This window comes from Dendrobates tinctorius, unplaced genomic scaffold, assembly GCF_039654945.1.
Source record: "Dendrobates tinctorius isolate UK_male_01 unplaced genomic scaffold, ASM3965494v1 ptg000040l, whole genome shotgun sequence".
Taxonomy (NCBI): domain Eukaryota; kingdom Metazoa; phylum Chordata; class Amphibia; order Anura; family Dendrobatidae; genus Dendrobates; species Dendrobates tinctorius.
In genome coordinates this window covers 16839951-16984129 of record NW_027361708.1, presented here as the reverse complement: position 1 = coordinate 16984129, position 144179 = coordinate 16839951, and the positions used below count along the sequence as shown (strand labels likewise).

At 44.7% G+C, this 144179-nt stretch overlaps 2 protein-coding genes and 1 long non-coding RNA gene across 3 annotated transcripts in view; 2 read left to right on the top strand and 1 right to left on the bottom strand.

Annotated features, from left to right (window-relative positions):
* The first annotated feature begins 57217 nt into the window (after positions 1 to 57217).
* Positions 57218 to 110423, top strand: LOC141088741 (elastase-1-like). The gene is made up of 6 exons (XM_073574918.1): positions 57218 to 57314; positions 82860 to 82969; positions 87351 to 87445; positions 88822 to 89102; positions 100041 to 100204; positions 110244 to 110423. Exons 1-6 carry the CDS (start codon positions 57218 to 57220, stop codon positions 110421 to 110423), a joined length of 927 nt encoding a protein of 308 aa, XP_073431019.1.
* Positions 65489 to 71805, bottom strand: LOC141088740 (uncharacterized). Its single transcript, XR_012232037.1, has 4 exons — positions 71689 to 71805; positions 71310 to 71557; positions 70932 to 71074; positions 65489 to 66689 (listed from the first exon to the last, which is right to left on the bottom strand). It is a non-coding gene; the product is annotated as an uncharacterized lncRNA (long non-coding RNA).
* Positions 110424 to 138399: 27976 nt separating the features above from the next.
* Positions 138400 to 144179, top strand: part of MACROH2A2 (macroH2A.2 histone) — a 64185-nt gene continuing 58405 nt past the window's right edge. The window contains exon 1 of the mRNA XM_073574851.1: positions 138400 to 138853. The gene's annotated coding sequence lies outside the window, so the exon portion shown is untranslated. The remainder of the gene's footprint in view (positions 138854 to 144179) is intronic.

Sequence of the window (144179 nt, the reverse complement as noted above, 5' to 3'; positions counted from 1 at the left end):
AATGTCAGCATCCTGACAGCGCCGGCATGCAGCCTCCGCTGAGCAGGGACTCACCAGTGCTGTAGGGGTCCTGGGGACAGTAACAGCTGGAAAGTACAGACGCACAGGACCTGCACGCTGAAGTACTAGCAAGCAGACACGGGACCTACGGTCATGTGACCACAAGGGGGTGTGGCTTAGCGTCCTTCTTGCTAAGATGGAAGAACACTCAGGGTCAGGCAAACCAGAGATCATACACAATACGGGCGAACGAGGTACAGGAGGGACAAGCAGATGGGAGGTCAGACGAAGCCAAAGGTCATACACAAGAGGGCGGTGCGGTACCAAAGGGACGAGCAGAGAGCAGTCGAGTCACAAGCAGAGGGTCATACACGAGAGGTAGCGCAGTACAAGAGGGTCAGGCAGAACTCATAACAGGGACAGAATCGGATCACAACCAAACAAGCAAGCAAGTTATCAGGCACAAGGCACACGTATACAAGAGGTCACTTAACTCAGCCGAGGGCAGGAGTATAACTGACACCGGACCCAGGTCCAGTGAGCCTTAAATAGCCGCCCTCTGCCAGAGAGAGGCAGAAACAATTAACCCCCTGTCTGACCAGGACGGGCCAAAGCGAAACCCCGTCCTGGATCATGACACCTACTTACCTCTTGTTGAATTTGCGGTAAATAATTGTTGTCATGAGTGCATTGCCAAGTCCCCGTTCTTCGCGGCATACAGGTTTCATCCTCAGTTCAGCTCACTTAATAAGAATCTTTCTTCTGGAATATCTGAGAAAGAATGGTTTTCATCATAAATTAAGTTTGTGTGGCAAGGGGTTCTTGATAGTTTGAGGAAGATGGGATCCAAATATAAGAGTGTTGGTGATCAGAGATGTTTGGTGAGTCCGGACCTGTGTGTTGGTGACTTGTTGTGGTTGTCCTCAAGGAACATTAAGTTGAAGGTTCCCTCTTGTAAAATGGGTCCTAGGTTCATTGGATTATAAGATTGTGACTGGTCAATCCTGTAGCATTCCACCTTGCTTTGCCACACAACTTTAGGATTCATAATGTGTTTCATCGATCTCTACTCAAAAAATATGTTGTGTCCTCTGTACCATCACCACTAGCGCCATCTTCAGTCATGGTGGATGGAAATTTGGAATTTCAAATAGCCAAGATCGTTGATTCTCGCTTAGTTCGTCGGTCACTTCAGTATCTGATACACTGGAAGGGATACGATCCTGAAGAGAGGATGTGGGTACCAGCATCTGACATCCGTGTGGCCAGGTTGATCTAGTTTTTTCACGTGGCACACCCTGATAATCCCGGTTCTGAGATTCCAGAGGTTCCTCGTAATAGGAGGTTACTGTCACGGGTTTACTGCAACAGAGAGGAGCCAGAAGACCACAGCATTTAGTTTCTCCTACTCCTGCACTATTTAGAAGCACATCACCTTCATAATAAACAGTGCAGGTTTTGTTTACCAGTGCCTGGGTTAATCTGCTCAGTTGAGAGCTCTTGGAAGCTTTCCTGTATTAAGCCTCTCAGCTGTTCACTGTTAGCTACTCCCATCTCCTATATAATCCGGGCCTTGACTAGCACTCATTGCCAGAGATCGCTTATGCTGCATGGTTAGGAGATGGTGGTTTGTGGTTGTTGTTTAAGAAGGCATTTGGTGGATTTATCTGAGACTGTTGCTAGGTTTTGGGTGTGTGCTAATTCCACTCCTTCTCCTACCTTGGTTTTACCCCATCCTTAACTCCCCAGTGTTTACCTCTGTTGTTTGTTTGAGCATATATTGTGTGATTGGCATTTTACTTTATCCCTGTTTGTATTACCTTTGTTAGTCTGGTTGGTGTATTATGGTACACTACTACTTCCCTTTTTCCCTGGGTGGGGGAAGGGTACATGCTGAGGGCAGATTCAGGAGCTAAGGCAAGGTACGTGGTCCCAGCATCTTCACCATCAGAAATAATCCAGGGAGCAGGGCGAGGTACTCAAGCAAGACACATTGATCACAGGGTGATCTTGCGAGATTACGCTGTTCGAACAGTTTCAGATGCTGCTGAGCAATGATTGGGCAGCCTTGTAGATGAGGATTGCCTTCTAAAATGCCGTATTGGACTACAAATATACTTGGTGCCAAAATAGGAAAAAGTGCATATCTCCGCAACGGAAAACAAAGTTAAAAAAAAAGTAATGGCACATTCAGGAGAGCACATGGGTTTTGGCAAGAAAAAGAAATTGGTAGAGGCTTTATCATTATGTATGGTTTGGATACTACATATTATTTATGCACTTGACAGTAATGACATTTTTAATGACATGGCAGTTTCTTCCATTATTCAGTTATCCTTCATTTAATGTAAATCCCTCTTGTAGTTTTCATTTAATCACAAATCCAAAGGTCATATTAACTATTATCTACTATTCTGGCAACAAAACACCGAATGTAGAAAAAAAACCCAAGTAGGCATATACAGTACACAAACTATCAAATCAGCAGCACAACACACAGGTAACAGAGTGCCGGCCTGAGGGTCCTGGCCAGGGTCCTACCAAATGCACAAACTAGAAAAAAGTGTTGCAAAAAAGTGAGATTTAATATAAATCATAAAATGCAACATTTCAGCTCAACAATAGGACCTATCAGAAGTTAGGAAGAACTCAAGGTCCAGGCGATTTTTAGTTTTTGCTCTTTTGTTTTTTTCCGCTTTCATTTTTCTGCTGATGGAGGGCTTGTTGTTGTATGAAGGCTTGTTTTTTGCAGGATGAGTTGTTTTGAATTACATTATTCATGTTACCATACAATGTACTACAATACGGGAAAAATATCAAGTGGTATGAAAGGGTAAAAACAGTGCAACGTGTGGTAAAAATAATTCTTTAGGTGAGTACAATTACAGTGATATCGAACTTCAATAGATTTTTTTTTAAGTGGTGAAAAAAATCTGAGATTGTTAAAAAAAAACTGTTTTTCGGAGATCCATAGTGTTTCTAGTTTTCTATGGATGTAGCTGTGTGAGGGCTTGTTTTTTTATGTTACAAGCTGATTGTTTAATTTATACAATTTTGGAATACAAATGACATTTTGAACGTTTTTTATTGTATGTGACTGCAATTCTAGTGTTTCCGATTATTTTTTCCTTTATAGTATTTACTGTAATTCTATAATGTGAGAAATTGAACTTTAACCTTTGCAGCCATACCAAATATTTTTTTTTGCTATTTTATAGTTTCTATACTTTTTTATTATTATTATTATTATTATTATTATTATTATTATTATTATTATTTATAAAGCACCATTGGTTCCATGGTGCTGTACATGAGAAGGGGTTACATACAAATTACAGATATCACTTACAGTAAACAAACTAACAATCACAGACTGATATAGAGGGGAGAGGACCCTGCCCTTTTGGGCTTACATGCTACAGGATGGTGGGGAAGGAGACAGTAGTTTGGGGGGTTTCAGCAGCTCCAGTGATGGTGAGGCGGTAGCTCCAGTAGTGGTGAGGAGGCAACAGGGATCATTGCAGGCTGTAGGCTTTCCTGAAGAGGTGGGTTTTCAGGTTCCGTCTGAAGGATCCGAGTGTGGTTGATAGCCGGACGTGTTGGGGCAGGGAATTCCAGATGATGGGGGCTATTCGGGAGAAGTCTTGGAGGCGGTTGCGTGAGGAGCGAATAAGTGTGGAGGAGAGAAGGAGGTCTTGGGAGGACTGGAGATTACGTGAGGGAAGGTATCGGGAGATTAGTTCAGAGATGTATGGAGGAGACAGGATGTAGATGGCCTTGTAGGTCAGTATTAGTAATTTGAATTGGATACGCTGAGGGAATGGGAGCCAGTGAAGAGATTTGCAGAGGGGAGAAGCGGAGGAGTAGCGAGGAGAGAGATTAATTAGTTGGGTGGCAGAGTTGAGGATGTACTGGAGAGGTGCAAGGGTGTTAGCAGGGAGGCCACAGAAAAGGATGTTGCAATAGTCAAGGCGGGAGATGATGAGGGCATGCACAAGCATTTTAGTAGGTAAAGGGTTGAGGAAGGGACAGATTCTGGAAAAATTTTTGAGCTGGAGGCGACCGGAGGTGGAGAGCGCTTGGATGTGCGGCGTGAAGGACAGGGCAGAGTCAAGGGTTACTCCGAGGCAGCGGACCTCCGGTATGGGGGAAAGCGTGATGTCAATTGTTATAGAAAGGTCAGGTAAGGAAGATCTGTGAGATGGGGGAAAGATGATCAGTTCAGATTTGTCCACATTGAGTTTGAGGAAGCGAGAGGAGAAGAAGGTGGATATGGCTGATAGACACTCTGGGATTCTGGAGAGCAGAGAGGTTGTTAGGGCTGGCGGAACGCTCCAAATTATATAATAATAGTAGGTGCGTTCGCAGCCTGGGGTCCACTGTGCAGAGGTGGTACACTGCTGCTAAGTAATGGCGGAAGAATTAAGCGGTGTGAAACCAGTCACACGTGGGTTATGTCACCCAATGTGAACAGGGGCGAACTCTGTTAATGCACAGAGCCGCGCAACCGCTGAACGTAGATGCCGGAGCCTGTTAAGCTCACAGAACCCGGCCAAAAGAGCGCACAGTGTACGGCCACAGAACTCTACCCCAAGGACACGGGGTTAGAGTCCTTCTAGGCCCACTGAACGCGCGGCGTCGCTGCCGTGAACGCCACTATAGACGCTGGCTATGGAGCACGTGCACTGAGGCGTGCCGAGTCCCTGGTGAGGACTAATGCCTGACTCAACCTCTGTCCTACCTACACCTAAGCCTGGGCGCTAGCAGGCTAGGCTGCACAACACATGCGTACCAAGGGTAGGGGTTTCTTAATGAGTCATTCACCAGAGACATTAATGCGTGCATACATCACTCACTCCACATAGTCTGTAAATACAGTCTTATCCTAGCGCATGGCCGAGCGGCCATGCGAACCTTTTATAGCCGCGGGCGTCCGGGACCTTCCTGGCTTCTCGGATGGGCCAATCCGAACAGGAGCAGGAACTGAGCACGTGACCTTCGATCTCCAATGGGAGATCACTCCACGGGCATGCTCAGTGGCCCGATATGAGGACTTAGTCCCTGGAGAATCTTGCTGCTGAGCAGCATGCATAGTCATAGCTGTACCAGAGGTGGCAGCAGCTAGCAAACCCACGGAGTTGGCCTGGGCAGAGCGCCGGGACCGACGAATCTGCTGAGCAGGCTCCACTGCGGCCAAAGAAGAATAAGAGACCGCTGGATGCAAGGCTCTGGATTCCTGCTGTGCAGTGGCAGGAACCCGACGCCTAACAGAGGTCATGTCTGGGCTAGAGAGGCAGATCTGACTATACTTTTAGGCTATGTTCTTTCAGTTTTTTTAATGCAAATTTTCAGCTGTGTTTTACAGTATCAGCAAAGTCTATGAGATTTCAGGAATCTCATGCACACTTGTTTTTTTTGTCCTCAGTATTTTGTGCTTTGCTTGTATTTTTGTACAACAAAGCATGTCACTTCTTTCAGCATTTTTTCAGCGTTTTTCACACATTGAATGTATTATTGTTTGAAAAATGCTGTAAAAGAGCAGGTAACAGGTTTTCCTGCATTTTTAGTGAAAAAGCAGTTATAGCAGTATATGAAACCCATTTATTTCTCTAATTTTCCTAGGTTTACCAACTTGTCTTGGTCACCTGAGATGGCTTTTGGAATTTGGACAGTTTAATTAAATTAGTGATGCTTACAAAATTGGCCAACAAAGGTGTGAGATTGAACAATGCCTGTGGCCTGACGAAGGTGTGAACAATGATTGAACAATGCCTCAGCATTTCAATGGCAGACCAAAGTGTGAAAGTAAACAGTGTCTTACAATCCCAATGCATTGCCAGTGTCTTAGGTAAATTATTTCAGACCAATTCACCTTCCCCAGCTATTATATATTTTTTCATGAACACATCTTGCATTGGTGACCTGTGTTCATGCTTCGGTGGTGGAAGCAAACCTGAACTTTGGGATTTTGAAAAACGCAGCAAAAAAACGCACCAATGTTGAAAAATGCAGAAAAAAAGCCTAGTGTAAACATAGCCTTAATGTGGCAAAGATGGGGTGATTCAAATTTTAAAGGGAACCTGTCATGTGAAAAAATATGGGGGTTAATCTATAGGTTAATAGTGTTCTGAACCTGCCCTGTGTATAGACAGTGGCAGCTGTAACCGTGCCCTGGCACTGACTAACAACAGCTCAGCATTAGGGTTAGCTGTCAGTCAGTGAGGGGGACGCGGTTACAGCCATCGCTCTATATATGCAGATCGGTGAATGAACTCACGCCAGCACCACATCTGATACTGAAAACTGAACACTATCGGGAAACAAGTTCTACGTGCAGGCAGCGGGAACGTTCACTACTAACCTCCAGATTAATCCCATGTGTGCAGGTTAATAGAGTTTTTTCACGTGACAGGTTCCTGTTAAAAATTTTTTATAATTTTAAAAACTTTTTTTCATTTCTTTACTTTATTTTGTAAGTCCCCTTATTGGATTTGAATTTGTGATCATCTGATCTCTTTTATCATATACTAGCTGAAGAGCCCGGCGTGCCCGGGCAGAGTAACAATCTGTGGTAAGTTATAGCAAATGATAATTATCCTCCATCCCATAGTCCCGTGCCCATATACCCATCATACATATCCACGATCCCATTGGCCCGTGCCCATATACCCATCATACATATCCTCCATCCCATAGTCGAGTGCCCATATACCCATCACACATCCTCCATCCCATAGTCCCATGCCCATATACCCATCACACATCCTCCATCCCATAGTTCCATGCCCATATACCCATCACACATCCTCCATCCCATAGTTCCATGCCCATATACCCATCATAAATATTCGCCATCCCATAGTCGAGTGCCCATATACCCATCACACATCCTTCATCTCATAGTCCCATGCCCATATACCCATCATACATATCCTCCATCCCATAGTCCCGTGCCCATATACCCATCATACATATCCGCCATCCCATAGTCCTGTGCCCATATACCCATCATACATAGCCTCCATCCCATAGTCCAGTGCCCATATACCCATCACACATCCTCCATCCCATAGTCTTGTGCCAATATACCCGTCATACATATCCTCCATCCCATAGTCCAGTGCCCATATACCCATCACACATCCTCCATCCCATAGTCAACCATTATGACATCATAATGAGTGGTGGGACTTGCAACCTATGATGACATCAGCGTCGCCATGGCAACCATTATGACATCATAATGAGGGGCGGGGCTTGATACACACACACTTTTTCCCACTTTTTGTAGATAGGGGCAAAATTGTTTGGTGTATTGGAATGTGCAGGGTTAAAATTTCGCCTCACAACATAGCCTAGGACACTCTCGGGGTCCAGACGTGTGACTGTGCCAAATTTTGTGGCTGTAGCTGTGACGGTGCGGATGCCAATCCCCGACATACACACATACATACATACATACACACACTTGAGCTTTATATATTAGATTGCAATACCTTAGTATTGCAATACATAGTGTAAATCGCAGCATCCTATGTCGCTCAGTGTCTGGCTGTGCTTCAGAGGAACACCAGGATGGCGTCCATGAGACATTAGCAGGCCCTCAACTGCATAATAACATCTACTGCATGTGAAGGTAGCTCAGTTCCCTAACCCTCTGCTCACTTGTGGACCCCAGAGTGGACATACAGGTACATAACTTGGTCCTGAGGTGTACATGTAAGGCAGTCAGGGTGGTAGTCGTGGCAACTGGCTGTACTGTTCCCACACCCTGGCGCCTTACAGATGAAACAAGTCCTGTGAGCTCTGCATGCAGTACTGTACTCACTTCAGCTGCTGGAGTCTTCGCGATCCCTGTTTCTTCAGCCTCTGATGCATGAGTCCCATAAATCACACTGTACTCCATGTTTTTGTTCAACAGTGTAAATTTACTTAACATTAAAAAATCTTTACTTTGGCAGCACACATCACATACAGAGTTATCTTCCTTTCTTTCCCTGTCATCCGGACAGGCCCTGTTTCTAGCAGCTTCCTCTGCCAGGCAATCTTGGCCGTATCTTTTGGACTGTCCGTGTCCCCCCTGTTCTTTCCCGTCACCAGCTCCTTATCAGCCCCTTGTCTGGCTCCAGTGGGAAGAGGTGCCAGGAACGCTTCCACTGCAGCTCCCACCCCAGTCATAGACCCCGGATCCTGATTGGGGATGGTCCTATAGAGCTGGTGCCCATCTGCACTGTTCATTGCCTGGGGCCCCTTACTGCTACAACAGCTTTATCCCCATGGCTATAATCCTCTGCTCTATCACTGCTTACATGTCCTGCCCATGGGCAGGCTGCCCTGGTGTCTGACCCCAACCAGGAAGCAACCCAAAACCCAACTACAAGTCCTTTCTCTGTGTTGCCCCTCCCATCTAGTTAACCCCTGTGCTACCTATCTCCTATTCTATATCTCCAATGTGCCCCCCTCTATTCTACCCCACTTTTGTCCTATATTACCTAAGATCCTATTCTAGCCTTAATCATACAACAGTACATAACATCACAATATGTAAACATTACATAATACATTAATAACATTAGAAGACCACACTGATATTAATAAGCCTTGAGGAGCCGCAGAATACTGTGTGAACAGCGCCCAAGTGAGAGAAGGCATGTGAGGTTCCCTGCCACCTCCTTACACTTAGTATTGCAATACATAGTGTAAATCGCACTATGATGCTCAGTGTCTGGCTGTGTTTCAGAGGAACACCAAGATGGCGGCCATGAGGCACCAGCAGGCCCTCGCCAGCCATAATAACATCTACTGCATGTGAAGGTAGCTCTGTTCCTTAAACCTCTCCTCACTTGCGGGCCCCAGAGCGGACATACAGGTATGTAATTTGGTGTCTGAATGCAGTTTTTCGGGGAACACCCAAAGAAGTCATGAAGATGGAGCACAATCCTAATGTGAACACAGTCTTACACTGCAGCTATGTTTCTTTAGATTGGCTGCAATATATAAACATCAGCTTACCATGAAGTGCATTGGAAGATGAGATCTCCATTGCAGCAGAATGATTCTAAACTATATTCAACTATATCTTCAGTAAAAAAAAATAGGATTACAAGATAAATGCAACATAATAGCAAATATTAGTAATAGCTTACAGAGGGAAACAGGTACAGAGTATGTAACATTGTATTTTTGCAGATGTGTTTGTTCTTTAGAATTATGTAGGTTTGGAAACCATTTCTCATAACTATTTAATATATGTTTTGTTGAATTTATAATTTTCTGCTATTCTCCTTATCAGTCACGATATAAATAAAAAAAAAAATTATTATTATTGTATTTTTATATTGCCAAGTCAGGTTGTGATGAGTTCTTAAAAACTTATTAACTCTATTGTTGACCTGTAGTGCCCCCTAGTGGGTGATCATTATTAAAGCCTTAATTTTATATAAATGCAACTAATCAAACTGTGGACTATAAGACTGAAGAAAGATCTCAATCATACATCAGTTTTTCTTATTCGTGTGCTGTCCAGTATTTCTGCAGCTGTCTTAACTCAGCGATAGAGTTTAACGGAACTATTCATGCATACAATTTTAGAACAAATCCATCAGTCTGTTCCATTAACAATTTCCCGACATATGAATACTGACAGCGGCATGTACAGTTCTTGGTCCAGGGAGGCGCTGCTGCTCCATGCACCCATCGGCACTCCCACAACTGAGGCTTTAATTAGCACTATAGTATTGCTGCATGGGGAACAATCAACTGGATGACCACAGGTTAAAGCCCCCTAATGGGACTACAAAATATAGTAAATATTAAAGAAAGGGTTTAAAGATATTGTAATAATTTAAATCAAACCCACGTAAATATACAGGTGCATCTCACAAAATTAGAATATCATCAAAAAGTTAACTTATTTCAGTTCTTCAATACAAAATGTGAAGCATATATTATATAGTCATTACAAACAGAGTAATCTATTTTAAGTGTTTATTTCTGTTAATGTTGATGATTATGGCTTACAGCCAATGAAAACCCAAAAGTCATTATCTCAGTAAATCAGAATACTTTATAACACCAGATGGAAAAAATGATTTTAAAATCCAAAATGTTGGCATACTGAAATGTATATTCAGTAAATGCTCTCAATACTTGGTCGGGGCTCCTTTGGCATCAATTACTGCATCATTGATTTTGGAGATGGAAATTTAATTCTCCAGCAGGACTTGGCACCTGTCCACACTGCCAAAAGTACCAATACCTGGTTTAAAAACAACAGTATCACTGTGCTTGATTGGCCAGCAAACTCGCCTGACCTTAACCGCATAGAGAATCTAAGGGGTATTGTCAAGAGGAAGATGAGGGACACCAGACCCAACAATGCAGACAAGATGAAGGCTGCTATCAAAGCAACCTGGGCTTTCATAACACCTCAGCAATGTCACAGGCTGATCGCCTCCATGCCATGCGGCATTGATGCAGTAATTGATGCAGAAGGAGCCACGACCAAGTATTGAGTGCATTTACTTGAACATACATTTCAGTAGGCCAATCATTTTTAAGTCTGGTGTTATAAAGTATTCTAATTTACTGAGATAATGACTTTTGGGTTTTTCTTGGCTGTAAGTCATAATCATCAACATTAACAGAAATAAACACGTGAATTAGATCACTCTGTTTGTAATGACTCTATATATAATATGAGCTTCACTTTTTGTATTGAAGAACTGAAATAAATTAACTTTTTGATGATATCCTAATTTTGTGAGATGTACTTGTATATACATACAACAGTCCAATCTGTTGAAACATAAAATTAAACCATTTCGTAAATGACATAAGAAAAAAAAAATCGAACACCACAATGACAGTTTTTCAGTTGCTATAATTGTGCAACAATATGCAATAAGAAGTGATTAGAATGTTGTATGTATTCCAACATGGTATCCATAAAACCTAAAGGTCTCCGCATAAAAAATAACAAGCCCTCACAAAGCTCCTACGGAAAACGAAAAACGATATGGCTCTCAGGAAATAGCGACAAAATTCTTTTCTTTTACAAATTTTTTTAGTTTTGTCACCACTTAAATAATAAAAGAATTATATAAATTTGATATCACTATCACAAAAACAGAAAGAAAAGCAATAGCTGAACTGCAATTTTGCTTTTCACAATTTCAACTCACTTAAAATTTTCTTACCATTTTCCAGTACATTAAATGGTAAAATGAATGATTCCATTCACAGCTGCAAGTCGTCCCATGAAAAAAAACTTATATGTTGATTTTAAAGGAAAAATTAAAGCGTTGTTGGAAGTCTCTTGGAACAAGGCAAATAGCATTACTGCTCTAATTATTGGCCAAATTATGTGCTAAGTATCTCCATTTTTTCTTATTATCTAGAGCAATAATGCAATTCAAATTTCATATATTACATATTTACATGCTTTAGCACTACAGAGTGCAACTGCATTTGTTTTTTATATATAGAGATGGATACTCCTAGTTCACACCTGTACACACTAGTTTTCTGATTTGGAAGTGCCAGTCAGGTTTTGTTTTGTTTTTTTTGTTTTTTTTTTTGTATATTACCTCCTTGACCAAGCACTCTGCCCTCCAGCCTGTGGCGATTTTAATTGCAGCAGGATCCTACCTACCCATAAATTCAGGCTTCAGTCTAAAAAAAGTATTCACACTAGACACATAGGTTCCCAGCAAATCGAAGATCGCCTTGTCATTGGCTGCTAGGTATGCATGAATTGGCAAAATTATTTGCTAAGTATCTCCATTTTGTCTTATTATTTAGAGCAGTAATGCTATTCATATTTCATATATTACATATTTACATGCTTTAGCATTACAGAGTGCGACTTTGTTTGCACACAGTCAAGGCACCCAGTGCCAGAGGCAGCAAAACAACCCCAAAACATCTTTGAACTTCCACCATGTTTGACTTCAGGTACTGTGTTCTTTTTTAAGCCTCATTCCATTTTTTGTAAACAGTAGAATGAAGTTGTGGAGACACGAGGGTCAGTGGGTGCTCTTATCTGCTGGCCTGACTGTCTTTAGAAAGACTGCACGGGCCAGGGCACATCCCAATGAATGCACATACTCCTTCCCCGTGGGCAGAATACTACTCAGACAACATAGGGTGAGGGTAACAAAACAAACTGTTGCAATACTTTATTGGATCACCAATAGTCAACAACATACAGTACAGTCCCAGAAAGTACACAAGATGGTGACAATGACAGCATCTCACCCTGCAACTTTGGTGGATCCAGGGCCAACCACCCCAACCAGTAGCACCCCACTTTTGGGGGGCACCCACAAAGAGGAGGTAGCGGCAAGCTTAGGAAGCTGACCGAGTACAGTGATGTATGTGGCCAGATGACAGGATTGTTCCAACCTGGGTTCTCCAAACCTATTTGTGGGTTCAGTAATGGGCAATGGAGAAGATATGTATTCCACCAGCTGGAGCCGTAGTTCCTTGGGCTGATGTCCTGTAGAGTCTATCTTGAGGGAGAAACAGGCCTTTTTTATACTCAGAGTTCTCATTCAGAACATTGTCCCACAGAATTGGGGGGAGATGATCCCTCATTATTCGATTGTTCAATGAACCTGCATATTTTTCCTCTAAGGTTCTTCTATACAATGACTCTTGTTGTATGCTAATCTGTGGAATGCCTGCTGATTACGTTTTGTATCAGCTCCCTGCAGTGTACTAGTCACTGCAGGAGGCTGATACAAAACATAATCAGCAGGCATTCCACAGATTAACATACAACAAGGCTCATATGAAACAGTGGCTCATGTCCAATGACCTACTAAGCAAAGGAACAATATGTCTGTGAAATTAAGAATAATTCACCCCCACACCAAGCTCTATCATGGTCTCATCTGTCCACAAGATGCTTTCCCAGAAGGATTTTGGCGTACTCAAATACATTTTGGCAAAGAGCAGTATTCCTTTTTTATATCTCTGTGTAAGCTATGGGGTCCTCCCTATTTCATTCAAATGTCAACAAATAGTTGGTACTGATACTGATGCACCCTGTGTTCTGTCCCCACTTAAGGCGATTGAAGGTACGTAGTATGGCGATGGTGTGAGAAATTCTACCTTCGTATACTGGAAGCAGGGCAGACAGGACCAGGTGTCACTCCTGGATGGATGGATTCAAACGTGGACACAGAGAGATGACTCAGCATTGGATTATTTGAACCATAACCCAAAGACATGAGGAGGTATGATGCAGATGGTACAAGTAGCTGTTCCTGTGGTTGTCTTATGGGTGTTCACCCCTGGAGCCACTACTGAGTGTGGTCAAAAGACTTTGTTTTCTGCAGCCCAAAAACAAATGTGCACTTCTCACATGATGGCTGGAAGTAAAATGGATGCCAGGAAGTAAGCTCATACACAAGGCTGCAGGACACTCCTACATGCTAGATAAATCTGAAAGGAGGAGCGAAGAAGTGGACACAAAGTGTCACGATGTGACTGACCTGGTGTGACACGACCCAACAGTTGGTCGGTCACAAAACAGCATAGCAATACAACGCTGATGGAATAGGGGAGTGAGAGGCCCTGACAATAGGAAATCAGGGACGGTCACCTCCTGAGCTCCAACCTAAGCCTGTCCCTGATCTCACCTAACACCCTATGCAGGTCCTTCCCCCTGCCGATGTCAGGATACCTCATCCCTATTTGTCACCTAGATCAGCCCTGGCTAGTTAACAGGCTGGCAAGGAGCACTAGCCTCACCTCTACAGATAACACACATAGGGGGGACGAGACAGACACCAAAGGGACAAGGTAACAAAAATATAACTTAGCTTTTCTCTGCTGCAAAGCACCGCACAGCAGGATAGAGACACCAGATACAATGTTTGAAGCTGAAGCACCACTGCACCCAGGAAGCTCCTGTCTCCATCTCGGTCGCTTTAGAATGAACTAACACCGACAGTCAGCTGATGCATCAGGTGACCTTTTAAAGGATGTGGGAGTGGTCAACACCCACATCAGCAAACCCAGCAGCAATGCAATTACACCAGCAGGCCAGCGGGGGGGGAAACTGACATTAACCCCCGATGGCCTGAAAGGAAAAAAGTTTTAATCTGAAACCCCAGATCTGCCACAGATCCATTAATGGATCGTCATACAAAGCTTCTGGTCAGTAGGTGGCAGCAGCCGACAAGCATGAAAACAAGTCAATAATACATTAGTAAAATCAAAGATATGAAAAGGACATGAAGGGAACAGCACACCCTGAGCCTGCTGGACAGCTTGAATTTCTTTTAAACTTGATTTGGACTGCTTATCCACCATCTGGACTATCCTGCATTGCAACATTTCATCATTTTTTCTCTTCTGTCACGTCCAGGGAAATTAGCTACGGTGACATAAGTTGTAAACTTCTTGATTATGTTTCACACCATAAACAAAGCAACATCAAGATCTCTGGAGATGGACTTGTAACCTTGAGATTGTTGACATTGTTCAATTTTGGTTGTCAAGTACTCAGACAGTTCTCTTCTCCTCTTTCTGTTCTCCACACTTAGTGTGGCACACAGACACACAATTTAAAGATTGAGTCCATCTTCTCTCCATTTTATCTGGTTTCAGGTGTGATATTGATATTGTCTACACCTGTTACTTGCCACAGGGGAGTTTGAACGAGCATTACATGCTTGAAACAAAGTTGTTTACCCAAAATTTTGGAAAGGTGTCAACAATTTTGTTTGGCCCATTTTGAGGGTTTTGTGTGTAATTGTTTCCAATTTGCCATTTTCCTCTGTTTGTTGTGTTGTTCCAATACACACAAAGGAAATAAGCATATTCATAACAAAGCATGTGTAATTGCAATAATTTTCTGGAAGAAATATTTCATTTTCTGGAACAATTTTAAGTGTGCCAACTCTTTCAGCCATGACTGTATGTATAAACAATGCACATACACACATGTATACACCAAGTACATACAGAGCGCATACATTTATATTTATACAGAGCACATACATATATGTATGCACAGAGCACCCTCATACAGACACATGTATACCTACCAGGAATCCATACATTCTGATAACTTCAATAATATATACCACCAGACGTACATACATTCTGATATATTTACCAACATATACCACCAAGAGCCCACACATTCTGATGTCTTAACTAAGTTGAACCACCAGTAGCCTATATATTCGGATGTTGACTCTAATGTATACCACCAGAAGCCCATACATCTTAATGTTTTCACTAATATCTATGTCACGGTCACGCGTGTGTCTGGACGCAGCGACTACCGCAAGGCGAACCCATGACACGCATGACCCTGGATACACCGCCTCCAGTAGGGCGAATTTAAATAATAAAACATGCAGCTGGATACGCCGCCTCCAACTGGCGAATTTAGGTATTACACGTATATATACAAAAGTCTGGAAACCCCGCCTCCAGTAAGGCGAATTTAAATAATAAAGGGGAACCTGGGTAACGATAACAATGGTGGGCCCTGCGATAGGGAATAGGGACTTGGAGACCTCCTGTACTCCCCTGAGCCAGTGTTCCTGCACTCCTAACATTCCCTATGCCGGTTCCGCACCAGGCGATGCACAGGAACCTAAAAACCCTAGCTCGCCCTGCACCTAAACCCTCCCAAGGGAATTGGTCGGTGCGGAAACTAATCCCACCACTGCACTAAACACACATGAGGAAAGATGACAAAACAGGGGAAACACCACTTAGCTTTGCTCTGTTGCGTACGCTCCTAGCAACAGAGCCCACCACCTGAGTGCATCTTCTCCTCCACCCGGATCCATCACCATAATCGGATCCATCACCATAGTGCAGCCTTGGAGCAGAGTCCACCACCAGTTGCAGCTGCCCAGTAAACAGAGTCGCAAAGATGAGTCCAGCTTCTGCCAAAAAGTCCAGCATGCTTGAGTCCAGTTTTCAGCAACCAAGTCCAGCATGCTGAGTGCAACTCTCACCATAGTTGCCACTCCACCAAGCCATGCAAGCACTTCCTGCCGACACCATAAACTGCGACTCCACCACGCTATGCCAGCCCTTCTTCCAGACAACATTGTTGAACTCCACCAATCCATGCCAGCACTCCTTGCAGACTCCATAGCTGACTCAACCCCTCTGGCTGGGCTGCCCAGGACTCTTGTTCAGCTCCTTCTTTTGGACAGCAGATAGCATAGAGAGCGGGAGGATGTATGTCTCTTAGCTATAGCACTATGGCACTTTAAACAAGTTAGTCCCCTGAAGAGTTACTTGGATGAAACGGGTTGGGATGCTCCTTATAGGGAAAGTGCAGGGCATGTGCAATATAGGGCTAGCTGTGGACTGTCCTTGTAAGGGCAGGAGCCTGGGGATCAGTTAATGGTTAGCATGTAAGGGAATTGACAGGGTATTGTCTTCCCATCGCTACCTTCCTGTAGTTATACAGAGTATCCCTGGTGACTCCTGACCATCTGCATAAACCGGTGAGATTGTACCTTTTTTTGAAATCTCGTTTATGGAAGGCTATGAACCTGTTGGTCTGGCCTATGAAATATATATGTGCATACATGTGCAATTGGCTATAGCATTGTGCTAATTTTTTATTTATGCTGTATCCATTATATAGATTGTTTTCTGATTTATCAGTTACATTCTATATCCCTATGTGATGCGTTTGGGTGCTTGCAATTATCCTTTGAGGATCACCCATTTATTTTGCATCTCATTTTAAATTCACTTGTGGGTGACATTATTATTTTTTGGTACTTTTAATTTGTTGTATTAAAAGTTATATTTGTTGTATTAAAAGTTATATTTTATCTCATTTGCTACTATATACTATATATAGACTCAATAGCTGGCTCAACCCCTCTGGCTGGGCTGCCCAGGACTCTTGTTCAGCTCCTTCTTTCACCCAGGTTTACTTGCGAATGACTAACTCAGAATATCACCAACAGTCATCAAACACACCTGACACTCCTCTACAGAGCCCCACACTTGATTTGCAATTACGTGCACTTTAACTAAAGTGTAATACCACTCACCACCACCGGGGCAACTTAGAATGAATGACACCACGTGTAATAATTCTAATGGCCACTGGGGGCAATCACACCACTTTGGCACCTAGCCAAAGGAAAAAAGTTCACTTTGTACATTTAACCTGAAAGATCCACTCTGGATCATGACAGTACCCCCTCCTTAATGAGGGGCCTCCAGACCCTCAAGACCACTCCTCATTAGGGAAAACACCTACAGTGGGGACGCCCAGATCCTGAGTTCACCCCACCACTACCTGACACTTCAGGTTAATGACAAACGCACCCCTGGTATTGGCAATATATGTTCTGGAGGAACACTCGTCTCCACAGCGCCGACCTGGGTAATGAGTTTATGAATGTGTATGTTTGTTATGAGCTGATCAGACTCCACAACACACTTCCACAAGATGTTTTTTGGTGGCCACCCATACATGCTCGTTCACACACAGGTCCGGACCTGAACGTTTATTGCCACACATTCGTTTGTCATATTTAGTGAACTCATTCTGGACTCGACAACAGAGGCGTCTGTTATGACTGAGTCACCGAGGAGGAAAAAACAAAACACAAGCTCGGCCCAGAAAATCAGAGAGGTTGGAAACTAGCGGATTGCAGACCCCTAATCCTATCACACAACTAGCAGTAGCCGTGGAGTGTTCCTTAGGTGATCCTAGACACCTCATCACAGCCGGAGATAAACCTAAAGAGAGAAAAGGGAAAACTGACTGCCCCAGAGCAGACCTCAAAGCAATAGGCAGCCCCCAACAAATAATCACGGTGAAGCAAGATGAAAACACTAACACAGATAGAAAGATAGGTTGAGCAAACGATGGGGCCCTAGCTAACTAAAAAGGACAGGACAGAAAAGCTGCTGTCTGCAATCCAAGAAAACCCTGCTAAAAATATTACCAACACAACTGATAAGCAAAAAGGACCCTGAAGTCACTAGACTTCAAACCCTATATCAGCACTCAGAATATTCCGAAAGCAGAGCAAAAGAGAACACTGATCAAGGAAAAAGAATCCAGCACACCCCCGGCCGGGGATGGCTGAACTCAAAAAACAAGGTAAACAAAACCAAAACTAATAAGTTCAATAGCAGAGCAAAAACTTATCTTTGGGAAGCAGGAATCAGACTGGTCTCCAAGAATCCAGCAGAGAAATCACCAGCCACTCAGAAGGGCGTCGGCTGCCTTATATCCAGTCTGAAGTTCCCATTACCCAGTCACAATCCACCTGATCAGGTGTTTGGTTTCTTTCATCCAAATCAGCCTCACTACCTTCCTTCACCAGAAGAGGGAGATCCTCGGACACAAAAGGTGAATGAACAGATGAGCTCACAACAGGCGTCCCCCTGTGTCACCACACTCAAACCCCCGCTATTCACCAAGGGACACCACCCTCCAACCCTTTCACCATGAGGTCTGCGCCTCCCAGGGTTGGCTAATGGCGAGGGTTGAGATATGTCCCTACTCCCCTGCAGCACACCTGCTGCTAACACCTGGAGGAGAAGGGGACAGGAATATGGAGGAAATATACACTCGCTGGTCGCCTCCACACGACCAGGAGGGGCGGCTTCTTCGGTGGTATTGAAGATTTAGCGTCAGCCCCGCAGACTATCACCAGTCTGCTCACTACAGGGATGTACCCCTTCACCTCGGGGAACCCCAGACAGCACCATGGGGATCACCAACTCCACCCACCTGTCTGAACAAGTCCCGCTCCACAGGAGCGACTCTAGGGGGCACTTTGCCAGAGCCGCAGAAATATGGAGGAAAAAATACACTCTCTGGTTGCCTCCACACGACCAGGAGGGGGCAGCTTCTTTGGTGGTATAGAAGATTTGGCGTGAGCCCCGCAGACAATCACACCAGTCGGCTCACCACAGGGATGTATCCCTTCACCTCGGGGAATACCAGGCAGCTCCGTGGGGCACCAACTCCTCCCACCTGCCTGGGTACCTCCGCATGCATGAGCAAGTCCCGCTCCCCAGCAGCGACTCTAGGGGCTTTTTGCCAGACCGCAGCTGCCATTTTGATTTCCTGGTCTCCACATGGCCAAAGCTCACCAGAAAAAAAAATGTAGGGTTTGGTGATAATGTCACGGTCACGCGTGTGTCTGGACGCAGCGACTACCGCAAGGCGAACCCATGACACGCGTGACCCTGGATACACCGCCTCCAGTAGGGCGAATTTAAATAATATAACGTGCAGCTGGATACGCCGCCTCCAACTGGCGAATTTAGGTATTACACGTATATATACAAAAGTCTGGAAACTCCGCTTCCAGTAAGGCGAATTTAAATAATAAAGGTGAACCTGGGTAACGATAACAATGGTGGGCCCTGCGATAGGGAATAGGGACGTGGAGACCTGCTGTACTCCCCTGAGCCAGTGTCCCTGCACTCCTAACGTTCCCTATGCCGGTTCCGCACCGGGCGATGCACAGGAACCTAAAAACCCTAGCTCGCCCTGCACCTAAACCCTCCCAAGGGAATTGGTCGGTGCGGAAACTAATCCCACCACTGCACTAAACACACATGAGGAAAGATGACAAAACAGGGGAAACACCACTTAGCTTTGCTCTGTTGCGTACGCTCCTAGCAACAGAGCCCACCACCTGAGTGCATCTTCTCCTCCACCCGGATCCATCACCATAATCGGATCCATCACCATAGTGCAGCCTTGGAGCAGAGTCCACCACCAGTTGCAGCTGCCCAGTAAACAGAGTCCCAAAGATGAGTCCAGCTTCTGCCAAAAAGTCCAGTATGCTTGAGTCCAACTTTTCTGCCAAGAAGTCCAGCATGCTTGAGTCCAGCTTTCAGCAACCAAGTCCAGCATGCTGAGTGCAACTCTCACCATAGTCGCCAATCCACCAAGCCATGCAAGCACTTCCTACCGACACCATAAACTGCGACTCCACCACGCTATGCCAGCCCTTCTTCCAGACACCATTGTTGAACTCCTCCAATCCATTGCCAGCACTCCTTGCAGACTCCATAGCTGACTCAACCCCTCTGGCTGGGCTGCCCAGGACTCTTGCTCAGCTCCTTCTTTCACCCAGGCTTACTTGCGAATGACTAACTCACAATATCACCAACAGTCATCAAACACACCTGACACTCCTCTACAGAGCCCCACACCTGATTTGTACTTACGTGCACATTAACTAAAGTGTAATACCACTCCCCACCACCGGGGCAACTTAGAATGAACGACACCACGTGTAATAATTCTAATGGCCACCGGGGGCAATCACACCACTTTGGCACCTAGCCAAAGGAAAAAAGTTCACTTTGAACATTTAACCTGTCAGATCCACTCTGGATCATGACAATCTCACTATAAGAAGCCCATACATTCTAGGCTTAACCACACACACAGAAGGACACCCACAGACACAAATAGATACAATACATAGACACAAACACCCATGAAAACATACATGCACACAAGCGCGCACACACAGACAATAATGGATTTACCACATCTCTTCGGTTCTTTCTACTTAAACAGAGTGCAGGACCTGTGATGACATCATAGTCACATGATTGTGATGTCACCAAAGGTCCTAAAGTTCCATATAATACAAGGCATTTGATGACATCATGGTCACATGACCGGTTACATGATCGTGATGTCACCAAAGGTCCTGAAGCAGTCACCACATTGGATCCTACACTGATAAAATTATTATCAGTGTAGTTGCGACTGTAAATGCTGGGGGCCCCCAAGGGAGTGGGTGTCCTGACCAAATTTCCCAGTGTTTTCCCCCACAATGCTGGATCTGGGTACACACCATCTATATTAAAGGTAAACCTTTTCATGGTTTGATGGCTTTTGCACTTTTTCACAAAAAAATGTTTACTAAGTTCCTTACATTTTTTTTTTACTTATATTGGAGTTCTTGCATCCATTACTGAAGTTCATGTATCCATTAATATCACTGAGCTGATGTGCAGTGTATGAACATGTTTGTATATTGGCCGCACAGCATATTGTACATTTGTGAATAAATTTAATATTAAAGGTGTGCAGACTCTTTTTTTGCATAGACTCTATAATTCTATTAAAAGGAACCTGTCATTAGATTCATGCTACCTGAACCACAAACCTCTGCATTTTACAGAAAACATAGTTTAACCCTTTCATGATCTTGGATTTATCCATTCATCTTGGTTGAGAAAGGGTTCTGACATAGAACATGTGGATAAGCTGCAGGGAGTTTAGCATACAAGATACCTGATATCCAGGTCTCACAGCAGGGATTGTGTTGCATCTGGTCACCTGCATACATTTGGCATAGCTGGCAGGATGCAACACTTAGCGCAGAAAGGGCTGATCAGTCAGTGAACATACCCCTGAGGGTTATGCTTAGCAACCTCCTGAAGTTTACGGTGAGCAATCTATTATTGTGGGCATGGGTGGAGTGACTGAGGAGCATGCTACACATGTACCCCATGCCCCCTTCAATACAGGTGGAGTTGGTCCTATTGACCCTCGACAGAGAGGTCTGACTGACGATCATATACCGACAGCCGAAGGACTATGACACGGAGGCTAAAGTAATTAGAATTTTAGAGGACATGCACAGTGACTGAACAGTTAGGCAATTTACATATGCACTTATTCCGTCGGGTCCAAGAAGGGGGTCGAGACTGGCCCAGTACATAAATGCTTTGAAGAAAATGACCACCCACAGCACCAAAGAGACCCAAGACAGAAACAGAGGGCTGAGCCTACAAAATGAAGTGCTGAGGGATCAAGTGGTTGCTGGACTGAGGGACCCATATCTAAGACAGGCCCTAAAAGAACGCTTACTCTTAATCCCCAACATCAGCTTCCGGAACTCAGGGCAGAGGCCAAAGTCTTGAAACGAGAAGCCTCTGTCCTGACGGGTATGGTATGGATTCATGAGATGGCCACCTCTGGGATGACAAATTAGAAGTCTGACTGGGCTTGGGAACTACACCAAGCGATACAGGACATGAGATGCAAATTGCGTAGTATCGAGGAGACCCCCACTAACGTCATTATGCCTGGCCCTGTGGTCTGATATGCAGAAAGGTGGGAGTAGGAAAGCAACTTCCCCCGTGCCCTGCAGCCTCGCATCCAAAGCTCACCAGAGGAACATGTAGTAGATGTTATGAATGTGCCACATTCTGCTGGGACCTGTAATATACCTGAGATTAGAAAATCGTGGCAATTAGCTGAATAGCTGAACACAGATCTTCTTAAAATCCTCACGGTCATTCATGAGTTAACAGGCTTCTTGTGGCATGGAAAGAGTTAGGCTGAGTGCAGACGGAGTTTTGAGCCCTGCGGATTTTTCCGTGCAGAATGGAAGAAAACCGCAGGTCAAATGACCTGCATTTTTCCTGCGGATTTCTTCCTTTTTTCACGCGGTTTTCATGCGGTTTTTGTGCGGTTTTCCACTGCGGTCTTCCCCCTGCGGATTTGGTAACAGGGGAGATAGAAAACCGCACAAAAGAAGTAACATGCTGCGGATTTTGTACCGCAGGAAAACCGCGCTGAAAAATCCGCAGCGTCTGCACAGCGTTTTTTTTTTTTCATTCATTTTAAAGGTACTGTACATCACAATGCGGATATGCAACGTTTCTGTGCGGTAAAATCCGCTGCGGAAACGCTGCAAATCTGCATCGTGTGCACATGGCCTTAGAGTTCCTCATGATCTATTGGCTGTGCTCCTTATTGGAACCACACCCTTCCATTATATAAACCTGCTGGCTTCTCTCCATGGGAGCAATAGAATCTTCTTTCTGTTCTTGGGTGCTTGAGATTGTTGCATGCAGTTTGTTGTAAATACCTCTTCCTTCTACTTGTTGGAGTTCCTTTGTGCTCTTTTTTGCCCTGTTACTGTGCACCCATCTTCCCTTTGTATTTTATCCTGTGTTCCTGTCATTTCATTGTGCCTTGGTTTGACTCTGTCTGTACAGATGGTGTTAACCTTTATACGCCTGCCCCTTCCCTAACGAGGGGAGGGTGGAAGCTGCATAGGTTTTTGTAGCAGCACAGAGAGATACGAAAACCAGGCATCTCCACCTTCAGGAGTAAACCTGAGGTTAGGGATAGACTAGGGCTTCCCTACATTAGGGACAGTATTGGGTCCCTCCTCCCCATATTTCCTATGGTCTCAGCATTACATTAGAATATGGACTTGCGGTGGAAGGGCCCACATCTCGCGGGACTGTCCAAACCAGGAAAGAAGGTGGAGGGGGTATCTATTAAACTAACATGCCCCACAATCAAGGAGCACACTGTGGGATCAACACCCTAAAGAAAGTGGCCACAGTGAAAAAATGGCCTAATCCTACAGTTGTGGCCAAAAGTATTGACACCCCTGCAATTTTGTCAGATAATACTCAGTTTCTTCCTGAAAATTATTGCAAACACAAATTCTTTGTTATTATTATCGTCATTTAATTTGTCTTAAATGAAAAAACACAAAAAGAATTGTCCTAAAGCCAAATTGGATATAATTCCACACCAAACATAAAAAAGAGGGTGGACAAAAAGTATTGGCACTGTTTGAAAAATCATGTGTTGCTTCTCTAATTTGTGTAATTAACAGCACCTGTAACTTACCTGTAGCACCTAACAGGTGTTGGCACTAACTAAATCACACTGGCAGCCAGTTGACATGGATTAAAGTTGACTCAACCTCTGTCCTGTGTCCTTGTGTGTACCACATTGAGCATGGAGAAAAGAAAGAAGACCAAAGAACTGTCTGAGGACTTGAGAAACCAAATTGTGAGGAAGCATGAGCAATCTCAAGGCTACAAGTCCATCTCCAAAGACCTGAATGTTCCTGTGTCTACCGTGCGCAGTGTCATCAAGAAGTTTAAAGCCCATGGCACTGTGGCTAACCTCCCTAGATGTGGACGGAAAAGAAAAATTGACAAGAGATTTCAACGCAAGATTGTGCGGATGTTGGATAAAGAACCTCAACTAACATCCAAACAAGTTCAAGCTGCCCTGCAGTCCGAGGGTGCAACAGTGTCAACCCGTGCTATCTGTCGGCATCTGAATGAAAAGGGACTGTATGGTAGGAGACCCAGGAAAACCCCACTTCTTACCCCGAGACATAAAAAAGCCAGGCTGGAGTTTGCCAAAACTTACCTGAAAAAGCCTAAAACGTTTTGTAAGAATGTTCTCTGGTCAGATGAGACAAAAGTAGAGCTTTTTGGGCAAAGGCATCAACATAGAGTTTACAGGAGAAAAAAAGAGGCATTCAAAGAAAAAAACACGGTCCCTACAGTCAAACATGGCAGAGGTTCCCTGATGTTTTGGGGCTGCTTTGCTGCCTCTGGCACTGGACTGCTTGACCATGTGCATGGCATTATGAAGTCTGAAGACTACCAACAAATTTTGCAGCATAATGTAGGGCCCAGTGTGAGAAAGCTGGGTCTCCCTCAGAGGTCATGGGTCTTCCAGCAGGACAATGACCCAAAACACACTTCAAAAAGCACTAGAAAATGGTTTGAGAGAAAGCACTGGAGACTCCTAAGGTGGCCAGCAATGAGTCCAGACCTGAATCCCATAGAACACCTGTGGAGAGATCTAAAAATGGCAGTTTGGAGAAGGCACCCTTCTAATATCAGGGACCTGGAGCAGTTTGCCAAAGAAGAATGGTCTAAAATTCCAGCAGAGCATTGTAAGAAACTCATTGATGGTTACCAGAAGCGGTTGGTCGCAGTTATTTTGGCTAAAGGTTGTGCAACCAAGTATTAGGCTGAGGGTGCCAATACTTTTGTCTGGCCCATTTTTGGAGTTTTGTGTGAAATGATCAATGTTTTGCTTTTGCTTCATTCTCTTTTGTGTTTTTTCATTTAAGACAAATTAAATGAAGATAATAATACCAAAGAATTTGTGATTGCAATCATTTTCAGGAAGAAACTGAGTTTTATCTGACAAAATTGCAGGGGTGTCAATGCTTTTGGCCACAACTGTACCTCTCCGAGAAAGCAGAGCGTGTTCCTGGGAATGGCCAGGTCTTACTGGAGATTTATCAAACGTTGTCAAAATTGTGGCACCGCTCAACAAGTTGCTAAGAAGAACCACAGGGAGAGCCAAGCAAGAATATCTTTCCAGACTTTGAAAATGGTATTGACTTGTGCCCCCATTTTAGCCTACGTTGATTTCTCCCAGTCCTTCATGCTGTGTACTGGCCCATGTGTAAGAACAAAGTGAAACGGTAATCGCATACGCCAGGCAGATGCCTAGTAAATCCGAAAAGTTTGCAGAATACTAATAAGGGTCAGAAATTCAAGTTTGGATGTATTACAAGTATAAGCTCTCCTATCTGTCAAAATCAGAGAACACGCAAGTAGGTGATCTGTCCTGGATCACCCAAGCAGGTCTGAAGAGAGATACAAAAAACTCGAAGGTGAAGATATTCCCAGATTTCATGCACCTTGCCGTAGACATAGTAGTCGCCCAAGAGACCATGGAAAAACTCAGACCCTTCCAGTTCCTGGGCCGTCCCAGAAATGAGTGGGTGCACCTGCAGCATCTGACCCCAAATTAGCGGAGCTGAGAAAACGGGTCACCCTAAGACAGAAACTCAACCAGGAGGCAAGGGCCGCTGTACATGCAAGCACCCTGCAGATCCTGGGCCAGTGTGAGAGCCTCTTCATGATAGATTACAGTATCGCAGGATCCAATTATCTTGAGAATTTGGTGTCACCTGGCAAGTGGTGGTCCCGGAAAGGTTGGTGGTTAGCTCATGAGAAGCGTACCCACTTCGGTACTGAGAAGACCTTCTGATGGTTGCAGAAGCTGGTGTACTGGCCTCAACTACGACAGGTGATTGAAGAGGCCTGCTAAAGATTTCACCAGTGTGAGCTGACCAAACCTCCAAAGCAAAGGGTTCCCTATCCAAGCTATCAGGACCTCCACACCCTTGGAGGTGTTTACTACAACCTCACGGTCAAGACGACCCAGAAAGGATCCAAATATTGCTTAGTGATAACTGACCACTTCACTAAGTTCACGGAGGTGACCAAAACTCTGGACCAGACAGCAGAGGCAGAGGCCAGAGCCATCTGTCGGGACTTCATTCGTCTATATGGGGCCCTGTAAGGCAGCTACCAGACACAAAGTTAATGGGAGGTATGTATAACAGAGATGGTTGTCATCTGTGATGTAATCCTGGAGTACTGCTCTAGTGCATATATCACTAAGAGGATTGTTTGGTGCATCTGGGCCAGGTTTAACGTGCAGCTTGAGAGATGGGAGGGTCTGGCTACTTACATACCTCACCTCTGGGTGTGAATAACATGTTAATATGGAGTCTGTTGTTTGGCACATTTTTGTGTGTAGAGGGACAAGGCCTCCCATTTGGTATGTCAAGACCGAATCAGTGTACTGGACGCTATCCAGCCTGTGTGACCAGAACTGGCTTTCAAGAGACGTTATCAAATGAACTATTTATTTTGTTTTGCCTGAACTGAAGGCTGTTTATTTTTGCATTGCTTGTGACAAGGTTTATGAAGCAGCAATAAACCAGTATGGACTTTTAAATGGAAACACTTCTTGTTTTGCCTCCCGACACACCCAAGTGAGTAACATCCCTACAGGCTCAAAGAGGATTCATTTAGACAAAAGAGCCTGTTTCCTGGGAAGGAAACGGCAATGGAGCCTGCGAACACTTCAACAGGATCTTGTTGCAAATGTTGCGAACATTGGAAGAAGATGAAGTGGCTGAATTTCATCTACGAGTTGATGTGGGTGTACAATAATCGAGTCCAACCAACTTCGGGATACACACCATATTTGCTGCTGTTAGGTTGGAGCGGTTGAGAGATTACAGTTAGAGTTGGATACACAAGACACTTGTCCAGTGAGTAGTCCGAACACCTGGGTCTGAAAACACAGACACCGACTCCAGACGATGAGGCAGCTAGTAGAGCAGAAGTTTCAGGAAGTGGAGTATTCGGACAGATCACCAATGCTGGGAGGGCAGCTCCAGCCGTGGCACCACGTACTGGTGAGATCCAAAGGGCCCAAGAACAAACTGGACTAACGCTGGGAGGCAGTGCCCTACCAAGTAGTGAGGAAGATCCGCACTGATAACCCAATCTATGAGGTACTGCCTGATTGACACAAAGAGGCTCTAACATGAGTGTTGCATCGAAATATGCTCCATACCTGCTCTTCTGAAGTGGAGGGGGTCACAGAAAGGAATCTATTGCAGGAACTATCTTCAAGGAAGCTCCAACCCTTCAGAGATTCTAGTCGCCTGAGGACTGGCAAGCTAAAAGGGAGAAGAAATGTAAGAGGATGTGACAGTAAGCATAAAAATCCCCAGACCTGTGCAGCATTGATTCGGGAAGACTGCCATTTACTTTCCAAACGAGACTACGTGGAACCAACCGTAAGAGGAAAAGTTTCAGGAGGGATGAGTTTGGATGGAGCACCAAGTGAGGTGACCTTCATGATGCAGTTGCCCAGTATAAAAAGCCAGCGCGCCAAAGCGGTGAGGTTGTTGGCACCAAGAGAAGAAGTAGTCTGGATGTGTTCAGAAGATGATGTTGAGGCCGAGGTGACTGGCCACAGCAAGAAGAGTGAGCAAGTGAGTTGTGACACGCTTGGAAGCTGAACCCAAGCGGTGTCAGGCAAGACCCGGTACTTAGACTACATTGGTCACTGTCAACTCTGCAGGGCCTTCTATTTAAACCTTAATGCTTCCTCTGTTCCCTGTTGGTGATAGCTTACTACTACCCAGTCTGGTGGTGAAGGAGTAGATCTTGTTTGTGGCATTTAGTTGGTGTTAACTCTATAGGTTTTCTGCATGGTTTTGGTTGTGTGTGCATTTCCTTATCCCCTTCCATTTGGTTGGTCACTCCTAATGTTCCCTTGTTCCCTTGTTCTCCACATTGTTGTTTCACGAACGTTTTTGAGTTATTGCAGTTTCCTTCCATTTCCCTGTCTGTCTTCTTTGTGCAATCTGTTTAATGTCTGTCCCATACCTCCTTGGGTGGGGGAGGGAATAGTTAAGTGTGCATTCAGGAGTAAGGTCGGAGACTCCGGTCTCTCTACCTTCAAGAGTACCCCCAGGACAGGGATAGGTAGGTGTGACACTAGTCACTACTCACGGACAGACCATGAGGCAGAAAAGTCAGATGGTCTGGAGTCAATACGATGCCCTTGAGATAATGTCCTGGGTGACCACAGTAGAAGCAGAGTCCCAGATCATGCTGACATCTCCTCTCCATGGTCCAAGAGCTGGCTGTTCCAACCCCTGTTGGTTCCTTCTCGGGTAAGGAAACAGAAGGGAAGAAAGACCGAAACCCCTTGTCACTCATCACATCTCCCCCTGAATTCTACGATCCAGCCGAATGGTTGCGGGGTGAGACAGTCAAACAACTCTGGAATGAGTGGAAGAGGGTACCTGTTCTTGATGGTAATCTCATTGAAGCCCCTATAGTTAATGCATGGCCGTAGAGTTCCGTCCTTCTTTTTGACGAAGAAAAACCCGGCTCCCGCGAGCGAAAAGGATTTCTGTATAAAGCCTTTGGTGAGGTTCTCCCGGACATATTCAGACATGGCTGTGGTCTCAGTGGGAGACAGGGGGTAGATTCTGCCCCTTGGGGGGATTGAACCGGGAACAAGTTCAATTGGGCAGTCAAAAGGCCGGTGTGCAGGAAGTGGGTCGCCCTCCCAGGGCTGTGGGGTACTAGGTACCAGGCCGGTGTCAGCGGGATGTGTCACAGCAGCGGGGACCCGATCCGTGGCCCTGGGCACCCAATGTACAAAGGGGAGATTGAATGGTGGAATGTAGTTAATGGAATAGTTTGTGACGCCACCTGTGGTGTTCGGCAAGTGAGATGTTAGGCCGACGCTGCATGTAGATCCTCTGGGGCTGGTGGTGTGTTGCAGCCAAGATGGTGAAGCTCCCCACAGGTGGAGCTGTAGTCCCAGGGCAGTGTAGATGTCAGGGTAGAGGAGAGGCACAGGCGGTGTAGGAGCTGGTACCCAGATGTAGCGGTGCTGGGTGCGTTGGCACAAGAATGAATGGAGGACACCAGGGCTGGTAGTTCCAAAGCTTTACTCACAGTCTGTAGTACACACAGGTGCCTGCCTCCGTGCTGTGTCCTCCGGGTCAGGGACTCAGTCAACCTCCAGGCCAGATAGAATGCTCCCTTCCAACACTCCGCCAACATCTGCCTTTCTGAACGTCTCCTCTTATAGCGCCTTTAAGTGTGAAGTACTCCTAGTACTGAGTTACACTGGAGTGCCTCCTGACAGATGTTCTCAAGAACTCTACTTGTACGGCAGACAGCTGTAGCCTGCTTCGGGGACGCCTTACTCCTGAGTCCCGGCTCACTATCAATGTTGCTGTTGTGCCCCCAAGTCTTAGATGGGAGTAGTGCATTTACAGCCCACTACTCCACCGGTGTCTGCTGTAGAACCATTAGTGTCCATACAACCTCGGGGACCGGACCCCGGCCTTGCGCTTAGAACTTCTAGGCAGGGTTCTTCCTCTAACCCACGTCCTCTGTTCCCTTTTACTCCTATGTTCCGTACTAGTCTTTCCTTCTTATGTAAGATCAGGTTTCGGTTCAATGTCTTTCTCCTTCTTTCCTTTCCCGTGCCAGCAGACCCAGGTCACTGAGATCTGCTGCAGCACCTCCTTCCTCCATCCCTCTTCCAGGGATCTTCTTTCCTCACTCCTCTCTGAGTGTCTCTCTCCGACTGACTTCGAACTAACTGAAATTCTAAACCTTCCCACTCTTTTATGTATTCTAACTCCACCCGCCTCCCAGCACGTTTAGTGTTCCAAGCAGGGAGCCACCAAAGGTGCTCTGCTACACTCCAAGCAGGGAGCCGCAATGTGGCTTTGCTAAACTACTGTGTTGTGTGGGATGCAGGTGTTGGAGCGTGGTCAGGAGCCTCCAACTTACCTGGATGGTGGGGTACCACACCTCAGGCGGAGGTGCAGTACCTCTGTGGCGACTGAGCCTCAGGGGCACCACATACCCCCCCCGTTAAACACAGCACGTCCGCGATCTGCAAGGCAAACAAAGTTGACAATACAGGAGCATACAAAATTTTGCAATGCTGAATAAACATTTCTTATACTAAACTTCCCAATGTGGGAGGCATGGTTTCTTGAACGTTACAAACAGTTTTAACTAGCTATCTAAATTCAAAATTATGCCACCTAATTTAAAGTGCTACAGTTGTGGCCAAAAGTATTGACACCCCTGCAATTTTGTCAAATAATACTGAGTTTCTTCCTGAAAATTATTGAAAACACAAATTCTTTGCTATTATTATCGTCATTTAATTTGTCTTAAATGAAAAAAACACAAAAAGAATTGTCCTAAAGCCAAATTGGATATAATTCCACACCAAACATAAAAAAGAGGGTGGACAAAAGTATTGGCACTGTTTGAAAAATCATGTGATGCTTCTCTAATTTGTGTAATTAACAGCACCTGTAACTTACCTGTAGCACCTAACAGGTGTTGGCAATAACTAAATCACACTTGTAGCCAGTTGGCATGGATTAAAGTTGACTCAACCTCTGTCCTGTGTCCTTGTGTGTACCACATTGAGCATGGAGAAAAGAAAGAAGACCAAAGAACTGTCTGAGGACTTGAGAAACCAAATTGTGAGGAAGCATGAGCAATCTCAAGGCTACAAGTCCATCTCCAAAGACCTGAATGTTCCTGTGTCTACCGTGCGCAGTGTCATCAAGAAGTTTAAAGCCCATGGCACTGTGGCTAACCTCCCTAGATGTGGACGGAAAAGAAAAATTGACAAGAGATTTCAAGCAAGATTGTGCGGATGTTGGATAAAGAACCTCAACTAACATCCAAACAAGTTCAAGCTGCCCTGCAGTCCGAGGGTACAACAGTGTCAACTCGTACTATCCGTCAGCGTCTGAATGAAAAGGAACTGCATGGTAGGAGACCCAGGAAGACCCCACTTCTTACCCCGAGACATAAAAAAGCCAGGCTGGAGTTTGCCAAAACTTACCTGAAAAAGCCTAAAACGTTTTGGAAGAATGTTCTCTGGTCAGATGAGACAAAAGTAGAGCTTTTTGGGCAAAGGCATCAACATAGAGTTTACAGGAGAAAAAAAGAGGCATTCAAAGAAAAAAAACACGGTCCCTACAGTCAAACATGGCAGAGGTTCCCTGATGTTTTGGGGATGCTTTGCTGCCTCTGGCACTGGACTGCTTGACCATGTGCATGGCATTATGAAGTCTTAAGACTACCAACAAATTTTGCAGCATAATGTAGGGCCCAGTGTGGGATGCAGGTGTTGGGGCATGGTCAGGAGCCTCCAACTTACCTGGATGGTGGGGTACCACACCTCAGGAGGAGGTGCAGTACCTCTGTGGCGACTGAGCCTCAGGGGTGCCACAGAAGGAGTTGGAGTTGCGGCGGCAGACTAGAGGACCGACAAGCGGCTATCAAAGGAGGCCATGTAAGACAAAATATGGGCTTGAGTATCTTGTTGCTGGCCCAGCTCCTGTTGAAGACTGACCAGTAGATTGGCAGTTCCAGGATCGGCCACCTGCAGGGCCGACAAACGGGTGTCCATAGACTTCATGACAGACTTAATGCGTCCCTGATTCTCCCGCAGGAAGAGTAACTCTTTCTGGGTAGCAGCAGTAGTACCTGCGGAGTCCATGGTCTGATCGTACTGTTAGCGTGGCTGGTCTGGAGCCGGAATCTCCAGGAGTGGACCCTCTGGGCCGTGGCATCGAGGGGCCCCGGGTGAGCTGCCAGGTGGAACCCACCCCTATACAGGGACCGTTAGGAGCAGGCCCGGGGGTTCGAGTACCACGGTAGCCGTTACCAAGAGGGGCGACTCAGGATGGACTGGAGTAGGAGTGTGGGACTGAAGTGCAGATGACAGGACAGAGCTGAAACACAGGAGACAGGAGTGGAGTAAGACTGTAGACTGGAACTTGGAGGGATGGCTGGAGCAGGAACACAGGAGGCAGGATTGAAGTAGGACGGAAGGACTGGAGCAGGATGGAACAGGAACAACGGAAGCAGGACTGGAGTAGGACGGAAGGACTGGAGCAGGATGGAACAGGAACACCGGAGGCAGGACTGGCGTGGGACGAAGTACAGCAGGTCTTACAAGTATATCGTGGCACAACTGTGTTGGTGCACAAAAGAAGGTTCCCACACCAGAACAAATACTAGAAAAAAATTTTGGCACTCAACTTTTTGTCATAAGTGAAGAGTTTTATTTGCAGTCACATATAAATGTTTCGGCTGTAACAGTAAGCCTTCATCAGTACACTGCAAGGTCAATACAAATATATACAGACAAATCAGATGCTACAAATAGGATCAGTAACCAAATGAAAAACAAAACAAAAAACTTCAATCAGTGCACAGTGCATTAGTGCTTGGGAGGATGGGTTAAACAATAAAAGGTGAGGTTTGGACAAAGGAAGAGAAAGAACAAAGCGGACCTACCAAGACTGCTCTTGTTCACTAAACTGCTGAACGTCTGAAAATAAATGTCAGCACAAATGTATCAAATATTTATGTCATCATATCTGAGATTATGGATGAGGCTCATACAGAATTAAACCAACATACACTCACTAAGATAGGGAGCCACTGTAATAATGGGAGTGATGAGTAAGTACTGTGCCATCCACACTGGATTACGAGGCCTAGAGACCTGAGTGTAAGAAATGTGTGCGTAAATCCTTAACCCCTTCACCCCCAAGGGTGGTTTGCACGTTCATGACCGGGCCAATATTTACAATTCTGACCACTGTACCTTTATGAGGTCATAACTCTGGAACGCTTCCATGGATCCCGGTGATTCTGACACTGTTTTCTCGTGACATAGTGTACTTCATGATAGTGATAAAATTTCATTCAAATAACTTGCGTTTATTTGTGAAAAAAATGGAAATTTGGCGAAAATTTTGCAATTTTCCAACTTTGAATTTTTATGCCCTTAAATCACAGAGATACGGCACACAGAAAACTTGATAACTAACATTTCCCACATGTTTACTTTACATCAGCACAATTTTGGAACCAAAATTTTTTTTGTTAGGAAGTTATAAGGGTTAAAAATTGACCAGCGATTTCTCATTTTTGCAACACCATTTTATTTTTACAAACCACATCACATTTGAAGCCACTTTGAGGGGTCTATATGATAGAAAATACCCAAAAGTGACACCATTCTAAAAACTGCACCCCTTAAGGTGCTCAAAACCACATTCAAGAAGTTTATTAACCCTTTAGGTGCGTCACAGGAATTTTTTTGAATATTTAAAAAAATGAACATCTAACTTTTTTTTACAAAAAAAATACTTCAGGTTCAATTTTTTTATTTTACCAAGGGTAACAGGAGAAATTGGACTGCAAAAGTTATTGTGCAATTTGTCCTGAGTACGCTGACACCTGATATGTGGGGGGGAACGACTGTTTCGGCGCATGGCAGAGCTCAGAAGGGAAGGAGCGCCGTTTGACTTAGCTGGAATTCAGATCGGACACCATGTCACGTTTGGACAGCCCCTGATGTACCTAAACAGTGGAAACCCCCCACAAGTGACCCCATTTTGGAAACTAGACCACCACAATTTTTATTTTCCCAAGGGTAACAGGACCCTAAAAGTTATTGTGCAATTTGTCCTGAGTACACTGATACCCCACATGTGGGGGTAAACCACTATTTGGGCGCATGGCAGAGCTCGGAAGGGAAGCAGCGCCATTTGACATTTTTGGCTGGAAATGAGATCGGACACCATGTCGCAAATGGAAAACCCCTGATGTACCAAAACAGTGGAAACCCCCCACAAATGACACCATTTTGGAAACTAGACCCCCTAAGGAACTTATCTAGATATGTGGTGAGAACTTTGAACCCACAAGGGCTTCATAGAAGTTTATAACGTACAGCTGTACAATTAAAAAGTCATATTTTTTCCACAAAAATGATCTTTTCACCCCCAATTTTTATTTTCCCAAGGGTAACAGGACCCTAAAAGTTATTGTGCAATTGGTCCTGAGTACCCTGATACCCCACATGAGGGGGTAAACCACTATTTGGGTGCATGGCAGAGCTTGGAAGGAAAGCAGCGCCATTTGATGTTTTTGGCTGGAATTGAGATCGGACACCATGTCGCGATTGGAAAACCCCTGATGTACCAAAACAGTGGAAACCCCCCACAAATGACACCATTTTGGAAACTAGACCCCCCAAGGAACTTATCTAGGTGTGTGGTGAGCACTTTGAACCCCCCAGTGCTTCACAGAAGTTTATAACGCCCGGGCGTGAAAATAAAAAATTCGTATTTTTTCAACAAACATGATCTTTTAGTCACCAATTTTTTTTTATTTTCCCAAGGGTACCAGAAGAAATTGGACCCCAAAAGTTGTTGTCTAATTTGTTCTGAGTACGCTGATACCCCATATGTGGGAGAAAACTACTGTATGGGCACATGTCGGGGCTCGGAAGGGAAGTACTGACGTTTTGGAATGCAGACTTCAATGGAATGGTCTGCAGGTGTCATGTTGCGTTTGGAGAGCCCCTGATGTACCTAAACAGTGGAAACCCCCCACAAATGACCCCATTTTGGAAACTAGACCCCATAAGGAACTTATCTAGATGTAAGGTGAGCACTTTGAACCCCCAAGGGCTTCACAGAAGTTTATAATGCCCGGGCATGAAAGTAAAAAAATTTGTATTTTTCCACAAACATGATCAATTAGTCCCCAATTTTTTTATTTTCCCAAAGGTAACAGGAGAAATTGAACGCTAAAAGTTGTTGTCCAATTTGTCCTGAGTATGCTGACACCCCATATGTGGGAGAAAACTACTGTATGGGCACACGTCGGGGCTCGGAAGGGAAGTAGTGACGTTTTGGAATGCAGACTTTGATGGAATGGTCTGCGGGTGTCATGTTGCCTTTGGAGAGCCCCTAATGTACCTAAACAGTGGAAACCCCCACAAATAACCCCATTTTGGTAACTAGACCCCCTAAGGAACTTATCTAGATGTGTGGTGAGCACTTTGAACCCCCAAAGGCTTCACAGAAGTTTATAATGCCCGGGCATGAAAATAAAAAAATCGTATTTTTTCCACAAACATGATCAATTAGTCCCCAATTTTTTTATTTTCCCAAGGGTAACAGGAGAAATTGAGCCCCAAAAGTTGTTGTCCAATTTGTCCTGAGTATGCTGACGCCCCATATGTGGGAGAAAACTACTGTATGGACACACGTCGGGGCTCGGAAGGGAAGTAGTGACGTTTTGGAATGCAGACTTTGATGGAATGGTCTGCGGGTGTCATGTTGCCTTTGGAGAGCCCCTAATGTACCTAAACAGTGGAAACCCCCACAAATGACCCCATTTTGGAAACTAGACCCCCTAAGGAACTTATCTAGATGTGTGGTGAGCACTTTGAACCCCCAAGTGCTTCACAGAAGTTTATAACGCTCGGGCGTGAAAATAAAAAAATCATTTTTTCCACAAAAATGATATTTTTGCCCCCAATTTTTTATTTTCCTAAGGGCAACAGGAGAAATTGGACTCCAAAAGTTGTTTTGCTATTTGTTCTGAGTAGGTTGATACCCTACATGTGGGGGTAAAATACTGTTTGGGCGCATGGCAGAGCTTGGAAGGGAAGGAGCACCATTTGACTTTTTCAACTCAGAATTGGCTGGAATTGAGATCAGACGCCATGTTGCATTTGGAGAGCACCTGATGTGCCCAAACAGTGGAAACCCCCAATTCTAACTCCAACCCGAACTCCAACACACCCCTAATCCTAATCTCAGCCCTAACACTAACCCTAGCCCTAACCCTAGCCCTAACCCTAGCCCTAGCCCTAACCCTAGCCCTAATGGGAAAATGGAAATAAATACATTTTCTTTAAATTTTATTATTTTTCCCTATCTAAGGGGGTGATAACGGGGGGTTTGATTTACTATTTATGGCGGTTTTTATTTTTGGCAGCTGTCATACGCTAAAAGACGCTTTTTATTTTAAAAATAGTTTTTGGATCACCACATATTGAGAGCTATAATTTTTCCATATTTTGACCCACCGAGTCATGTGAGGTCTTATTTTTTGCGGGACGAGTTGACGTTTTTATTGGTACCATTTTCGGGCACGTGACATTTTTTGATCGCTTTTTATTCCGATTTTTGGGACGCAGAATGAAGAAAAAACAGCGTTTCATGAATTTCTTTTGGGGGGTGCGTTTACACCGTTCCGCATGCGGTAAAATTGATAAAGCGGTTTTATTCTTCGGGTCAGTACGGTTACAGCGATATCTTATTTAGGTCGTTTTTTTATGTTTTGTCGGTTTTATGCAATTCAAACTATTTTATATAAAAAATAATTATTTTTGCATCGCTTTATTCTGCGAGCTATAACTTTTTTATTTTTTCGCTGATGGTGCTGTATGGTCGCTCGTTTTTTGCGGGACAAGATGACATATTCAGTGGTACCATGGATATTTATATGCGTCTTTTTGATCGCGCGTTATTGCACTTTTTGTTTGGCGTTATGATAATAAATCATTATTTTTTGCTTCGTTTTTTATTTTCATTTTTTAAGGGGTTCGCTAAAGGGGTTAACTAATGGGACAGTTTTATAGGGTGGGTCGTTACGGACGCGACGATACCTAATATGTGTACTTTTATTTTTTTTATTTTTATTATTTCCAAAAAATTGATTTATTGGGGGAATATTTTTTTCTTTTCTAATTTATTTGGCGATTTTTTTTTTTTTTTTTTTTTTTTTTTAACTTTATTACATAGTCCCAGGTGGGACATCACTGTCCTGTGATAGATCGCTGATCTGTCACATCACAGATCACTGTGACAGATCAGCGATCTGTAACAGGCACTGCTGCAGACTTCCTCATGCCGATGCTTCCCTTTAACCCCCGGTACACCGCGATCATGTTTGATCGCGTTGTGCAAGGGGTTAACGTGTCGGGGGCGGTCCATGACCGCCCCTGACACATTGTGCCGGTTGTCAGCTGTGATAGTCAGCTGACACCCGGCCGCGATCAGTGGCGCTCACCACGTGGGCGCCGCTGATCGCGCTAGACGTACTATCCCGTCCATGGGCATAGGGACCCGGGTCCCATGGACGGGATAGTACGTCTGATGTCATAAAGGGGTTAATGTGTCCCACTTGAATAAACAAATATAATAACTATACAATAATAAAAATTATGAATATATGAATCAGACCTAAGAGAGAGGGGACGCTAGATCACTGTCCACAGCAATTGGAAAATAGTGGAATAAATCTTCTATGAGGTCTGGTAAGAAAGCAGAGAGTTAAATCTACCAGCAGATGTCTCCTGTCAGCTGATTAGTGAAAGAGAAAAAAAAAAAAGGGTTCTTACCAACGTTTAGTATGGGGATGGAATGGACTCAGCAGTAGCTTAGCGGCCTCAGGAACAAGTATGAATATATGGATGGCCTTGTTCATGTACATGTAATTAAATGAATAGCCGTTTCTGTGGGTAAATAAAGGCGAGGGTTAAGACGGCAGTCTGTAGCAAATAAATATGTGTACTATGGAATCAATATCTTACCATTGGTGGGTGGTGGAGCCGTGTGACCTGGAGCGTACGCGGAATCCACCACTAGTGTGACAGGCCAAGGTGGTGTGTAATGCCGCGGTATAAGAAGGCAGGGGGCAGGACCATCCTCTGAGGTGATTGGACAGCATCACAGGAAGTGATGCGGTAGAGCGTGTCATCGCTCAGAAGCCCTGTGAAGCAGGGCGGTGAATGAGGGGCGTTCCTGTGTGTGATATGTAATGGGGATGGCGCGGACATGCGCATTCTGTATGCCTGCACTCAGTGTCTCATTAAAGGATGGCATAGCGATCTGTGAGCTGACTTGTGTCAGTGCATGTGTGTCTGCACCACAAATAAAATAAGGATGGCGTGGACCTGCGTCTGCGATGTGCCTGCTATCTGTCTGCTACCTTGTGTTAGAGGACACATGTCTGCACTATCCATCTATATCTCTATGTCTGTAGTGCTTATGCATGTTGAAGAAAGAAAAATAAGAGCAGAAAGGGAAGGGAAAAAAAGGGGGAAGAGTGGTATTTAGAGGACAAAGAAAAAAAAGGAGAAAAAATTGAATAAAGGGATACGGGAGAGGAGAGTCCGAGGGGTAAACAAGACCGAGAAGGTGACAATTGCGTGACGTTTCAATAAAGACGACTCTGTGGAGATAAGACAATATGTTAGAATTATCATACATTATGCAAATGAGTTCAGTGACAAAAATCAGATCCACACAATTAATCTAACCACATTGTAACCATATGGGTTGGAGTTAAATTAATCGGATATATTATTATTAATACCCCAAAATATGGATGAATAGAATCCAATGGCCAGGACACATTTCACTCACTGTGGCCCATACCTATTAAATGAAAGATAATAAGTTATATTCTCTATTCAGACCTTTTGGAGTTAGGGTCTGTAATTCATGTATCCAAAAGGCTTCTCTTTGTTTGAGAAGTTGGATACGATTACCGCCTCTCCGGGGAGAGGGGACGTGCTCGATGACTTGAAATTTCAATTGTGGAATGGTGTGTCTGGCTGTGATGAAGTGATAGGGTAAAGGTAGTAGTGTATTTCCACATCTTATTGTAGACTTGTGTTTGCTGATGTGGTCCTTTATCGGTTGTGTGGTCTCACCGATGTAAAGAAGACCGCATGGGCATTTAATCAAGTATATCACATATGCTGTGTTGCAAGTGGTAAATTCTTTAATCTTATAACATTTGCCAGAATGTGGGTGATGAAAATGGTTACCCTTTAGTACATTACCACATTGGTTACAATGCAAGCATGGGTGGTTGCCTGTCTTAGGAGTGGAGAGAAATCTTTGTGTCGATGATCTTAAACCCGAGCCAATGTCAGCTTTGATTAAAGAGTCCCGAATGTTTTTAGGGCGTTTGTAACATGGTAAAAAATTCTGATGAAATTCAATGACCTTAGGATGCGCCTCCCTTAGAAGACCCCAGTGTTTCCTTATGGAACGATGCAAAATGTGTACATATGGGTGAAACGTGTGAACAAAAGGTACTCGACCTGTTGTTGTCGTGTGAGTCGAGGTAGGAGGATGAAGTGCAGGATCCAATAAGTCAGGAGGATAGCCTCTCCCTTTGAATTTTTTATACATCTCTTTAAGTCTAGTCTCACTAACGGCAGGATCAGAGACAATACGTTCAACTCTCCTGAATTGTGATGAGGGTATGGACTTCTTAGTGGAGAGGGGATGTAGGCTTTTGTAGTGTAATAAACTGTTGCGATCTGTGGGTTTAACAAAAAGGTCAGTGCTTAAGTGTCCCTCATGACTCTTGATAATCTTAGTGTCTAGGAAACTCACTTCATGTACATCATTCGTGATGGTAAAAGACAAGCCAGACCAGGCCGTATGTAAGGTGTTATAGAACTCCTCCACTGTGTGTGGTGGACCTGTCCAGATGCAAAAAATATCATGTATGAATCTTTTCCATATTAAGCAGTGGGTCTTAAAAAGAGGGTTGGAATACACTATTTCATCCTCAAAGGTCACCATGAATGTATTTGCATAAGGTGGTGCGACGTTAGACTCCATCGCGCTCCCTTTCCTCTGCAAATAAAATGTATCCTCAAATGTATCCTCAAAGAGGAAGTAGTTTTTGGTGAGTACCAGTGAAAGTAACTCAAAGCAAAAATTGACCGTGTCCCTATTCATTTCAGATCTTAATAATAGTCGTTTGACACAGCTAATGCCCAAGTCATGTGGAATTGAAATATAAAGGTCCTTAACATCAAAGGACACTAAAAGGGAGTCTCTAGGAATGTGGCCTAAAGAACGTATAACCTGAAGGAAATCCCCTGTATCAAGTAGAAAGGATGGCGCTTGGCGTGTGAGGGGAGTAAGTATTTTCTCCAAAAGTATAGACAGTGGTGACAGAATGGATTCTGTCTACGCCACTATGGGTCGGCCCAGTGGACACTCCAATCTCTTATGTACCTTTGGAAGAATGTAAAACACTGGAGTAATGGGATCTGTTTTTGTCAGGAAGTCACGTGTTTTTGTGTCAATCACTCCTATGAGGGTATAATCAGTAATAATAGTGTTAATAGAATCTCTGACACTTTTTATGGGATCATGTGGTACCTCTTTCAAGTAGTCCTGTCTGTCCATCACAACAATCGCCCCGCCTTTATCGGCGGGTTTAATAATGATGTTGGGGTCTCTCCGAAGGGCTTCTAATGCTTGGAAATCTACTACATAGTGGTTAGGGGAAACATGTAGTCTCCCATTCTCGATGTCCTGACGTAGTTTGAAGAATGCTTTATCAATGAATTCAATAAAGGATTCCACCGCATGTGAGCCAAGTGGAGGTCGGTATGTGCTCCTATTGCGGAGCCCCAGACGGTCAATAGAGATAGGACAAGGAGTAGTAGATAGAGGAGGAAATACCTCTTTGTCCTTTTGGCAAAATATACTAAGAGTCTTATACGGCGATAAAACCGTTGTAGGTCCATGTCCATTTGAAAAGTACTCATTCTGAATGAAGGGCAATAAGACAAACCCTTTTGCAGAAGATTATTTTCTGCAATACTGAGAGACCTAGAAGAGATATTAATTACTAGGGAATCTGTACCTGAGATCTCGTTATCCTGTAGGAATCTGAGCCTCTTCCTCCGTTGGCTCCGGTGGACCCTTTTCTGCGCGGGCGTCTTCTGCGTTGATCTAAAAAATGTGATGATCCTGAATGATAATCTCTTCTGACTGTCTCCGAACTTGACGTTGAAGGATCGTTAGAGGATTGATGATCAAACCTGGAGGAGTTAGGTCAAGAGGTGATATTATAACGCCAATGGTACACCCTATTATTAATATAATCTTCTGTGTCTCTCTGGAATTTAATCCTCTTCCTCTGCTCTGTATCCCGTTTATGTTGATCTATGACCCCCTTAAGTTTATCTTTTAAAGAATTAAGTTCCTCAGTTGTACTAGAAGAAGCTAATTGTGACTCAATGTTCTTAATCGCATCCCGACTGGTGTTGATAGCCGCCTGTAAATGTTCAACAGTAAGAGTCATTAAGTCAAATGAGCATTTATTCAATATTTGCTCAAACTTCTGGCAGAAGTCCGGGGAGGCACTGAATAAGGTGGGTCGTAGTGGGACCCTGAGTCCTCTAGGGATGCGCTGGACTCAGAGGTATTCTGATAATGTCGCACAGTGAAGTTCAAGGTTTGTCTGGTGTCTTAGTTCACGCTCCAGGTCTCTCCCTCTCGTCTCCTTAGGTGGGGCTTTGAGGAATTCACTAGAAAAAGTGAGCTTAGAAAGAATCGCATTAGTTTCTTCTTGATTACATGAGAAAGTCAAGGAGGACATAGTAGCCAGCGTGCACACGTAAGGGAGCGTGATTTAAGACACCAGACAAACATTGAACTTCACTGTGCGACATTATCAGAATACCGAGGTCCCACTACGACCCACCTTATTCAGTGACTCCCCGGACTTCTGCCAGAAGTTTGAGCAAATATTGAATAAATGCTCATATGGCTTAATGACTTCCTTTCTACTTGATACAGGGGATTTCCTTCAGGTTATCCATTCTTTAGGCCACATTCCTAGAGACTCCCTTTTAGTGTCCTTTGATGTTAAGGACCTTTATACTTCAATTCCACATGACTTGGGCATTAGCTGTGTCAAACAACTATTATTAAGATCTGAAATGAATAGTGACATGGTCAATTTTTGCTTTGAGTTACTTTCACTGGCACTCACCAAAAACTACTACCTCTTTGAGGATACATTTTATTTGCAGAGGAAGGGGACCGCGATGGGGTCTAACGTCGCACCACCTTATGCAAATACATTCATGGCGACCTTTGAGGACGAAATAGTGTATTCCAACCCTCTTTTTAAGACCCACTGCTTAATATGGAAAAGATTCATAGATGATATTTTTTGCATCTGGACAGGTCCACCACACACATTGGAGGAGTTTTATAACACCTTACATACGGCCTGGTCTGGCTTGTCTTTTACAATCACGAGTGATGTACATGAAGTGAGTTTCCTAGACACGAAGATTATCAAGAGTCATGAGGGACACTTAATCACTGACCTGTTGGTTAAACCCACAGATCGCAACAGTTTATTACGCTACAAAAGCCTACATCCCCTCTCCACTGGGAAGTCCATACCCTCATCACAATTCAGGAGAGTTGAACGTATTGTCTCTGATCCTGCCGTTAGTGGGACTAGACTTAAAGAGATGTATAAAAAATTCAAAGGAAGAGGCTATCCTCCTGACTTATTGGATCATGCACTTCATCCTCCTACCTCGACTCGCACTACAACAACAGGTCGAGTACCTTTTGTTCACACGTTTCACCCATATGTACACATTTTGCATCGTTCCATAAGGAAACACTTGGGTCTTCTAAGGGAGGCACATGCTGAGGTCATTGAATTTCGTCAGAATTTTTTACCATGTTACAAACACCCTAAAAACATTCAGGACTCTTTAATCAAAGCTGACATTGACTCGGGTTTAAGATCAACGACACAAAGATTTCTCTACACTCCTAAGACAGGCACCTGTTGTGAGTTCATTTTCCGGTCCACCAGTTGTGAGTTCTCCTTCCAGGCTCCCTCTTGTGGTAACTGGAGGTAGTGAGGCTGATTTAATCAGTAGAGATCTGCCACCTGATAATGAGGATGACGATTGGACCTCAGGAATCTCAGACTGGATTTAAGACAGCCGACGCCCTAGCCTGGTGCTGGTGATTCCTTCTGGCTTTTCAGGTCCTGGTTTTCAGCTCTGTTCCAGTCATTTCAAGCTAAGTTTATCTGATATTGTTCACACTTGATTTTGTTGGTCTATTCAGTTTTTTGTGTGGTCAGCCAGCCCCAGCTGGGGCTGTGCTGAATTTCCACTCTTATTTATCTGTATATGCCAATTTGTTATTTTGTCCCTTATTAGATTGGCCTCTTTTTGCTCTGTCTCAGAATATTTCAGAGTGCTGATATAGTGGGAGTAGTTTAGCGACTTCAGGGTTAATTTTACTATCAGAAGTGTTGGACATTATTTTTGTAGGGTTTTTGGCAGATTGCAGACAGTGTCTTTCCTTTCCTATCCTTTCTAGTTAGTTTGGGCCCCATCATTTGCTCAGCCTCTTTTTCTACCTGTGTTTGTGCTTTCATCTTGTTTCACCGCCAATACTTGTGTGGGGGCTGTCTTTCCTTTGGGGTCTGCTCTGGGGCAGTTAGTTTTCCCCTTTTATTGCTTTAGGCTTATTTAGTCCTCCGGCTGTGACGAAGCATCTAGGACCATCGTAGGTACGCTCCACGGCTGCTGCTAGCTGTTGTGGTTAGGATCAGGGATCTGCAATCTGCATAGCTACCAACCTCTCTGGTTTTCTGTGACTTAGCTTGTTTAGTCTGTTCCTCCTCGGTGACCCATTCATAACAGAATCACCAGCCATACCGCAGATTCTAGGGTACTCAAAAGCAGGAAAGAGTTGTTAAAAAAAAGAAAAAAAAGTGTCAGAATTTTTTTTTTTTTTTTAATTTATTTTTTCCTCTTTTTTTTTTCTGGGGATGTAGGAGGATTTTTTTTTTTTTCCTAATGGAGATTAAGCAATTGTCTGATTGTGTGGAACAACTTGCTGCTGAAGTGCAGGGAATTCCCACCTACCTCATTCAGTCACATGCTGCTGAACCTAAGATCCCTACTCCTGATGTGTTTTCTGGGGATCGGTCTAAATTTCTGAATTTTAAGAATAATTGTAAATTATTTCTTGCCTTAAAGCCTAACTCATCGGGGAGCTCTATGCAGCAGGTTAAAATTGTCATCTCCTTGCTGCGCGGCGATCCCCAGGATTGAGCTTTTTCTCTGACACCTGAAAATCCTGTTCTGACTAATGTGGATGCATTTTTTCAGGCCTTGGGGTTGTTGTATGATGAACCTAATGCTGTTGATCAAGTTGAGAGAACCCTGTTGGCATTAAACCAGGGTCAGGATTCTGCAGAGTTATACTGTCAAAAATTCCAAAAGTGGGCGGTCCTTACTAAATGAAATGATAGTGCATCGGCAGCTCTCTTTCGGAAGGGTTTATCAGAGACCGTAAAAGATGTTATGGTGGGATTTCCTGTTCCCTCTGGTCTGGATGATTCTATGTCATTAGCCATTCAAGTTGATCGGCGTTTACGTGAACGTAAGACTACACGGGAGGCACTGCCACCTTTTGAACAAACGTCTGAACCTATGCAATGTGATGGGGTTTTGTCTAGGGCGCAACATCAGGAGTTTAGAAGGCGTAATAAGCTGTGTTTTTTCTGTGGAGACGCCTCATACTATTTCTGTCTGCCCTAAACGAGAGAAATGTTTTGCACACACATTTGCTGTGGGCAGTGTACAGCCTAAGTTCCTTTTGGCAATTACTCTGATCTGCTCCTTATCCACGTTTTCTATTAAGGCTTTTGTGGATTCAGGAGCAGCGTTGAATCTGATGGATTTGGACTTTGATAAACCTTGTGGTTTTTCCATGACGCCTCTGCAGACTCCTATTCCTTTGAGGGGTATTGATGCTACTCCTTTGGCGGAGAATAAACCTCAATTTTGGACCCAGGTGATAATGCGAGTTGCCCCAGACCACCAAGAAAATTGTAAATTTTTGGTGCTGCATATATTGCATGATACTATTGTTCTGGGTTTTCCCTGGTTGCAAACTCATAATCCAGTTTGGGATTGAAAGTCTGGGTCTGTGGTGAGTTGGGGTTGTCAGTGTGTTCTTAGGAACGCTCCTGTTTTCTCCACCTCTCCTCAGTCTCATGGTATTCCTGATTATGTAGCCGATTTTTCTGATGTATTTAGTGAGAGTAAGTCTGAGTCTTTGCCTCCTCATAGGAGTTATGACTGTGCAATTGAGTTGAAGCCTGGGTGTAAATTTCCCAAGGGTCGGCATTTCAACTTAACAGTACCCGAGCATGATGCTATGCGATCCTATATTAAGGAGTCGTTGGAGAAGGGTCATATTAGACCATCCTCGTCACCTTTAGGTGCTGGGGTTTTTTTTGTGGCCAAGAACGATGGTTCATTAAGACGGTGTATTGATTATCGTTCCCTTAACAAGATGACTGTTAAATATCAGTACCCGTTACCTCTGATGTCTGATTTATTCTCCAGAGTTAAGAGTGCCTGCTGGTTTACTAAGCTTGACCTCAGGGGGGCGTATAATCTTATTCGCATCAAGCACAGGGATGAATGGAAGACGGCATTTAATACTCCGGAGGGACATTTTGAGTACCTGGTGATGCCTTTTGGGCTCACTAATGCCCCTTCTGTCTTCCAATCCTTTATGAATGATATCTTCCGTGACTTTGTGGATAAGTTTTTGATCATCTATCTGGATGATATTTTGATCTTTTCTAGTGATTGGGATTCTCATGTGGAACACGTCCGGACTGTGTTCCGGATTTTGAGGGAGAATTCCCTGTTTGTTAAGGGATCGAAATGCCTCTTTGGTGTACAGAGGATTTCATTTTTGGGATTTATCTTGTCTCCATCGACTATTGAAATGGACCCGGTCAAGGTACAGGCCATTTATGATTGGGTTCAGCCTACTTCTTTGAAGGCCCTCCAGAAGTTTTTGGGTTTTGCCAATTTCTATCGTAAATTTATTGGTAATTTTTCTGGTATTGTTAAACCACTGACTGATCTGACCAAGAAGGGCGCTGATGTGCTGAATTGGTCTCCTGAGGCTGTCTCAGCATTTCAGGAGCTTAAGCGGAGATTTACTTCAGCTGCAGTTTTACGGCAACCTGATGTCTCACTTCCATTTCAGGTGGAGGTAGATGCTTCTGAGATTGGTGCAGGAGCTGTTTTGTCCCAAAAAGACCCTGTGACTTCTAAGATGAATCCCTGTGCCTTCTTTACTCGAAAGTTCTCCCCATCTGAACGCAACTATGACGTGGGGAATCGGGAATTGTTGGCCATGAAATGGGCATTTGAGGAGTGGAGACATTGGTTGGAGGGAGCTAGACATCAAGTTGCGGTCCTCACCGATCACAAAAATTTGATTTATCTGGAGTCGGCCAAACGCTTGAATCCTACACAGGCTAGATGGGCCTTGTTTTTCATGCGTTTTAATTTTGTGGTCTCTTTTCTTCCGGGCACTAAGAATGTTAAGGCAGACGCCCTTTCTAGGAGTTTCTTTGCCTATTCTCTTAATGTGACCGAGTCTACCACCATCCTAGGTGAGGGGGTAGTTCTTTCTGCCACTTCGCCCGATTTGAGACACGCCCTGGAGGAATTTCAGGAAGATAAACCTGAGCGTTGCCCTATGGGAAAATTGTATGTTCCTCATCAGTGGAGAAAGCGAATGATGACTGAAATTCATTGCTCCGCATTGGCTGGTCATCCAGGTATTTTTGGTACCAGAGATTTGGTGAGTCGGTCTTTTTGGTGGCCTGCCTTATCTCGTGATGTCAGGAATTTTGTACAGTCCTGTGGGACTTGTTCTCGGTCTAAACCCTGTTCTCGTTCTAGTGGGTTGCTGATGCCCCTGCCGGTGCCCAAGAGGCCATGGACCCATATCTCAATGGATTTTATTTCTAACCTTCCTGTCTCTCAGAGAATGACTGTTATCTGGTGATTTGTGATAGATTTTCGAAGATGGTCCATCTTGTACCACTCCCAAAATTGCCATCTTCCGCTAAGTTGGTGCCCTTGTTTTTACAACAGGTGGTTCGGTTACATGGGATTCCTGAGGAGTCCAGTTTGTTTCCAGATTCTGGAAAGCCTTTTGTTCCAATCTGGGAATTCAGTTATCCTTCTCCTCCGTGTTTCATCCTCAGACCAATGGACAGACTGAGAGAACAAACCAGACCTTGGAGTCTTATTTAAGACGTTTTATATCTGCTGATCAGGATGATTGGGTCTCATTTTTGCCCTTGGCTGAATTCGCACTGAACAATAGAGCTAGTTCTGCCACTTTGATGTCACCCTTTTTCTGTAATTTTGGATTTCATCCTCGATTCTCTTCAGGGCAAGTGGAATCTTCATCCTGCCCAGGTGTGGACACTGTGGTTGAGAGAATGCAGCAGATATGGGACCAAGTGGTGGATAAGTTGTCACTCTCTCAGGAAAAGGCCCAGCGATTTTCCAACTGGCATAGGACCATTGGTCCCCGGTTTAAAGTGGGTGATATGGTTTGGTTGTCGTCTAAGAATATTCCTATGAAGGTTGCATCTCCAAAATTTAAGCCAAGATTTATTGGACCGTATAAGATTTTGGAGATTCTTAATCCTGTTTCTCTTGGATTGGCTCTTCCAGTTACGTTCAAGATCCATAATGTATTTCACAAATCTCTGTTGAAGAGGTTTGTTGAGCCAGTGGTTCCTATGGCAGCACCTCCTGACCCTGTGTTGTTTGAAGGCAATGTGGAATATGAGGTAGAGAAAATATTGGATTCTCGTTTGGTTAGACGGAGACTCCAGTATTTGGTCAAATGGAAGGGTTATGGCCAGGAGGATAATTCTTGGGTCTCTGCCTCTGATATTCATGCCAATAGATTAGTTCGTGCTTATCACCGGGCCCATCCTGATCGGCCTGGTGGCGTGGATGAGGGTTCGGTGACCCCTCCTCAAGGGGGGTATTGTTGTGAGTTCATTTTCCGGTCCACCAGTTGTGAGTTCTCCTTCCAGGCTCCCTCTGGTGGTAACTGGAGGTAGTGAGGCTGATTTAATCAGTAGAGATCTGCCACCTGATAATGAGGATGACGATTGGACCTCAGGAATCTCAGACTGGATTTAAGACAGCTGACGTCCTAGTCTGGTGCTGGTGATTCCTTCTGGCTTTTCAGGTCCTGGTTTTCAGCTCTGTTCCAGTCATTTCAAGCTAAGTTTTTCTGCTATTGTTCACACTTGATTTTGTTGGTCTATTCAGTTTTTTGTGTGGTCAGCCAGCCCCGGCTGGGGCTGTGCTGAATTTCCACTCTTATTTATCTGTATTTGCCAATTTGTTTTTTTGTCCCTTATTAGATTGGCCTCTTTTTGCTCTGTCTCAGAATATTTCAGAGTGCTGATATAGTGGGAGACGTCTAGTGACTTCAGGGTTAATTTTACTATCAGAAGTGTTGGACATTATTTTTTTGTAGGGTTTTTGGCAGATTGCAGACAGTGTCTTTCCTTTCCTATCCTTTCTAGTCAGTTTGGGCCCCATCATTTGCTCAGCCTATTTTTCGGCCTGTGTTTTTGCTTTCATCTTGTTTCACCGTCAATACTTGTGTGGGGGCTGTCTTTCCTTTGGGGTCTGCTCTGGGGCAGTTAGTTTTCCCCTTTTCTTATTTAGTCCTCCGGCTGTGACGAAGCATCTAGGACCATCGTAGGTACACTCCACAGCTGCTGCTAGTTGTTGTGGTTAGGATCAGGGATCTGCAATCTGCATAGCTACCAACCTCTCTGGTTTTCTGTGACTTAGCTTGTTTAGTCTTTTCCTCCTCGGTGACCCATTCATAACAGGCACCCACCCATGCTTGCATTGTAACCATTGTGGTAATGTACTAAAGGGTGACCATTTTCATCACCCACATTCTGGCAAACATTATAAGATTAAAGATTGTACCACCTGCAACACAGCATATGTGATATACTTGATTAAATGCCCATGCGGTCTTCTTTACAACGGTGAGACCACACAACCGATAAAGGACCGCATCAGCAAACACAAGTCTACAATAAGATGTGGACATACATTACTACCTTTACCCTATCACTTCATCACAGCCAGACACACCATTCTACAATTGAAATTTCAAGTCATCGAGCACGTCCCCTCTCCCCGGAGAGGCGGTAATCATATCCAACTTCTCAAACAAAGAGAAGCCTTTTGGATACGTTAATTACAGACCCTAACTCCAAAAGGTCTGGATAGAGAATATGACTTATTATCTTTCATTTAATAGGTATGGGCCACAGTGTGTGAAATGTGTCCTGGCCATTGGATTCTATTCATCCATATTTTGGGGTATTAATAATAATATATCCGATTAATTTAACTCCAACCCATATGGTTACAATGTGGTTAGATTAATTGTGTGGATCTGATTTTTGTCACTGAACTCATTTGCATAATGTATGATAATTCTAACATATTGTCTTATCTCCACAGAGTCGTCTTTATTGAAACGTCACGCAATTGTCAACTTCTCGGTCTTGTTTACCCCTCGGACTCTCCCCTCCCGTATCCCTTTATTCAATTTTTCTCCTTTTTTTTCTTTGTCCTCTAAATACCACCATTCCCCCTTCTTTTTCCCCTTCCCTTTCTGCTCTTATTTTTCTTTCTTATACATGCATAGGCACTACAGACATAGAGATATAGATGGATAGTGCAGACATGTGTGCTCTAACATAAGGTAGCACACAGATAGCAGGCACATCGCAGACGCAGGTCCACGCCATCCTTATTTTATTTGTGGTGCAGACACACATGCACTGACACAAGTCAGCTCACAGATCGCTATGCCATCCTTTAATGAGACACTGAGTGCAGGCATACAGAATGCGCATGTCCGCGCCATCCCCATTACATATCACACACAGGAACGCCCCTCATTCACCGCCCTGCTTCACAGGGCTTCTGAGCGATGACACGCTCTACCGCATCACTTCCTGTGATGCTGTCCAATCACCTCAGAGGATGGTCCTGCCCCCTGCCTTCTTATACCGCGGCATTACACACCAGCTTGACCTGTCACACTAGCGGTGGATTCCGCGTACTCTCAAGGTCACACGGCTCCACCACCCACCAATGGTAAGATATTGATTCCATAGTACACATATTTATTTGCTACAGACTGCCGTCTTAACCCTCACCTTTATTTACCCACAGAAACGGCTATTCATTTAATTACATGTACATGAACAAGGCCATCCATATATTCATACTTGTTCCTGAGGCCGCTAAGCTACAGCTGAGTCCATTCCATCCCCATACTAAACGTGGGTAAGAACCCTTTTTATTTTTTTTTCTCTTTCACTAATCAGCTGACAGGAGACATCTGCTGGTAGATTTAACTCTCTGCTTTCTTACCAGACCTCATAGAAGATTGATTCCACTATTTTCCAATTGCTGTGGACAGTGATCTAGCGCAGGCCCGGATTGGCCACTTACCCAACCGGGCATTTTCCCGCTGGGCCGCCATTTTCATGCCGTTATGGGCCGCTGGCTGGGCGCCCGCTCCTCTGGCCGCTTGCCAGATAATGCGGCGGCGGCCACCGGCCTCTTCTTTCCTGCCGCCGGCCCTTTAAATTTGCTGGCAAGGTGGCAGGCAGCGGCACCCTAGGGGGTTAAGAACGTGCCGCGCGGCGCGACGTGACGCTGCACGTCGTCGGACGTTCTTTGAGGGCGGAGAGCCGGAAGGCGCGCGCCTCTTCCCTCTGCTATGCTCTTCTTCCGTCACTGGCTGGCTGCCTGTGCCAGGCACAGTGACTGACTGGGCCTATCAACGGCGTCGCCGCGGCAGCGTTCACCGACTCTCCCAGGCCAGGAAGCAGGAATTTATCCAGCCTAAGTATCCAGGGACCAGAGGAGGCTGGGCAGTGGGAGCTGCTGTGCGCGACTCGACTCCTACCCCCGCGTGCCGGGCTCAGGGTAGGCTGAAGTTCATTCAAAGCGGTGTGGGCCTTGGCCGGGGGTGAGTTAAAAGAGGCTGGGGGTGTGCACTGATGTGATGATGGATAATATATATATATATATATATATATATATATATATATATATATATACAGGGCAGGACTGGGGGGGCCGCCATCTGCCAGGGTGGATGTATATACAGGGACTGGTCACTGGGGGGCTGCCATCTGCCTGTACTGATGTGGATGTATATTACAGGGCAGGACTGGGGGGCTACCATCTGGCTGCACTGATGTGGGTGTATATACAGGGACTGGGGGGCCGCCATCTGCCTGCGCTGATGTGGATTTATATACAGGGCAGGACTGTTGGGGGCTGTCATTTGCCTGCGCTGATGTGGATGTATATACAGGGACTGGGGGGCCGCCATCTGCCTGCGCTGATGTGGATGTATATTACAGGGCAGGACTGGGGGGCCGCCATCTGCCTGCGCTGATGTGGATGTATATTACAGGGCAGGACTGGGGGGCTGCCATCTGCCTGCGATGATGTGGATGTATATTACAGGGCAGGACTGGGGGGCCGCCATCTGCCTGCACTGATATGGATGTATATACAGGGACTGGGGGGCCGCCGTCTGCCTACGCTGATGTGGATGTATATTACAGGGCAGGACTGGGGGACCACCATCTGCCTACACTGATGTGGATGTATATACAGGGACTGGGGGGACGACGTCTGCCTGCGCTCATGTGGATGTATATTACAGGGCAGGACTGGGGGGCAGCCATCTGCCTGCACTGATATGGATGTATATACAGGGACTGGGGGGCCGCCATCTGCCTACGCTGATGTGGATGTATATTACAGGGCAGGACTGGGAGGCCGCCATCTGCCTGCACTGATGTGGATGTATATACACGGCAGGACTGGGGGGCCGCCATCTGCCTGCGCTGATGTGGATGTATATACAGGGACTGGGGGACCACTGTCTGCCTGCACTGATGTGGATGTATATACAGGGACTGGGCGGGCCGCCATCTGCCTGCGCTGATGTGGATGTATATACAGGGAAGGACGGGGGGGCTGCCATCTGCCTGCGCTGATGTGGATGTATATACAGGGCAGGACTGGGGGGCCGCCATCTGCCTGCGCTGATGTGGATGTATATACACGGCAGGACTGGGGGGCCGCCATCTGCCTGCGCTGATGTGGATGTATATACAGGGACTGGGGGACCGCCGTCTGCCTGCACTGATGTGGATGTATATTACAGGGCAGGACTGGGGGGCGGCCATCTGCCTGCACTGATGTGGATGTATATGCAGGGACTGGGGGGCCGCCGTCTGCCTGCGCTGATGTGGATGTATATTACAGGGCAGGACTGGGGGCCGCCATCTGCCTGCGCTGATGTGGATGTATATACAGGGACTGGGGGGGCCGCCATCTGCCTGCGCTGATGTGGATGTATATACAGGGAAGGACGGGGGGCCGCCATCTGCCTGCGCTGATGTGGATGTATATACAGGGCAGGACTGGGGGGGCCGCCAGCTGCCTGCGCTGATGTGGATGTATATACAGGGCAGGACTTCCTTTCTTTCTCTCTGTTCTTTCTCTGTTCTCTTTCTTTCCCCTCTTTCTTTCTATTCTTTCTCTCTTCTGTGTTCTTTCTTTATTTCTTTCTCTCTCTGTTCTATCTTTCCCCTCTTTCTTTCTCTCTCTCTGTTCTTTCTTTCCCCTCTTTCTTTTTTTTTCTCTCTCTGTTCTTTTTTCTGTCCCCTCTTTCTTTCTCTCTTTCTTTTTTTCTCTTTCTCTGTCCCATCTTTCTTTCTCTGTCTCTGTTCTTTTTTTCTGTCCCCTCTTTCTTTCTCTGTTTCTTTCCCCTTTCTTTCTTTCTTTCTTTCCCCTTTCTTTCTTCTTTCTTTCTCTCTGTTTTCTTTTTTCTCTCTCTGTTCTTTTTTCTGTCCCCTCTTTCTGCTCTCTTTCTCTCTATGTTGTTTCTTTCTTTCCCCTCTTTCTTTCTCTCTGTTCTTTCTTTCCCCTCTTTCTCTTTCTTTCTCTCTCTGTTCTTTCTTTCCCCTCTTTCTTTCTTTCTTTCTTTCCCCTCTTTCTTTTTTTCTCTCTCTCTCTGTTTCTTTTTTCTGTCCCATCTTTCTTTCTCTCTGTTCTTTTTTTCTGTCCCCTCTTTCTTTCTCTCTCTGTTTCTTTCTTCTTTCTTTCTCTGTTCTTTCCCCTCTTTCTTTCTTTCTCTCTCTTTCTCTCTGTTTTCTTTTTTCTCTCTCTGTTCTTTTTTCTGTCCCCTCTTTCTTTCTCTCTGTTCTTTCTTTCCCCTTTTCTTTCTTTCTTTCTTTCTCTCTCTGTTGTTTCTTTCTTTCCCCTCTTTCTTTCTCTCTGTTCTTTCTTTCCCCATTTCTGTTTCTTTCTCTCTCTGTTCTTTCTTTCCCCTCTTTCTCTCTCTCTCTGTTCTTTCTTTCTTTCTCCTCTTTCTTTTTTTATCTCTCTCTGTTCCTTTTTTCTGTCCCATCTTTCTTTCTCTCGCTCTCTCTGTTCTTTTTTTCTGTCCACTCTTTCTTTCTCTCTGTTTCTTTCTTCTTTCTTTCTGTCTTTCTTTCTTCTTCTTCCTTTCTCTCTGTTGTTTCTTTCTTTCTTCTTTCTTTCTTTCTCTCTCTGTTCTTTCTCTCGCTGTAGTTTCTTTCTTTCTTCTCTCTCTCTCTGTTATATTTCCCCTCTTTCTTTTTTTCTCTCTCTCTCTTCCTTTTTTCTGTCCCATCTTTCCTTCGTTCTCTCTGTTTCTTTCTTCTTTCTTTCTTTCTTTCTTTCTCTGTTGTTTCTTTCTTTCCCCTCTTTCTTTCTCTCTGTTCTTTCTTTCCCCCATTTCTGTTTCTTTCTCTCTCTGTTCTTTCTTTCCCCTCTTTCTCTCTCTCTGTTCTTTCTTTCCCCTTTCTTTCTCTCTCTGTTGTTTCTTTCTTTCTCTCTCTCTTCTTTCTTTCTCTCTCTGTTTTCTTTTTTCTCTCTCTCTGTTCATTCTTTCTTTTCCTCAGTACCAGTCAGTGTGCCCACAGTACCGGTAGAATAAGAGGGGTAGGAAACTAGGTGGCACTGGTCACATTGATCCTTTCAGACTTTTTACTGGTGTATAATCATATGCCCTGAGCACCCCCATAAAGTGGGCCAGCCCCAGACAACAGGGGACAAACAAATCACTATTACTATCAGTACAAGTGGACAATTATATACGTAAAGTTAATGATGTCCCTGTGCCAAGTAGTGCGGAGGATCAGAATACACTGAGGAGACCAGAGCAGCGGGGTATGGTGAGAAGAATTATATGGGGCCCATTATGCTGTATGAAGTAATATATGGTGCCCATTATACTGTATGAAGTAATATATGGTGCCCATTATACTGTATGCAGCAATATATGGGGCACATAATACTGTATGGAGCATTATGTGGGGATAGGGGATGACTTTCTGTTTGATGTGGTCTGACCGCTGGGACCGCCATGATCCTGGGAAATGTAGCTTTGAAGAGCACCATGTAAATGGAGCTGTGGTCAATCATACGCACTGTGGTGCCATTCACCTGTGGCTCTTCAAATAACTCCTTTAAGAGAGTGATGAGGGGACAGCAAAGTATAGCAAAAATTCACTGATTGGGGCTGATGAGTGTTATAGTTTGTGGGCTGGTGGGATTTGTGTGGCAGGGCTGCTTTTTTGTCCCAGTCCGGCCCTGATCTAGCGTCCCCTCTATCTTAGGTCTGATTCATATATTCATAATTTTTATTATTATATATTTTTTATTATATTTGTTTATTCAATTGGGACACATTAAGGATTTGTGAGATTTTAAGAGGTACTCCTGGAGTGGACCCGCTGGACCGTGGCAACGAACCCCCCCACGGGCGAGCTGACCAGGTGGACCACCCCCTATACAGGGAGTGTTAGGGGCAGACCTGCAGGAGACTATCACCATGGCAGCTGGTACCCAGGGACGGACACAGGAGTCGCAGCGGGAGACCGGAGGAGCTGGCGGAGGACCACCCAAGGACAGGAACACCGATGGCTGACGGGGCTGGAAACACAGACAAGACAGCAGGGTCCAGGCACGGACTGGAGGACACAGCTGGGACACCAGAACAAGACAGGATGGAGCCACGGACTGCCAGGCACTAGGAGAGAGAACGGAGAGAGCGGATAAGATACAGACAGGGGAGCGGAGATGCAGGCAGGGACACGCACAGCGGGACGTGGGGCCGGAATCACTTGCTAGGCACAAATGATAATGAGGCACCGCCAGGAGGGAGAGGCGGCCTGATATAGGGAATGTGCCAAGGACTTCCGGGTCATGACCCCCCCAGGGCAGAGTGAGGAGAGCGCACGCCCTCAGGAGGGGAAGAGTGCGTGTGTGCTCCTAAACATAGTGTGAGCGCGCGCCCAACGAGGAGCAGGAAGCAAGGCAGGAGCACGCGCCCGTCGGAGAGCAGGCGACAGAGCAGGAGCGCGCGACAGGTAAGTGTGCTGGGGAGCGGGGAGCAGCGGTGAGACCCGGGGCGAGTGCGGCAGCGGCGTGGGAGCCGGCGGGGACCGCGGCGTGACAGATTTACCCACACATTTCTAACACTCAGGTCTCTAGGCCTCGTAATCCAGTGTGGATGAAACATTACTTACTCATCACTCCCATTATTACAGTGGCTCCCTATCTCAGTGAGTATATGTTGGTTTACTTCTGTATGAGCCTCATCCATAATCTCAGATATGATGACATAAAAATTTGATACATTTGTGTAGACATTTATTTTCAGACGTTCAGCAGTTTAGTGAACAAGAGCAGTCTTGGTAGGTCCGCTTTTTTCGTTCTCTTCCTTTATCCAAACCTCACCTTTTATTGTTTAACCCATCCTCCCAAGCACTAAGGCACTGTGCACTGATTAAAGTTTTTTCTTTTGTTTTGTTTTTCATTTGGTTACTGATCCTATTTGAAGCATCTGATTTGTCTGTATATATTTTTATTGACCTTGCAGTGTACTGATGAAGGCTTAGGCCTCTTTCACACTTCCGTTTTTTACAATCAGTCACAATCCGCCAGGTTTTGAAAAAAACGGATCCTCAAATTTTTTTTGAGGATCCGTTTTTTTCCCCATTGACTTGCAGTAATGGCGGATTGTGACGGATTGCTGTCCGTTGCATCCGTTTTTTTTGAGGATCCGCCAAAAATTGCTGTCCGTCACCATCCTCAAAGATGGCGGATCCTCCAGACACTCATCAAAAAAAAACAAAACTCTCTCTCTCTCTCTCTCTCTCTCTCTCTCTCTCTCTCTCTCTCTCTCTCTCTCTCTCCTTCCCGGCCAGCATTTCCCTCTCCTTCCCGGCCAGCATTTCCTTTAAATTTCCGCATTTTCAGGATCCGTCTAAAAACGGATCCTGTGCCATCCGTTCACATCAGTTAACAATGGATCCGCTTGTATGACTTTTTGGCGGATTTGAACTGATGCAAAAAACTGAAGTGTGAAAGAGGCCTTACTGTTACAGCCGAAACGTTTATATGTGACTGCAAATAAAACTCTTCACTTATGACAAAAAGTTGAGTGCCAAAAAAATTTTTCCACGGATAGCAGGACTGCGAGGCTGCTGCAGGGAGCACACAAGAACGGGACTGTGAGACTGCAGAGAGCACACGAAGAAGCGGGGCCCAGTGTGCTAGGAAACACAACGATCAGGCGCCTCCCTCAGGGGGAAGCGGCCTGATATGCCCCTGTCTGGTCTGCCATTGGTCAGGGGGTGCTTCCGGGTCAGGACATAGCCGGAGCACAAGAAGCAGAAGGGAGGCACGGCCGCGGCCTATGGCGCATGCGCATTGCATGCAGAGACGCCGTCGGCCGCGCGCCTGTCAGAGGTGACCGCTGTGGCTGTCGGGCGGCGAGGGGCTGCAGTGTGGGAGCGATGGCCAGGTGAGTATGCAGAGACGGCGTGGGAGCGGAGGCTGGGTGAGTATGTCGGCATGGCGTGACACGGGGTTGGCCATGCACCTCATGACTAAGTATCTCCCACTTATTAAAAAGTTGGAGAAATTGGACCGAATTAGGCAATAAAACACCTGAATTCACAACATTTTTGTGCACAATTTTTGTGATATGTCAAACAGTTTTACTGCAAAATTCTGGCAAAAACTGATGAATCATGGCCAAGATATTAAATTATAAACAGAACATAAATCCACTTGTTAAATAATTTAATAAACCAGTTATTTTTATGAACTGACATTTCATATGGTCTAAACTGAGTCTGTTTTCTGCTTGACACTACAAAACTGCTGATATTAGTTCCAGTTAAAGTAGAATGCAGAACCATCCAGGCCAATGTGTTTTGATCACGGTGCTTTGTGTACGTGCATCAGGACCCTGGTAACAGCAAAAGTTAGTGTTGTGTCCCCCTGTGTAAAGCTCATAATGACACTGCCCCTGCTGTATAAATACCAAGAGTACCATCCGCACAGCAGTTCAGGAACCTGGAAATGATTTTAAAGGATCTCCTTATTCTGCTTTTTGTGCTGTCATTAGCACAGGCAACCTCACCTCAACATATTATCCATCCCAAGTTTCTTCACCTGGGTGAGTGTTTTTTTTCACATCTGATGACTTGATGAAAAACAATGTATTAGTTGGCAGCTTTCAAAATTCAAAATATATGAAACATGTTTCCATATTTTAAAATATAGCAAACGATGATAATAGAAGGTTTGTGTTTGAGGATCTCCAAGGGTTCACAGATGAGGAAATCTGCCCTCTCCAACCAGGGCTGTAATTATAGTTAGTGCAGCCCAAGGCACCGAGATCTCTCTTTAACTAGGAATCCCCTGTGCATTTTGGGAGAATTGGCAAGTATAGTATTAATTTAAGGTGTTTTTCCATTACTGGGGCGACCTCTTCTCAATCAATATCTTTTCCTCATAAAATACACCTATACTCACCTCTGTTGGCAGTGCCATTCCTGTGACATTGGCACTTGGACTTCTAGTGGTCGCGTGATGTTATGTCACGTGAGTCCTGCAACCAATCAGTGGTCTCTTCTCTCTCACTTATTAAGGACATAACTGACATCCGGAGCTTTCACTTCTTCCAGGTGTCTGTTTAGTCCAAGGGAAGTGAGAAGGAAGAAGAAACTGATTGGCTGCAAGGTTCATGTGACATAACAATGTCAAGGGACCGCTGAGAGACCAAGTGACAATGTCACAGGAATGGCACTGCCACCAAAGGTGAGTATAGGTATTATTATTTTATGGGGAAAACATATTGATTGAAAAGGGGTTGTTCCAGTAGTGGAAAATCCCTTTAGTAGGTTTGTCTCGGATTTCATTTCTTCAGACAGAAATTAATGATATGAATATATTATAAAATACCTGTGAATTATCTTCCTTACCTAACACCACCATTACAGCGGTCCTAGCTGGTCACTGCTAACTTTATTGCAGTGATCATGTGCAATAGAGATGAACAAAAAGATCTGTATGACCCTGGACCATGGTCCAGTGACCATGTTGGTGGTCTTTTTTCACCAGACTAGAGGCCTGTGAGTCACCTCCAACCCGTTAGCATCCCCAGAGCCATTCCTGTTTAGTAGGCCTGGCACAACGTCATGTTTCATTGTGCCTGAACAATGTAGTCGCAAAGCTTATTAATCAGGAAAAGTGTCTAAGATTTTTTCAGGTAGAAAGGGGATTGCATAGCTCTGGCCCAATGGCTATGGACTAGAGATGTGGCAGCTGGGCCAGGATTTTATGAATAATCATTCTCCACTCTAACATGCCATACATCCACTTGTCCACTAAAGCCAATCACTGACCTCAGGAGTGATGCTTGCATGTATCACTGGCTGCAGTGGTCATGTGGATGTATGGTATCTTTGCTAGAATAGCAGTGCTAGTAACATAGTAATGTAGGGAAGGTGACCTGACGGACGGACGGACGGACGTGTCAGAATAGAGAAAGATAGGTTTGCACAGTTTAGACAGGTGTCAGTTACTACAGTGGGGAAACAGCTAGGAAAGTGTAGTGGACGTGCAGTACCTTGAGTTGACCATTAGATGGCAGGGAGGAGTGTGAGCAAAGGAATTGACATCAGCTTAGGGCTTTAGAAACCGTTGGTCATGGGGGGCGGAGTTACAGTGACAGGGGACCGGAAGTGCTATAAATACTGAGGGAGGGTTCCAGAAAGTTCCAGTTCCCAGGGGGAGCTCCAGTGACAGGAGGACTGCGACAGTTCGTGCGCTGTGAGGAAATCCATACCAGGGGGACTGAGGAGAGAGAACGTCAGGGGGGTGGTCCTGACAGGAAGAACTGCAGAAGAGATGAGACACCGGGTGTGGGACACCGTGTTGGACACGACGACTGATCAGTGGAAGTGCTGTTGGTTTATGGGCCTAAGGCGGCCACAGTGACGGACCTGTCAGGAGCGTCGACAAGTGCCGAGGGGACGGTGTATGCATACACGTCCCCAGTATAGAGTACGGTGTGTAAGAAGCGGCCCTGGAAACGGAGGGCCGTGAGGTAAAGAAAGTGCGGTGTGCTCTGAGGCCGTCAGACAGACGGCGAGTGAAATAAACTTGGACCTGTTGCACCCAGAATCTGCCTCCATCTTGTCTCTGTTTTATCTCTGCGCAGTAAGAAGAGGGAGCACCCCCCCAGCTCGGCCCACCGACCCTACAGTAACATAGTAACATAGTTATTAAGGTTGAAGGAAGACTTTAAGTCCATCTAGTTATACCCATATCCTATCCTAACTTGCCCTAACATGTTGATCCAGAGGAAGGCAAAAAAAAACCCATGTGGCAAACAGTAAGCTTCACATTGGGGAAAAAAATTCCTTCCCGAATCCACATATGGCAATCAGACTAGCTCCCTGGATCAACGCAATATTAAGGAAACTAGTGTATATACCCTGTAATATTATACTTTTCAAGAAAGGCATCTAGTCCCTTCTTAAATTTTGGTAGGGAATCACTCATTAGAACATCATATGGCAGAGAGTTCCAAAGTCTCACTGCTCTTACAGTAAAGAATCCGCGTCTGTGATTATGCTTAAACCTTCTTTCCTCCAGATGTAGAGGATGCCCCCTTGTCCTCGTCACAGGTCTAAGAGTAGAAAGATCATTACAAAGGTCTTTGTACTGTCCCCGCATATATTTATACATTGTAATAAGATCACCCCTAAGTCTTTGATTTTCCAAACTAAATAACCCCAAGTGTAATAACCTGTCTTGGTATTGCAAACCCCCCAGTTCCCTAATAACCTTGGTCGCTCTTCTCTGCACCCGCTCCAGTTCAGCTATGTCTTTCTTATACACCGGAGACCAGAACTGTACACAGTATTCTAAGTGTGGTCGCACTAGTGACTTATATAGAGGTAAAATTATGTTCTCCTCATGAGCATCTATGCCTCTTTTATTGCATCCCATTTTTTTATTTGCCTTTGCAGCAGCTGCCTGACACTGGCCACTAAATGTGAGTTTGTCGTCCACTCATACACCCAGGTCTTTTTCAGTGATAGTTTTGCCCAGTGTCTTACAATTAAGCACATAATTATACATCTTGTTTGTTCTACCCAAGTGCATGACCTTACATTTTTCCCCATTAAAGCTCATTTGCCATTTATCAGCCCAAGCTTCTAGTTTACATAAATCCTCCTGTAATATAAAATTGTCCTCCTCTGTATTGATTACCCTGCAGAGTTTAGTGTCATCTGCAAATATTGAAATTCTACTCTCTATGCCCCCTACAAAGTCATTAGTAAATATGTTAAAAAGAAGCGGGCCAAATACTGACCCCTGTGGTACCCCACTGCTAACTGTGACCCAGTCCGAGTGTGCTCTATTAATAACCACCCTTTGTTTCCTATCCCTGAGCCAGCTCTTAACCCACCTACACATATTTTCCCCTATCCCCATTGTTCACATTTTATGTATCAACCTTTTGTGTGGCACCGTATCAAAAGCTTTTGAAAAGTCCATGTACACCACGTCCACTGCATTCTCTTGGTCCAGTCCGGAAGTTACCACTTCATAAAAGCTTATCAGATTAGTCTGACAGGAACGGTCCCTTGTAAACCCAGGTTGATATTGAGTCATGAGGTTACTCTTCTTCAGATACTCCAGTATAGTATCTCTTAGAAAACCCTCCAGGATTTTACTCACAGTTGAGGTTAAACTTACTGGCCTATAATTTCCAAGTTCAGTTTTTGTCCCGTTTTTGAATATTGGCACCACATTTGCCATACGCCAGTCCTGTGGTACAGACCCTGTTATTATGGAATCTTTAAAGATTAAAAATAATGGTCTATCTATGACTGTACTTAATTCCTGCAGTACTCGGGGGTGTATCCCATCCGGGCCCGGGGATTTGTCAATTTTAGTGATTTTAAGACGCCGCCGTACTTCCTGCTGGGTTAAGCAGGTGACATTTAATGGACAATTTTATCCCTGATCATGTTATCCGTCATGGGATTTTCTTGTGTAAATGCTATTGAAAAAGAGTCATTTAGCATGTTGGCTTTTTCCTCATCCTCATCCACCATTTCACCCAGACTATTTTTAAGGGGGCCAACACTATCATTTTTTAGTTTTTTACTATTTATGTAGTTAAAGAATATTTTGGGATTATTTTTACTTTCTCTGGCAATGAGTCTCTCTGTCTCAATCTTTGCTATCTTGATTTGCTTTTTACAGAATGTATATAATTTTCTGTATTTATTTAATGCCTCATCACTACCTACTTGCTTTAATTCTCTAAATGCTTTATTTTTATCTCTTATTGCACCCATTACAGCTCTATTTAACCATAGTGGTTTCCTCCTATTTCTAACATGTTTATTCCCATACGGTATATATTGTGCACAGGTTCTATTCAGGATGCTAATAAACGTCTCCCATTTTCTTTGTGCATTTTTATGTCTCAGGATATCGTCCCAGTTAATTGCACCAAGATCATCTCTCATCCGTTGGAAATTTGCTTTCCTGAAGTTCAGTGTCCTTGTAACCCCTCTACTACACATCTTATTAAAGGATACATGAAAACTTATTATTTTGTGATCACTATTACCCAAGTGACCCTCAACCCTTATATTTGATATGCGGACTGGCCTGTTGGTTAATATTTGGTCTAGCAGTGCCCCCCCTTGTTGGGTTCTGAACCAGTTGTGAAAGGTAATTGTCTTTCGTAGCTGTCAAAAACCTATTACCTTTGCTGGAACTGCAGGTTTCGGTTCCCCAATGTATGTCAGGGTAGTTGAAGTCCCCCAAAATAATGACTTCTCCTTGAGTTGCTGCTTCATCTATTTGCTTGATTAGGATATTCTCTGCTGCTTCCATTATTTTTGGAGGCTTATTTCAAACCCCTATCAGTAATTTATTATTTTTTCCCCCTCCCCTTATCTCCACCCACAGGGACTCTACATTTTCATTAGATTCATATATATTATCACGCAGGATGGGTTTTAAGGATGATTTTACATATAAACACACGCCTCCCCCTCGCTTATTTGTACGGTCATTTCTGAACAGACTATAGCCCTATAAATTAACCGCCCAGTCATGGCTCTCATCCATCCATGTCTCAGATATCCCCACCATGTCATAATTAAGTTCCAACAAAATTAACTCTAATTCCTCCATTTTGTTGGCGAGGCTTGTGGCATTAGTATACATGCACTTTATGTAACTCTCTGTACCTCTATTCTTTCTTAAATTATTAAGGCTATGTGCACACGTAACGGAACTCTCGCGGAAATTACCGCGAGAATTCCGGAATTCCATTCCGTGGGAAAATCGCATTTTAAATTCCCGCGATTTTCCCGCGGAAAAACTAGCATTTTGCAAGCGTATTTAGCTTGCAAAATGCTAGCGTTCTCCAAGCGATCTGTAGCATCGCTTGGAGAACTGATTGACAGGTTGGTCACACTCGTCAAACATTGTTTGACAAGTGTGACCAACTTTTTACTACTGAGACCGCCTATGCAACATCAGTAGTAAAAGATAGAATGTAAAAAAAAAAATAAAAAATACTGTTATTCTTACCTTCCGACGTCCCGCGCATCCGTTCCCAGTAATCCTTTGCGAAAATGCCCGCGATGGCGTCCGTTCTCGCGGGATCGCGACGTCTCGCGGTAATTCGCGATGACGTCGCGCGAATGACCACGAGACTTCGCGATCCCGCGAGAACGGACGCCATCGCGGGCATTTTCGCAAAGGATTACTGGGAACGAGAGCGTGGAGAGAGGCGGGAAGGCTGCGGGGAACGTCGGAAGGTGAGAATAACAATATTTTTTATTTTAATTCTATTTTTTACAGGGATATGGTACCCAAAGCCCGGAGGACAGTCTCCTCTCCTCCGGACCGTGGGTACCATCCGCAAATGTTCTGCTTACTTTCCGCATGGTGTGCACAGCCACATGCGGGAAATAAGCGGAACAATGCATTCCTATGGGTGCGGGATCGCCGCGATTCCGCAAAATAATGAGCATGCTGCGTTTTTTACCGCGAAGCGATTCTGCCGCGGTAAAAACCGCAGCATTAGCACAGCATTGCGGAATCCCATAGGAATGCATGGGATGCTTATTTTTCGCGTTTTCGTGGCAAAATCGCGCGGTTAAAACCGCCGCGGAAACGTGAAAAAAAGCCACGTGTGAACTCAGCCTAACTGTTCTAACCCCACCCCCATGCCACCCCAATTTCATTATTTGTGCCCAGGTCTCTATTTGCACTGTCTTCTCCTCCTATAAAAAGGAATACCCTCCCCCCATCCCAAGTTTAAACACTCCTCCAACCTTCTTGCCATTTTCTCCCCCAGCACAGCTGCACCCTCCCTATTGAGGTGCAGCCTGTCCCTAGCATAGAACCTGTAGCCAACTGAGAAGTTGGCCTAGTTCTCCAGGAACCCAAACCCCTCCTTCCTACACCAATTCCTGAGCCACTTATTAACCTCACTAATCTCCCATTGCCTCTCTGGCGTGGCACGTGGTACAGGAAGTATTTCCAAAAATACCACCTTGGAGGTCCTTGCTTTAAGCTTGCAGCCTAATTCCCTTAAATCATCTTTAAGGACCTTCCACCTACCTCTAGCTTTGTCATTTGTGTCAATGTGCACCATAACCACTGGATCCTTACCAGCCCCTCCCAGTAATCTGTCAACCCGATCAGCGATGTGTCGGACTCTAGCGCCAGGTAGGCAGCACACCGTTCGACGATCACTGTCTTTGTGACAGATTGCCCTATCTGTTCCCCTAATAATTGAGTCTCCCACTACCAGCACCTGTCTGGCCTGCCCTGCTCTCCTATTTCCCCCTTACTGGAGCAGACACTCCTCCGGCTTTCAGAGGACATGCCTTGCTGCAGCAGTGCTACTCCTGCACTAACACTCCCCCTCATCTGCCAACTTAGCAAACTTATTGGGGTGTGCCAGATCAGGACTAGCCTCCCTGGTGCTCTTCCCTCTACCCCGCCCTCTAACTGTCACCCAGCTGGCTGCTTCACTGTCCTGCAGCTCCAACCTAGGATCCCCCCTCATCTATCCCATTGAGCGTCCGCTCAGTGAGCAGAAGACTCCTTTCCATATTGTCTATGGATCTCAGTGTTGCCAGCTGCACATTTAGATCCAGTATCTGGGCTTCCAAGTGCACAACGTGCTCACATCTCACACAGCAGTATGCACCCTCGACCAGCTGTTCAAGGATTTCATACATGTGGCAAGTCGTACACTGGAAGGCATTGGCAATAGTGGAGCACATCCTAATGGAGATTGCACAAGACAGAAAAGATAAGAAAAAATAAATAAAAAGTTTTAATAAAATATAACAGTAATTCAGTAATACCTACCTTGGAAACTCCCTGAATCCAAAGTCACTGAATCACAAGTCACACACTTACCACAGTTTGCACTTACACTCAGGTCACACTCAGCTCGTTCACACTCGCTCAGGCAGAAGATTTAAAAGATATTTTTTTTCCCTTTTACCAGCAAACCACCCTGCTGCTCAATGCACTTCCAAAAGGAGAACAGCGGGAAGGAGGCAGAAAAGTATTGAGTTTGTATTGCTTTTTTGTTTAAAACTTTTCCTGCTAATTTTGTGTTTTTTTATTAACAATGGGCTACCTTTTTAATAAATGCCACCTACAGTACACACACAGAAACAAATGTACTGTATATATAGGGGTAGGCACATCATTGGTGCAACCTGTTCAATCTCACAGGGGCCCAGGGAGTAAAGGGGTCCATTTCCATTTCCAAATGCACAGGGTTGTATGCATCCTCTAATATGTGTGTGTATGTACATATATATTTGTATAGGAAAATAAGTATTTAATGCAATACCGACTTTGCAAGTTTTCCCACCTCCAAAAAATGGAGAGGCGTTTTGATGTGTGCGGCGACCGCGCGGAAACGCAAAATTTTGCATTTCCGTGCGGTCGCAGCACACATCAAATCGCCGCATGCGGACGCATCCGCATACAATGCATGTCCCTGTGTACCCAATGTTAAAGATAGGTACGCGTGGGCGGAGCTTCACAGAGGAAGAAAGGAGGAAGTGGCTGCCATCCGCAGCCCTCCTCATCGCTAGTGTGAAACTAGCCTTAAGCTTTCATCCTAATTCTCTGAAATAATTTGTAAGGCCCCTCATTCAACCTCTAACTTTTTTCATCGGTTCTGATTGTGCACTGTAACCGCTGTGTCCTCACCCAGCCCTCCCAGTAATCTAACACAAATCCCATGAAAAATAACATGGAACAAAGAAGAGATCCCAATAATACAAAAATCATTTTATTCAAAATTGTTTAAAAATGACAAAAGCATAATGCCATATAGGGGACGCCATAAACACTCAAAAAATCATCATGAGGAGAACATACATGACCCAGACTAGAACATGTGTAAACCAATCGCATAACAATACATGTCAATTATCCAGATTTCATTCTATAAAAGACCATAAATAATGTCCAAAATAGATAATATTCAAAAAATTATCCCTCCCCAAAAAGTGAGAAAAGTCTCTCTGTGAACTCAAGGCATGAATACTATAAGACCGTGTATAAATGACACAGTCACCATGTGAGGCAATACCTAATCAAGAAAGCGCCACAGTGCACAGAGAAAATGATGTCTAATTACCTCTATAGGAGAGTGTAATCCAGCGTCCCCTCACCCCGACGCGCGTTTCGCCGCCTGCTTCTTCCGGGGGCGTGTCCAGGGTGAGGGGCGGCAGAGTTTAAATAAGAGTAGAAATTAGGACATGACCAATAAAAATGGTCGGCGCATAATGTTATAAAACACGCCTCCATCGCCAATCAGATGAAGCGGCGCATGACGCCGCTAAACACGCCCCTATGACGTACTTCCCCCAGCGCTCAATGAACCGCAAGCTCAAAGCTATGCGTGTCAATATCAGAGCGTCGTAAGGAAGTGCCGGAGGCCGTGACAGGCCAAATTACATACCGGGAGTGACAAAAAGAATCTAATGTTAGTTACAAACCATATAATTTAAAGTGACTAGTGCACGAGAACCTTAATAGAAGTGTATATAATATACATTATTATTTATAATCCTAGTGAATCGTGACTTTTGCATACAACATTATCACTTATAAAAAAGTCATGATATTCACATGACAACAATAAAGTGCATTAGTGCTGTATATACCACCTAATTGGGACACAAACCTTAATGTCCCCATAACAAGTGACACATTATATATAGAGACAAATATGATGAAAATGACATAGTGCACTCTCATTAACCATACAAAACACATATCACAAAAACACATATCGTGGACAATATCATAAAGAATACATATATATTCAAATTATGCTGTCGTGAAAAATATAATACAACATTATATAGAGCTTGAATCTTGATTGTAGAATCATCCACAACAGAATCTCTAATCCCGGATGTATAATAACGGACACAGTAATGGAATGAAGACTACTCTTATACTGCAATCAAGAAAATACTGTTAAAATAATAATAAAACAAATAATGACCCCAAACCCATAAAAAAGATACCAGATTACAAAAAAGCAGCAAATCCCATATTTTCATTTAAACCCAAAGGTGTAAGAGTACTTAACCGGTAGATCCATCTACTTTCAAGTTGAGAAAGAATCCTGAAGACATCACCACCTCTAACACCTAAATCCACCTGATCAATGGCTTTAATACACAAACCCTGAGGATTACACCCATGATACTTCTTAAAGTGCCTTGGAATGGTTTTTAAAGAAGCAAGATCCTCAATTTTCTGGGCCTTTTCTATGTCCAAAACATGCTCCCTTACGCGAAACTTCAACTCCCTAGTGGTTAACCCAACATAAACCTTTTTACAGGGGCACTCAGCATGGTATACCACCCCTTTAGAAGAACATGTAAGATGTTTCCATATTACATACTGTCGTGACTAGTGTTGAGCATTCCGATACCGCAAGTATCGGGTATCGGCCGATACTTGCTGTATCGGAATTCCGATACCGACTTCCGATATTTTTTCAATATCGGAATTCGGCATCGGAATCGGAAGTTCAAAGTTGATTGACAGACTGACGTCATCATGATGCGCGGTGTGTGCGCATCATGATGCGCCGTCATTTCGGGCCTTCCGGGGGTCTCTGCCGGCCTGCCGGGGGGCTGTGCCGGCCTGCCGGGTGGCTGTGCCGGCCTGCCGGGGGGCTGTGTGGACTGCCCGGGGTCTGTACCGGCCTGCCGGGGGGCTGTGCCGGCCTGCCGGTGGTCTGTGCACCCTGTGGGGGTCTGTACCGGCCTGCCGGGGGGCTGTGCCGGCCTGCCGGTGGTCTGTGCACCCTGTGGGGGTCTGTACCGGCCTGCCGGGGGGCTGTGCCGGCCTGCCGGGGGGCTGTGCACCCTGTGGGGGTCTGTGCCGGCCTGCCGGGGGGCTGTGCCGGCCTGCCGGGGGGCTGTGCTGATGTCCGGGGGTCTGTGCAAGCATCGTCCGATGGGACTACAAGTCCCATCGGGCGATGCCTGCTACCATGACAGTGATTGACACATTAGCCAATGATGGGACAGTAGTAGTCCCATCATCCGGCTAATGTGTTAAATGTTAAAAAAAAATACTACATACATACTACATGCATGCTACATACATACTACATGCTACATACATACTACATATATACTACATACATACTACATACATGCTACATACATACTACATGCATGCTACATACATACTACATGCATGCTACATACATGCTACATACATACTACATGCTACATACATACCACATACATACTACATACATACTACATATATACTACATGCATGCTACATACATACTACATGCTACATACATACCACATACATACTACATACATGCTACATACTACATACATACTACATACATACTACATGCATGCTACATACATACTACATACATACTACATGCATGCTACATACATACTACATGCATGCTACATACATACTACATGCTACATACATACCACATACATACTACATACATACTACATACATACTACATGCTACATACATACTACATATATACTACATGCATGCTACATACATACTACATATATACTACATGCATGCTACATACATACTGCATGCTACATGCATGCTACATACATACTACATACATACTACATGCTACATACATACCACATATATACTACATACATACAATACATTCATACAATACATCCATAGACATACAGTACATATAACATAGAGTAACATACTTACCAATACTTGTCACATTGTTCCCCGAAGCCATTGTCTTTTCCGGAATAAATATTAACATAACAAACCACAAAAATACTCACCCACGATCCGAAGCAGTCCACGAGTGTGTCCCACGACGATCTTGGGTAGAGAACGGCAGCATCAGCTGATGCTGCCGTTCTCTACGGGCTGCAGGAATCCAATGATGGAAGGTAAGTATCCTTAGGGACTTTTTTTTTTTTTTAAGTGGCGGAGGAATACAGTGCGGAAGGATACTTACCTTCCATCATTGGATTCCTGCAGCCCGTAGAGAACGGCAGCATCAGCTGATGCTGCCGTTCTCTACCCAAGATCGTCGTGGGACACACTCGTGGACTGCTTCGGATCGTGGGTGAGTATTTTTGTGGTTTGTTATGTTAATATTTATTCCGGAAAAGACAATGGCTTCGGGGAACAATGTGACAAGTATTGGTAAGTATGTTACTCTATGTTATATGTACTGTATGTCTATGTATGTATTGTATGAATGTATTGTATGTAGTATGTATGTAGTATATATGTGGTATGTATGTAGCATGTAGTATGTATGTAGTATGTATGTAGCATGCAGTATGTATGTAGCATGCATGTAGTATGTATGTAGTATGTATGTAGCATGTAGTATGTATGTAGTATGTATGTAGTATGTATGTAGCATGCATGTAGTATATATGTAGTATGTATGTAGCATGTAGTATGTATGTAGCATGCATGTAGTATGTATGTAGCATGCATGTAGTATGTATGTGGTATGTATGTAGCATGTAGTATGTATGTAGCATGCATGTAGTATATATGTGTTATGTATGTAGCATGTAGCATGCATGTAGCATGCATGTAGTATGTATGTAGTATGTATGTAGTATATATGTGGTATGTATGTAGCATGTAGTGTGTATGTAGCATGCAGTATGTATGTAGCATGCATGTAGTATATATGTAGTATGTATGTAGCATGTAGTATGTATGTAGCATGCATGTAGTATATATGTAGTATGTATCATGTAGTATGTATGTAGCATGCATGTAGTATATATGTAGTATGTAGCATGTAGTATGTATGTAGCATGCATGTAGTATGTATGTAGCATGCATGTAGTATGTATGTGGTATGTATGTAGCATGTAGTATGTATGTAGCATGCATGTAGTATATATGTGTTATGTATGTAGCATGTAGCATGCATGTAGCATGCATGTAGTATGTATGTAGTATGTATGTAGTATATATGTGGTATGTATGTAGCATGTAGTATGTATGTAGCATGCAGTATGTATGTAGCATGCATGTAGTATATATGTAGTATGTATGTAGTATATATGTTGCATGTAGTATTTATGTAGTATGAATGTAGCATGTATGTAGTATGTAGTATGAATGTAGCATGTATGTAGTATGTATGTAGCATGTATGTAGCATGTAATTTTTTTTATTTATTTTTTTACATTTAACACATTAGCCGGATGATGGGACTACTACTGTCCCATCATTGGGTAATGTGTCAATCACTGTCATGGTAGCAGGCATCGCCCGATGGGACTTGTAGTCCCATCGGACGATGCCTGCACAGACCCCCGAAGCCTGCACAGACCACCGGCAGGCCGGCACAGCCCCCCGGCAGGCCGGCACAGCCCCCCGGAGCCTGCACAGCCCCCCGGCAGGCCGGCACAGCCCCCCGGAGCCTGCACAGCCCCCCGGCAGGCCGGCACAGACCACCGGAGCCTGCACAGACCCCCTGGCAGGCCGGCACAGCCCCCCGAAAGGCCCGTACAGACCCCAGAGAGGCTGTACAAGGGCAGGAAAGGGTTTTTCTTATTCCGATACCGGAAGTCCCATAGACTTGAATGGGACTTCCGGTATCGGAATCGGCGATACCGATACTTTTTTTAAAGATCGGCCGATACCATCCGATACGATACTTTGAAGTATCGGACGGTATCGCTCAACTCTAGTCGTGACCCATCAAAATTACCAAATGTTTTGGATTTAACCAAATTCAAGCAAGCCTTACAAAGACCACAAGGGAAAAAACCTGGTGTCAATGATGCCCTACCAGAGTTGGTCCCTTTTTCGCAATGGCTATGAACCAGGAAATCCTTGAAATTAGCCGATCTTCGTGCCACAAACTGTGGAACTATAGGTAAAACTTTTTTAAGGACCGGATCCGTCAATAAAATCCTCCAATGTTGGTTAATAATACCTCGTAAATTTTGCCACTGCCCATTAAATGTGGAAATGAATCTAATCACATTACTATCCACCTCTTTCCTTTTCACATTATTATACAGTAGCTCATTACGAGAAGTACGAACCGCTGTGTTATAACCTCTCCGGATCATCCTACGACTATAACCTCTATCTTCGAATCTCCTGGTTAGCTCTAAACTTTGTTTTTCAAACGATACTGAATCAGAACAAATTTTCTTAACTCTTAAAAACTGACCTATGGGAATTCCACGGACAGTACTGATAGGGTGAGATGAATCCGCTTGTAAATAAGAATTCACTGCTGTGGGTTTCCTGAAAACGTCCGTATGTATAATTCCATCTGAAGCATCTATCCAAATATCCAAAAACTCCAGACATCTGCCAGATTTAAAAGTGAGTTTAACATTAATGTCATTGCTGTTGAGTTCTTTCATAAATAATCCTAATTCCGCTTCATTGCCTTCCCAAATGAAGAGCACATCATCGATGTATCTCATCCAATTATTTACTTTATCAATATCGCCAATTTTATCTCCCAAAAAAATCTCACGTTCCCACGCCCCTAAAAAAAGGTTAGCGCAGGAGGGGGCACAAGAGGCCCCCATTGCTGTACCTTGGCATTGAAGAAAGATCTTGTTATCAAAAGTAAATACATTGTGATTCAGGATGAATTCTAGTAGAATCAAGAGGAGGTCCACCACTGAACTTTCGACATTACTTGCTCATAAAAACCAAGCTGTAGCTGCTATGCCATCACTATGTTTAATTGAAGTGTATAACGCCTCCACATCAGCAGTCACCAAAATCTGATTATCCTCCAATTGCATCTGGTCAATACGTTGCAATGCCTGATTGGTGTCCCTAATAAAAGAAGGCAATGTGGAAACAATAGGCTTAAGGAAATGGTCTATGACATCAGAAATAATCTCACATAAACCCCCATTCCCAGCAACAATAGGTCGCCCTGGTGGATCTAGGGCATTTTTGTGTACCTTGGGAATGAGGTAAAACGTGGCAAGTCTGGGTTGAAGGTTCCGGATTCTATCCAAAAATGTCTTAGTAATGAGACCCTTGGAAAATGCTTTTTCCAAAATCACGACCAATTTCTGTTGGAAAAAAGAAGTTGGGTTATACGTTAGTCTCTTGTAACATTCCTCGTCCTCAAGCAATTTATAGGCCTGTCTTTCGTACATCTTTTTGGGCCATATAACTAAATTGCCCCCTTTGTCTGCTTGCTTGAATAAAACATCCTCCCATCCCCGAAGTTCTTGAAGGGCATCTCTCTCAGCTCCAGACAAATTATCCTTATTTTTTTGATTGGAAGCCAATGTTTCAATATCCTTGGTGACCAACCTGGTAAAAACCAGGCCTTTATCAAGGGTTAATTTGTAAATGTCCAGAAATTGGGCCACTCAGGCAAGGTCCTGGGAATCCCTTTGCTTATCTCTATTGCGGATACATCGGGCTGCACCAGAGCTGTATACACAATTAGGAGCTTTTATGGGGTATTACAGCCTTTACAACTAGCTACTGGTGATTTTTTAGAATAAGCTGCCGTACCTGAGAAATAGCACAATTTCTGGACATTTACGAATTAACCCTTGATAAAGGCCAGATGGGCCGAAACGTTGGGCTTTAATACTCTGCTGTACAAGTTTATATATTGGCTGTGAATTCCCAGTGCATAAAGAGATGAAATAAAAAGATGAAATAAATGAATATATTTCTGGAAGCAACTTCGTTTTTGATATTGTTCTGAGTGCTAGAGGTGTTTTGACATTAGATTTATTTAATTCTCATACTTAATGGTTATAATATCCCCATTACATATATTATGTATACCATATATATGGTTGCGCCTCATATGTGGTCTAAAGCCACCCCTTGCAGGCCAAAGACTGGAAATAATTGGGGACATTTTAGGAGGGGACACTTAGTGCTCCAATTTGTGCTCCACGGACAGAATGACCCCGCTAAATAGATGTCATGCTCGAGAGATAAGAGGATGTAGGGTGCATCCGGAAAACCATCCGGAGCACAGTGCGATATCTTTGCATCACTTCCGGCAGACCTGCACTTCACTGTGCGGCCAACCACTGGAAGTGATAACAGACGCCAGCCAATATGAGGGTGAGTAGGAGAGCATATAAGAAGGGCATGCTAGTGATGACTTCTCTGTACCAGGCTTTAATCTGACAGGTTTGACATAACTAGTTGGACCTGACATGTGGGTTACCTCCTAATGCAGGAACTTTTACCTCCCCACATACTATTTACTACCCTGATAAATTCCCCAAAAGATGGGGGGAAATGCATACAGAGATTTTACACAATCTGGTAGGTTCATCTTTGTAGCCTTACTTGGGAACTGTCCTTGTAAGGTTAGGAGCAATACAGGGCCACGACAGGGGATATCAGAAATTCCCCCCTTCCTTTCATATAGTCATCTTATGTGCTTCTGCGTACCTGCAACCTGCAGAGAACTACTTCGAAAGTGGTGAGATCAAACCATTTTTTATTGAGCACTGGTAACTTTTGCACTAGCACTTTAACACTTTGTGTTGTTTGTATGATCTATCCAGTTTTCGTTAATATATTAAAAGTTTTGTGTTAGTTTATAGAATCTCTCCTTGGTACTTGGTCATAAATTTTTCTGAGAGTATTGACTAGTGATACTCAGAGTCGGACTGGAGTACCTTGGGCCCACCAAAGAAAAATCATTCTTGGGGCCCACCATCATACCTCCCAACTTTTGAAGAAGGGAAAGAGGGACAAAGGTTGCAGCGTGCTGTGGCAAATTTTAGGCCATACCCATTTCACAACTAGTCACACCCATGTCCATGCCCCAACCACACCCATTTAGAACAGCTGATCACTCTGACTGGTACTGAGGGCACAGTGGCTGGCATTATGGGCACAGTGGCTGGCATTGTGGGCACAGTCGCTGGTACTGTGGGCACACTGACTGGTACTTTGGAAAAGAAAGAACAGAGAGAGAGAAAAAAGAAAACAGAGAGAAAGAAAGGAGAGAGAGAGAAAGAAAGAACAGAGCAAAAGAAAGAACAAAGAGAGAGAGAGACAGGAAGAACAGAGAAAGAGAAAGGAAGGGGAAATAAAGAAAGAAAGAAAGAAAGAAAGAAAAAGAAAAAACAGAGAGTGAAAGAAAGAGGGGAAAGAACAGAGAGCGAGAAAGATAAAGAAAGAACAGAGAGAAAGAGGGGAAAGAAAGAGAACAGAGAGAAAAAAAGAAAGAAAGAAAGAAAGAGGGGAAAGAAAGAACAGAGAGAGAGAAAAAGAACAGAGAGAGGGAAAGAAAGAACAGCGAGAGAAAGAAAAAGAACAAAGAGAAAGAATGAACAGAGAGAAAGAAAAAAAGAAAGATTAGAGAGAGAAAGAACAGAGAGCGAAAGAAAGATTAGAGAGGGAAAGAAAGAACAGAGAGAGAAAGAAACAGAGAAAGAAAGATTCTATAAAGATACTATAGCAGCCTGGCTCCCATTGTAGTGTCCACCTGAGCCTCCCGGTGCAGGACATATCATGATCCGCTCACATGGCTGGCATCCCCGAATCCAAAGTGATCCCGCTGTCCACACTGTTGGAGGAGGACACGGTGATGGATCTGAAGCATTCCCTGAATTGCCTCCATAGTTCCGTCACAATCTCCTCCCGAAATTACCTCATTTCCGGTCAGCTTCCAGCACGTCACTTCCGGTGGAATGTCACGTGCGAGTTTTAAAGTGCTACTCGGGGCTCCGCCGAGTACACCTATGTCCGCAGGAAAAGTAAGCTCCTGGCCGGGATAGTTGAGCAGACTCTCCAAATCGGGACAGTCCCGCTGGATCCGGGATGGCTGGGAGGTATGAATGCTCCCCACCATACACCCTGTACACGCACAGCTCTGCACACCTCATACACACATGGGTCCGCTTTGTATGCCTCGTACACATGGCTCCGCTCTGTACACCTCCCACACACGGCTCCATTCAGTACACACATGGCTCCACTCCGTAAACCTCGTATACACATGGCTCTGCTCCACTCCGTACACACACAGCTCAGCTCCGCACACTTCGTACACACAGGGCTCTGTTTTGCACACCCCATACACACGCAGCTCCACTCCGTACACCTCGTACACACATGGCTCCGCTCTGTACACCTCGTACACACATGGCTCCGCTCACCTTGTATACACACAGCTCCGCTTCGCACACCTCGTACACACACGGCTCTGCTCCATACACCATATACACACACGACTCCACTCCGTACACCAAGTACATGCACAGCTCCGCTCCGCACACCCTATACACACGCGCCTCTGCTCCGTACAACCCATACACTCACGGCTCCGCTCCGTACACCTCGCACAAACACAGCTCTGCTACATCCACCCTGTAAACCCCTCCTGACCCCACACATAAACTCTCCTTCATCCAGTACCATGACAACCAGCACAGTAGAGTCCTGCATACACTGAGGCCCCTGATCATGTGACCCCTGACTCCTCCCCTCCTGTGACCTCATCATAGGTCCTGTGCGCACAGAACAACCCAGCGATTGCTGGGATTTATAGGATGTGGAAATGGCTGGCACAGTGCTCTCAGCTGGATGAGGGGAGTTTGCGTCTAGTCTCGGAGTTGTGCCCAGTCGCTGATGCACCTGACATCTGCACACAGCACAGCCAGTCAGTTGTAGGCACTATTGACATGCAGGGCAGGGCAGAGACTAATGAAGGAGGCAAGAGCTGAGGCTGGGGGATGGGCCCACCGGAGGATCCTCCGGTGTCCCGGTCCCTCAGTCTGACCCTGGTTATACTGACCACACTATTGCTGACTCTGATAAACAGAGGAAACCCTCGACAAGTTACCCCATTTTGGAAACTATACCTCATGAGGAATCCATCTAGGGGTATAGTGAAGATTTTTAACCCTCAGGCGATTCACAGAATTGTATAACATTGGACCGAGTAAAAAAAAAATGACCATTTTTCCACTAAAATGTTGCTATGGCCCAAAGCTTTTAATTTTCAAAAGGGCTAAAAGGAGAAAATGATTGGTTCAATTTGCTACTCAATTTCTGCTGTGTATGCCAATACCCCATATATGTTCGAAAACAAATTTTGAGGCACAGTGCAAAGCTCAGGAGGGAAGGTCAACCACATTACTGGTGAATATTTTGCGGTTATGGTTTATGGGTGCCATGTCACATCAGCAGAGCCAATGAGGTGCCATAACAGCAGAACTCTTCCATAAGTGATGCCATTTTACAAACTACACCTCTGAATGAATACATCTAAGGGTGCAATGATCATATTGACACCACAGGTTTGTCACAGAACCAGTGTAAACCATTGGGTGATGAAAAAAAAACAATTACATTTTTACCACAAAAATTTTGTTTTAGCCTCAAATTTTATATTTTCACATGGGGTAATGGGTAAAAATGACAGCAAAATTTGTAACACAATTCCTGCAGAACATGGCAATACCCAAAATGTGACTGTAAATTGCTGCTTAGCCACATGGCGAGACTTGGGAGGGAAGGAACGTTATTTGACTTTTGGAGGACAGATTTTCCAAGAATAGTTTGAGGATTCCATATATAGAGCCCCTAAGCGCCAGAAGAGCAGAATCCTTCTTCAAGTGATTTTGGAAATTACACCCCTCTGGTAATTTATCTACATGTTTAGTAACGACATTGACTTCATGGGTGTTTTCTAGAAACAAGCATCAATGGATGTTGCTGAGTGAAAATTCCAAATCTGCCATTGTAGTACCAAGTACATTGTAATGTCCAGTAAACTGTAGTGTACAATACATTGTAGTGCCCAGTACATTGTGCCCAACTCTTGCTTCAGGAGACATGCACCCTGTAAATTAAGCAGACTCTCATCACTACAGAAATGCCAAACATGGGGATGCTAAATGTGGTTTAGGCACATTTTGTGGCTTAGAAGGAGGGGGTATTTGAATTTGGGAGCGCAAAATTCTAAGGATTTCTTTTGGGGTGAGACATTTCACTTTTCCAGAGCCTTTATGAAACCAGTAACGTGATAGCCCCCTATATTTCCGTTAACAGACGACAAACCTGTGGGGACTTGTTTTTTTTGTGGACTGAGTTGAATCTTTTTATTTTGAACATTTTACATAAAATTTTGAATCACAAAAACGCTGAACACTTGCGTCAAGGTTTTCAATTACATATCCGAGTGAGATGATTCAGATGAAACCAATAGAAACCCTGTGATCCATAGGCCAGACAGCATCCACAGTGTCTCCATCTGCCTCATTATTCGGATTCTTTAGTCAGGGGTTCTGTCTGTATCATTTATTTCAGAGATTTACATGGAAACCCCAGTGCAAGCACTCAGTGTAGAGCGCTGGATAAATGTGAGCTGAGCCTTACTGCGATCTTTGGGAGGCAAAATAAAAAAATCAACAGCAGGTGAAGAATTGGTTTTGTCTATTTTATATGCCGTTCCCTGTGCAGTATAAGTGCAATTACCAGATTTATACTTTTTTTATGTTTTGGTTTTTTTTTGCATTGCCATATTTTAAGTGCTATAATTTTTCTATATTTCTACCGACAGAGTCATGTAAGGGCTAGTTTCTCACAGGATCAGTTGAAAAATCTTTGGCCACCATTTTGGAAGACCTAAAACCTTTTTGATCACTTTTAATTCCATTTTTGAAAGGCAGAATGAACAAAAAACATCAATTCAGGAATTGTTTTGTGTTTTTTATGCTGTTCATCATGTGGTGAAAATGATAAGACATTTTTATCCTTCAGGTCAGTACAATTACAGCGATACCACATTTATATATTTTCTGTTTTGCTGCTTTTACACAATAAAAAACATTTTATAAAAAAAGAAAGAATTATTTTTGCATCACTATATTCTGAGAGCTATTTCTCCACTTTTGGAGCTGTTTGGCAGTTTGTCTTTTGCAGTACAAGATAACATTTTCAGCGATACCATTTTTATTTACATTTGACTTTTTGATCACATTTTATTCCACTTTTTTTCTGACTGAATGAATAGAAGAAATCCAGCTTCCCGTTCCTGGAGAAATTTTCTGATGGTATGATAAAAAGCTTCATTTTTTGCCACGTTTATTTATTTATTTTTTATGGTGCTCACTGAAGTGGTTAACTAATATCAAAAATTTATAGATCATGTCGTTCCAGATGCGGTGGTACTAAATTTTTGTACTGTGTTTATTTTTGTTTTTATATTAATATATGTATTTATTGGTGTAATATCTTTTTTCATTTTTTTATTCTTTATTTTGATTGATTTTCAATATTTTTACAAATTTTTAAAACTTTTTTACCTTTTTTTTCATTGCCCCAATATGGGACATCAACATTCCCTGCCCTGAACAGTGAATGATTTTGCGTTGCAAGGTCTTAGATTAGTGAATCATACACAGGCAAGAGGCATGTCAGCTCCTAGTCTGAGCAGGAGTTTACAGGTTACCATTAGTGATGAGCAAGTATACTCGTTGCTCAGGTTTTCCCGAGCATGCTCGGGTGTCCTTAGAGTATTTTGGCGTGCTCGGAGATTTAGTTTTCGTCGTCTCAGCTGCATGATTTTCAACTGCTAGACAGCTTGAATACATGTGTGGAATTCCAGTTTGTTAGGGAATTCCCAAATGTATTCAGCCTGTCTACAAGTCGCAAATCATGCAGCTGAGACAACTAAAACAAAATCTCCAAGCACGTCAAAATACTCGGAGGACACCCGAGCATGCTCGGGAAAATGTCCATCATTCGGAGAATATCAGCATCACATGATCGCCTTGTGCTGATCGGAGTAGAGAGGGAGCCTCCTATGCACACCTATCGATATCGCTGACGCTATTGACAGAGGCATCAGAGGGGTTAAAATACCCGCGATCAGCTCTACCACCAATCACGGAAATTAGTGCAGGCTGTCAGCTATGATGTATATCTGACTCCCACTGATGATTGCGCCTGCTCTGCTAGGTGTATGTGTACGGCGCATTTAGTGAAGGGGTTAATTGTCTTCCTGAGAATAATAGTGTTGCAAAGCTCTACAATCCCTGTTGAATAGTCCAATACCATTATTCCTGTCGCATAGAATTACCTGCATTTAATCAGTCATCAGGGCAGAGCTGCTTCCAAGAAAAAAATCACACAAGACTGTTAGCAAGACTATTGTGGTATGATAAATGTTGCTTCAAATCTCGCACATGTGTGTCTGCTAACTGGTCTACAGGCATGCAATGTAAGGGCCCCATCACACATAGCGACTCACCAGTGATCCCGACAACGATATCATTTTGTCAGGATCACTGGTGTGTCTGTACATGATCGCTGGTGAGCTGTCAAACAGGCAGCTTCACCAGCGATCAGGACCAGCGACACGCGGGTAACAAGTGACGCATGTCGCTTAGGCCGGTTTCACATTAGCACTTTTTCAGCGCGCGCACGGCCGGGGGTAGCTCCGCCCCCGAGCCGGCTCTCTGCCCGGCGTGCCCGCCCCTTGCTTGTAGCGCCGCCTACTAGCGGACAGCGGCGCCTGCGATCGGCGCACCCTATCTTTAGCATAGGGTGCGCAGATCGTGCGCAGGCCGTGCGCTATTTGCGCTTTGACCTGCGCTGCGCACCTTTGACGGTGCGCCGTGCGCGCCAAAATCCGAAAAGTTTGATTTTGGCGCGCACGGCGCACCGCCAAAAGTGCGCAGCGCAGGTCAAAGCTCAACTAGCGCACGGCCTGCGCACGATCTGCGCACCCTATGCTAAAGATAGGGTGCGCCGATCGCAGGCGCCGCAGTCCGCTAGTAGGCGGCGCTACAAGCAAGGGGCGGGCACGCCGGGCAGAGAGCCGGCTCGGGGGCGGAGCTACCCCCGGCCGTGCGCGCGCTGAAAAAGCGCTAATGTGAAACCGGCCTTAGTTACCCGCAGTGTATCTTAGTTACCAGCACGCTGATGCAGGGAGCTGGTGACCAAGATACACATCGGGTTTCTAGGCACCGCGCGCCCCTTAGAAACCTGATGTGTAGCTTGGTTACCAGCTCCTGGTAGCTGGTCTCCCGCTTGTCACACGCAGCAGTGCGTGCTGGCCAGCGGGAGACCAGCGACCCCAGAAAAGTCCAGACATTTCCACAGCGATCAGCGATAACCGGCAGGGGGGCCGGTCGCTGATCGCTGTCACACACAGCGATCTCGCTGGTGAGATCGCTGTTGCGTCACAAAATTTGTGACTCAGCAGCAATCTCGCTAGCGAGATCGCTCTGTGTGACGGGGGCTTTAGACATCACTACGACGTCAAAGATTTTTCACATACACAAAAAAATGGTCCAAGTGTCATTACTGGTTTGGATCCGAGTTTCATCAGTGTTTGGTTAGAGTCAGATTTTACCATCCATGTTTCATCCGTTATTTTCATATATGAGTAAAGAAAAACCCTAAGGGTATGTGCACACGTTGCGGATTCGTCTTCAGATTTTTCCACGCGGAATCTGCAGGTCAAAATGCCTGCATTTTACCTGCGGATTTAGTGTGGATTTTGCCTGCGTTTTTACACCTGCGGATTCCTATAATGGAATAGGTGTAAAAACGCTGCGGAATCCGCACAAAGAATTGACATGCTGCGGAAAATAAACCGCTGAGTTTCCATTCGGAATTTTCCGTAGCATGTGCACAGCGGTTTTTGTTTTCCATAGGATAACATGGTACTGTACAGCCCCTGGAAAACTGCTGCGGATCCGCAGGGCCAAATCCACTGCAGATCCGCAGACGAATCCGCAACGTGTGCACTAGGGTGACCGCAAAAAATTGATGTCGGAATTTTGTCCGTCTGGACCCACAAAACGATTCCCCTTTCCAGATATTGAGATAGCCAAAATTTGAGCTCGATCAAACGACGTTAACCCGTGCCGATCGTCGCTCAAAGTTTGAAAAAATCCAAATTGAGGTATTTTAAGATTTAGGTATTTTGCATAGTCTGTTAGACTATAAAGAATGTGACAACAACATTGCAGAAATAGCCCTGACCAAATTTTCGAACCATTTGTGGTATTTGAATGCAGAGTTGGTGGGATTATCGTTTTTTGATCCCACCATTACAGACAATAAAAAGTTGTTAATGGCTAATAAATTGCTCAGTAGCACAGATGAACCATCAGAGCACGCTAGGGTTGTAAATCCAAAAGTTAGGAAAGAAAAATTAAAAGAGGTAGGAAGTAACCGACTTTAACGACCTTCTGACAAAAGATGAAGAACAAAAGCAATATGTCCTGCAAGTTGTAAGCAAATGCCGAGCATTATATTCTGACGTTTCAAAAACTACTTTAACAAAAGCTCTAGAATAGATTAGATAACTATGTAAAATTATCAACTCATGTAGGTTAGCGTGCTCTGATGGTTCATCTGTGCTACTGAGCAATTTATTAGCCATTAACAACTTTTCATTGTCTGTAATGGTGGGATCAAAAAACGATAATCCCACCAACTCTGCATTCAAATACCACAAATGGTTCGAAAGTTTGGTCAGGGCTATTTCTGCAATGTTGTTGTCACATTCTTTACAGTCTAACAGACTATGCAAAATACCTAAATCTTAAAATACCTCAATTTGGATTTTTTCAAACTTTGAGCGACGAGCGGCACGGGTTAACGTCGTTTGATCGAGCTCAAATTTTGGCTCTCTCAATATCTGGAAAGGGGAATCGTTTTGTGGGGTCCAGACGAACAAGATTCTGACATTTTTTCCCCCCCATATGAGATCGGGTCACCCTAGTGTGCACATACCCTTACAAAGCTTCTCCTATACTTGAAAATCATGTACCGAACACAAATGTGAATTTCTTCAGTCTGAAAGAGGCCTAAAACTCCATCCAGCTGCATTGGCACACTGCAGTTGCACGGGTAATTGGGAAAGGTACTGATAGGTAATGCAGATTTGGTCAGTTTATTTCTAGTAAAATCTCCACTTTACTGCTCATACCTGGGGAGCAATAAGGAGCCACAAAGGCAAGATTTCAGTCTGCTCAGCCTACCCTGAAAGCAAATAATTACAGCTCTCCTAGTAGCTACCTACCCAGTATAGATGAGCACACAGAATATAGCTAGCGGCTATCTTTGTGTAAGATGTGATAGTTCCTAAGTCTACATATATCTCATGTAATTTTCTGCATAACCTCACTGTATTGTCCTTGCCTGTTAATATGTGGCATCTGCCCCCTATACTAACATCAGGGTTTATATAAGTTATTCTTGCAGCATTTTCTATCTTCATGAATACTTATGAATAAAATTATGGGGAGCATTGCCAAAACTCACCTTCCTCTTTCTGAGACAAATGTTTTTAGAAGAAGTGAAAGTGAAATTTGTAAAGAGATAGCGAAGACACGCTACATATGGAGTACAAATAGGGTAGAATTATGAGCAAATCTGGCCCAGGAACTAGATGTAGTGTTTGCTGAAATAAATGATCAGCATCTGTCTCCACAATGGGGCCTCCTCTGCCCGGGCCAAAGTATTTTGGTACCCTAGGCAGATGAAGCCAATGGCGCATCTCCCACCCCAAAGCAAAAGAATGGCTCAGAGACTAAAGCCCCCCTCTCACATAGCGAGATCGCTGTTGCGGCACCGATTTTGTGACGCAACAGTGATCTCGCCTGCGATCTCACTATGTGTGACACATAGCGGCGATCGGGCCCCTGCTGCGATGTCGCTGATTGTGCTCGAATGTCCTGGGCCATTTTTTGATAGCTGGTGTCCTGCTGTCCAGCATGCATTGCTGTGTTTGACAGGGACAACGACAAACAACCTCAATACTACAGGTCTGAGAGACAGGGTCCCAACGACCGTCGTATCGTTCTGAATCGTTGCTGCGTCGCTGTTGAGATCTGACTGTTTGACATCTCACTAGCGACCTCATAGCGACGCACCAGCGATCCCTATCAGGTTGCATCGTTGTCAGGATCGTTGGTGCGTCGCCAAGTGTGATGGTATCCTAAGGTAACAGGACCTCTAAAGCACATTCCCCCCTTGCCCTCGGATGGGTCAGGTAGCAAACTCCCATGACCACTTCCACTAGAATTGTTACCTTGTTATTTTACATGGGAACACAAAGAAGAGGGAAAGTCAAGTTTCACAAATTTCACAAGTACTTTCTTCATTTTCTTAGATTGGCCAGCAGACTGTGGGATTGCATTTTTCCAACAAAACACAGCAGGAAGGATTGTGTCTGGGAATGAAGTACGCCCGTTCTCCTGGCCATGGCAGGTTTCTTTGCAGGTATATTTCTAATTTCCTATAAATTTGTAGACATCTATATCGTAAAAGCTTACTTTAAAAGAAAACCAGATTATTAGACATCCTCAAAATTCCAATAGGTTTCATATATCACCAATCGTTACACCGATGCCTCTACCTTGTGCCAGTCATTACACTGGCTACCCATCCACTCCAGAATTCAGTATAAACTTATTACCCTCACCCACAAAGCCCTCCATGGCTTAGCACCATCCTACATCTCCTCCCTTGTTTCAGTATACCACCCTACCCGCGCCCTCCGTTCTGCTGATGACCTGAGGTTAGCATCCTCAATAATCAGAACATCCCACTCCCGTCTCCAAGACTTTACACGTGCTGTGCCAATTCTTTGGAATGCACTTCCCAGGTCAATACGATTAGTCCCCAATCCCCACAATTTTAAGCGTGCCCTGAAAACGCATTTATTCAGACTGGCCTATCGCCTCAACACATTAACCTAATCTATCCCTGGCTGGCACAGCCCAGAGGCGTATCTAGGCTCTCTGGCACCCGGGGCAAGAATTCGGTTCGGCGCCCCCCCCCCCCCCCCGCCCAAGTACATATGCGACTTGCACACTTAGCCATGTACCGACGAGCTGCTCTTCCTAATGCTCTCAATGTTCAGTGAAAAACTGAGAGAAGCAGGAAGAGAAGCTCGTTGTCAAGTATGAAAATCGCATATGAGTGAAGTGTCCGTATGATGACTACTGGAACCTGCAGAGCTGAATCCTGACAACGAATGCACTGCACACTTTTAGGATTCTCCCTTGCTGATGTACCGTCATGTCAGCACAAGTATGTGATTTGTATACTTCTGGCCACACTCCGACTAGACGTGCCCGGCCTCGCTCTGTTCATTTTCATTGAGTGAGGCCACACACGTCTAGTCAGCATGTGACCACATGTATGTAAATTACCGGCATGAGAGAATCCTAACAGCGCTCAGTGAGCACTGTGAGAATTCAGAAGTCTGCAGTCACCTAGAATGACAGCAGACTCAGCACAAACCTGGAGAACCCCTGTAATACTCCTAACAAATAAAAACATGAGAATTAGTCAGTGTCACAAATAATATTTACATCCAGGTACATTATAGATGACGTCGTCTCTGAAATCGGTCTCCTTTTCTTCTTCTTGTCCAGACCCCATGATGAGTTTTCTCATCCACAGCCGTCTCTGCAGACTTCCATCTTCTCCGGTCTTCTGCAGCAAATCTCCACACGACGCCCTTAAAGATAGAAGTGTCATTATAATGCTCCTAAATACAAATATCTGCAATACAGTGTATACTGTCTCCTCACACTATTCCCCTCCCTCCTCATACTGTCTCCTCTAACATCCCCTCTGTTCATCATACTGTCTCCTCATATATTTACCCCCTCACTCTCTACTGTCTGCCCACATCCCATCACCCTCACTCCCCATACTGTGTCCACATACATTCACCTGTTCGCTCCCCATACTGTCTGCACCCATCCCCCATACTGTTTCCTCATACATACTCTTTATTTTGTGTCCCCAATCCCCCACACACATTAAGTACCCCCCATCCCCAGTCCAAATCCCCCCACACACATTAAACAACCCCCATCCACACTCCAAATCCCTCACACACATTAAATAACCCCCCATCCCCACTCCAAATCCCCCCACACATTAACCCAATCCCCACTCATTAACCCCCACACACATTAACCCCCATACCCACACATTAACCCCCATCCCCATTCATTAACCCCCCACACATTAACCCAATCCCCACTCCAAATCCCCCCACCCCCACTCCAAATACCCCCACACATTAACCCCAACCCCACTCATTAACCCCCCACACACATTAACCCCCATCCCCACTCATTAACCCCCGCACACATTAACCCAATCCCCACTCATTAACCCCCATCACCACTCCAAATCCCCCCACACATTAAATAACCCCCATCTCCACTCCAAATACCCCCACACATTAACCCCATCCCCACTCATTAACCCTCACACACATTAACCCCATCCCCACTCATTAACACCCCCACACATTAACCCCCATCCCCATTCATTAACCCCCACACACATTAACCCCCATCCCCACTCATTAACGCCCCCACACATTAACCCCCATCCCCATTCATTAACCCCCGCACACATTAACCCAATCCCCACTCATTAACCCCATCACCACTCCAAATCCCCCCACACATTAAATAACCCCCATCACCACTCCAAATCCCCCCACACATTAAATAACCCCCATCACCACTCCAAATCCCCCCCACACATTAACCCAATCCCCACTCATTAACCCCCATCCCCTCTACAAATCCCCCCCATCTCCACTCATTAACTCCCCCTCATCTCCCATCTTCGGTGGTTCTTCAGCTCCACAGAGGAGCACACTTACCACCAGCGTTTGCTTTGGGCACATGACCTGATCACGCTGCTGACGTCGCTCTGGCCCGGCGGTCAGAGCTGCAATTTCACTAGCGTCTATACGCCAGTACAATTGTTCCCTGGGAGCTGGCACGGCCTCCTTCTCTGCGCCGGCTGTCAGCTTGACAGCTGACACAGAGAACCGCCGACTCTCAGGCGGGGGGCGGCAGAACGCAGCCGCCAGGGAGGACACTGCGGACCGCTGCATTAGGCGGCCCGACTGCGCCCCCCCTGCTGGCTGCGCCCGGGGCAAGTGCCCCGGCTGCCCCCCCTAGATACGCCCCTGGCACAGCCAAAAGTTTTACCATAACCAGGTTCCCCGCATCATGTTCCCACATGCTTTATGCATCCATTAGCCCTCTGTGTCTGTACTGTTACACACTTAACATTATGGCTGGTTCATACAATCAGGGCAATTGATACCACCCACCTTTCGTGTCTACCTCTTTCCTCATAGACTGTAAGCTTGCGAGCAGGGCCCTCATTCCTCTTGGTATTTGTTATAATCTATGTGATTATTGTTATGCTGTAATGTCTATTGTCTGTACAAGTCCCCTCTGAAATGTAAAGTGCTGAGGAATATGTCGGCGCTATAGAAATAAAATTTATTATTATTATTATTATTATATATAGGAACATCATTTTTTATTCTTACGATTCCTCTTTCTGTATCTAATTTTAAAGGGCTTTGTCAAAAACTGATGAACCAAATGCTGATCAATAGTCCTTGTAACTTTAAGCAACTTTGCAATGTACTTTATTTACCCATTTTGTTCCTTTTAGAAGGGGGTCATTTGATGTGCATTCTAGGCATTTTCTCTGCTGATGTCACATTCACTGCTCTTTTCCACCGACTTCCTGTAAGGGGAATGTATGGAAAGTCAGCAGAGCGGCGCATCACCAGCAGTGGGTGGGTTGGATAGTGTGTTCTTGAGGCTCTATTGAGGGACAAGAGGTAATCTGTCATCCAATCACACATGATCAAAACAGCTATTTATGACATCATTAGCTCTGATCATGTGCAGTAAGCTGAAAACTCCTGATTGCCACCTTGATTGATTCGTTGGAAGACTACAAGGAGTTCATGCGCATTTTAATGGTAGACCAAGAGGAAGCTGAGAGGTGTAGGAGGCAAGATCGAGGGCTGGAGAGGATGGTGAGCATAGAAGGAGTGGCAGTGTTTTTTGGGAAATCTAATCAGGGGAACAGGAAACAAAGGAAACAAGGTGTTGCTAATCTAACCACTTCATAGAAATGTTAATTGACTTTTCAGAGCCTTTGCAAGAATGTCATTTGCCAAACCCTTAAACACATTTTTTTTAATAAAAATATTCTGGTCAATGGGTTACCTATATGGAATTCAGAGGGTGCAATCCAATAAGTAGACCCAGTGGAAGTACATTAATAGACGTTGAATATAATTAGTAAATATGTCCCATTATAATGGTGTAAACCTCTTCTCGCAGTCCATGATGCTCAAACTTTCTCTGTTGTTCTAAAGTGGCAGAATGATTTCTAACCACTTCCAGTGTTGGTGATGGGTCCTAAGGGTCTGATTGTCAGGCTTAGTTCACTAACCAAGCGAGCCCCCTTTTTCCATCACAGCTGAAGGAGAAAGGGTGCTGACTTGCTAATGAACTGCATCTGACAACCAGTCTCCTCTATACAAGTCACTGACACCTCTGAGGGACAGCAAGAGTGAGGCTACTTTGACTTCAAGATAGGGTCTGATATTGGACCATCAGTCCAGGATTCACCCTTAAAGCTAATTTAGTACATTTTACTCATTTCATTTTTAAAACATCTTAACAGCTTATATTGCCGACAACCCATTTTAAGAGTGTGACCTGCAACGAGAAGAAAGCTGAACTTGCTATAATAATGTCACTGATTGCTTGATTTGTTGGCCTAAATCAATTGTGCCTTTCTTTCAAAGGTTCAGGCTAGAGGGAATAAGAAGTATGTTCATGTCTGCGGTGGAACACTCATTCACAAAAATTGGGTACTCACTGCGGCCCACTGTTTTCAGAAGTAAGTCTTAAGAATGCATGTTAGATAATGAGATCTCAAAATGTCCCCGTGCAGAGGAATGTTTCCCATTTATAGAGCTCCTGTGTTCTCTACAAGTGAGCCACTAATAGACTCCTCCGGCAGCGGCTTATCTTTCTGTTAATCGAAAGGCTCGACGTATGAGATGATTTTGGGGAAGAGTCAGGAGGCCGACCCACACGTTAGGTGGGTAGCTGATGCAGGTGAAGTCAACTGTTCAAAAAACTTTTACCTAATGTGTATGGGGGCCGTTATAAATGTAGGCTATCAGTTGAAATTTTGGTCTTGTACAGGTGAGATATAAAGCATTTAGGCTGCATTCACACATCCATGTGACACATCCAAGTGCTGTCCGATTGTTTTATCATTCTGTTTCTCTCAGATTGAAAAACACAAATGTGTGAGTGCAGACTTGGCCAAATAAATATATTCAGGTAAGGAGAACATTGAAAAAGCTTGGTTGGGGAGACATAGCGACTTTGGCTGCCTTTAAAGCAAAAAAAATATATAAAAAAGTAAAATATAAAAAAACAACAATAACAACATCATTTTTGCCAGTTTTCTGAGAGATTTCCTCAAGAGTATATTTAGTTGCTGAAAATCATTTTAATTATTCTGATATCAATTATTTGGCAGTGTGCAAACTCACCATCGGTGCAACCTGTGCGATCGCACAGTAGCCCAAGAGCTATAGTGGTCCACTTTTACACCCAAGGCCATTATTGGACTCCAAAGTGCTCATCTACTGTTCCGGCACTGGGGTCCTCTTCTCCCTGTGTCTGCCCCTACAACAAGCAAATGTATTTATGCAAGCCTCTTTAAGATACACAGTCCAGTAGTAATAAACTTATAATATTTTTTGCTTTGGATCCTGGATAGTTGCTTGCATTATGGGAAAAGCGCCATCTCCTCTTACTTCCACATGATTACCCCAAGAGTTATGGGGTTTATCCCATAATGTAGGAGCCAGAATACGTACAGCAGAGGGCTCTGGTGAAATAATGTGACGTATGGAGTATGGATACGAGTCAATACAAAGGAAGGCAGGCTATGAGACCGGGTAAAATAAACAGGTGGACATATCATTGATGCAATGTGTGCAGCCATACAGGAGCCCTATAGATAATGGGACCCATTTTCGCCTCCAAATCAGCCAACAGGTCCTGTTATATACACAAATAGGGGCCTAAATACTGTTCTTGACATGGGGCCCTCTTTCATCTGTGTCCGCCACTGAATAAACAAGAAAAAAACCAATTGTACGTTTGGATTCCTTAAGCAACTTCCTTAAGAGTGGAAGCTGTTAGCAAGTAGTTATAGAAGATAACTCATCTGATTGCCTTTTCTTTATTAAAAAGGGGGAAGGCAGAAGATGCCGCTAACTGGAGGATCGTCCTTGGGAAGCATTACCTCAACCATACAGAACCTACGGAAAAAATATACAATGTGAAGCGCATATACAGGCATGAACGTTTCCGCTATCCCCATCTGAATGAGCTGGACTATGATATTGCACTGGTGAAGCCTGTAGGAGACATACTAACCACCCACTTCATACAGTACGCTTGCCTTCCAAAGAGAGAAACGACTCTACGCCCAGGTCATTTTTGCTGGGTAACAGGATGGGGAGATACCAGAGGTAACATGTTTGTGCTTTCAATAAATGGGAGCTCACATTCATTACTACTTCAAGGGAATGTGTCACCAGGTTTTTCCAACCCCATTTGAGAGCAGCAAAATGTAGGGTCAGAACCTGATTCCAGCAAAGAATACCTTACTGAGCGGCAGTTTTGATTAAAATCACAGTTTTATCTGCTGCAGAAACAGAGCTTTGAAAAAGTATTCATACCCAGTGAACTTTTCAACTTTTTTTCATGTTACACCCACAAACTTAGGGGTACTTCACACTAAGCGAGATTGCTAGTGAGATCGCTGATGCGTCACCGATTTTGTGATGCATCAACGATCTCTCTGTGCATGGCACGCATCAGCGACCGGCCCCCCCGCCGGGTATCGCTGATCGTGCAAGAATGTCCATTTTTTGATCGTTGGTCTCCCGCTGGGCAGCACATATTGCTGCATGTGGCAGCGGGAGACCAACGATCAGCGAGCTCCCAACGCTATAAGCAGACTCTGTGAGCTGGTATCCAAGGTAAATAGCTGGTAACTAAGTGCGCGCGTCGTTTAGTTACCCGCTGTGTACCCTGGATATCAGCGTGCTCACGCTGGGAGCTGGTATCCAAGGTAAACAGCAGGTAACTAAGCAGATACCAGCGTCCTCACTGGTCCTGATCGCTGGTGCGTCGTTGAGTAGATCTGCCTGTTTGAGAGCTCACCAGCGATCATGTAGCGACGCACCAGCGATCCTGACCAGGTCGTATCATTGTCGGGATCGCTGGTGCGTCGTTTAGTGTAACGGGACCCTAAAATGTATCTTAGTGGGATTTTATGTCATATACCAACACAAAGTAGCAAGTAATCGTGACGTGTAAAGGAAAGAAAATGATGTATGGTTTGTTAGATATTTTAAAACTATGAATCTTAAAATGGTGATGTGTATTTGTATTCAGTCCCCCTGAGTCAATATTTTGTAGGACCACCTTTCCCTGCAATTACTACTGCAAGTGTTTTGGGGTATGTCTCTACCAGCTTTGTTCGTCTGGAGGCTGAAATTTTTCATTATAAACATATACATGATATCAAATAATTCATTAACTGTAACACTACGCGTTGTTTATTCAGTGCAGTGTCGCATTTGTTATATGCAATATATTGAGTGCACCACACGCAAATTTAAAACTAGTATGGCAGAAGACATACATGACGCTGCTGCTGATCATTTGAGAATTAAGCGTTCTATGTCAGGACTATCCAGGCACTTTCATGATGTGTATCAAGGCAATTGTTCTTCATTATTAGTAATGGGTGTTTAGAGGGTTAATTGCCATATCGGGAGGAAACAGGGCTCAGCTTCTCTGTCCTAGGTGCGCATTACTCTACATTTATGTACATTAAATCTCATTTGCCAAGTGTTTGCCCATTCAATCATCTTAGTCAGATCATTTTGCAATACTGTAATGTCAGGGTCAGATTTTAGTATCCTACATAGTTTGATGTTGTCAGCAAAAACTGACACTTTGTTCTCAATCCCATCCAAAAGGTCCCTGCGGTCCCCACTGGTGACGATATCCTATATAGAGAACATACCATTCATGATCAATGGCGGATCTTAATAGGGGCGGATGGGGCGGTCGCCCCAGGCCCAAGGTTTTTTGGGGGCCCAGGGCAGTGGCGTATCCAGGGGGCGCAGTCGAGCCGCCCGGCCGCCTAATGCAGCGGTCCGCAGTATGCCAGTATCTCCCTCCCTCCCCCCCCCCCCGGCGGCTGTGTTCTGCCGCTACCAGTCCTGGGAGTCGGCGGTTCTCTGTGTCGGCTGTCAAGCTGACAGCCGACGCAGAGAAGGAGGCCGCGCCGACTCCCAGGCAGCAATTGTACTTGGCGTCCATAGACGCCAGTACAATTGAAGCTCTGACCGCCGGGTCAGAGCGACGTCAGCAGCGTGATCAGGTCATGTGATCACGCTGCTGACGTCACTCCCGGCGCCCAGAGCGAACGCTGGTGGTAAGTGTGCTCCTCTGTGGAGCTGAAGAACCACCGAAGATGGGGATGGGGGTTAATGAGCGGAGATGGGGGTTAATGAGTGGAGAGGGGGGTTAATGTGGGGGTGGGGGTTAATGAGTGGAGATGGGGGTTAATGAGTGGAGAGGGGGGTTAATGAGTGGAGAGGGGGGTTAATGAGTGGAGATGGGGGTTAATGTGGGGGTGGGGGTTAATGAGTGGAGATGGGGGTTAATGAGTGGAGATGGGAGTTAATGAGTGGAGATGGGGGTTAATGAGTGGAGATGGGGGATTAATGAGTGGAGATGGGGTTAATGTGTGGAGGGGTTAATGAGTGGGGATGGGGGTTAATGTGTGGGGGGGATTTGGAGTGGGGGTACATAATGTGTGGGGGGGATTTGGAGTGGGGGTACATAATGTGTGGGGGGATTTGGAGTGGGGGTACATAATGTGTGGGGGGATTTGGGAGTAGGGACGAGGGGTTATTGAGTGGGGATGGGGGGTACTTAATGTGTGTGGGGGATTGGGGATGGGGGGGATTTGGAGTGGGGATGGTATTTAATGTATGTGGGGAGATTTGAGGACACAAAATGAAGAGTATGTATGAGGGCATGTATGAGGAAACAGTATGGGGGATGGGTGCAGACAGTAAGGGGTGCGAACGGGTGAATGCATGTGGACACAGTATGGGGAGTCGGGGATATGTGTGAGCAGACAGTATAGAGAGTGAGGGGGTAAATATATGAGGAGACAGTATGAGGAGGGAGGGGAATAGTGTGAGGAGACAGTATATTGCAGATATTTGTATTTAGGGGCATTATAATGACACTTCTATCTTTAAGGGGATCGTGTGGAGATTTGCTGCAGAAGACCGGAGAAGATGGAAGTCTGCAGAGACAAGATGTGGATGAGCAAACTCATCATGGGGTCTGGACAAGAAGTAAAAAAGGAGAACGACTCCAGAGATGACGTCATCTATAAGGTACCTGGATGTAAATATTATTTGTGATATTGACTAATTCTCATGTTTTTTATTTATGTCAGGAGCATTACAGGGGTTGTCCAGGTCTGTGCTGAGTCTGCAGACATTCTATGTGACTGCAGACTTCTGAATTCTCACAGTGCTCACTGAATGCTGTCAGGATTCTCTCGTGCTGGTAATTTACATACATGCGGTCACATGCTGACTAGACATGTGTGGCCTCACTCAATGAAAGTGAACGGAGCGAGGCCGGGCACGTCTAGTTGGAATGTGGCCAGAAGTATACAAATCACATACTTGTGTTGACATGACTGTATATCGGCAAGGGAGAATCCTAAATGTGTGCAGTGCATTCGTTGTGAGAATTCAGAAGCTGCAATGTCAGGATTCAGCTCTGCAGGTTCCAGTACTCATCACATGGACACCTCACTCATATGCGATTTTCATAGTTATGGTCCTGTGACAACGAGCTTCTCTTCCTGCTTTCAGTTTTTTACTGAACATTGAGAGCATTAGGGAGAGCAGCTCGTGGGTACATGACTAACTGTGCAAGTCGCATATGTACTTGGGGGGGGTACACGTGGTGGAATGGTGGCGGGTTTTCCGTATGGACCCGCAGCAAACCAAGTGCTGCGGTCCGTACGGCTGTCAATTCCCGCACGGGGACCGCAGCGCTCAGGTGGGAAGGGGGGTACAGGGGCCCAGGTTTTATGAACAGCCCCGGGCCCATAGTCCACTTAATCCGCCACTGTTCATGATGACTCTGTTTCCTGTCATTTAGCCAATTCCTTTCCCATCTGCATATAGTTTCCCCCAGTCACTGCATATGGAGCTATGCTTGTTTAGTGTAACACATAGGGTTAATATTCTGGCTTAACAATGGTGTGTAAGAGTTATGACTATGGTGTGTAAGAGTTATGACAGCTTGAAAAGCATAGACTTAACGTTACTGTTATTTTTTTTAACAGCTTTTTCTTTAATCTTCCCTCTAATAAACTAAATAAATGTAATATTTTAATGTATATATATTTTTGAGGTTGCTGGATATTTTCCCCTTGCCTGGTCTGTAGGTGTCACCATCACCTGGCCTTATTGTGATACTGTGTTATCACAATTCAAAATAATTACTCAATGGGTCATTTGAATCATTTAAAGTCTTTGGTCCTCTTTGTTGCTGTCATTGGAAGAGTGCACCTTGCAGCAAAAACTCAATTGGTCTAGATAAATTACATCCTAGGGTACTGAAAGAGTTAATGGATATTGCAGAACTACTAGCCAGAATCTCTGAAAAATCCTGGAGAACAGAAGTCCCAGAAGATTGGAGAAGGGCAAATGTTGTCCCTATCTTCAAAAAAGGAAAGAAGATGGAGCCAGGAAATTACAGTCCAGTGATCCTTACTTCTATACCAAGGAAGATATTTGAACAAATTACTAAATAGCATGTATGTAAGTACTTAGATAAGAATACAGTAATTAATCATGGGTTTGTAGCAAACAAGTCATGCCAGACTAATCTAATTTCCTTCTATCATGGAATAACTGACTGGTGTATAAGGGAAATGCGGTAGATATAGGATATCTTGACTTCAACAGAGCATTTGATAAAGTATCTCATACTATCCTTATTGAAAAAATAATGAAGTATAGGACTGACAAGGCTATGGTTAGATGGATTCATAACTGGCTCAGTAATCGTACTCAAAGAGCGGTAATAAATGGTTCCACATCCAACTAGGAGAGTGTTTCAAGGTTCTGTCCTGGCCCCAGTATTGTTCAATATTTTTATAAATGATCCTGATAAGGAAACTGTAGGTAAATTAATCAAATTTGCAGACGATGCAAAGCTGGGAGGGATGGCTAAAGCTGGAGTCACACATAGCGACTTTCCACCGATCCCAACGATATCAACGTGTCAGGATCGCTGGTAAGTCGCTACATGATCGCTGGTGAGCTGTCAAACAGACAGCTTCACCAGCGATCAGCACAGCAACGCCGAGTGCGCGGCGTCGCTGTGTACATTAGTTACCAGCGCGCCGATGCAGGGAGCTGGTAACTAACGTACACATCGGGTATCCAAGGGACGTGCGTCCCTTAGATACCCAATGTGTACGTTAGTTACCAGCTCCCTGCATCAGCGCGCTGGTAACTAACATACACATCGGGTATATAAGGGACGCATGTCCCTTGGATACCCGATGTGTACGCTAGTTACCAGCTGATCGCTGGTCTCCCGCCTGTCACACGCAGCGATGCGTGCTGGCCAGTGGGAGACCAGCGACAAAAGAAAAGTCCAGAGGTTTCCAAGAGCGATCAGCGATACTGGCAGGGGGGCCGGTCGCTGATCGCTGTCACACACAGCGATCTCGCTGGTGAAATCGCTTTTGTGTCACAAAACTTGTGACTCAGCAGCGATCTCGCTAGCGAGATCGCGATGTGTGACGGGGCCTTAACACTAGAGAAGATAGAAAGGATTCAGGAGTATCTAGATAAGCTTGAACAATGGCCAGCTACTAATAGAATGGTATTTAACAGGGAGAAATGCAAGAGTCTACATCTGGAAAGAAAACAAAAATTACATCTACAGAATGGGAGGAATGGAACTAAGCAACAGCATGTGGGAATAATATCTGGGTATACTAATAGATCAAAGACTGCACATGAGTCAGCAGTGTGATGCAGCAGCAAAACAGCAAACCCAGTTCTAGGATATGAGTCTAGATCACGTGAAATAATTATTCCGCTCTACTCCTCCTTGGTCAGGCCTCATCTGGAATACTGTGTCCAGTTCTGGTAACCACATTAAAAAAAAAACATTGAAAAACTGGAGCAAGTTCAAAGAAGAGCTATCAGGATGGTGAGTGGACTGCAAAGTATGTCCTACGAGGAACGATTAAAGGATCTGGGAATGTTTAGATTGCAGAAAAGAAGGCTAAGAGTGACTTAATAGCTGTCTACAAATATCTGAAGGGATGTCACAGTATAGAGGAATCATCCTTATTCTCATATGTACATGGAAATATGAGAAACAATGGAATGAAACTGAAAGGAAGAAGATGCAGATTAGATATTTGAAAAACCATTTTGACAGTAAGGGTGATCAATGAGTGGAACAGGCTGCCACGAGAGGTGGTGAGTTCTCCTTCAATGGAAGCCTTCAAACAGAAGCTGGACAGACATCTGTCTGAGGTGGCTTAATGAATCCTGCATTGAGCAGGGGATTGGACACCATGATCCAACTCTAACATTCTATGATTCTATGAATTCTAAGGGACAGCCCCACGATCTCTGCCACATGAGAGTACAAAGTAGAGAAAGCTTTCTTCAAGAAATAATGGCGGCAATTTATTTTCCATCAAGATTCAGCACAAGCCATCATTTTGCACAAGGCAGTACAATCCATATGGCACGGAAGCAATTGTGGTGAACTTGGACATTTGGGAGTTTAGTTTCCGTGCAAACAGACAAGTAGATGCATGCCTCCCAGGCACACATATGGCTAACTGATGAAGCAATATAAGCAAAAATAAACTTGGCACTCAAATTGATGAAAGATGAGGAAATTTCCTTTATTTTGCATCCAGACAAAAACAGAAGAAATAACTGAACGTTTTCGGTCCCACATTTAACCTTCATCAGAGTATCTTGCTGGTTCAGAGGGATAAGACAGTGTGCTTCATCTTTTATCAATTTGAGTGCCAAGTTTATTTTTGCTTAGACTACGGGTTGGATACCCTACTTGAGCACCATCCACAAGTCATTTTTGTTGAGTGCCTTGTTGTTTTCTACTTTTTCAGAAATTTTTTTGATGAGGCAATATAGGAAGAGAAAGAAGAGTACGGAATTCAGTTCTGTTGTAGCTGTTTTCGTTCTGACCTGAAGTCCGATATGGTGATGTCTGTTCTTTGAACCAGTTTGCAGCCTTTACCCAGCGATATGGAGAGATCCAGAGAGATTGCAAGTGCAAAACAAAGTGTAAGAATAAAATTTCTCACCTTGCTGCAGCTGGGTTTTGCATGTCCAATCTCCCACGAAACTCCCACAGACGCATTCCGAATAGGCTGGTTACCACAGCCCCACATTGGGTGCCAAAATTGTTGTAGCTGTTATAGTTCTGACCCAGAGTCAGATATGCTGGATCACCAGTGAGGCCAAATTAGAAGGTTACACCCTTAATTGACAAGCTCACTTGGAGAAAAGAAATGAGCACAGGTTGTGAGCAAATCACTTTATCTGATATAATGAAACACAAGGCGGTATTTTACACCATTTTCAGTAATGTAACTCAGTGTAGCCCATGTAGCCCCCCCCTCCCCCGTTACCCAGGGTCAAGCTTTATTTACCATGTACCCAGAACATGTTGTTGCTGATTATTGCAAACATATAAGATAAGAAGTATAAGGTCCTTGAAAAGGAGACTATAAAGGGCATGTCACACTAAGAGATATCGCTAGCAATATCGCTATAACTAGTGACGTTATAGCGATATTGCTAGCGATATCGCTGTGTCTGATACTTACCTACGACCGGCTCCCCCGCTGGTTATCGCTGATCGCGCGAGAACGTTCAGGACCGTTTCTCGTCGTCAGCTTCCTGCGGCGCTTCCTGCTGTGAGGACGAGCGTGGAGCCGGGCGGGAGGACGCAGGATCGCCTGGTGTGACAGGTATGTAGCGACCTCCGTCCCCAGCGATGTCGCTAGTGAGAACTGCCTATGTGGCAGCTCACTAGCGACCACTTAGCGATGTACCAGCGATCCTGACCGCGTCATATCGCTGGTCGGGATCGCTGGTACATCGCTAAGTGTGACAGTACCTTAAGACTACTACATCATAAGATCAAATTCTAGCAGTTAAAGGCAAAACATTAACCCTTCTATATCAGTTCTATTGGGCAAGGGTTGAATAATTGGGTTTAACATGATCGACAAAAGCTATAATGCTGTAGAAAATGAATTCTAAAATAAAATATGGCAATAACCAGGGTAAATTACATTGAGCAGTAAATAGAATTTGTGCTAAATAAAAGTGGTAGGATTGTTGTATCACAAAATCTACAGATTGTATAGGTCCAGATAAACTCATAATTAAGGTTGGAGATGGTGGCTACTATGTTCTGCAGTTAAATAATTACAAGGTTATCAATCGGTTAGTGTACCTATCTGGTACTAGTATCCCAGCACATAAGCTAGTGTCCTTTCCTATTGCTACATTTTAAGTCTTTGACTACATACAAATAGCATATGCATTAATTACCCTGGAATAAAGCAATATAAATCACCCTTGGATAAAGTGATGTAATGCTTTAGAAGAGGCTGTTTCTATATATAATTAGCACTTAGTGCCTCTATAGTTCCTTAATTCAATCCAATGTCATGATTACCATTGGTGGTCAGTAATACTTTATCCTACAGTTGCACTTTTGTTATGGTAAATACTGGCCGATTTCCAGTATGTCAGTCTATGAACTAGTATTTCATAGCATGTGAGCCCAATGCTTGATCCCCTTATAGCAGCATTCTGGCCAACTGTGTGTGCATGAGGAGGGAGTTGACAAGCTAGCAGGCGGCTAGAATCATTGTCGTTTGGAGCGCGATGCAGCGTGATGTCACGTTGGTCAGTACGGATCTCAATGTAGGCCAAACCTCAGATCAGAAGCGTTTTGGAAACTCCTGTTTTTTTCTTTTTTCTACTTTTTTCATGTAATATACTCTTAGCAACAAGTGGATTTATCACATTATTTGCTGCTTATAGAGAAGGAATTTTGTACCGTTATTGTGGATACCTAAACATAACAATAACCAGAGTAATGTAAAAGAAAAAAACACAGCTAAGAATGTGGTAGCCGCACACAACAGCATTACCACCTCTGGCTCCAGTCGGCGGGGCAGTAGTAGAACCAAACGCACATCATAATTGGCCTCCTTTCCCACTAGCAGGCTTATTAGCGAGGAGCAAATGGATGGTGCTCTATTTGTCTCAGTCAATGCACGATAATGTGACCACTAGGGTGACCGAATCTCATATGGGGGGGAAAAAATGTCAGAATCTTGTTCGTCTGGACCCCACAAAACGATTCCCCTTTCCAGATATTGAGAGAGCCAAAATTTGAGCTCGATCAAACGACGTTAACCCGTGCCGCTCGTCGCGCAAAGTTTGAAAAAATCCAAATTGAGGTATTTTAAGATTTAGGTATTTTGCATAGTCTGTTAGACTATAAAGAATGTGACAACAACATTGCAGAAATAGCCCTGACCAAATTTTCGAACCATTTGTGGTATTTGAATGCAGAGTTGGTGGGATTATCGTTTTTTGATCCCACCATTACAGACAATGAAAAGTTGTTAATGGCTAATAAATTGCTCAGTAGCACAGATGAACCATCAGAGCACGCTAACCTACATGAGTTGATAATTTTACATAGTTATCTAATCTATTCTAGAGCTTTTGTTAAAGTAGTTTTTGAAACGTCAGAATATAATGCTCGGCATTTGCTTACAACTTGCAGGACATATTGCTTTTGTTCTTCATCTTTTGTCAGAAGGTCGTTAAAGTCGGTTACTTCCTACCTCTTTTAATTTTTCTTTCCTAACTTTTGGATTTACAACCCTAGCATGCTCTGATGGTTCATCTGTGCTACTGAGCAATTTATTAGCCATTAACAACTTTTCATTGTCTGTAATGGTGGGATCAAAAAACGATAATCCCACCAACTCTGCATTCAAATACCACAAATGGTTCGAAAATTTGGTCAGGGCTATATCTGCAATGTTGTTGTCACATTCTTTATAGTCTAACAGACTTTGCAAAATACCTAAATCTTAAAATACCTCAATTTGGATTTTTTCAAACTTTGAGCGACGAGCGGCACGGGTTAACGTCGTTTGATCGAGCTCAAATTTTGGCTATCTCAATATCTGGAAAGGGGAATCGTTTTGTGGGGTCCAGACGGACAAAATTCCGACATCGATTTTTTTGCGGTCACCCTAGTGACCACTGACAGTGACACCGTCAGTTTGAGTCAATGTTTGGTATAGTTCTCTGCTGCCCTAAAATAGCTGTTGCAATTCCTCCCATAGCTGTTATAAAAGCTATGGTAGTTCCTTCCTTATTGACTGCACAATACCATGTGGTCACGATCCATGCAATCTTCTGCAATGTGTAAAATGGAGGTGGGTAGTATTTTGGTGACTCACTTGAATTACAAATTGTTCCAATTCATCAGGACATTTCCTAAAATTTGATATGTTTGATTTGTATCAAATCGTTTTGCTTATTTCCAGTTTCCAAGTAAGCAGCTGCTTCACTATTCCATACAACTGCCATTCAAGAAAACCAGTTTTTTTCAGGCATTGTTCTTTTAGTCATTTTGTAGTGTTTGCTTACTACACACTGGTACTAATAATAGTACTGTAATCTTATGATGGTTTGTCCAGCTTCTTAAGGCCCCGTTACACGCTTCAATGTCCCAGCGATCCCACCAACAATCCGATGTGGATGGGATTGCTGGGACAAAGTTAGCTGATCACTGGTGAGCTGTCACATAGGCAGACTCCTCACCAGTGATCAGGACCAGCGAGCATGCTGGTATCCAGGGTAAACAGAGGGGAAACTAAGCGCTGCGGGGCGCTTAGTTACCCACTGTTTACCATGGATACCAGCTCCCAGCGTCTGCTGTATAGCGCTGGGAGCTCGCTGATCGCTGGTCTCTCGCTTTCACATGCAGCGATGTGTGCTGCCCAGCGGGAGACCAACGATAGATTTATGGCCCAAACCATTAGGCAACGATTAGCCAACTGATCGTTGATCGATGCTATGTGTCACACGCAAGAATGTCGTTTCGACATCACTGCAATGTCACCAAACTGGTGACGTTGCAACGATATCGTTCACAATATTGTTGCGCTTACTGGGCCTTTAGACTCTATCAATGCGGAACCTCATTTTATACAATCTCTATATGTTTTCAATTGTTTTAACAAGGTGGAAAAGAGAACCTTACACTGTCAGAAGTTCTGAACCAAGCCAAGCTGCCAATTATTGATACAAAAACATGCAAACAGAAAAAATTCTGGGGTGAAAGGGTTCGGGAGTCAATGATCTGTGCTGGGTTTCGAGACATTGGAGGATCCCCTGCTGCCTGCCAGGTAATTAACACATCATAGTTTCTTAGCCGTTGAAACGTACTTGTCATTTGGATGGAAATTATAAAAACATGAAAATCCTACAGAGAGTATGTTAGGCTAGATTCACACATATAAAATGTAGTCTGCTGGTTTTGTTGGCTTCCCAGGAAATAAAGGATTCCTGAATCGACTAAGTCACTTTGGATACTGTCTGGCCTCTGTCCTGGCAGTGTACCATATAACTTTTTCAGACAAAAGCGTAGCAGGCCACGTTTCTTTACATGAGTGAAAATGATGAACACTAGACAGAGGCAAAACAATGTCCACAGTGACCCCGTCGGCTTCATTGAATTGAATGACTTCTTCTGGATTTCAACCAGTCTTGTTATTCAGAGATTCCAACAGAAATCCTGGCGTAGTGTTCAGTGGAGAGCACAGTGTGTGTGTGTGTGCATCTAATCTTACTTGTGTCTTTTGCCACTTTTCATGCAGCCTAGCTGTTTTAATACCTCATCCAACTGTTTGATCATCTAACAGGATTACTTGCAGTTCTCTCATGCGTAATGAGTGTTTACCCTGCTAGCTGAGCATGCCAACAGAATATTCTCTAACTTTTTTCCCATCGGTTTCCACAATGCATTGCTAATGTACAATAAAAACTTACAGTGGCAAGTGCGATACAGGTGAGGAAAAATGTAACAACCAAGGCTGGGATGAAGAGAAAACAGGAGAATAGAAATGCTAGGGTATGTGCACACGTTGCGGATTAGCCTGCAGATTTTTCTGCAGAGTATCCGCATCTCTTGGCAGAAAACACAGGCTAAAACGCTTGCTTTTTTCCTGCGGAATTGATGCGGATGCCTTGCGGTTTTCATTGCGATTTTGGCTATTTGGATTTGGTGTTTGAACGTTCTAATTTTACTTTGTGGCTCTGGGGGAGAGAGAGAGGTTGTCATACAGGGGATAACGCACAACCACTCTCAGACATACTAAGAACTTGAATAAATTCATGGGAGGTTTACATAGGCCAAAATGGTGACTCACCCTGCAACAAAAGCCCTTTACATAGTTTTGTCAGCAGGAATTAGGAAGTTATGGAGCTCAGAAATGGTAACATCAAAACATGATTATCATTTTAAGTAATTGTAAAAGTGGGTGTTGTAAAACATAAAAACTATACCAATTAGGCATCCCAGTAATCATACTGTCCAAGTTACCATGTCAGTAATACTTCATAATGAACTCAAACAATATTGGAGTTGTTCTTTTTTTTCCCCACTCATCACGCAAAAAAACCCTCAAAAGTTTAATTGAAACCCCAAAATCTTGTCATAATCTAATTCAATACTGGCCCAGATGATTAAAATACCCAACAATTTTTCACCCCCAAAAAATGCTGTGCCACATAGGTGACCTCCATACATGTAGCAAGGTTGATGACATTTTGGACCCCTGTCCTGCATATTAAACTAGAGAATGAGCTAATGTTTATGCAACACTGTAGCACAGATATTGTTAGAATACTGGCGGAATATGGCTGGAATCCAATGGCCGAAGACATACGAGCAGGAACAGCAATCGCAGTTGGAGTTCTTAATTGTAGCATTTTGTAGGAAATAATCCAGAGAGCAGTGAAAATAGTCTGGGTAAGACAATTCTAGGAGCTGGAGACTGGAATTAGACAGAAGTCTAGACACAATACTCAAGCAATGAGTGAGAGTTCTATGTGGCTTTAAGTAGGCTCAAGCAGGAAACAAGATAGCATCCACAGGTTCAATATTGGCCATCTTAATAAAGGGCGATAGCAGCACACAATAACAGCCTCCAGTGGTAAGAAGTGAAATTGCAGCATAATTTAATAAAGTGAATAACAGCAGGCACTAGTGGTCAATCCGCAGAAGGACAACAGAAATATATCTCAAATGTTCACGGGGCTCTTTTACCAATTAGTCATGCTAAAACCAAAAGACATGAACTTGTATAAGTTGGTATGCATGGCACGTATAGGAGCATGTTCACACTGGCTCGGTCCTTATTCACTTTACTTCATTAGATAAATGGTAAGGTTTTAATAATAGAGGTTAGGACCGTTCCGTGTAAGGTCACCGTGAAGGGGTGAGATGGCTTTTACTTTTTTTTATCAAAACAATGTTAGCTAAGTAACTTATGTTATTTTCCTGCACTATTGCTATTTATTTACTTACTGCAGGGTATTTGCTCATTAAGGTTTTATCTTAGGTTTTGTCTAATTAGTCATGCCTTAAGGCCCCGTCACACATAAAGATGCACCAGCGATCCCGACAACGATACGACCTTGTTAGGATCGCTGGCGCATCACTACATGTTCGCTGGTGAGCTGCCAAACAGGCAGCTTCACCAGCGATCAGCACCAGCGAGGACGCTGGCCTCTAAGATAAATATCGGGTTACTAAGTGGCGCATGTCAATTAGTTACCCGATGTGTACCTTAGAAACCTGCGTGCTCGTGCCGGGAGCTGCCAGCATGCAGGTTTCTAAGGTTCACATCAGGTAACTAAGTGACGCGCGCTGCTTAGTAACCCGATATTTACCTTAGAGACCTGTTCCCAGCACCTGCTTAGAGCGCTGGGAGCGTCGCTGATCGTTGGCTCCCACTGCCACACGCAGCGATGCGCGCTGGCCAGCGGGAGACCAGCAATCAAAAAATGGCCCAGGCCGATCAAGCACAATCAGCAATACCCAGCGGGGGGGCCAGTCGCTGATCCCCGTCACACACAGCGATCTCGCTGGCAAGATCGCTGTGGCGTCACAAAATCAGCAATCTCGCTAGCGAGATCACTGTGTGTGACGGGGCCTTTATGCCCAGGCAAAAGATTGGTGGTCACATTTAGTGAGTTTTGAATAACAGAAAACACAAGCTTTATGTAAAGCTAGGCACAATTTATTGGGCAATGAAATTACACGTGTGTAAAAAATGCAAAATAAATTCTGCAACATTTCCTGTGCTCCATTTCCTGGAATGCACTTGTGTGGTCTAAATACTTACTACACCCCTATGTGAATTCAATCAGAGGTAAAGTTTCCAAAACAGGGTCACCTCTGGGGAGATTCTTCTATACTGGTACCTAAGAGATTGAAAATGCGATAAGACCCCTGAATACTATTCTCCTACCAATTTGCCACCATATATGTGCCTTACTCTGCGAGATTTACATAACAAAATGTGTGGGTTTTTTTCCTGTTACTTTTTTTTTTAAATGACAAATTTGGGGCTACACATCATTTCACTGGAAAAAATATAATTTTTCATCTCCATAGTTCAATGTTATAAAATTCTGTGGAATGCTTGTGAGGTCAAAATAATCATTATACTCCAAGGTAAATTCATTGAGGGGTGTAGATTCCAAAATGTTGTCACTTTTGGGTTTGTTTCTCTGTTCTGGCACCTCAACTGGTCTTCAACTGCCCCATGCAATGTAGGGATTTTCTTTTATTGACTGATTTCAAAGTGAAAAACATTAACTAAATGTTAAAAATAAGTACAAAGGTATTACCACACTTGAGTAGTATTGCTAATACAAATAATGTATGCTTTTTGTACTACTATTTGTGGTGAAAATGAAAAATTTGGCTTAAAACTAAATTGTAATGGTGTAGTGTCGGTGGTGGGGTGCCGAGCTGGGGGGGTGATAGGGGGTGGTCCCACTTCTTACCGCGCAGAGATGATACAGAGACACGATGAGGCAGATTCTGGGTGCAACAGGTCCAAGTTTATTTCACACCGTCCGACTGACGGTCCTCGCGGTACACCGCGATATCTCTCTCTGCCCTCCGTGTTCAGGGCCGCTTCAACACCGTATGTTACACAAGGGACGTACTTACACGTCACGTCCCGTCTCACACTGTGACAATCCTGACAGCTCGGTTACTGTGGCCGCCTTAGGCCCGTACACCAACAGCACTTTACTAATCAGTCTCGTCGTTATACATACGGTGTCTTCCACCCAGAGCCTTGTCTCTGCTGCAGTCCTTCCCTGTCAGGACCACCCCCCTGACGTTTCCTCTCCTCAGTCCCCCTGGTCGGATTCTCCTCAGGGCACACAGACTGGCGAAGTCCTCCTGTCACCTGGGCTCCCCCTGGGGACTGGAACCTTCTGGAACCCTCCCTCAGAATTTATAACTTCCCCGGTTCCTTGAAACTGTCACTAACTGTCACCACGCCCCCCATGACCAACGGTTTCTAAAGCCCTAAGCTGCTGTAAAGTCCTTTGCTCACACTCCACCCTGCCATCTAATGGTCATCCCAAGGTACTGCACGTCCACTACACTTTCCTAGTTGTTTCCCCACTGTAATCACTGACTCCTACCTACACTGTGCAAACCTATCTTTCTTCACTCTGACTAGTCCGTCCGTCCGTCAGGTCACCTTCCCTACACTCCCCCTTCCTTTGTCCATTGTCGTCCTCGACAATCGTCATCCCTGCCTTCGTCGTTCTGAATCTACACCTACGTTCTGTTGTCGGACCAGAAGTTGAGCCAAACCCACTATCCGCGGGGGCCGAACCATACTGGGAGCACTATGCTCTGAGCAGCCTACTGCTACTCACCAGCGCGCACGCCACATGACAACGCCTTTCAAATTGGGCAAGGTACACCCGTATTCTCTCTACGGCGTGTATCTTTCCCCTACTCTCCCCTACTGTTACCTTTCACTATCCGGTACGCCATGATCGAGGCCACTCACCTACCAGATCATTGCCGGTGCCCGCCTTTCCTTCTTCAGGGGTGTCCGTGGTGTTGGGGACCTGACCTAGGACGGCTGTCTTTCTCACGTCTTCCCACTCATTTTCCTTCTTTCAATTACATGTCATGGTCGGCGTCCCGGTCTCCCAGACCTCAACTCTTAGATCCCTACCGGATCTCACACTTTCTTTTGGTCCCGCAGACCTTCCCGCACTCGGACCTGTTGCATTTTACTTTGCATATTATACATCATACAACTTTATAATAGCACAAGTACCCCATTTTTTTATAATTTTTTTTTTTCATTTTCTCTTGCTTTTAAAACCAAAATATAACATAACATTGCATTTCCTCTTTCTTCCTCCCCCCCTTCCTTGGACCTGGACACTCCTCCACTTTTCCGTATCCCCGTTCTGTCAGGTAAACATATTTTCGTATATAAAGAACATAGAAAGAAGAAAGAAAGAGAGAGAGAAAATAGTTGTATCAGTTAAACAACAACAAAACTTTTTTCTAAATGCAACTGTCCTTATAATCTGCACAACGGTGCATCGAACTCCTGACAGTCTATACCACTCTCAATGGACAGAGGTGAGGGCTCCACGGGGATACTGAGGGTGTCCATTCAAGTCCTCTTCTTTTCCATGACGGCCTCTCCTTGAGTGTGGAGCAGGTTCCACACTTCCTGCTCCCGGGCCTTTTTCTTCCTGATCACCTCCGCTTCCCACACGGAGGGAACAGCACGGGCCCTGGAGTCCGGTGGGCGGGACTCCACTGAAAAAGACCGCAAGACAGAAACGGCCGAAGATTTCTGCGGCCCAGCAGCCGCTGGGGTCAGGTGGCAAATGGGGACAACCGGGTCCTCAGGGGCTGGAATCACAGGGCCCGCTAAATCGGTCGCAGCCGACTCCAGCAGCGGCATAACCGCGGCCTCAGGACAGGCCGCATCCACTACTTCCAACGGAGTCGGAGTAACGGCCGATTTCAACAATGCAGCTGCTATTAGCAGGGAAAGCGCAGCAGCATCTTCTTTGGGTGAGCTCTGCACTGGTGACTCCGGGCGGGGTAGTTCGGGGACATGAGCGGGGACCTCGCTCAGCTCTGCATACACCACGGGGCCCGTGGTAACTAGGCCTTCCGGTGCGCAGGGGGCCGCGTGCTGCAGCAGAATGGTGGGGGCCGCTTGCGGAGGCACTGGTAGGGCCGGGGGTACTCTCACCTTCCCTGGCGCTGCGGCCTCCGTTCCATCATCACGCGGTTTCCCCCGCAGCCTCCGTTCCTTGCTCCACTGTCCTGCGGGCCTTCCCTCCGGACTCGGGGGCTCCGCTGAGAAGTCCTCTGCTGGTATTGGTGGCAGCCGTTCTCGCTGACTCCCCTCAGGCTCCGCTCCCCGGCTCAGCATCCCGCTGCCTGCCCGTAAATCTGAAGATGACTTCTGGTGCAGCTCCATCTCTCGCCGCCATTGCCACTCTAGGCGGCCGATGCCCCGACACCCGCAGCATCTCATACCGTCCGTTGGGCAGCACTCGAATGGCGTCAGACAGCCGCAGCCAAGTTTTTCTTCTGTGCCACTACTCCTGCTGGGTGGGGCGTTGGCAGACCTTTCCATCCATCTGCCAGGGTCCAATATATGGAAACGTCGGTCTCCGGGCATATACTGCTTCCTTTTGGGGTACGTTGGAGGGGGTCCCAGTCCATTCTGAACAACTGCAAACACCCGGACCTCTCCTCTGCGCTGAAGTAATACCGCCATCTTGGGCAGAATCAGCTACTGCCTTGGATCCTCTGCAAGCAACACAGATCCGACACAGCGTCCCAATTTGTAATCCACAGGTCAGTAATTTTTAGTCCACAGGTGTTTATAATCCGAAATAGAGCAGTCCAAGTTTTCCTCAGTCCTTCAGTTGCAGGCCTGCCGCAGAAGATAGCGTATTAGCAGCGGCGATCCTGCCGACTACGCCAAATGTAGTGTCGGTGGTGGGGTGCCGAGCTGGGGGGGTGATAGGGGGTGGTCCCACTTCTTACCGCGCAGAGATGATACAGAGACACGATGAGGCAGATTCTGGGTGCAACAGGTCCAAGTTTATTTCACACCGTCCGACTGACGGTCCTCGCGGTACACCGCGATATCTCTCTCTGCCCTCCGTGTTCAGGGCCGCTTCAACACCGTATGTTACACAAGGGACGTACTTACACGTCACGTCCCGTCTCACACTGTGACAATCCTGACAGCTCGGTTACTGTGGCCGCCTTAGGCCCGTACACCAACAGCACTTTACTAATCAGTCTCGTCGTTATACATACGGTGTCTTCCACCCAGAGCCTTGTCTCTGCTGCGGTCCTTCCCTGTCAGGACCACCCCCCTGACGTTTCCTCTCCTCAGTCCCCCTGGTCGGATTCTCCTCAGGGCACACAGACTGGCGAAGTCCTCCTGTCACCTGGGCTCCCCCTGGGGACTGGAACCTTCTGGAACCCTCCCTCAGAATTTATAACTTCCCCGGTTCCTTGAAACTGTCACTAACTGTCACCACGCCCCCCATGACCAACGGTTTCTAAAGCCCTAAGCTGCTGTAAAGTCCTTTGCTCACACTCCACCCTGCCATCTAATGGTCATCCCAAGGTACTGCACGTCCACTACACTTTCCTAGTTGTTTCCCCACTGTAATCACTGACTCCTACCTACACTGTGCAAACCTATCTTTCTTCACTCTGACTAGTCCGTCCGTCCGTCAGGTCACCTTCCCTACAATGGTAAAAAATAGAATTTTTACATTTTTCATTCCACGTTGCATGAAACACTTGAAACACATTAGAGCTGAAGGAAAAGATTTGCAGGATACAGGTCTGGCATCCATGTCAGTACTTCATGGCCGTTGGAAAAATTGCGTCGCTAGGGCCTAGTAATATCAAGAGGAGCCCAAGATGCTGTCATTCGAGTACTGGCTGAAGACATTTGCACTGCCTTGGCTGCCACGGAGTACCAATGTCGAAACAGTACCAGTATCCTGCAAATATTTTTGCTGTATTCCGGCCAACATAAAGTACCAGTACTTCTTGAATATTATTTTGAGCACTTCAAAGGAGCAGTTTTTAAAATGAGGTGAAATATGGGGGTTCTTACAATATATTGGACCCTGAAGACCACGTTGAAGGAAAATATTAAACATTGTTGCCAATCTAAGTTTTCTAGCATCCTAAAAAATAAAAATATGTAATGCCAACATAAGAGAGACATATAGTAAATCTTATTTATTGCCTATTTTGTGCTGAACAACTGTTTTAAGGACTAAAAAATTAAGTTTGAAAGTTATTCATTTTTCAAAAACTGTGGAAAAAATTTAGATATTTTCTTAAATGAAGGCAAATGTAGGGGGGAGGGGATTTACAATGTATAGGGCCTTCAAAACCACTTCAAAGGAAAATGTGCAACATTTCTAGCTAAATTAAGTATTCTACCTGCTAAAAATATAAGTATGGAAAGTAAATGTAAAGTGAACATATAATTCAACTTATTTCCTGAACATTTTCTGCTGTAATACTGTTTAAATGGCTTAAAAATTGAAAATTTAAAGATTGCTAATTTTCTACACTTCTTTGGCAAATTTGAGATGTTTTCCTAAATAAAGACAAAGAATAGAGTTCTAAATTTACCACTAACATAAGTCTCAGAATCGCTGGGATAGGTAGACGCATTCAAAAGTATATGTACATAAAGTAACATATGGTATGTCAGATTGTCAGATATGAAAAATAGGGCTGTATCCTGATACAAAATAGCTAAAACTTGAAGTGACAGGAAGGGTTTAAGTCCACTGAACTAACACATATTAAAGAGCTAGCAATTGCTTTTCCATACAATAACGAAGTTAAAAAAGAAAATGAACAATCTAGTAGCATTACATAGAAAAATAAGAATTTTTTTATAGCTGCTATCTAGTTTTCACAAAAGCTGTCAGCTGGTGCAGTAGACTCAATGGGAAACTGTCATGGTCACGTGTGTCTGGACGCAGATGATACCACAAGGCGAACCCATAACACACGTGACCCTGGATACAGCGCCTCCAGTGGGGCGAATTTAAATAATAAAACGTGCAGATGGATACACCGCCTCCACCTGGCGAATTTAGGTATTACACGTTAATAAACATTCTGGAAACCCCGCCTCCAGTACGGCGAATTTAAATAATAAGGGGGACCTGGGAAACATTAACAGTGGTGGGCCCTGCGATAGGGAAAAGGGAATTGGAGACCTCCTGAGCTCCCCTGAGCCAGTGTCCCTGCACTCCTAACGTTCCCTATGCCGGTTCCGCACCGGGCGCCGCACGCGTACCTCAACGCCCTTGCTCGCCCTGACCCTAAACCCTCACTAGGGAATTGGTCGGTGCGGAAACTAATCCCACCACTGCACTAACAACACACATGAGGGAAAGAGACAATACAGGGGGACACCACTTAGCTTTATGCTCTGTGCTTATGCTCCTGCAACAGAGCCCTCCACCTGCGTGCGTCTTCTCCTCCACCCGGATCCATCACCATAACAGGATCCTTCACCATAGTGCAGCCTTGGAGCAGAGTCCACCACCAGTTGTTGCTGCTTAGTAAAAGAGTCCCAAAGATGAGTTCAGCTTCTGACACGAAGTCAAGCATGCTTGAGTCCAGCTCAGCAGCCAAGTCCCACATGGTGAGTGCCACTCTCCATAGTCGCCACTCCACCAGTCCATGCAGACACTTCCCGCTGACACCATCACTGCGACCCCACCACGCCATGCCAGCCCTTCGTCCAGACACCATAGCTGACACACATCCCCCCTGGCTAAGCTGCGCAGGACTCCTCCTCAGCTCCATCCTTCCACCAGGCTCTCACCAACTCAGAATCCATGAAAGAATGAATATCACCAGCCGTGATTACACACCCTGAGACTCCTTAATAGAGCCCCACACCTGATTCCTAATTACGTGCACATTAAACTGAAACCCTAAGGTGTAATACCACTAACCACCACCGGGGACAGTCAAGTCACCTTGGCAACTTGCCAAAAAGAAAAAAAGTTCACTCTGTGCTTTTAAAACTGTCAGATCACTTCAGATCATGACAGAAACTTTTTCAAGTACATGTTGACTTCCCATGATCTGCTTCGGATAAGCTGGCCATAAACTGTTAGACAGACAAGATGGGTCTGTCATTAAAGCTCCCACTTCACTAACAAAACTGTTCAATAAAACGTTCTGTTCCAAATGTTTGTGGAAATCTTAAAATATGTAGTAAATTGCTCATATACTCCATACCACTATCAAAACATGCAGAAGCATACATGACATGGAGACTTTGTTGTCTACAGGGTGACTCAGGAGGGCCTCTTGTATGTCAAAATGGACGAGAAAGATGGGAAGTCCATGGTATCGTCAGCTTTGGACCCATAGGTTGCACAGTAGAGAACAAACCAAGTGTCTTCACCAGGACTTCGACATATATACCTTGGATTGAGGCCACAAGGATTCGTGATTTCTTCTTACACTAATAGAAGGAGCAAATGTTTAAAGTTGGCATCTGTTCAAATCTTGGATTGTAAAAGGGATTTATGCTTTTTTCTTCATAGCAAGGATTTGGTCTTATCAAACAAAACACTTTGTATGTAAATCATCTTCAGCAATGTTTGAGCTGCCAGTTATGTGTAGTATGAAAAATACCTGTAGGACAAAAGTGGATAAGACCTGTGTCATTTTTATGAGGGGTGGGGGAGTTGGAGGCACTGGCCCAGAGTGGGGGACGGTTTTGTTAAGCATTTAATGCTATGGGGCCATAAAATTTCACCCATAGCCATCACTACCTCTTCTTCTTCTTGAAGCAGCGCAGACATACAGTGAGTGCCTGCCAGTGGCCAGTGAACTAGATGCTAGCTAGTGGCAGCTTTGAAATCTTATTTGGTGTCAAAGGTTCCTATGCAAAGTGCAGCACTCAAGATAAGTCCATCATCGACTGCTACGCTCTGCAATAACCAATGACCAAGATGATAAAGCTTGAAGTAAAATGAAGTGAGTTTTGTCATCTTGGTCACTGTCTCTGCACAGCAGTTGATGACAAGCTCATCTTTACTGTTGTGCTTTGCATAGGCATAGAGCTGGATGATAAAACCCTGTACTATGCTCTCCCACAAGCTCCTTGACACCTGTCTAATACAATTTAAAATACTAAAGAGCAACGGAAAATTGCAGGCTTAAAAGATCATGCTGCTGGATTTTTAGTGTTCTTCATGTACTATTATAATCTTGTGTTTATGAAGCACCAGCATTTTGCATAGCACTCCTAGTAAATGTCATTATTAGGAGCAGACACTTTAGAATAAATTTGTATTTTATGTCTACATAAGTGCACAGATGAGAAACTGGGTCTGAGCAGAAAAAGTAAATTAATGTGCATGCAAAATGTAATTGCATATGAACACATGACCTTTACACAGAGAAAACCAAAAGCAAAACACAAAACAAATATCCTGGAATAAAGAAGTAAAAAAATATATTGGAAAAATTGCATGAAGGTAGTAGTAATAATAAGGGTATTTAGTTAACATAATTATGATCAAAATAATGTAGAAGCCATCCCGCCACGTCACGGCAACCCTTGTGGGACAGTCCTAACTCTTGTATTTAAAACCTTTCCACTTGTCAAGTGACGTAAATGTGAACAAGGACAGAGGGACTGAACCACCAGTAATAGTATAGGCCAGACAGGATGGATTTTCCAACTCAGAAACGGGGAGGTCACACCCTTATATGCACAGAATGCACAATGAAACAAATGAGAAACTGGGTCTGAGCAGAAAAAGTAAATTAATGTGCATGCAAAATGTAATTGCATATGAACACATGACCTTTACACAGAGAAAACCAAAAGCAAAACACAAAACAAATATCCTGGAATAAAAAAGTAAAAAAATATATTGCAAAAATTGCACGAAGGTAGTAGTAATAATAAGGGTATTTAGTTAACATAATTATGATCAAAATAATGTAGAAGCCATCCCGCCACGTCACGGCAACCCTTGTGGGACAGTCCTAACTCTTGTATTTAAAACCTTTCCACTTGTCAAGTGACGTAAATGTGAACAAGGACAGAGGGACTGAACCACCAGTAATAGTATAGGCCAGACAGGATGGATTTTCCAACTCAGAAACGGGGAGGTCACACCCTTATATGCACAGAATGCACAATGAAACAAATGAGAAACTGGGTCTGAGCAGAAAAAGTAAATTAATGTGCATGCAAAATGTAATTGCATATGAACACATGACCTTTACACAGAGAAAACCAAAAGCAAAACACAAAACAAATATCCTGGAATGGCGGGATGGCTTCTACATTATTTTGATCATAATTATGTTAACTAAATACCCTTATTATTACTACTACCTTCATGCAATTTTTGCAATATATTTTTTTACTTTTTTATTCCAGGATATTTGTTTTGTGTTTTGCTTTTGGTTTTCTCATAAGTGCACAGATGATGCCACAACTGAATGTCTGTAGAATATTACAGAATGTTAAACCATAACTTACCAAAGAAAATTTGTTAAGTCAGTTATTTTTTTTACCCAACTAACTACTGACTACGTTTTTTTTATTCCCCTTATGCGAGAAAACTATAAAATCTTAGAAGTAGAGATGAGCAGATCTTTTGAAATTTGAGTTCTCTGACTTTGCCAAATTTTCCCCAGAAGACTTAATTCACGGTGACCATAAGAGCTTACACTCTACAGCAGAGAGATGATCCCACTGTTTATAAGAGCTTACACTCTACAGGAGAGAGAGAGACAGAGGACCTTGCTGGTATAAGAGTTAACACTTCACAGCAGAGAGAGAGTGAGAGAGAGAGAGAGAGAGAGAGAGGGGACCCCACTGACCATAAGAGCTTGCACTCTACAGGAAAGAGAGGACCCCACTGACCATAAGAGCTTACACTCTACAGCAGAGAGAGAGAGGACCCAACTGACCATAAGAGCTTACACTCTACAGCAGAGAGAGGACCCCACTGACCATAAGAGCTTACACTCTACAGGAGAGAGACATAGGACCTTGCTGGTATAAGAGTTTACACTTCACAGCAGAGAGAGAGTGAGAGAGAGAGGGGACCCCACTGACCTTAAGAGCTTGCACTTTCCAGGAAAGAGGACCCCACTGACCATAAGAGCTTACACTCTACAGCAGAGAGAGAGGAACCCACTGACCGTAAGAGCTTACACTCTACAGGAGAGAGAGAGAGAGGACCCCACTGACCATAAGAGCTTACACTCTACAGGAGAGAGAGAGGACCCAACTGACCATAAGAGCTTACACTCTACAGTAGATAGAGAGAGGACCCCACTGACCATAAGAGCTTACACTCTACAGGAGAGAGAGAGGACCCCATTGACCACAAGAGCTTACACTCTACAACAGAGAGAGAGAGGACCCGACTGACCATAAGAGCTTACACTCTACAGGAGAGGACCCCACGGAACATAAGAGCTTACACTCCACAGGAGAGAGAGGACCCAACTGACCATAAGAGCTTACACTCTACAGCCGATAGAGAGAGGATCCCACTGACCATAAGAGCTTACACTCTACAGGAGAGAGACATAGGACCTTGCTGGTATAAGAGCTTACACTCTACAGGAAAGAGAGAGAGGTCCGAGCTGACCATAAGAGCTTACACTCTACAGGAGAGAGAGAGAGCGGACCCTGCTTACCATAAGAGGTTACACTCTACAGAAGAGAGAGAGAGAGGATCCCACTGACTATAAGAACTTACAATGTACAGGAGAGAGAGAGGACTCAGCTGACCATAACAGCTTACAATCTACAGGAGAGAGCCGACCCTGGTTACCATAAGAGCTTACACTCTACAGCAGAGAGACAGGACCCCACAGACCATAAGAGCTTACACTCTACAGCAGAGAGAGGGAGGACCCCACAGACCATAAGAGCTTACACTCTAAAGGAGAGAGAGAGCGGACCACACTGATAACAGCACTGTAAGAGAGATTTACTCTGTGACTCTGAAGATGGAAAACTCTGCCCCACAAACTGTGCTTCACTGGGAACCACTGATCTCAGATGGCCAAGGTACCCACCACCACTCCACAAAGTATGATAATCTGTGAAATGTCATAGCTTGAATCAAATCTCAAAATATGCAAAATTCACATAAAACTGCAAATTCAACTCAAACCTGATCCTTTGCTAAATGTTTCACGCATCTCTGCTTAGGAATATATTCACTTAAAAGGGAACCTGTTTTGGCCGCTATAAGATGCGGCCACTGCCTTTCAGGGCTTATCTACAGCATACTGTAGATAAGGCCCCGGTCTGACCTCAAAGATAAGAAAAATAAGTTTTATTATACTCACCAGGGGGGCGTCCCGGTCCAATGGGTGTCGCAGGTCCGGGTCCGGCAGAGCAAAGCACTGCAATACGCAGGTGCCAGGAAAGGTCAGAGAGGCCCAGTGCCTGCACACTACAGTACTGTGTCCTGCCCTCAACAGGGCAGAGAAGTACGCCTGCATAGAAGTGCGATGCTGGGAGCGATGGAGCAAGCAGGAGGGCGGCATTGCAAAAAGATGGGAGGCGCCCATCGGACCGGACAGCCACCCCGAGTAAGTATAATAAAACTTATTTTTCTTATCTTGCAGCATTATAGAATGCTGTAGATAAGCCCTGAAAGGCAGCGGCCGCATCTTATAGCGGACAAAACAGGAGACAGGTACACTTTAAAGGGGTTGCTTTTTTCTCCTTAAATTAATGTATCTGGAGGCTAAAAATCATTTTAGCAATTAGGTTTCATCAAAAATTTTCCACCATTTTTCTTCTATAGCCTCTGTGTAGTATTATGTAATACTGGCTGCAGAATGAGTTATCTAAGAAGCTGTGTGAGCTCTTTCTGACGAGGCGTTTGTAGCTCTTTTATCTGTCTTTTTCTGACCTGCTCTCAGCAGCATTATAACCACAGACCGTATCCAAGTTCAATGTTTAGGGAAACAAAGAGGCGGTAAAAGCCAAATTGTGCAAAATATTTAATGAAACTCAATTGCAAAAATGATTTCTAACCCAAAATACATGCCTTTTAAGTGGGAAAAATGTTCTCAAAAGTGAGCAACTCATTTAAGACCAGCCCATTTTAAACAAAACATTAATAGTGTAAGATGTGCCAAACTTATTACTATCATAGAATTAGTACATCATGAGCAGCTAAAGTGGCAAAATATGAAATCGATGGCTGCTATGAGCTGCTGTGCATGTCTGCTACAATTTGCACCGGTTTAAGGCATAAATCATAGTAGAATTAGACCAGGAGTTCCAACCCATCACAATAAGCTCCACTCACCTTTAGAAAACTAGCAAGAGCGACACAGGGTGGGTAAAAAAAACTGCACTTATAAACATTGTGCAAAATTCTGTGACTTATTAATGGCAACAAGCTGGCGTAGTGTCTTTCATAGAACCCTCAAAACTTTTGCTGGGAAAAGCAGCTAACAAGATCAATCGCTTTTGTTTTGTATTTTTGAGTACTATTAAAAAATTTAAAAAAAAACATTAAAATAATCAAAGCAATTATTTAAAACATATATAAAATCAACATTTTAATTGAGAGAGTTGAGTCTTTCATTATGAAAAGGGTTTTCTGTTTTCAGAAAGGTTGTGTCCCCAGACTTAGTTTTCCCAGAAAAAGTTTTGGGGAATCTATGAAAGACCCTAAGCCAGCATTGTGGCAATAAGAGTCATAGAATTTGCACAACTTTCCTGAAAACACCTTTAATCCATTTTATGTCTTAGGCTAGTTTCACACTAGCGCTTTTGAGCACAGCGACGGCCTGCGCACGGCCGCCGCTAAGCCCCGCCCCCTACCACGCCTCCACCGGTAGCTCCGCCTACCGGCGCATGACGCTGCATGCGTCCTATGTCCCCTATCTTTATCACTGGGGGTGCAGGCCGTGCGCAGTATGCGTTTGGCGGCGCATGCGTCCTTTTGATGGTGCGCCGACCTGCGCCAAACGCAACCTGCTGCAGTTTGGTTGCGCCGGCGCACCGTCAAAAAGGCGCATGCGCCGCCAAACGCATACTGCGCACAGCCTGCGCCCCCAGTGATAAAGATAGGGGACGCAGGACGCATGCAGCGTCATGCGCCGGTAGGCGGAGCTACCGGCGGAGGCGTGGCAGGGGGTGGGGCTTAGCGGCGGCCGTGCGCAGGCCGTCGCTGCGCTCAAAAGCGCTAGTGTGAAACTAGCCTTATAATTTGCACAACAAATTCTAAAATAATGTTTCAGCCTCATCCTTCTCAATAGACCCATAAGCCGATGCTATGAATACACAACGTGAGCCAGGGGTTTGGATCTTTGGGTCTTATATTCAACCAAGGAACTGGACAATATCAGCTGATAATCTCAGACTAGTGGTAGAACATTTATATATGTATCTAGACTTTTCAATGTGGTTGAAATGCACTCGTCTATAATATGCACAGTCTACAGTATAATGAATATATCAATATGCATGGAGAAGTTATGCATCAATTCCCACATTTATGTATGTGTGCTTTATTTTCATTTACTGTACACATTATGAGGATTGCTGTTTATTTATGCTACTACATTTTTTTTCTATACTATCTTATAGAAAAACATTAAACAAAAATATTTACCCTGATAAATAAAAAACATTCACAGCTAATATATAGCTTAGCTGAGATTTTTCGATAACTCTTTTTTTTTTGTGGTAGTTCAGCATTGGGCTTAATAAAACAATAAAATAATTATTAGTGTTTCCTGGGTTCTTGATTTTGTGCAAGTGTGCAAGATGTGACTTCAGGGAAGAGTCACTCGGTCCTACAACTCAGACAAGGATCACAACACAACGCTCGGACAGGCTGTCGACTCTACCGACCTGAACATGGTAGCATGTACTGTATATCTATGCAGCTGTCACACTGTAATACAGAAGCATGGGGGTGTTCGCTGTCTTTTACTAATAGACCAGGCTAAACTGGGGTGCTGGGAGGGGGTTAAGGGAAGTGGTGGTGTCCAGGAACCTCCCAAATGTTTTATCTGGAATGGTTGGTCTCTCAATACGTTCCTGACAACTCTCCCAGATCCGACACTTACTTGGATGTCAATGTTATGCATGATGATGATGTGTTTAGTCGTACAGGAGAACTCAGCCATGTCACGCTGTGGGTCAACCTTGCTGAGGGTCCCCTAAAAGGAGCGAGCATTAGTGCTAAGGGAACAGGCACAAGGATCATGAAGTAGATGGTCCTGTGCAACTGACCATTGTCACGGTGGACTGTGACATGGCTGGAGGTATCTGCACTATGATTAGCACTTCTCTTGAAGTGTGGAAAGTTTTATATGCAGCCAGTCAAGATGATTGGAAAGTGTGTCCCACAGCCTATCAGGGTGAGGGAAAATTGTTACCCACAGCCTGTCAGGGTGAGGGAATAGTGTGTCCCACAGCCTGTCAGGGTGAGGGGAAAAGTGTTAGTCTCACACCCTGTCAGGGCAAGGGAAAAGTGTTACTTACAGCCTGTCAAGATTGTGGGAAAGTGGTACTTCACTTACCTGGCATCTGAGTGGAAGGGGGGGTCTGGGCTCATTACTGTATCAACCATAGGCCTGTCCATCTGGTCCCTCAAGAGTCATTTTTCATTCATCAGTCCATAAAACCTTTGAAAAAAATCTTTCTTCAGATATTTCTTGGTCCAGTCTTGATGTTTCTTCTTCTGTGTCTTGCTCAGTAATGATCAGGTTGCAGCTTTCCTTACCCTGGCCATGTCTTTAGGCAGTGAACACCATGCACTTCTGGGCACTTTGGGAGGTAGCAGTTTTAGAATATGATAGCACTGGGGTATAATAGCTTCCTGGTCGCTTCACGTTTATACAACTTGGAGTTGAAAAGTATGTGCCTAATAATTGTGCACACAGTGTAGTCACACACTACGACAGATATATTCATTTTTTTACTACTTTCTTACCATAGGTTTCTATTTACGGTATTTCTTTTATGCTAGATTATATTTAACAGGTATGCTGGACCATTTTAGGTTTTTCCTTCGTTACTTCATCTCTGTAAATTTGGAGGTGGCTGCCCCCTAAACCTCTGCACCTTTATCTACTCAGTTTTCTACGGACGGGTGTAAAACAATCAGGCCCAAGTCCAGATCTGCCCCGTCTATTTTGAGGCCGGCTGGCAAATAGTGAGGTCATTTAATAGAGTAAGGACCATCATGATTGGGTACACTTTGTCGCGGTGGGATGGCTTTTACGCTTTTTTTATTAAAAAAAATGTTAGCCCAGTTCCCTATATTTTTTACATGTATCGCTATTTTCTTATTTTATGGGGTTCTATGCATTGTTTTTATTCTAGGTTAAATTTGGCATTCATTGTATTGTAAAAATGATCTAACAGCATAATTCTCCAGGCCAGTACATTTAAGGAGATACCAAACTTGCATTCATTTCTTTTATCATTTAAAGTGCGTAAAAAAAATTCAAAAGTTTGTAAAGAAATATGTATCTCATTTGTATCACCAATTTTTTTTTAGACTTCTGACATTTTTATTTCTCCATTTATAGAGCTATATGAGGGCATATGCTTTTTTTATGGCAAGCTGACTGTTTTAATGATATCAATAGGAGGTACATGGGACATTTTGATCACTTTTTATTGCATTTTTAAGAGAATATAAAAAAATACAATTCTGGTGTTTTATTTTTTACTCTTTTCTCATTATAAGTTAATTAGTTTTAAATTTTGATAAACTGTAATTCTATGTACCTGTTGATACCACATATGTTTAGCTTTTCATTGCCTATTTTTAATGGTGGAAAGGGACGGGGGGAGTGATTTAAATTTTTTATATTTTTCTTAACTTTTTCAATTTTTACTTTACTAACCTTATCTTAGTGGACTCGAGCCTCTTATCATCTGACCACTTATACTATATGCAGCAATACAAACATGGCAGTGATGGGAACCTTCAGCAGGCACTTGCTGCCAAGACAAACCATTTTGACTGTGCCGCAAGGGGCTGATAGAAAGCGGTGCACGCTCCGCTTGCGTTCCATTTAAAAGCCGCCATCAGAGATTGACAGCAGCATTTAAATGGTCAACATCTGCAGGTGGAGCTCAGCTTCAGCCTCTGTGTGACGGACTCAGCCCCTGCTGAGCCCATTTTTTGAGTGGACCCTCTGGTTCGTGGCACCCACCCACCGAGGGCGAGCTAACCTTGTGAGAATCCACCCCCGAGATAGGGTGTAAGGGGCAAGACCAAGGGGGTGAGTCACCACGACTGCTGGGACCAGACGGCCGGCTCAGGGGACACTAGACGAGTGTCTGACGACAAGGACAAGCAGGAAGCAAGACGAGACAAGACGTAGGTGCAAGGTAACGTCATTAGAATAACTCAGGATCACATACAGTGTAAACAAGCAAAACGTGCAAGGTGCGCGCGTGGGCACGCCAAGGTCCATAACATGGTACATGCCAGGTGGCACACCTAGGTACAGGTAATGGCATGATGGCATCGGACTCCGGACTGCTGGCAACGATTGACATCATCAAGGCATCAGGCTGCAGACATCAGCTCCGGAGGTCAGGCCGCAGTCATCCAGCTCGTGATCTCTGGCAGCGATCGACAGGTTCTGGGCATCCGGCATGCAAACCAGGGTCCAGGCAAGGAGGCACGAAGATATCCAGGCAGGGCGCGTGTTAGGGAACACGCCAAGGTCCAAGGCTAGGTGCGTGTGTTTGGGACACGCCAGGGGTCAAGGCTAAGTGCAAGGCAAGGTGCGTGTGTAGGGGACACGCCAGGGTTCAAGGCTAGGTGCAAGGCAAGGTGCGTGTGTAGGGGACACGCCAGGGTTCAAAGCGAGGTGCGTGTGTAGGGGACACGCCAAGGTTCACAAACGAGACAGGGTGCGTGTGTAGAGCCACGCCAAAGCATAGGATAAGACAGAGTGCGTGTAGAGACACGCCAAGGCACAAGACAGAGTGCATGTAGAGACACGCCAAGGCACAAGGTACAAGACAGAGTGCGTGTAGAGACACGCCAAGGCACAAGACAGGGTGCGTGTAGAGACACGCCAGGGTCCAAGGTACAAGACAGAGTGCGTGTAGAGACACGCCAAGGTTCAAGGCAGGGTGCGTGCTAGGAGCAACGCCAGGATTCAAGGCAGGGTGCGTGCTAGGAGCCACGCCAGGGCACAAGGAAGGGCTGCGTGCTAGGAGCCACGCAGGGGGCACGCCACACTGGTGTACACAAACACGTGGCACTTACCACGGCACAGGAGACGGCCAAGGGGAACCCACGCCGGGGTTCAATGCAAGGACAAGGCAGGGAACAAGGCAAGGAACAAGCAGAAACAGAGCAAAGTGCAAGGGCACAGAATAGAGGGAGCAACCCCATAGACCCAGAGCCTTGCAAGGAAGCAACACAATAATCAGGCCCTGAGCATAGGAAGAGGCGGCCTGATATAGGGCATAGCACCTCCTCCTCCAGGTCAGGACCAGGGGAGCACTTCCGGGATTCTAGACATGACGAGATGATAGCAGAACCAGACAGTGCAGGATCTTAGGAAACGTCACATGATCAGGGTTTCAGACTTGACGAGATGATCACCGAACCAACCAGTGCAGGATCCTAGGAAGAACACATGATCCGGGATTCTAGACATGACGAGATGATTGCAGAACCAGACAGTGCAGGATCTTAAGAAACGTCACATGATCAGGGTTTCAGACATGACGAGATGATCACCGAACCAACCAGTGCAGGATCCTAGGAAGAACACATGATCCGGGATTCTAGACATGACGAGATGATTGCAGAACCAGACAGTGCAGGATCTTAAGAAATGTCACATGATCAAGGACTCCAGACATGACGAGAAGATCACAGAAGGCAGAGCAGAAACGCAGGCATCCTGTAGCTCAGACATGAGGTGAGTGTGCACACTGCTCTAGGGGACATGCAGGACAGCAGACAAAGCATGCGCATGCACATCGCTCCAGGAGTTCTTGAGACAAACAGACATGGCAGACGTGACACTCTGATGTTCCTGAGTAGGGATGATAGGACACGTGGAAGTTCAAGGTTCAAGTTTCTCAAGCTTGGCAGAATTTTAGTACAAAGTTCGGTTCGGGTACCAGAACTTGACCCCATGCCCGAACCCCATATAAGTCAATGGGGACCCAAACTTTGGTGCGGTAAAATGGTCATAGTAAGGGCTAGAGGGCTGAAAAAGGAAGCAAAATGGGGGTAAGAACAGGACAATTGCCCTGCAAACAAATGTGGATAGGGAAATGACTTAAAATAACATAGAATAAAAAAATGAAAAACAGTAATCTTGAACCAGGAGGCAGTGGTCCAAGTAGAGGAGTGGAGCAGTGACTTGCATGTGTATTTTACTGTACTTGTACTTTGTACTTGTACTATACTAGGGATCCCATTAAACTAACAGGTTAAGTTTGATAAGTTTGAGTTCACTGCAGAACGGTACTGTCACAGAGATTCAGATAGGGACAAAGTTCAGATACTGGCAGCACCAGGACCAGGAGACTTCAGGAACAGGACTGGCCGCACCAGGACCAGGGAGACAAAGTTCAGACACTGGCAGCACCAGGACCAGGAGACTTCAGGAACAGGACTGGCTGCACCAGGACCAAGGGATAATGTTAAACAGCTGGCCGCATCAGGACCAAGGGAGTTCGGAAACAGGACTGGCTGCACCAGGTCCAGGGGACAATTTTAAGGACACTGGCCGCACCAGGACCAGGGATTTAGGTTCAGGACCTGGCCACACCAGGATGAGAGGGCCTAACAACTCACTAGTAGGGGAGACTACATTCTAATGAATGCTGTTGATTTGGCCAATCCCTAAGGGAGAGGGAGTCTTTTATACAGTATGACTCTCAGCAATTGACTGGGAGCCTTCTTGCAGGTGAACTAATTATATTGAATGCCTCTGAGCAACAGGCTGAAGGCATTACACAATATGCACGCTGCCCCTTTAAGAAGTGATTAGCTCACTAACACAAACACTAGGTGCCCTGACAGGAAGTGTAGAGTGTACAAGACATGCCAGCAAAAGGGGACCACGCTGCGGGGCCAATGTAGTGAGTATGACAGTGTCCCTGCATGGAGAGGGAGGGGAATGGTGTTGCAGTGATCTGGTCTTATTACCTGAGAAGGGGCCAATAGCCATGGACCTTCCCAGCCTATTAATATTAGCTGTCAGCTATGCCTGTGCTGGTTATTAAAAATGGGGATACCCCAAAATAAATTACTTTGGATCCCCCCTATTTTTAATAATTAGCCAAGGCAAAGCAGACAGATGGTGGCTGATATTAATAGGCTGGGAAGGGTCATGGATATTGGCCTCCTTCTTGACCTAAAAAGACCAGCCCTCAGTCGCCCCAGAAATGCCGCAAACACTTGGTTCCCTAATTCTGTCACTTTGCCTCGGCTCTTCCCAATTGCCCTGGTGCGGTAGGCAATCGGGGTCATGGGATTGTGTGGTTGATGTCAGCAGCTGATGCTGACATCAAGCCCATGGGTTAGTAATGAAGAGGCGTCTGTCAAACACCCCCATTACTAACCCAGTAGTCAAAAGAAATCTTTTAGAAAAAATAAATTCCCCAACAATTTCCCTCTTTCACCCATTTATTTAAAAAAATACCCACACCAGTCTGACGTAGTTCACATGGAGGTCCCACGATGATCCCCATCTCTGTCTTCCAGTGTATAGAGCCCAGTTCAGAGAACGGGGCTCCATACACTGGAGCAGCAGACACTGCCGGATCTCACTCTGTACTCTGCTAGGTTTTTCAGAGTCAGAATGATGAGCAGTGAGATGACCTTACAGTTCAGATTCGCTCATCTCTACTTTTGAGGACTTTATGGTATTGTCTATCTGCATGGGAGCTTACTGGGAACTATATTTATGACTGTCAACAGGGTCAGTAAGATCAACCCCATAAGCAACAGATCTGGGCATGTCGTTCTTCGACATATAAATTTATTAACAATTTTACATCTTCTAAATGTTGCTGTAGTCCCGACAAATGAGTTTTCATATTTACACAAATGAGGCCTTAAGTGTTCTTAGCAATGCAGAGCACATAACTAACCTTTGCATCCTGAGGTTTTATTCTCACCCAGCATGCAACCTTTTTTTGCTTGATTAGTGCCTGATGTCACAAAGGCAGCAGGCTATCAACAAAACTAAAGAGGCTCGAACGGCAGGGGTCGGTCAAATTTTCTGTCATTCCCAAAGCACTAGCATTTCGTTTGGATATAACTCAGTGCAAGCAAGGGCTTAGGCTCCCTTTCTGTGAGCTGGGCTTTGTATTTATATATCTTCCCATGGCTGAGTGTCCAAAGTCAGGACTTGGTCCTGCTCATCCCTTAATTGCATAGAGGTCATTTTTAACACATGGTAAGGTTTTAACCCCATTGCCCCAAAGCCTGTTTTGACCTTACTGACCAGGCCAATTTTTTCAATTCTGACCAGTATCGGTTTATAACTCTGGAACGCTTTAATGGCTCCCCCTGATTCTGAACCTGTTTTCTCATGACATATTGTACTTCATGTTAGTGATAAAATTTGTTTGATACTACTTGCGTTTATTCGTCAAAATGTCAAAAATTTCACCAAAAATTTGAAAATTCATCAATTTTCAAACTTTTTATTTTTATGCCCTTTAACCAGATAGTTATGTCACAAAAATAGTTAATAAATAACATTTCCCTCATGTCTACTTTACATCAGAACAATTTTTTAAACATATATTTTTTTTTTTACTAGGAAATTAGAAGGGTTAAAAGTTGACCAGCAATTTGTTCTTTTTTAAACAAAATTTACAAAACCATTTTTTTAGGGACCACATCACATTTGAAGTGATTTTGAGGGGTCTATAACGGAAAATACCCAAAAATGACCTTTCTAAAAGCTGCATTCCTCAATGTGCTCCAAACAACATTCAAGAAGTTTATTAACCCTTCAGGTGCTTCAAAGAAATTAATGGAATGTAGAAGGAAAACATGAGCATTTTACTTTAGACCTATTTTTTTTCACAAGGGTAACAAAAGAAAACGGACCACAACATTTGTTGTGCAATTTCTCCTGAGTACAGATACACCATATGTGAGGGAATCACTGTTTGAGCGCACGGCATGACTCGGAAGGGAATGAGCACCATTTTACTTTTTGAACGCAAAATTGGCTGGAATCGAGAGCAGAAACCATGTTGTGTTTTGAGAGCCCTTGATGTGCATAAACAGTGAAAACCCCCCACAAGTAACCTCATTTTGGAAACTAGACACCTCAAGGAACTTATCTAGATATGTGGTGATCACCTTGAACCCCCAGGTGCTTCACAGATGTTTATAATGTTGAGCTATGAAAATAAAAAAAATCACATTTTTTTCCACAAAAATGATCTTTTAGTCCCAATTTTGTTTTATTTTCACAGGGGTAATAGGAGAAAATGGACCCCAAAAATTGTTGAGCAATTACTCCGGCATACAGCGATACCCCATATATGGGGGAAAACCACTGTTTGGGTGCACCCTTTATTTTTACAAGGGTAATAGTAGAAAATGGATGCCAAAAACTGTTCTGAAATTTCTTCTGAGTATGTTGATTCCCCATATATGGTGGAAAACTACTGTTTGGGCCTACGGCAGGGCTCAGAAGGGAAGGAGTGACGGTTTGGAGAGCAAACTTTGATGGAATGGTGTGCCATGTCACGTTAGGAAAACCTGATGTGCCTAAACAGTGGAAATGCCCCACAAGTGATGCCATTTTGGAAACTACAAAAGGAATTTATCTAGAGGCATACCGTATATACTCGCGTATAAGCCGAGATTTTCAGCCCATTTTTTTGGGCTGAAAGTCCCCCTCTCGGCTTATACGCGAGTCATACACCGGAGGTCGGCGGGGGAGAGGGAGCGCGGGTGTCAGAGATCATACTCAGCCCCTCCTGGCACGGTCTCTGCACCCCCTGCTTCCCCCATGGTTTCGGCAACCCAGCTGTTCCTGCATTCAGTGGTCACGTGGTACCGCTCATTAAAGTCATGAATATGCGCATATTCATGACTTTAATGAGCGGTACCACGTGACCGCTGAAACCTGGAAGCGCTGCAGCACCAAGACTATGGGAGAAGGCTGAAAGCAGGGGCTGCGGAGACAGTGCACCAGGAGGGGGTGAGTATGATGGGGGAGGACGGGGAGCAGTGCAATATTCACCTGTCCCCGTTCCACCGCCGCAGACCGCTCTGTCTCCTGCGTCCTCTGTCTGTGACGTTCAGGTCAGAGGGCGCAATGACGTAGTCAGTGAGCTCCCTCTGCTGAACGTCACTGCAGAGGACCCGGAAGACAGAGCGTCGCGCAGCGATGGAATGGGGACAGGTGAATATCGCCAGTGCCGGGGGCCTGAGCCAGCGGTGATGCTGGCACCTGGCCCACATAGCGCGCCGGTGTCCCCGCCTGCTCAGGACACTGGCACATGGCCCCCAGCGATGAGAGGTATGTCATTTTTTTTTTATTGCAGCAGCAATATATGGGGGGTATTTATCTATGGAGCATCTTCTTGGGCCACCATTAACACTTGTGCAGCATTTTATGGGGGGTATTTATCTATGGAGCATCTTCTTGGGCCACCATTAACCCTTGTGCAACATTTTATGGGGGGTATTTAACTATGGAGCATCTTTTTGGACCACCATTAACCCTTGTGCAGCATTTTATGGGGGGTATTTATCTATGGAGCATCTTTTTGGACCACCACTAACCCTTGTGCAGCACCACCCTCGGCTTATACATGAGTTAATACGTTTTCCCAGTTTTTGTGGCAAAATTAGGGGGTCTCGGCTTATACTCGGGTTGGCTTATACATGAGTATATACGGAAATTTTATAATAATGATTATAATGCTTTAGGTTTTATTGGTGTATGAATTTATCATGTGATAGTATGTGTAAGTTGTGCGGAGTATATCAGATCGTAAAAGTGTATTGTGTCAAAAGGATAAAAAAAATTATTAATTTATGGATGTGAGGTACGCTTTGAAGCAATCATTGATGCAAAGGCCAATTTTTCTCAGCGCATGTTTCACAATGGTAAATTGTGTCTTTTCGGATTCCCCTCTTGGCGCATACTCTGCACCTATTTTGCGATCTTCCCTTGTTCGCTGTTTGGGGAACCTCTCCAGGAATATGTTGACCTGGGATGATACTGGCACCATCAGTTTAAGAAGTACTGGGACCCTCACCTTCCTGAGTGCCAAACACTAGGGCCTTGATGACTACCTCCTGAAACTCAAGGAAGGTCCCCGCATTGCCTGCAGATCGAAACAGCACAAAAACATTGTACAGTGCCAACTGTACAATGTGAACGGCCAATTTGTATAACATACTTTAGTTTTTCTCATGGCACTGTATGATTTGAGGACCTGATCTGAGAGATCTACACCCCTCATGTACTTATTGTAATCCAAGATACAATCTTGCTTTGGGATTTGTGTTTTGGTACCTCTGATATTGACAATGCAGCTGTGTATGGTGGTCAAGATAAGGACATCCATCTTGTCCTAATACTTGACCACCAGCATGTTGTCGCTGCATTGGGCTCTACTTTCACCCTTTCTTAGCAGCTTAGGGAGGCCTCTGATTTTTTTACACTGTGCCACATGAAACAGTACCTCTTACAGAGCGGGTCATGAAAAGTGGGATGCTGGTGTAAAAGTTACCTGTCACGGTCCCACCACGGGGTGGGAAAATGGACAGCACAACACACACACTCATAGGGATGGAAATGGGAAGAGGAAGGCCCTACCGAAAAGGAATGAGGGATGTGACACCTCCTGAGCTCCAACCTGAGCCTTTCACTGCAGTCCCCTAACGCCCTAAGTGGGTCCTTCACCCCACCACTGTCACGAACCTCGTCCCTCACTGTCACCTAGCACTGCCCTGGTTAGTGCACTGGCCAGGAAGGGCGCTAACATCCCCACTGCAGATGGTACAACACAGGGGATGGTGACAAGCACAAGACAGACAAGGTCAAAACACAACACTTAGCTTCCAGACTCTGCTGCCAAGCTCCACACCGCAGAGGACACAGAAACAGAACCCCAAAGTCCAGAAATAGCTGATACAGTGCTGATACCAGAGAGTTGCAACTGCAAGGCTGGTCTCCATAGTATAACTATCACCAGGAGTCAGCTGATGCATCGGGTGACCATTTAAAGGATGGTGGGTGTAGTCACCACCCAAATCAGCTGATCTAGCAATTCAGCAGCTGCAGCAAGCTGCCAGCAAGGAAAACTGACATTAACCCCTTTTGACCTGAAAGGAAAAAAGCTACATTTAAATTATGGTGGAATCAGAACTGCAACGAATCCAAAAATGGATTGTGACATTATCTATGTAGAGGTGATAACCCTTATTGTTATGATTGGGTCACCGAGGAGGATAGCAGGCCCAGGCTAAGCCACAGAAAACCAGAGAAGTTCCTAACTAAGCGGATTGCAGACCCCTGATCCTATCCACACAACTAGCAGTAGCCGTGGAGCATACTTACGATGATCCTAGACGCCTCGGCACAGCCGGAGAGCTAACTACGCCTAAAGCAAGAAAGGGGAAATCTAAAATGCCCCGGAGCAGACCCCAAAGGAATAGATAGCCCCCAAACATATATTGTCTGTGAGACAAGATGAAAACACAAACACAGGCAGGAAAATAGACTGAGCAAATGATGGGGCCCACACTGACTAGACAGGACAGGAAAGACACTGTCTGCAATCACGCAAAAAAACATGCAAAAAGTCCAACACGTCTGATGCACAAAAAACACTGAAGTCGCACGACTTCGCCCCCACTATATCAGCACTCTGGTATATTCTGAAAGCAAAGCAAAAAGAGACCAATACAACAGGGGACAAAACAAACAGGGTGGTAACACATGGGTGGTGACTCAGCACAGGCCCAGCCAAAGCTGGCTGACCTGCACAAAGCAGAGATAGACAAAACCAGATCAAATGCAAACAGAATAGCAAATGAACCACTTAGCTGAACCATGCAGGGACAGAGCAGGAGACATCAGACCTCAGCAGGCACAGGAAGAAAATCACCAGCAGGGATAGAGGGAGTCAGCTGTCTTAAATCCCAATCTGAAACCCCAGATCTCCAATCGCCATCCTCATTATCAGGTGGCTAGCCTCTGTCAATAAGATCAACTCCACTACCTCCAGAGGGAGCCCAGAAAGAGAACTCGCATCCCCTCTGTCAATCTGACCAGCTCCACTACCTTCAGTAATAGCCAGAGGGAGACCGGAAAGAGAATTCACAACAGTACCCCCCCTTGAGGAGGGGTCACCGAACCCTCATCCACGCCCCCAGGCCTGTCAGGATGGGCCCGGTGAAAAGCACGAACCAATTTTTCGACATGAATGTAAGAAGCAGAGACCTAAGAATTATCCTCCTGGCCATAAACTTTCCATTTGAACAAGTACTGGAGTCTCCGTCTAGCCAAATGAGAATCCAATATTTTCTCTAACTCATACTCCAAATTGCCTTTAACCAATACAGGGTCAGTGGGCGCCGCCATGGGAACTACTGGCTCCACAAACCTCTTCTACAAAGATTTATGAAACACGTTATGAATCTAAAACGTAACTGGAAGAGCCAAACGGAAAGAAACGGGATTAAGGATTTCCAAAATCTTATAAGGTCCAATGAATCTTGGCTTGAATTTTGGAGATGCAACCTTCATAGGAATATTCTTTGAAGACAACAAAACCATATCACCCACTTTAAACCGAGGACCAATGGTCCTATGCCGGTTGGAAAACCGTTGGGCTTTTTCCTGAGAGTGGGACAACTTATCCACCATTTGGTCCCAAATCTGCTGCATTCTCTCTACCACAGAATCCACACTTGGGCGGGCCGAAGATTCCACCTGCCCTGAAGAAAATCGAGGATGAAACCCAAAGTCACAGAAAAAGGGCGACATCAAAGTGGCAGAACTAGCACTATTGTTTAGCGCGAATTCAGCCAAGGGCAAAAATGAGACCCAGTCATCCTGATCAGCAGATATGAAACATCTCAAATAGGACTCCAAAGTCTGGTTTGTTCTCTCAGTCTGCCCATTGGTCTGAGGATGAAATGCAGAGGAGAAAGATAACTGAATTCCCAGTTTGGAACAAAAAGCTCTCCAAAATCTCGAAACAAACTGGACTCCTCTGTCTGACACAATGTTCTCAGGAATCCCGTACAACCGAACCACCTGTTGTAAAAACAAGGGCACCAACTCAGAAGAAGATGGCAACTTTGGGAGTTCTCTGAGAGACAGGAATATCAGAAATAAAATCCATTGAGATATGGGTCCATTGCCTCCTGGGCACCGGCAGGGGCATCAACAACCCACTAGAACGAGAACAGGGCTTGGACCGAGAACAAGTCCCACAGGACTGCACAAAATTCCTGACATCACGAGATAAGGCAGGCCACCAAAAAGACCGACTCACCAAATCTCTGGTACCAAAAATACCTGGATGACCAGCCAACGCGGAGCAATGAATTTCAGACATTACTCTTTTCCTGCACTGGTCAGGGACATACAATTTTCCCATAGGGCAACGTTCAGGTTTGTCCTCCTGAAATTCCTCCAGGGCACGTCTCAAATCGGGTGAGATGGCGGAAAGAACTACACCCTCATTTAGAATGGTAGTAGGCTCGGTCACATCAAGAGAATCCGCAAAGAAACTCCTAGAAAGGGCGTCTGCCTTAACATTCTTAGTGCCCGAAAGAAAAGAGACCACAAAATTAAAACGCATGAAAAACAAGGCCCACCTAGCCTGTCTAGGATTCAAGTGCTTGGCTGATTCAAGATAAATCAAATTCTTGTGGTCGGTGAGGACCACAACTTTTTTTTTTTTTTTAATTAGTTTTTTATTAAATCAATCACAGAAAGATTTCTTTTCTCTTTTTTTTTTTTAATTAGTTTTTTATTAAATCAATCACAGAAAGATTTCTTTTCTCTTTTTTTTTTTTAATTAGTTTTTTATTAAATCAATCACAGAAAGATTTCTTTTCTCTTTTTTTTTTTTAATTAGTTTTTTATTAAATCAATCACAGAAAGATTTCTTTTCTCTTTTTTTTTTTTAATTAGGACCACAACTTGATGTCTAGCTCCCTCCAACCAATGCCTCCACTCTTCAAATGCCCATTTCATGGCCAACAACTCCCGATTCCCCACGTCATAGCTACGTTCAGATGGGGAGAATTTTCGAGAAAAGAAGGCACAGGGATTCATCTTAGAAATCACCGGATCTCTTTGGGACAAAACGGCTCCTGCCCCAATCTCAGAAGCATCTACCTCCACCTGAAATGGGAGTGAGACATCAGGTTGCCGTAGAACCGGAGCAGAAGTGAATCTCCGCTTAAGCTCCTGAAATGCCAAGACTGCCTCTGGAGACCAATTCACCTCATCAGCGCCCTTTTTTGTCAAATCAGTCAGTGGTTTAACAATACCAGAAAAATTACTTGTAAATTTACGGTAGAAATTAGCAAAACCCAAAAACTTCTGGAGAGCCTTCAAATAAGTGGGTTGAACCCAATCATAAATGACCTGTATCTTGGCCGGCTCCATTTCAATAGCAGACGGGGACAAAATGAATCCAAAAAATGAAATCCTTTGTACACCAAAGAGGCACTTCGATCCTTTAACATACAGAGAATTTTCCCTCAAAATCCGGAACACAGTCCGGACATGTTCCACATGAGAATCCCAATCACTGGAAAAGATCAAAATATCATCCAGATAAATGATCAAAAACTTATCCACAAAGTCCCGGAAAATATAGCTCATAAAAGATAAAAGATTGGAAGACAGAAGGCGCATTAGTGAGCCCAAAAGGCATCACCAGGTACTCAAAATGTCCCTCCGGAATATTAAACGTCGTCTTCCATTCATCCCCGTGCTTGATGCGAATAAGATTATACGCCCCCCTGAGGTCAAGCTTGGTAAACCAACAGGCACTTTTAACTCTGGAAAATAAATCAGAGGTAACGGGTACTGATATTTAACAGTGATTTTGTTAAGGGAACGATAGTCAATACATGGCCTTAATGAACCATCTTTCTTGGCCAGAAAAAAAACCCAGCACCTAAAGGTGAAGAAGATGGTCTAATATGACCTTTCTCCAATGACTCCTTGATATAAGATCGCATAGCATCATGTTCGGGTACCGATAAGTTGAAAAGCCGACCCTTGGGAAATTTACACCCGGGCATTAACTCAATTGTACAGTCATAACTCCTATGAGGAGGCAAAGACGCAGACATACTCTCACTAAATACATCAGAAAAATCAGCCAAATAGTCAGGAATATCATGAGACTGGGGAGAGGTGGAGAAAACAGGAGTGTCACTAAGAACACATTGACAACCCCAACTCACCACAGACACAGATTTCCAATCCAAAACAGGATTACGAGTTTGCAGCCAAGGAAAACCCAGAACAATAGTATCATGCAAATTATGCAGCATCAAAAATTTACAATTTTCTTGGTGGTCCGGAGCGACCCGCATTATCCCCTGGGTCCAAAACTGGGGTTTATTCTCTGCCAAAGGAGTAGCATCAATACCCCTCAAAGGGATAGGAGTCCACAGGGGTATCATGAGAAAACCATAACGTTTAGCAAAGTCCAAATCCATCAGATTCAAAGCTGCTCCTGAATCGACAAAAGCCTTAGCGGAAAATGTAGACAAGGAGCAGATCAGGGTAATCGCCAAAAAGAACTTAGGCTGTACACTGCCCACAGCAAATGTGTGAGCAAAACACTTTTCTCGTTTAGGACAGGCAGAAATAGTATGAGAGGCGTCCCCACAGAAAAAACACTTATTACGCCTTCTAAACTCCTGACGTTGCGCCCTAGACAAAACCCTATCGCATTGCATGGGTTCAGAAGTTCGCTCGAAAGGTGGCAATGCCTCTAGTGTAGTTTTACGTTCACGTAAGCGTCTATCAATTTGAATGGCCAATGAAATAGAGTCATCAAGACCAGAGGGAACAGGAAATCCCAACATAACATCTCTAATGGTTTTTGCCAAACCCTTCCGAAAGAGAGATGCTAGGGCATCGTCATTCCATTTAGAAAAGGCCGCCGACTTTTGAAATTTTTGACAATATAACTCTGCAGAATCCTGACCCTGGTTCAATGCCAATAAGGTTTTCTCAGCTTGATCAATAGCATTAGGTTCATCATACAACAACCCCAAGGCTTGAAAAAATGCATCCACGTAGCCAGAATAGGATCTCCAGGTGTCAAAGAAAAGGCCCAATCCGGGGGATCACCGCACAGCAGGGAGATGACAATTTTAACCTGCTGCACAGAGCTCCCCGATGAGTAAGTTTTCAAAGCAAAAAATAGTTTACAATTATTCTTAAAATTCAAAAATCTAGACCGATCCCCAGAAAACACATCAGGAGTAGGGATTTTTGGTTCAACAGTAGATGATTGTGCGAGATAGGCAGAAATTCCCCGCACTTCAGCAGCGAGCTGCTCAACACGATCAGACAATTGCTTAGTCTCCATTTAGACAAAAAATATCCTCCTACAGCCCCAGAAAAAAAAAGAGAAAAATATATATATATATAAAAAAAAAAATTCTGACACTTTTTTTTTTTAATTCTTTCCTTCTTTAGAGTACCCTAGAGTCTACAGTTAGGCTGGTGATTCTGTTATGATTGGGTCACCGAGGAGGATAGCAGGCCCAGGCTAAGCCACAAAAAACCAGAGCGGTTGGTAACTAAGCAGATTGCAGACCCCTGATCCTATCCAAACAACTAGCAGTAGCCGTGGAGCGTACCTACGATGATCCTAGACACCTCGGCACAGCCGGAGAGCTAACAATGCCTAAAGCAAGAAAGGGGAAATCTAAACTGCCCCGGAGCAGACCCCAAAGGAATAGATAGCCCCCAAACAAATATTGGCAGTGAGACAAGATGAAAACACAAACACAGGCAGGAAAATAGACTGAGCAAATGATGGGGCCCACACTGACTAGACAGGACAGGAAAGGAAAGACACTGTCTGCAATCATGCAAGAAACATGCAAAAAGTCCAACACGTCTGATGCACAAAAAACACAACTTCGCCCCCACTATTTCAGCACTCTGGTATATTCTGAAAGCAAAGCAAAAAGAGACCAATACAACAGGGGACAAAACAAACTGGCACAAGCAGTAACACATGGGCGGCGATTCAGGACAGCCCCAGCCGGAGCTGGCTGACCCGCACAAAGCAGATATAGACAAAACCAGATCAAATGCAAACAGAATAGAAAACGAACCACTTATCTGAACCATGCAGGGACAGAGCAGGAGACATCAGACCTCAAAAGGCACAGGAAGAAAATCACCAGCAGGGATAGAGGGAGTCACCTGTCTTAAATCCCAATCTGAAACCCCATATCTCCAATCATCATCCTCATTATCAGCTGTCAAGCCTCTGTCAATCAGATCAGCTCCACTACCTCCAGTAACCACCAGAGGGAGCCCAGAAAAAGAACTCGCAACCCCTCTGTCAATCTGACCAGCTCCACTACCTTCAGTAATAACCAGAGGGAGGCCAGAAAGAGAATTCACAACACCTTATCCAGCGGTGGGTGCAGCAATTCCCACACAATTTTCCCACTCAACCCCAGGACAGAGGGCATTCACAGGGATCAATCGGTGTGTTTTTCCCTTGGTAGGCCCTAAATCTGTGAGTGTATCCTGAGGTACTCTTACACAGCTTGTACAGTTTAATTCTGGACCTGGCCCTCTTAATGGGCCAGGTATTGTTAGAATTTTAGACTCCCTTTGAAATGAACTAGAGATTTATCTATACAGATGTTCCTTTGGGGGTTGTACGCTTCAGCAAATTGTCTGCTGAAGTGGTCAACTACTGACCAAATTTTAAATACACGATCAAAGTTAGGATCGTCCTAGGGAGGACACTGTGGGCATTATCACTATAATGCCAACATTTTTGGATCGCTTCAAATTGTGTCCTTGTCATGGCCTTACAGAAAACCGCAGTGCTGTAGAGTATATTAGTACTCCAGTATTGTCAAAGATCTGATTTTCTAACTATTCCTATTCGCCAAAATATCATCATCTCTGCTGCATCTACTGGGGTCCATCTGGTGTATGATGACGTGGGATTTTGGATTAAAAATTGATGAGCATACAGGTTTGTCTGGACCACCATAACATTTTTTATTTCCTCGCTGACAAATAATTTGAAAAAAAAAACAAATTGAGGCCTGTAACATCAAATTGGATTCCTGAGTTGCGCATGAAATCTGGAATAACAGTCGGATAATTTTCGGGCTGGGGGGGTTTAGTCCATATGGGATCCATTGCTTTAGGGTTTGCCTGGGTACTAGGGTGTTAGGGTTTGTGAATCGCAGCAAATCTAAATTATGAAAAGGTGCGATCACAACCCGGGGGCCACCATGCAGAGATGGTATACTGCTGCTAAACAACAACGGACGGCGAGTAGTAAAATGCTCGCTTGACACCAGCGGGTAACCACTGAGCCGGTGTGATAGGAAACGGGCTCTGTTACTGCACAGAGTCCGCAGAAACCAATACCGAAGCCTGTTAATCCTCACAGGCTATGGCTAGAGGAGCGCTAGCATGAGGTCACTGCTTCTGAGACACGAGAAGCATGCCCCTCTAGACCCACTAGCGCCTGGAACCGCTACTACGGAGCCAGCGAAAATTCCCCCTGGAACGCTGTGCCCTGTTAAACGTCGCAGGGTGCAGCAAGCATTAGCCTACCGCTCTGAGCGTGTACTGCGTCTGCACTTGCAGTCACCACTAACCAGCCTGAGCTTAGTGCTGGAAAGCACACTATCTGTGCACAGTGCCATACAGATGGACGCTACAACATAGGCGGTGCTGTGATGCCTTGCCTGACTGGTGCCCACTGGCACTAACGGATGAGTGAGCTGAATGCACTGCGCTAGGCAGTACCAGTACTAAGTGCTGACTCTAACCTCTAAACTCTGTTAACACGCGTATCAAAGGGAAGGGGGTTCATAATGAGTCATTCACCTGTATCATACATCCATCATCACACACACACACCACTATAAACATAAGAACTAATATCTATCATAGCGCACGGCAGGGCGGCCATGCGAGGCTTTTATAGCCACAACCATCCGGGACCTTCCTGATGATCCAATCAGCGCAGGAGCAGGACCTGAGCGAGTGACCTCCGATCTCCAATGAGAGATCGTCCAACGGGCATGCTCAGTGGACCGAAAGGAGGACTTAGTCCCTGGAATAGCTCGCTGCTGACCAGCATGCTTTGCTATAGCTGGACCAGAGGTGGCAGCAGCAACCAAACTCGCAATGCTAGTCTGAGCAGAGCGCCGGGATCGGTGAGTCTGCTGAGTAACCTCCTCTGTGGCCGGAGAGGAATGGGAGACTGCTGGAGACAAGGCTTGGGATTCCTGCTGTGCAGCAACTGGAACCTGACGCCTAACATAGGGTGTCTTGTTGGGGGTCCAACTTCACTAGATAAGGAATAGAAGAACGTGGGAGCTTCCTCACTGGCTGAATCCGTGTCGGAGGCAAGGAAAGTGTATGATTCCTCTGGTTAATAGCGCCTTCCAGACAAATGGGCTGTTTTAGTCTTCAGAACACTGGGGATGTGTGTGGAAATGGTGCTTTTACACGTGAATTGCATGGGGCTTGAGTAAATGGTACTATTTATTATATAAAGTAGAGGATAAAAGTTAAAAGGAAAAATATAGAAGAAACAAAATGAAAAGAAAAATCAGTACATGTAAAATAAAGTTTGTATGAAATAATTAGTGATGTTCACTACACTAGTGCTGACACTACAACTCCCAGCAGTGCCAGACAGTGCGGGGATCAGTAATAGACATGACCTGTCCAGCTATGGTGACACTACAACTCCCAGCAGCCCCAGACAGTGCAGGGATCAGTAATAGACATGAACTGTCCAGCTATGGAGACACTACAACTCCCAGCAGCCCCAGACAGTACAGTGGATCAGTAACAGACATCACACAAAAACCCATCTGAGGCTATGTGCACACGTTGCGGAATTGCCCCTGAGATTTCCGCGGGAAATATGCGAGAAAACCGCATTTTAATTCCCGCCTATTTCCCGTGGAAAAACTAGCGATTTGCAAGCGTAATTAGCTTGCAGAATTCTAGTGTTTTCGAAGCAAACTGTAGCATCACTTGGAAAACTGATTTGACAGGTTGGTCACACTCGTCAAACATAGTGTTTGACTAGTGTGAGCAACTCTTTACTATTGAGGCTGCCTATGCGGCATCAGTAATAAAAAGATCTAATGTTAAAAATAATTTAAAAAAAAAAAAAAAAAATGGTGTTTTTCTCACCTTCCGGCGTCCCGCGCAGCATTCCCGATCATCGCGATGCTCCCGGCAGGTCTCATTCCCAGTGATTTATTGCGACAATGACCTTTGATGAGGTCGCGGTCTCACGAGACCGCAACGGTATCGCGAGACTGCGACGTCATCAAAGGTCATTGTCACAATGCATCACTGGGAACGGGAGTTGCCAGGAGCATCGCTGAGGCCTGGTAATGCTGCGAGGGACATCGGAAGGTGAGAATATGACGATTTTTTTTATTTTAATTCTATTTTTTACAGGGATATGGTACCCAGAGCCCGGAGGACAGTCTCCTCTCCTCCGGACCGTGGGTACCATCCGCAAATGTTCTGCTTACTTTTTGCATGGTGGGCACAGCCACATACGGGAAGTAAGCAGAACAATGCATTCCTATGTATGCGATTCCGCACAAAGAATGAGCATGCTGCGTATTTTTCCGCGATGCAATTCCGCTGCGGAAAAATCCGCAGCATTAGCACAGCATTGCGGAATCACATAGGATTGCATGGGCTGCTTTTTTTTTTGCGTTTTCGTGGCAAATTCGCGTGTTTAAAATCGCCACTTAAACGCAAAAAAAAGCTACATGTGAACTCAGCCTAACCGTTTGTGTGTGGGGATTTTTGTGTGTTTTTTAACTGTGATAGATTTTATGGATTACAGATGATTCCAATTAAAAGTGGACTGCTTCTTTGTTTGTATAAGGAATTTTGTACCCTGTGTATCTATTGGTGTGACATATGTTCTACCATGTCTATGGCTCTCCATGAGTCCTACTTTAAAATCATATCGAGATGGTACTATTCGCCATCTCATCTAGCTTTTATCAACCCTTCCACCTCCCCTCTCTGTTGGAGGGATTGCGGGCATCATGGTAGCCTTTCCCATTTATTTTGGTTTTGTCCACGTCTTCGGCATTTTTGGGACGACATCTCCTCTCTTATTTCTCATATTTTAAATCAATCAGGTTTTTCACTGACTCCTCAGTTCGCCCTGCTCTCGTTGGATGCAAGTCGTTTGAATCCTTCTGTTAGGAAATTGGTTATTCATTTACCTTTGGTTTCTAAAAATGAAATTGCGTTTTATTGGAAATCCACTCGAGTGCCCTCTTCACTCGATATTATTGCAAAGCTGACTTTACATAAGTCATATGAGCAAAAATTGGCGTTGCTGAATGGCTGTCTTCCTTCCTTTATAAAGAAATGGTCTCGCTGGCAGGAAATGTTTCCATGAGTTCTTATTATTACTATTTATAGTCTGGTTGTGTATTTTTATTTTTTCTTTCATGTTATGGCTGTGGTCATTCGCGCGACGTCATCGCGAATTACCGCGAGACGTCGCGATCCCGCGAGAACTGACGTCATCGCGGGCATTTTCGCAAAGGATTACTGGGAACGGATGCGCGGGAGGCCGGAGGGTGAGAATAACACTATTTTTTTTTTTTTTTTTACATTCTATCTTTTCCTATTGATGCTGCATAGGCGGCCTCAGTAGTAAAAAGTTGGTCACACTCATCAAACACTATGTTTGACGAGTGTGACCAACCTGTCAATCAGTTCTCCAAGCGATGCTACAGATCGCTTGGAAAACGCTAGCATTTTGCAAGCTAAATACGCCTGCAAAATGCTAGTTTTTCCGCAGGAAAAGCGCGGGAATTTAAAATGCGATTTTTCCCGCGGACTGGAATTCCGGAATTCTCGCGGTAATTTCCGCGAGAGTTCCGGTACGTGTGCACTTAGCCTTAAGGGTTAGCTGGGCTAATTTATGAGATGGCTGCCTCACCTTATGGATACTAAGTAGGTGGGATGACTAAGGCATTTTTTGTGCTGTGTGCCAAACTTTAGGTGTCTACTGCAGCACATCTTTTCATTATATGTGTCAGTTTCACTATTTGTATGGTTACAATAAAATATTTTTGCTATTCTTTTCTAAACTCCTATGTTAGAAAATGTTCCCGCCATCACTGCCTGTGGGCGGAGCGTAGGAGAATAAAGGCCGGCATTGGCGGCGAGCCCGCTGACGTCACTGGCGGTGGGCGGGGCGCAGGAGCCTGGAGGACGCGTACGCAGGTCTTCTGTGTGCGGCTGATGGGGCGGAGAGAGGGGGGACAGTGAGGGACGACAGGTCTCCTGCTCCCCAGGCCGCCATACAGAAGAGCTGCGCCAGCAGATCCCGGGCGCCGCAGTCCCAGCTCTGCAGCCCCGCAGGAGGCCGGAGCGCGGCCACCAATCACAGCCCGCGCAGCTCCACCTAGGGGAGGCCGTGGGTTTTGCCGTCTCCATAGCGCCGCCTCCCTCCCTGTCCCTGCTCGCCGCCTCCTCCCGCTTTTACTATCGGCTTTCACAGCTCCCATTTACACACTGGCGGGGGGGAGGGAAAACAAGAAAATAATAGAGAAGGCCACAGAAGAGCAAACAATAACAATCGGAACAATAGCGGCGAGGAGCCGGCATCTCCGGGAGGGCGCGCACACAGGTAAGCGGCCGAGCACGGCGCTGGCAATGAATGGCCGCTCCGGAGCGCACGGACACAGCAGGCGCCTAATGAGGGTCGCGCCCCCCCCCCCCGGTGTCCGGGACGGACGTGTGCCCCGGCCGGGGGCTGCCTCACTGCCGCCGGGTGAGAGGCCCCGGTGCTGCGGGGAGCTGCCATCTTCTCGGTGGCTTCTCCCTCTGTGAGACTGAAGTGCGGGCTCCGCGCGCTTCCCGCCCTCGGGTACGGTGACCCCCACAGAGCGGAGCGTGGCCGGAGGGGGCGCTGCAGCCTGTGGGCGGGCTGAGGGGCGCCTGTGCCCCTTACCTGCCAGGAGCGCCCCCTTCTATAGAGCTCTGGATAATCCGGATTGCAGGCTGTGGGGTGGCTGGTCTTGGAGTTAGGCCGTGGCCCCTGCACTGGCTCCGTGCCATCCTGTGAGGTGCCCCTGTACCTGGAGGGCTTCCCTCGCCTTCTCGTGGCTCGCCCTGTGCACTTGCACTTTTTTTGCCCGTTCCCTTCCTTGCTGTCTTATAACTAATCCCTCCTGAAACCGTCTATCATTTTCCCGGCTCACGTAGGGAGCAGCAGGCGGTGTCGCTCCTCGGGTTATTGGTGCAGGGTTTACCACTTCCTCGTTCGTTTTAGGCGGTGTGCACGTTGCAGATTTGCCTTTATAAAATTGTGCGCAGATTCTGACTCGGTAGAAAACACCGTTGAAAATCTGTGCCGTTTTGTCTGCAGATTTACAAGCTAAATATATATTTAAAAAAAAAAAAAATTGATGTCATTTCCTTGTCCAACCTCTTCCTTTACATGCTCCATTGAAGACCCATAATATCATAACAAACCAAGTATATATATGTTTGTGTAAGCATTATATTTCATCTAACATGCGCTATACTGCCATATAGTGCTTACATACCGCCATATGGTGTATGAAACGCAATATTTGTTTTTTTTAAATTGCGTGGGCTCTCAAGTAATTTTCATATCCAGCAGAGTGAGGGCAGATGTCAATTTTCTGGGAAGGAGCCAATAGCCATAAAGGTTCCCAGGCTATTAATATCAGCTCACAGATGTTTGCTTAGCCATTACTGGCTAGCTTACAGGGGAACCCCAGAAAAAAATTGACATGGGGGGCCCTATAAAATCGAACCAGCAAAGACTAGGCAGACAGCTGCAGGCTGATATTAATAGCCTGGGAAGGGGCCATGTATATTGGCACCCTCCAGGCAAAAAACATCAGCTCTCAGCCACCCCACAAATGGCACTTCTTATAGATGCACCAATTCTGGCACTTAGCTGCTCTCTTCCCACTTGCCCTGTAGCCATGGCAAGTAGGGTAGATGTCACCTTTGTATTGTCCGGTGACATAAAGCCCACAGATTAGTAATGGAGAGGCATCAATAAGACAACTGTCCATTACTAATCCCCTATAGTGATATGGTATATAATGACACAGCCAGAATGAAGCCCTTTTATTACTCTTAATTTACCACACTTACTGCATCACCTAATCCTCGACTCCCTCATCTCCTGCAACAAAAATAAAATGGTAAACTAGCACAAATACTCCCTGTCCAACGTAGTCCTAAATAACGAGTGTCCTACGACTATCCCACGTGTAGAACAGTCACGTCAGGCGATGTGACCGCTCTGCCCAGCTTTCAGTGATACAGTGACAGGAGATCGTTACTCCTGCAGTGCATCACTGAGAGTTCTCCGTAGTTTGTGCGCTCACTCTACAGCACTACCGCTGTGTGAGAATTTTCTCAGCAGCGGTGCCGCAGGTGACAGCATGAACTTCAGTGACCTCTGACGGCACAGTGATACACTGACAGGAGGAGATCCTCCTGCAGTGTAGACTGCGGGAGGACCACCTCTTGTCAGTGTATCACCGCAGGCTGGGTAGAGCAGTCACATCTCCCGATGTGACCGTTCTACACATGAGATCGTCGTGGGACACTCTTTATTAAATGGACTATGGCGGAAAGTTAAGTATATGTTGGTTTTATTTTTGTTGCAGGAGATTGAGGGTGTCAGGGATTAGGTGTTTGAGTATGAATGTGTTTTGTTTTTTTTTTTTACAATTGATCACAGTAACCGGACGATGGGACTACTACTGTCTCATCGTCGGCTTATGATGTCACTGTTATATGTGACAACAGACATAGCCGGATGGGAGTAGTCCTCCTATCAGACGATGCCTGCCTACACACACACATTCTCTGCTCACACACTCTTCCTCTCCGTAGTGTTTTTGGCACGCAACTCCGCAGACCTTTTTACATCTGCAGTTTTGCTGTGGATTTGACCTATGCAATGTAAGTCAGTGGGTGCAGAAACGCTGCAGATCCGCGAAAAGAATCGACATGCTGTGGAAAATAAAACGCTGCGAATCTGCGTGGAATTTTCCGCAGCATGTGAACACAAATTCTGAATTCCCATTGATTAACATTGGTTGGGCAATACATTGCGGATTTGGTGCATTTCTGTGCGGGAAAAAACGCTGCGGATCCGCATAACAATCTGCAACGTGGCACACAGCCTTAGAATACAAATAATATTAAAATACAAACAATGTTTGCGGTCATGTTGTTTTTGCATGTAACATAAATATGTGCACAATAGAATTAGTTCCTGTAACCATGCTCACTCTTACTGCTTCCCATCCTTCTACAATTACATTTTTATAGATTTGACAGATTAAAAATGATAAAAGTAGCTGTTCCGGGTGTCACTTTTACAGGCTGCAAAGGTGACATTATGAATAAACCACTTGTGACGCGTGAGTCAGTTACTAGGCTCGGCAGTAATGTCGCTGTAGACCCCACGAAAGCCCTGATCTCAGTGATTGGTTGCCGTGCTTAAAGGGAACCTGTCACCAGTTTTGGCTGATATGAAGTAAGGCCGCCACCTTTTAGGGCTTATATACAGCATTCTATAATGCTGTATATCTGCCCACAGCCCGACCTATAAGAGAAGAAAAATAACTTCTTATACTCACCTGTGGGGTGTGCTTGACCTAGGGGTGTCGCAGGTCTTGGTCCGGTGCCGCCCATCATTTTGTGGCCATCCGCTTTCTTGCTTCTTGTGGATGACGCATCCCTGCATCATCCGCACAGTCTGCTCGGCATCGCGCTCCTGCGCAGGCGTACTTCTCTGACCTTTTGAGGGCAGAGAAAAGTACTGCAGTGCGCAGGTGCTGGGAAAGGTCAAAGGGCCACGGCGCCTGCGCACTGCAGGTCTGTGAGAGCCAGAAATCTTGCATGTTTTTAGGTGACCAAATACTTTCCACCATAATTTGCAAAATAAATCTTGCCAAATCAGACAAGGTGATTTTCTGGATTTGTTTTCTCATTTTGCCTCTCATAGTTGTGGTCTACCTCTGATGTCAATTAGAATCATAGAATCATAGAATCATAGAATCATAGAATCGTAGAGTTGGAAGGGACCTCCTGGGCCATCTGGTCCAACCCCCTGCTCAAAGCAGGATTCGCTAAATCATCCCAGTCAGATGTCTGTCCAGCCTCTGTTTGAAGACTTCCATTGAAGGAGAACTCACCACTTCTCGTGGCAGCCTGTTCCACTCATTGATCACTCTAACTGTCAAAAAGTTTTTTCTAATATCTAATCTGTGTCTCCTCCCATTCAGTTTCATCCCATTGCTTCTAGTCTTTCCTTGTGCAAATGAGAATAAAGTTGATCCTTCTACAATGTGACAGCCCTTTAGATATTTGTAGACAGCTATTAAGTCTCCTCTCAGTCTTCTCTTTTGCAAACTAAACATTCCCAAATCCTGCAACCTTTCCTCATAAGACAGGGTTTGCAGACCGGTCACCATTCTGGTCGCTCTTTTCTGAACTTGCTCCATTTTTTTGATGTCTTTTTTAAAATGTGGTGCCCAAAACTGGACACAATATTCCAGATGAGGTCTGACCAAAGAGGAGTAGAGGGAAATAATGACTTCACGTGATCTAGACTGTATGCTTCTGTTAATACATCCTAGAATTGCATTTGCCTTTTTTGCTGCTGCATCACACTGTTGACTCATATTCAGTCTGTGATCTATTAGTATACCCAAGTCTTTTTCACATGTGCTGTCACTTAGCCCTATTCCTCCCATTCTATATATGCTTTTTCCATTTTTATTGCCCAGATGTAGTACTTTGCATTTCTCCCTGTTAAAAACCATTCTGTTAGTTGCTGCCCACTTCTCCAGTTTATTTAAATCTTTTTGAATCCTCTCTCTCTCTTCTCTAGTATTAGCTATCCCTCCTAGCTTTGTGTCATCAGCAAATTTAATCAGTTTACCCTCAATTCCTTCATCTAAATCGTTGATAAAGATGTTGAACAATACAGGGCCCAGGACAGAGCCCTGTGGTACCCCACTTGAGACATTCTTCCAACTGGATGTGCAGCCATTTACGACCACTCTTTGGGTCCGATCACTAAGCCAGTTATGAATCCACCTAACAGTTGCCTTGTCCATTCCATACTTACTCATTTTTTCAATAAGGATTGTATGAGAGACTTTGTCAAATGCTTTGCTGAAGTCAAGATATACTATATCTACAGCATTTCCTTGATCCACCCAATCAGTGATACCGTCATAGAAGGAAATTAAGTTAGTCTGACATGACTTATTAGTTACAAACCCGTGCTGACTCTGTTTAATCACTTCATTCTTATCCAGGTATTGACATACATGTTGTTTAATAATTTGTTCAAAGATCTTTCCTGGTATAGAAGTCAGACTCACCGGCCTATAGTTACCTGGGTCCACCTTCTTCCCCTTTTTGAAGATAGGAACAACATTTGCTCTTCTCCAGTCTTCTGGCACTTCTCCTGTTCTCCAAGAATTTTCAAAGATTATAGAGAGGGGTTCAAAAATTTCTTCTGCTATCTCCTTCAGTACTCTGGGGTGTAATTCATCTGGACCTGGAGACTTGAATTCATTTAGGCTAGCTAAGTGTTTCCTCACTATCTTTCTGTTTATAGATATCCTGGATTCTTCTATTCCCTTAATAGGACAGTGAATAACAGTTGATGTTACATTTCCTTTCTGAGAGAAAACAGATGCAAAATAGGAATTTAAAAGTTCAGCCTTCTCAACATCCTGTCTTACCATTTCATCATTTTCATCCTGTAAAAATCCTATAGCATCTTTGACTTTTCTTTTACTTTTGACATATCCCCAAAATCCTTTATTATTGCTTTTGACATCTCTTGCAAGCCTCAATTCATTTTCAGCTTTAGCTAATCTGATTTGTGCCCTGCAGGTTCTGCAGACAGCATTATATTCTTCTTTAGATATGCCTCCCTC

What these genes read in the sequence shown, in the direction of transcription:
- LOC141088741 (XM_073574918.1), top strand. Translation starts at nt 57,218, where the DNA reads ATGATTTTAAAGGATCTCCTTATTCTGCTTTTTGTGCTGTCATTAGCA. An exon ending in TCCCAAGTTTCTTCACCTGG is followed by an intron (nt 57,315 to 82,859) that starts GTGAGTGTTTTT and finishes TCATTTTCTTAG; the next exon opens with ATTGGCCAGCAGACTGTGGG. An exon ending in CATGGCAGGTTTCTTTGCAG is followed by an intron (nt 82,970 to 87,350) that starts GTATATTTCTAA and finishes TTTCTTTCAAAG; the next exon opens with GTTCAGGCTAGAGGGAATAA.